The 144179-nt window shown below is 45.2% G+C and overlaps 2 protein-coding genes and 1 non-coding gene across 3 annotated transcripts in view; 1 reads left to right on the top strand and 2 right to left on the bottom strand.

The window, feature by feature from the left end:
- Positions 1-38728: 38728 nt before the first annotated feature.
- Positions 38729-90163, bottom strand: LOC146195179 (monocarboxylate transporter 14-like). Its single transcript, XM_084597716.1, has 5 exons — positions 89825-90163; positions 76261-76407; positions 67402-67545; positions 64408-65484; positions 38729-39547 (listed from the first exon to the last, which is right to left on the bottom strand). Exons 1-5 carry the CDS (start codon positions 89916-89918, stop codon positions 39201-39203), a joined length of 1809 nt encoding a protein of 602 aa, XP_084453842.1. The 5' UTR covers positions 89919-90163; the 3' UTR covers positions 38729-39200.
- Positions 68364-68437, top strand: TRNAS-GGA (transfer RNA serine (anticodon GGA)). Its single transcript has one exon. It is a non-coding gene; the product is annotated as a tRNA-Ser (tRNA).
- Positions 90164-138223: 48060 nt separating the features above from the next.
- LOC146195178 (monocarboxylate transporter 9-like) overlaps positions 138224-144179 on the bottom strand; it is a 17455-nt gene continuing 11499 nt past the window's right edge. Inside the window, exons 4-5 of the mRNA XM_084596741.1 lie at positions 142976-143848; positions 138224-138706 (exon numbers count right to left, since the gene is read on the bottom strand). Of these exons, the coding sequence (XP_084452867.1) occupies positions 138513-138706; positions 142976-143848 (1067 nt within the window). The 3' untranslated portion in view covers positions 138224-138512. The remainder of the gene's footprint in view (positions 138707-142975; positions 143849-144179) is intronic.

Genomic DNA, 144179 nt, shown 5'->3' with positions numbered 1-144179 from the left:
TTATTGAAATCTATCTTTATTTTGCTATTCTATGAAGGTAATACGTCACCATGATAACCCAGCTTTATGCTTTATGATTTGTCATACAGATCATCAGGACCCCTAAAATGCTACTTGGATAAAGTTATAGTGCAAGCACTTTATTGAGGTGTTCTTTCTGAGTCTTGGGCTAAAGTTTTAAAGTTTTGTGTGGAGCAAATAATTTACAAATAATTTTTAAAAAGTGCTCTTGGCAACAAATTTAGGCGAGCGGAACGAGGCTTGGTGGGGCGCCGTCGCGACTTGTTTTCCTTTTATCTTGCGCACCGGCGTGGGTTGAGTTCAGAGAAGAGAAGAGAGGTACAGTTTTGATCGCCTATATGTTCGATACTATTGAAGCTCGCTTAATAATTTTTGCGTTGCGGAGAAGTTTGATGGTGTACCTATTGTTTGATGATGTACCTATTGTACCCCATCATGCGTCAGCTGCAGGATTTGTTTTCCTTCAAACCTGTAGCTGTCTTTTTGCATCTTTTATGCGTCATAAAAATTCACATGCAGTTTTGAAACAAGCCAAACCCCGCAATTCGGACATGTAAGCGCAGGGTACATTTGGCCACCCTCAAAATCACTTGAGGGTCACGGCGCTTGACTTGTGAGAATCTATAGTGGCGGCGATAATTGTAGTGCTGTTCTCGCTTTTTTTTATGGCTTATAAGAGCTCCGTGTTCAATAACAGTGGTGTGTTTATTATTGCGAACAGGTATTCTGCCGATAAAGCTAATTTAAGTTTTTTTCAATGCCCTTCTAAGGCATAGTATAGGCGAACGGCAATAATTAGGGGCCGAGCGCAGCACGTACCACGCGCTCCTCAGTCCGAAATTTAAAGCTGCTCGAAGCAATTGTTTTTGTTTGCGTCATACGAGGCGACCCATTTAATTGCCACGTTCCTAAGAACCACATATTTACCTACCTCATCGAGCTCTGATAAGCTACGAATCTGCATCATCCTACAGCGATATATTTCTACCCGAAGAGCCCTTACAATAAACGCGCCTTTCGTCGTCCTTGAACTGCGGACGTGCAACGCTCACCAAAATGCAGCCCGCGAAAGGGCACTGATTACAACTTGTTCAAGGAAGTCGCTCTGGAAAATAATAGCGACCAGTGCCAAGACATAGGTGGTTTCGTAGCAAGGGATAAATCTGAAGCACTTAAAGGCGCATTGCCCATGGAGATAATGAGCGACTTGCCACCCTGGAATTGCGCCAGAAGTGCGAAGGCGCTGCTTGCTGTAACCAGGAGTGTGAAATAAGAGTGAACATGCTAATCGTAACGTGCCCAAGAAAACAGCATTAGTACAATAGTCTTCCATGAACTGAATAGAAACGAAGCATTTGCCACGTGAAAACATCGTTGACTACGGCTACGGGTCAGGAGCTACGCACACCAAGTAATGAACTGTTGTTCTGTGCTTGGCTTATACTGAATAGTCAATCCATCTCACGCTGTTAACCAGAATTGCAGGCTCAATAAATATTGGTGACTGATTTTACTCATAAATATAGGTACTCCCTTTTACCCATATTTAAAGCTAAAATGATGTTTGTGCTTTGTTCCGAAGAGGTGTCCGCTACAGAGAAATAAAAACGTATTAGTTACATTCGTCTCTTTACATGCTTTTGTTACACTGTAAATCTCTTTTAACATTTTATTCCTAGTGTCTCTAATGGGAAGAGTCTATTATTTTCGCTTAGTCCTTTATTATCCAATGTATGAACCACAAGACAGAATATATAAAATTTTCTTGTTCGCAGACCTGAGAAAAATATAGATGTCATGTGTCACTAAATTATCTCGATTTCATAATGTCTTGAGCAAAATCACGGAATAAGCTCTTCAAGACAGCAAAGTGCCTGGCTATTTAGTGATTCGTAATTCCAATGAGTCATCGCAAAAATATCGATGAAAGTCAAAAAGAACGACACATAGAACATTTCTCGCTTTCTTTGGGTTTGCTACCACCTCACTTCGGCGCGAAATTTTCTAACTTCGAGGAATTCAAGTTTCTCCTTTTCTGCCTTGTGAAGCCGTAAATACGGCGCCACGTAGACTATCCTACTGATTATAAAAGACTGGACTAGCCTAAGGAGGTTAGCTTCTTTCATGCCCGCATGTTTGTTTGCGATCCGCTTCAGGAGTCTACATTTTTGACTGGTGCTAGCGTCTAGCCTCTGTATCGTTTCCGAGTTCCTGCCGTTGGTCTGAATTCGTAATCCCAGAACTCTAATGCTTGCCACCGTTGGTATAACGTTACCGTTGAGCCTGAGTGTTATTTCCGGGTTATCCTGCTTTATACGCCGACGATGGGGCGATCGCATTGACGTGAGAACGAACGCTTCCGATTTCTCGGCCGAACATCTGAGCCGTATCGGTTCTAAGTATCTTTCTATAACTTCGATTGCCCGCTGGAGTGCCTGTTCAATTTCACCGTCACTGCCCCTGCACATCCACAGAGTCAGGTCATCTGCATATAATGTATGGTGTAGCCCTTGGATTCCCTCTAGTTTTGCGGGGAGACCAATCATGGCGATATTAAACAGCGTCGGGGACAACACCGATCCCTGTGGTGTGGCTTCGTTTCCCAGTCGAATACCTTCTACTGTGTGTCCCCCCCATACTGATAGTTGCCGTTCTATAGCTGAGGAAGTCGCGTATGTAGTTGTACGTGCGAACTCCAACATCTAATGCACTGAGATTCTGCAGAATAGCCGAGTGCTTCACGTTGTCAAAAGCTTTTGACACGTCTAGACCAACGATCACCCTGGTGTCTACTGTTGAATTGTATATGATCTGTTCTTTTAGCTGCAACATGACATCGCATGCGGCCAAATGCGTTCTAAATCCTATCATGGTGTTCGGATAGATATCGTTGTCCTCCAAAAACCGGTTCAGCCGGGCCTGAACAACATGCTCCATTAGTTTCCCCACGCATGACGTGAGCGAGATCGGACGCAAGTGTTCAAAACCCGGCCGCTTCCCCAGCTTCGGGAGGAATACGAGGTTTGCAGCCTTCCATGTCGCCGGCAGCCGACCGGCCTCCCAATACTTCTGCATGAATGCTGCGAGGTGTCGGATCGACGCGTCGTCCAAGTTTCTTAGCATTCGATTGTTGACTCTGTCCGGACCTGCAGCAGTCTTTGTTCTCGGCAGAAAAGGAGAAACTTGACGTTCTCATTCGCAAAGGGATAAAAACGGCACTAGGTTTACCACCCAATACATCGGCAGACAAGATTATGAGACTAGGGGTTTCCGATACCCTCGAAGAGCTCATTGAAGCTGTAAGGACTTCACAATCCCAGAGACTGTTGCGCAGTCTTACTGGTCGGAGCATTTTGGAAAAACTGGGGTATGAGCCGCAAGCATGCTCCAGACGTACAGAAAAAGTACCTAGACAGGTTAGGGACAAATTAAAAATACCTCCGCTCGCCAAAAACATGCACCCCGTTTATTATGAGAGCCGGAGGAGTGATAGAGCAACAGCTCTGCAAGCCCGTTTTGAGGGACGACAGGACGTCTTATATACAGATGCCGCACAATGCGTGAACGGTAGGGGACGTGTTTCAGTAGCAACTAGAGAAGACGGGGGCTCGGTAGTTTGCTGCAGCACCCGAAATTCGACCACAACGGAGGCGGAAGAGGTGGCCATCGCGCTAGCTCTAACACAGCAACAGGTCAGAATTATAGTTACAGACTCGAAATTAGCGATTAGAAACATTTGACGCGGGCCGCATTTCAGCCATAGCAGCAAGAGTTTTGGCCAGTGGTCCACCACCGGCAGAGCAGGTCGCGCTCATTTGGACACCGGCGCACCAGGGGTTGAGGGGGAACGGGAAAGCGCACGTACTGGCCCGAGGATTAGCTACATTCCGGGATCCCAGTGACGACTTATGCGCAACCCCGTACCTTTTGCGCGATGAGGAGCCCCTACAGTTCGACGATGACCTTAACACCTACCAAGATATCCTAAATCATTACAAATTAGGCAGATCAGTACTACCAAAAGCGCGTAAGCAACTCACCAAAAGCGAGGAGGTTATGTGGCGTAAGCTACAGGCTGGAGTATTCCCGAACCCTCAGCTTTACAGCAAGTGGCACCGGGAAGTTTTTAGCCCCAGGTGGGAACGTTGCGATGGCATAGCGGACATGATCCACATGATATGGACGTGTCCTAGATTCGGAGAACCTGACAGAACAGATGAGTCCTGGAAGGCACTACTTCTCAAGCAGGACGAAAAAGGGCAACGAGAAGTCATCCGTCTTGCTCTGGCTGCTGCTCAGATCCAAGGGATCCAGGTCGACGGCTGAGGGGGAGGACATGGTTGGGACAGAGCTTCGCCTCGGATCCTCATCAACCTTTTTACGGGTGCAATAAATGTTATTTCTCTTTCTCTCTCTCGAGGAATTCAATACGGCGATGCTCACAATTAATCGATATAGCAACCCAATTGGGCATTGATTGGTGATGCCGTTAGTATATCCAGTTGCTGATGGATTGGGGATGTCATTATATATCTAAGATGGACGCCAATCGATGATGTCACCGATAAATCCGAGATGACGGCCCCATAGTCAATCAATAACAATTCAATTATTGATTGATTATTGACGTTACTGATATATACCCGCTTATCTATTGATTGGTAACAACTTTTACAAATCTAAGGCGCCTGCCAATAACGGCAATAATTGATGAAGTCATTGATTAATCCAAACTGGCGTCCTACTTAGGCCGCCAAGTTAATATGACGTCATAATTCAAGATGGTGGACGATTCGGGGGCTAGTGATGACGACATAATCCAATATGGCGGATAGTGTAAAAGCACGTGATTATAACGTCCTAATAAAAGATTGTCGGATTATCAAATCGCAAATGGTGGGCAAATTGCAGTGCCAATGATTACGTAATGGTCCAATATGACGGACAGAAGTGTAACCGCGTGATTATGACATCAGGAATCAAGGAGACAAAATGGCACCATAGCTTCGGCTTCCCAAATCCAGACGGCTGCTCTCAGTCTGATGTTATAGCCAACGTAGTGGCCAATAGACCTATGTGTTTTAGTGATAACCCTCCCCCCCAATAAACAAAAGAGTTAGCTCCCGTTACTTCAACATCTTCCAGACAGTGGCGGCATCTGTTTTGTCTTCGTCAGTTGCGCTGATTCCTTCGCATCGTGCATGCAGTCACAGGTGTATAGCACGGATCAAAGACGAAGCAAAGAAGCTGCTGACGAAGTGCATCCACACGAAAAAGAAATTGCGACTTCTAACTCGTCATTTGGAGTAATTCAGTTATTTAATGTGGACCTTGGCTCACCGCTCCCCTTTTTATTCCTTTATACCTCGTACCTTTTAGACTCGTTTGTCACCTGAGCCTGTGAAACCCGCTCGGAGTGATAATTCTTTTGGCTGCATATATCTTCACATCGTGGTGGCCAAGCCGGGGGCACTTATTAGGGGATACGCGTAGCAGCACTGAACTAAACTCTTTATTGAGGTAAACTTGAGCCCGCAAAAGAAGTAAGCAACACAGCGGCGGTGATAGCAGCAATCGTGCTCGTCGGTCGTCGAACTAAGAATAGTCTGCGTTAATAATAAAACTGAAGAATGGTTTCAGCCCCGCCGGGGTGGTGCAGTGGTAAGACGCCCGACTACTGTGCAGGAGTTCCCGGGTTCGAACCCGACCGCGGCGGCTGCGTTTCGATGGAGGCGTCCGGAGGCGTAGTGGCGTCCGTGTGCTGTGCGATGTGAGCGCACGTTAAAGATCCCCGGGTGGTCGAAATTACTCCGTACCCCTCCACTATGGCTCCTCTTTCTCTCTTTCCACTTTCATTCCCACCTCCATCCCTTCCCTTACGGCGCGGGTCGGGTGTCCACAGAGCAAGTGCGACAGTTACTGCGCCTTTCCCTTCCTGTGAACCAATTTAACTTTAACTTTATTGTTTCACAGGAAAGGAAAGGCGCAGTATCTGTAACACTTCTTTCTGTGGACATTTGAACTGCGTCGTAAGGGAAGAGAGCAAGGTGGGAGTGAAAGGGGATAAAGAGAAAGCGGAGCCGTTGTGGAGGGCTGCGGAGCAATTTCGACTACCTGGGGATATTTAACCTGCGCTTACATCACACAGCACACAGATGCCTCTTCGTTTCGCCTCCATCGAAACGCAGCCGCCGAGGTCGGGTTCGAACCCGGGTACTCCAGCCCAGTAGTCGGGCGTCTGACCACTGCTACACCCCTGCGGGGCTCTGCGTTCGGCTGTTCTCAATTTAAATTCGTCACAGAAACATCGAGATGTCTGGAATAATGCGGAAGCAGTTGTGCTTGCCTGAAGTACTTCGAGACCTGAGCGCATTTTGCCCTACAATATAAAAGTGGTAAAGGCGTGTATCGCGTTACCGAGCATGAGCAAAAAACGAGATCGGTTCGTGCTCTACGATCACATTTATAAGGCCGCTCGCTGGCAGCGGTCGAAAGCAACATACCGATTACAAAGTTTCGAAGCGCAGTGAATTTTGTCACGTACACGGTGACTAAGGATACCAATGATAGCAGGGGGTAGCCCAGACACAAGAACACAGCAGCACAGACGCAAACGTGCAAGCGACACTTTGTCGTCCTCTTCAACTTCGTCCTCCTTTCACACCTCAGTCATGCGCCACCTGGCAACGCTAGGTGGCATTACCCCCTCCCTCCGAAAAAAAATGAGAAGGGCCGGTAAAAATGGTGTGAAAAGCAAGAGAGTGGTCACAGCGGGTGGCCATACGCTATCGGTGGTAGTACGGCTTCAGTCGCACAATGTGCACAATGTCCGAGCTGTGCTTTCGACGTTTTGGTTGTGTCGCACCGTCTGGGATAACTTCATAACTGAGGTCACTCACACGGCGCAACACTTTGTACGGCCCGAAGTAGCGGGAAAGGAGTTTCTCTGACAAGCCTGGACGGCGAACTGGTGTCCATACCCAGACTTGGTCTCCAGGCTTGTAGTCAACCTGGCGGTGCCGGAGGTTGTAACGGTGCGCGTCAGTGGTCTGCTGCTGCCCAATGTGCACACGGGCGAGCTGGCGGGCTTCCTCAGCGCGGATGGCATATTGCTGGGCATCTGAGGATAGCTGGTCATCATCTGGGCACGGGAGCATGGAATCGAGCATGCTCTGAACTTCGCGTCCGTAAACAAGCCGAAATGGTGTGAAGCGCGTTGTCTCTTGTAAGGCTGTATTATACGCAAATGTAACGTACGGCAGCACCTGGTCCCAGGTCTTGTGCTGCACATCGACGTACATTGCCAACATGTCCGCAATCGTCTTATTCAATCTTTCTGTAAGGCCATTGCTTTGTGGATGGTACGCTGTGATTTTGCGATGGGTCGTGCAACTCAGCTCAAATATGCGGTCGATCAGCTGTGAAGTGAAAGCTGTCCCTCTGTCGGTAATGACGTAGGAAGGGGCGCCATGCCGCAAGACTATGTTGTGCATGAAAAACTCTGCTACTTCGGAAGCTGTGGCATGAGGGATTGCCTTTGTCTCAGCGTATCGAGTCAGGTAGTCAGTAGCGACTACTATCCATTTGTTTCCGGCCTGCGACAAAGGGAAAGGGCCAAGGAGATCCATTCCAATTTGGTCGAACGGAATGCGGGGTACTTTAACGGGCTTGAGAAATCCGGCAGGCTTCTGGGGCGGTGTTTTACGGCGCTGGCATTCGCGACAGCTTCGTACATAGCGTTTCACTGCTGCGGAAAGTCCTGGCCAGTAATACATGTTGCGCACTCGAGCAAGAGTCCGTGAGCAACCCAAATGACCAGACGTTGGTTCATCATGGCAAGCAAGGAGAATATCCTCACGGAGCTCGCATGGCACTACCAGGAGGTAAGCTCTGTCTTGGCTCTGGGAGTTTCTTTTATACAAGACGCCTTGCCGTATGCAGAAGGAACCAAGGTGCCGAGATAGGTGTCGAGGCAGAATCGTATCACGCCCTTCCAGATAATCGATGAGTGGAAGGATGTCTGGATCAGCTCTTTGTCAATCCCTGAGCTCAGATGCGCTGAGGGCTCCTAGAAAACCGCTATCGTCATCGGCTGTAGTATCGCCAGTGTCAACGGGTGCTCGTGACAGCGTGTCGGCGTCTTCGTGTTTGCGGCCGGACTTGTAAACAATGGTTATGTCAAACTCCTGAAGCCGTAAACTCCAGCGTGCAAGTCGTCCAGATGGGTCTCGCAGATTTGCCAGCCAGCACAAACTATGATGGTCGGTGACGACTTTAAATGGCCGGCCGTAAAGATAGGGACGAAGCTTCATAGTAGCCCATACGACCGCCAGGCATTCCTTTTCTGAGGTGGAATATTTCATTTCGGCACGAGAGAGAGTGCGGCTAGCATAGGCTATTACTCGCTCAAACCCGTCTTGATGCTGAACAAGGACCGCGCCAAGACCGATACTACTGGCGTCAGTGTGTACCTCAGTGTCAGCCGCTTCATCGAAGTGCGCCAGAACAGGGGATGTTTGAAGGCGCTCACGAAGCAAAAAGAAGGCCATCTGCTGCTCAGAGTTCCACACAAAGGAGGTGTCCTTCCTTGTAAGGCGCGTCAGAGGTTCTGCGATCTGAGAAAAGTCCGCAATGAAACGCCGATAATATGCGCACAGGCCGAGGAAGCGCTGAACAGCCTTCTTATTAGCTGGAACGGGAAATCGTGCGACGGCAGCAGTCTTATCGGGATCCGGGCGCACCCCATCAGCGCTTACAACATGGCCGAGGAACTTGAGTTCTGTATACCCGAAGTGGCATTTCTCGGGCTTCAGCGTGAGATCAGCAGAATGGAGGGCTTCCAGGACAGCTCGAAGGCGTTCGAGGTGTTGATCAAATGTTTCGGAAAAAACAACTACATCGTCCAAGTACACAAGACAGATCTGCCACTTGAGGCCAGTGAGGACGGTGTCCATCATCCTTTGGAATGTAGCTGGGGCAGAGCACAATCCAAATGGGAGTACTTTGAATTCATATAGGCCATCTGGAGTGACAAATGCGGTTTTTTCTCGGTCTCTTTCGTCTACTTCGATTTGCCAATAGCCGCTTTTTAAATCAATAGATGAAAAATACTTCGCACATCGCAATCTGTCCAGTGAGTCATCGATGCGCGGCAACGGGTATACATCTTTCTTTGTCACATTATTCAATTTCCGATAGTCGACGCAAAATCGAAGAGTGCCGTCTTTCTTTTTGACAAGGACTACTGGTGAAGACCACGGACTTTGTGAAGGCTGCACAACACCATCATCCAGCATCTCCTGAACTTGCGTCTGGATCACTTCTCGTTCTTTGGCAGACACACGATAAGGCTGCTGTCGTATTGGGCGAGCGTCGTCATAAGTAATGATGCGATGTTGTGTGATTGGCGTTTGACGAACCTTCGAGGAAGAAGCAAAGCAGTGCTTGAAGTCTAGCAGCAGTTGCTCTAAAGCCCGCCGTTTCTCCTTTGACAAGTGACAGTTAATGTCGATGTTGTCAAGAGATGGCTCGTTAGTTTCTACTGCCGTGGATGCAAAACAGAGCGGATCGTGCGCAACATGGTCAGCAAAAGCGATAGTAGTCCCCGGGAACAAGTGTCGGTACTCATTAGAAAAATTTGTGACAAGGAGTGCAGCCCGGCCATTGTGAAACGACAATAAACTTCGGGGAGCGCAAATGCCATGAGCAAGCAGGAGTGTATGGTTCGCCTCCGCTACAGCATCACCGGTACGGAAATCGTCACAGGTAACTTCCACAAGAGCACTGCTTCGCGGCGGCAGCGAGACGCTCTCAGCGGAAACACGAAGTGCGGTATTGCAAGGACTGCTACTATCTTGTTCGGTTGATTGTCCCATCGAAAACGTGACGAGTCTATTTCGCAGGTCGATAACTGCTCCGTACTCCCGCAGAAAGTCAATGCCGAGGATAAGGTCACGGGAGCAGTCACTTAAAACAATGCAACTAACGACGAACGTACGTCCGTTAATCTGAATTCGAGCCGTGCACATCCCCTTTGGAGTAACTATATGACCACCGGCGGTTCGAAGGTACACACCTGGCCAAGCAGTGAGCACCTTCCTCAAAACAGTCGCCATGCGACCACTCAAAATTGAATAATCGGCACCGGTGTCCACTAATGCATTGACCGTAGTGCGACCGTCTAAAATAACCGGAATGTCCAGAGAAACGCTTTTTGCTTCCCTAGGTGACGGTACCAGCAGCTCGCGGTCGGATCGAAGCGGCGACGACGGGAGGTCTTCAACGCAGCGACTACCAGCGGCCTCGCCCCCGAAGGTCGCTGTTTTCAGTTTTCCCGACCAGGGCTAGACGAGCGGCCTTGGTCCTCTCGCGAGGAACCGTGAGTGAACGAGGAGGAGCGCCTTGGCGAAGGGGAGCGGGGCTGACGCTGCGAACGAGATGAAGAACGCTGCTTCGCCAGGTACTCCTCAATAACTCGGGGTCGTTGACCAAACCGAGGAGGAGGCGAGTCGATGCGGAAGCCGTGGAGACCGAGGCGTCGATACGGACAATCCCGGTAGAGATGTCCTGGTTCACCGCAGTGGAAGCAAAGCGGACGGCGGTCAGGCGTGCGCCAAATGTCGGCTTTGCGTCGGGGCAGCGGACGATTGTCGAAGTTCTGCACTGGCTGCACCGAGGACAGCGGAACTGTAGGTGACGCGAGAATGGGCGGTGGTGAAGGGGGAGCCTGACTCTGCAGAACTTCCGCATATGTGGGACGATTGTCGGTCCCCGACAGCAATGGCGGGCTCGGAAGTACAGGCGAAAGAGGGCTCTTGAGTGCCTGCCGCACCTCCTCCCGCACTATAGCAGAAACGGAAGATGGCGATTGCTGCAGAAGGCTCCAGAACTTGCTTAGTTCTTCGCGCACGACGCTGCGAATCAGTTCGCGCAATGCATCGGGATGCCGCTCTGAATATGCAAATGATTCCGCGATTGTGCTTGTATGAAAAGGTCGGTCATAAGCCACGGCACGTTGGTGTAGCACCTTTTCCATTGTGGTGGCCTCCGCAAGGAATCCGTTTACAGTCGACGGTGGGTTTCGCACAAGGCCTGCGAACAACTGCTCTTTCAAACCCTGCATCAAGTGCCTGACCTTTTTGTCCTCAGACATGGCGGGATCGGCTCGCCTGAAGAGGCGCGTCATGTCCTCGACGTATGCTTGGACACTCTCATTCGGCCTTTGGATGCGAGAGTGAATGGCATGTTCTGCATGCTCGCGACGATCTGCGCTAGTGTAAGCCTCGAGCAGGTGACGACGGAATTCCCGCCACGAAGTTAATGTTTGCTCTCGGTTCTCGAACCAGATACGGGCGCCGTCCTAAAGGCTGAAGTAGACGTTCCTTAGTTTGGCAGCATCGTCCCACTGGTTGAATGCAGCGACACGTTCAAACTGAAGGAACCAGTCCTCCACATCCTCAAAGAGGTCCCCATGGAAAGTCTTCGGTACCCGAGGGGCCTGCAAGGTGTAGTTACAGGCCGGTGCGACGCCCGTCACCTGCTGCGCAGGAGCACTAGATGTCATGGCGGCGGGTGATGGCTGAAACTCCGGAGACAGTCCCTGGAGCCGTCGACTGGAGCGATGCACGGGGGTGTCCAATGGTACAGGGCAGGCGCGACGTCTTGTAGATGGAGATTCTTGCATAGGCGATCGTTTTACCCAGCACCTCCACCAGAATGTCACGTACACGGTGACTAAGGATACCAATGATAGCAGGGGGTAGCCCACACACAAGAACACAGCAGCACAGACGCAAACGTGCAAGCGACACTTTGTCGTCCTCTTCAACTTCGTCCTCCTTTCCCACCTCAGTCATGCGCCACCTGGCAACGCTAGGTGGCAATATTTTGAACGATGAAATAACCTCCAAGATACATTGAACGAGAATGTTATGTGGAAGAAAGTACCTACCATTGTCAAAACTTGTGCTAACATCCAATTATGACTAATGACAAGAGCCAAATGCGTGCTGCATCTGTACCCACCGGCAGAATCTGAAAAGTCTGGCTAGAGAGGGGTTTTCATACAAAGACGAACAAAAAATTGCGTTTCGCTTTTTCTGGGGTCTCCGAAATGTTTCTTTATTACGTTATTCTTTTTTAATTATTGCTCTTGTAACACTACTATTTTTTAGTGTTTTTTTTTTACAGCTTAAATAGCTACCTAAACCTCTACTTGTCGTTTGTACAGTCTTCTTGCAATGTACTCATAAGAAATTGCAACTATTTTTAAAGAAATATCTAAAGTTTTCTATATAAAACACCTCTATATTATAAAATTTATCTCCACCTACATATTCCTGCGAACATATAGAGTACGACTGGCAGAGCTATCACGTACAGTGTTTACATGTTCGGCTAGTATATGTGCGCCTTCTATATCGACCACAGCTCGCGTAAAGCCCACAATCTGTACACCTGCCAGTCTAACTAGTGCTGGCATCTACTTATGCCCAAATTTTATTCTGTATGTAAATACTGATCTTTGATGTATTTGTTCGCTAGGATGTATTTTATGTGCACTTTCCTTTGTTGTTAATCATGTGGAATTCCTGTTTTGGTCATTTGTCGCCGCTCATATGAATGTCTAATGTGAATGTCCTATGTCTAATATTGGTTTGGTTTGGTTTGTGGGGTTTAACGTCCCAAAGCAACTCAGGCTATGAGAGACGCCGTAGTGGAGGACTCCGGAAATTTCGACCACCTGGGGTTCTTTAACGTGCACTGACAACGCACAGCACACGGGCGCCTTGCTTTTCACCTCCATCGAAAAGCTGCCGCCGAGGCCGGGATTCGATCCCGCGTCCTTGGGAACAGTAGTCGAGCGCCGTAACCACTGCGCCACCCCGGCGGGGTGCCTATGTCTAATAAAACTTTGTCTAAACTTGTGAGTTGAGGCTCCTGAAAAATTCTATTTTATGTTCGCCTAGGGGCTTATTGTGTTCTTTCATTGGGTGATGGAGGCTCATGTTGTATACCACGTTTTATACCTGCGTCTTAAGAGCCGTATTGATAGGGGCGAACACTGCTTTATATAATTACTTACAATAGTACTGACACCAACAGAATGCTGTTGCGGTTCGGAAAGATGAAATAACACTGAGATTAGTGAATACAAGAGGACAATACAGAGGAAAGACAATTCAGACAGGCATGAGTGGAAAAATTCATACCATAGATGTAATTGTAGGATGGATGGATGGCCTACAGGAGCATCCCCTTTGAAACGGGGTGGTAGCAGTCGCTATCATGCTCGTTTTCCCCCTATATCTTAAATATTCGTTTAGAAAAATACAAAGCCAAACAGTCAGAAATGTATTACACAGGTGGCCCAAAATACGTCAAATTATAGAAAAAGGCTGAAAAATTGAGTATAGGTTCATGAGGGCCATTGGGCAGCGATCTGAGAATAAGTGATACAAATCTGTCGATATCAATTTATTACTGAGTTTGTTACAATCTATTACTGTACGAGACAAGAAAAACTATTTCAAAAAATTGTTTTTGACACAAAAAAAAAGAGTAAGAGCATGACGACTTTGAATGGAATGACCCGACAAAGAGATATATATCGCGAAATGTCAAAATTTAAATCAGCCTTGATTATTTGAAACATGATGTGGAAAAGAGTACTTCTATTACCTCACTTTTGAAATGAACATGGTAACAGATTCCCTTCCCTATTTATTAGGTATCAACCGAACTGCCTTACTCTCCACCCCTTCTATTTTATGAAGGTTTATATCTCTTTTAGTCCGAAATGATGTTCGAATGTTCAAGGACTGGCTGAAGGAGATAGTGGCTAGCTAATAGGTTTGTGCTTTTCGAAGAATCCCGAAGTGCCCTTTTGTGATAATGAAGTTTGCCATCGAACTGTTGGCAACAGCTGAAATATGATGGTCCCAAAGATGGTCATCGCATATATGCAGTCCAAGATGGTTTTATTCGGAAACACACGCAAATAAAGTTTCCTTCACGGTGTAGTCGAATACGTTGCGTTATTTCTTGTTTGTCACATACTTCACAACACTTTTCCGGTAGCGGTCATCTGCTATCAGTTGCAACGCAGTATCAAGATATCCAGCACTGTACCAGCTTTTATTTGACCCGATATGGGCTTCGCTATGGAAAGCATAATTTTCACGTTATGCTTGGCTCCAATATCATTTATATCCCTTGACTTTGTTGGCGCTAGACTATATTTATATACTGATTATTATTGCCGCTGATGATGATAGGCCTGTCGCTAGCACTCATTGTCACTCTCATGCATGGCGGCTAATTGCATGATCTGAACGTGAGCTCATCCTTGATTCTTGCCAAAATGGTGATGCTAAAACGCCTCGCATTGCTGCAATCTTCGCTAACTGTTTGGCATGGGGCAAAAGTTCCATCAGGCCTTCGTTGACGCCGCGTCTTTTCCCGCCCTAGCGCATCTTACCGTCTGCACGCTATACTTCAGGCAGAATGTTTGTGTTTAAACCCATTGCGTCCAAACAGGAAGAATTATCAAGGTCTCGCAAAGCATCCTCTACCTTTCTTTTCATTTTAAGCCAATTTCCAGAGGCTTGTTTCACACTACGCAGGGCATATGAAAGGTTTAGCAGATTGCCTGTGTGCCGGACCAAGGCTCCGTCTACTTCTGATTGTGCCGTTTCCCAATTATGTACGCAATGATAACCGAACACAAGTAGGGTTGTCACCAGCTGCACTTTCGGCTGTCGCATGGTGTAGTAGTTCTCTTTCGACCTCTGCGACCGGCCTTTTAAGGAATCTGCGTTTCTAACGACGCCATTCGCCAATTCGCGTTCTAATGTCTTCAAGTGAGATTAGTATACAATTAATAAACTTAACTCGGCGCCAGTGCCGACAAGCGACCCGTAGGCCTCTCAAGCTTTCCACAGTGAACTATACGTGCATGCACGACGACCAAGAATTAACTGGCCACGCTTCTTCAACCAAACATTTATTAAAAACCCTAAACGCGCGTTAGTATTTTTCTTTTCTTCCTATCCCATATTTCCACGGCTACGTTGCCGCTACCAAGCTATTCGCGCCACTGAGAGAAGATGAAGATGCCCAGAAAAACGAGCCTCCAATACCTAACACGGGTGTGTGCAATCATCTAAGGGCAACTTCCACGACAAAAACAACAACCTAACGTGGTGTCTAGGCCTCAGGCGACCTATAAAGCGATGTCACTAGCCTCACTTGCCGCCCTCAGCGCGCGTCTGCAACAGCGGCCCACGGTGACCTCCAGAGGAAACTGGCTGATATTGGTCGCCGTGCTGACGTCTGCAAACCGAGCTCTAAAACCTCAAAACTCACCGCAGACGTTCAGCTATTAATGCATTTCTTCTGCGGAAACAAATTAAACCTGTACAATGGCGTGATAAATGTGTCGAGGAAGCCTGGAATCCGTACCGGCGTCTAGCAGCGGTAAGTGGAACCCAAAATTACAACCGATCCGGCACCACTTGTGGGCTTGGTCATGCAACAGCTAAGGTCCCCGACTGTGGACACTCTTGCAGAATAACCACGGCGGCTACGGCATGGCACCTGGCTAACTCGTCTATGTTTCTGCATCAGTGGAATTACCTGTTTCTTGCTAACAATATATGTGAGCTCCGTGAACGCATTCGCTTCGCTCACTTCTAGCCTGGGCTTTACTGATACGATTAAAAAATCAATTCCCCAATTCCGGATTTACTAGTAACGCAGCACCATCAACCAGACATGGCGGCTATTTATGCCAGTACTTCGTTCGCTCAGACCGCTCTCCTATTGGAACATGATACGACGCATATGGAGGGGCAGCGGCTGTACAGGTTCGACTTGCAAAGTGCTCATTTGTGCTCGTGTTTATGTGCTCGTCTACTCGGACAGTGCACCCCGTCTTTCTGGCTTCTTATGGCATAGTGGTCGACACAGCAATATGCCTCGTTTGACAACACCCGCCCTTTCTGTCATTTTCCGGTCTTTCTGGCCGACACCGCATTGCGCTCTGGACGTACCTCTCTTTTTATGCTCTCAGCCAGAACTCCTTCCACACATACGCAGACCTAAGTGCGCCCCCCGAGATTTTGTCTACTACATTCTATGAGTGCGTTTAGTGGCCAGCACTGGTTTATATAGATGCCAGTAGCTCTTATTGTTCTTCGCTGACCTGTTTCTACGATATATATTGCCGCCTTAGTTTAATCCAGCGTCTTAACTAATCGCTGTTTTCTCTTTCAATGTTAGCTGCATGCTGACACGCAAGCAACAACCTTAGGTATCGGATTACCACTGCTGAAAATCACAAAGAAATTCCAAGGTTCGCGTTACATCCCCTCATACTTGACTTCCTGTCCAATTCCTCTCGCCCCATGCAGCTCATCATATTTACATCTCGATTAGCTCATGCAGTAGAGCAACCGCCTCAAACAAGCTATGGTAGCAGGTTAATAATTGAATGCAGCAAAAATAATTATGCAAGAAACATACTACTGCTAAAGCAGGTCGCTTTTCTTTTCAGACATATGACTGCTTTCGGACCGGCAATAATGAGTAATTATTCATTTATTACTTTTCTAATGATGAAAAGGCATTTCGGGGATCCAGGAAAAATACGATATCTTGTTTGTCTCTTTTTTCTGTTCAAATTTGTATAACGCTCACTGACCTTTCACATTTTGAATTTTACATGTTGAGATCAAAGCTTAGATATCTCCTCAGTGGCGTGGGTATCAATTCGAAATTCATGCCCGGGGAGAACCTATATTATTTCGCCGAAGAATTGAGTTTTGTTTTACGATATTTTAGTTCAGTGCTTATTCTAGATATCGACCCTCCGACAACTTTCAATAATTATTTCGGTACGGAGACCATGAAACACGGAGAAAAATTCTTACGTTACTAAATTGTCCTTTTTGTGGAAAAATGCAGCAGGGTGCCCGCAAATACATGAAACCGCTAGCCATATGTTTAATAAGGCATTGTAATGCTCACTTGTGAAGCCGTTCCGTTTTCACGCCAGAACTGAGCACTTCAATGGAAAACTGCTTAGTAGAAAATAATAAAACAATACCAGCTGCCACTAAACGCGATTAAATGGGCTTAGAGCATTTCTTAGCGTATGAATACTTCATAGCGTATAATATGTGAAAAATATTGAGAAAATAGCGTGTTCAGTTTGATGTATTCTATATTTTATTGCAGTGCATCTGCTGAACATGAAAAGCTCTCGTAATATTTTTTTCTGAGCGCTGAGTGTCTATTGTTCCTTTTTTCGAAAGGTAATTGTTTTCACTGTCTGAGCCTAGGAACGATGGAAGTACTTAGTAATTAAAACAAAAAACTCCAAAGTGGACGGTCTCATTTTCTTCCAGAGTGCAATTGCATTCCTGTAAGTGACAGAGTCAGCAAGAGAAAACGGTGCACAGACCTTTTTTGCCGGCCAGTAAGCCTGCATTGCCTTCCACCGGTTCGCTGAGCGGACGCTCTGGCCTACTTCCATGGAGATGAGATGTTCCGTCGTACACAAAAAGAAGCGCGCATGCTTGACGCGTTAAAGGAGCGCCTTGTTTTGTGCACGAACGGCTTTTCTTTTTCTCCTTTGGGGAGGAATGACACGCTGGGAGAACAACATCAAAAGCATCATCCTTCACAGCGGCACCTGCGTTGCGTCCGAGCAGAACTGCATTCGCCACAAATACACCGGCCGGCGGCGCTCGGCAAATACGCCGTTCAAACGCGCGACCGACCGGAATGCCGCCGGAAACAGGCCCTGTGCACGTCGCTTCCGACTAAGTATTGTAAAGCCTGGTCGTAGTTATTTTAAAACCTTCTGGGTAGTTAGCGGTGAAACCCCAAAGCAGGATTCACATTTTGAAAAGTATTTCCAATGTTTACCGCACGCTGCTTTTGGAAGTTTGGAAGCTAGAGGGGGAAAAAAACGGATGTAAAGCTGAACTGTCAGCTTCACGTAGAAAACAGGTTCATTGGTAAATGCTAGCTTCTATTTGTATGTTGCTGACGTAGCTTGGTCTCACTCAAAATGGAAGGCCTTCTCTTAACATAACACATAACCCCTTACAGTGAAATCATGGTGGCAGATGGATTAAGCAGAATGGTTATCTAAGGAATCTCTTCTAATTAATGCGACATTTTCAGGATAACCTATATATATATATATATATATATATATATATATATATATATATATATATATATATATATATATATGTGTGTGTGTGTGTGTGTGTGTGTGTGTGTGTGTGTGTGTGTGTGTGTGAAGGAAAGAAGCCAACAGTCGGCGAGGCCAAGGAAAGCGTTGGGGATGGTACTTTGTCTTTTTTTTTTTAATGTTTACTTGGATAATCACAGAAATTAGTAATGTAATATGTTTATGGGAAAGATAATTAGACAGAAAGTAGAAGAAAAAACAACGTGCCGATGGTGGGATCCGAACCCACGACCTCCGAATAACGCGTCCGGTGCTCTTCCAACTGAGCTACATCGGCCGCTGTCCACCCTGCTACTTTCTTGGGTATTTATGTTGTCTGTATACGAACCTTGAGAGTGTTCACCAGCGCCACCCTCAGCCATAGCGGCGGACGTGGGACGTCCTTTTCTTACCGCCAGCGTCACGACGTGATCAAGAGCGAGGGCGAAAGCTGTGCTAGAACCCTCTTACGCTACCTATGGCTTCAAGACTGCCAGAACCGAGACCCCCGTAAGCTACAAGCAGATCAATCAAGGGGAAAATGAGGGTGCTCGTTAAATTACATGAAGGAAAGAAGCCAACAGGCGGCGAGGCCAAGGAAAGTGTTGGGGATGGTACTTTGTCTTTTTTTTTAATGTTTACTTGGATAATCACAGAAATTAGTAATGTAATATGTTTATGGGAAAGATAATTAGACAGAAAGTAGAAGAAAAAACAACGTGCCGATGGTGGGATCCGAACCCACGACCTCCGAATAACGCGTCCGGTGCTCTTCCAACTGAGCTACATCGGCCGCTGTCCCCCCTGCTACTTTCTTGGGTATTTATGTTGTCTGTATACGAACCTTGAGAGTGTTCACCAGCGCCACCCTCAGCCATAGCGGCGGACGTGGGACGTCCTTTTTTTACCGCCAGCGTCACGTAGAACGTGATCAAGAGCGAGGGCGAAAGCTGTGCTAGAACCCTCTTACGCTACCTATGGCTTCAAGACTGCCAGAACCGAGACCCCCGTAAGCTACAAGCAGATCAATCAAGGGGAAAATGAGGGTGCTCGTTAAATTACATGAAGGAAAGAAGCCAACAGTCGGCGAGGCCAAGGAAAGCGTTGGGGATGGTACTTTGTCTTTTTTTTTTTAATGTTTACTTGGATAATCACAGAAATTAGTAATGTAATATGTTTATGGGAAAGATAATTAGACAGAAAGTAGAAGAAAAAACAACGTGCCGATGGTGGGATCCGAACCCACGACCTCCGAATAACGCGTCCGGTGCTCTTCCAACTGAGCTACATCGGCCGCTGTCCCCCCTGCTACTTTCTTGGGTATTTATGTTGTCTGTATACGAACCTTGAGAGTGTTCACCAGCGCCACCCTCAGCCATTGCGGCGGACGTGGGACGACCTTTTTTTACCGCCAGCGTCACGTAGAACGTGATCAAGAGCGAGGGCGAAAGCTGTGCTAGAACCCTCTTACGCTACCTATGGCTTCAAGACTGCCAGAACCGAGACCCCCGTAAGCTACAAGCAGATCAATCAAGCTGAAAATGAGGGTGCTCGTTAAATTACATGAAGGAAAGAAGCCAACAGTCGGCGAGGCCAAGGAAAGCGTTGGGGATGGTACTTTGTCTTTTTTTTTTAATGTTTACTTGGATAATCACAGAAATTAGTAATGTAATATGTTTATGGGAAAGATAATTAGACAGAAAGTAGAAGAAAAAACAACGTGCCGATGGTGGGATCCGAACCCACGACCTCCGAATAACGCGTCCGGTGCTCTTCCAACTGAGCTACATCGGCCGCTGTCCCCCCCTGCTACTTTCTTGGGTATTTATGTTGTCTGTATACGAACCTTGAGAGTGTTCACCAGCGCCACCCTCAGCCATAGCGGCGGACGTGGGACGTCCTTTTCTTACCGCCAGCGTCACGTAGAACGTGATCAAGAGCGAGGGCGAAAGCTGTGCTAGAACCATCTTACGCTACCTATGGCTTCAAGACTGCCAGAACCGAGACCCCCGTAAGCTACAAGCAGATCAATCAAGGGGAAAATGAGGGTGCTCGTTAAATTACATGAAGGAAAGAAGCCAACAGTCGGCGAGGCCAAGGAAAGCGTTGGGGATGGTACTTTGTCTTTTTTTTTAATGTTTACTTGGATAATCACAGAAATTAGTAATGTAATATGTTTATGGGAAAGATAATTAGACAGAAAGTAGAAGAAAAAACAACGTGCCGATGGTGGGATCCGAACCCACGACCTCCGAATAACGCGTCGGGTGCTCTTCCAGCTGAGCTACATCGGCCGCTGTCCCCCCTGCTACTTTCTTGGGTATTTATGTTGTCTGTATACGAACCTTGAGAGTGTTCACCAGCGCCACCCTCAGCCATAGCGGCGGACGTGGGACGTCCTTTTCTTACCGCCAGCGTCACGTAGAACGTGATCAAGAGCGAGGGCGAAAGCTGTGCTAGAACCCTCTTACGCTACCTATGGCTTCAAGACTGCCAGAACCGAGACCCCCGTAAGCTACAAGCAGATCAATCAAGCTGAAAATGAGGGTGCTCGTTAAATTACATGAAGGAAAGAAGCCAACAGTCGGCGAGGCCAAGGAAAGCGTTGGGGATGGTACTTTGTCTTTTTTTTTTAATGTTTACTTGGATAATCACAGAAATTAGTAATGTAATATGTTTATGGGAAAGATAATTAGACAGAAAGTCGAAGAAAAAACAACGTGCCGATGGTGGGATCCGAACCCACGACCTCCGAATAACGCGTCCGGTGCTCTTCCAACTGAGCTACATCGGCCGCTGTCCCCCCCTGCTACTTTCTTGGGTATTTATGTTGTCTGTATACGAACCTTGAGAGTGTTCACCAGCGCCACCCTCAGCCATAGCGGCGGACGTGGGACGTCCTTTTCTTACCGCCAGCGTCACGTAGAACGTGATCAAGAGCGAGGGCGAAAGCTGTGCTAGAACCGTCTTACGCTACCTATGGCTTCAAGACTGCCAGAACCGAGACCCCCGTAAGCTACAAGCAGATCAATCAAGGGGAAAATGAGGGTGCTCGTTAAATTACATGAAGGAAAGAAGCCAACAGTCGGCGAGGCCAAGGAAAGCGTTGGGGATGGTACTTTGTCTTTTTTTTTTAATGTTTACTTGGATAATCACAGAAATTAGTAATGTAATATGTTTATGGGAAAGATAATTAGACAGAAAGTAGAAGAAAAAACAACGTGCCGATGGTGGGATCCGAACCCACGACCTCCGAATAACGCGTCGGGTGCTCTTCCAGCTGAGCTACATCGGCCGCTGTCCCCCCTGCTACTTTCTTGGGTATTTATGTTGTCTGTATACGAACCTTGAGAGTGTTCACCAGCGCCACCCTCAGCCATAGCGGCGGACGTGGGACGTCCTTTTCTTACCGCCAGCGTCACGTAGAACGTGATCAAGAGCGAGGGCGAAAGCTGTGCTAGAACCCTCTTACGCTACCTGTGGCTTCAAAACTGCCAGAACCGAGACCCCCGTAAGCTACAAGCAGATCAATCAAGGGGAAAATGAGGGTGCTCGTTAAATTACATGAAAGAAAGAAGCCAACAGTCGGCGAGGCCAAGGAAAGCGTTGGGGATGGTACTTTGTCTTTTTTTTTAATGTTTACTTGGATAATCACAGAAATTAGTAATGTAATATGTTTATGGGAAAGATAATTAGACAGAAAGTAGAAGAAAAAACAACGTGCCGATGGTGGGATCCTCGTATACAGACAACATAAATACCCAAGAAAGTAGCAGGGGGGACAGCGGCCGATGTAGCTCAGTTGGAAGAGCACCGGACGCGTTATTCGGAGGTCGTGGGTTCGGATCCCACCATCGGCACGTTGTTTTTTCTTCTACTTTCTGTCTAATTATCTTTCCCATAAACATATTACATTACTAATTTCTGTGATTATCCAAGTAAACATTAAAAAAAAAGACAAAGTACCATCCCCAACGCTTTCCTTGGCCTCGCCGACTGTTGGCTTCTTTCCTTCATGTAATTTAACGAGCACCCTCATTTTCCCCTTGATTAATATATATATATATATATATATATATATATATATATATATATATATATATATATATACTTTCAGAAAGAAGAGTAGCGTATATTACTTACCCCATTTTGTAGAATTGTATGTTTACAATCAGTTGCACATTTGTTTAGGAAGTTAAAAAACTGAATAACAGTTGACACACAAGAATTACTTGCCCCTCACATACACAATAGAAGACACAATAAATAGCAAAAAATCACTGGTTAAAGTTGTCACATTTTTATGCTTTCAACGAAAATCTGTCCAGCACTATTCCTTAAAGGCAACCTTTTCAGGAGGTATAACATGAAGGGTGGGAATATACATGAAATGCGAACAAACACTGATGATTGCTTATTATTGAAAATAATCTGTTCCACGCGCTTGAAAAGCAGATGGAGAAGCAACGGTGACGATGTCAAAGGGAAGACCGTTTCAGTATCGGTGCCGTACCATATCAGGAATACGAGGAATGATCGACCAGTATGCAGACGGCCCAATTTTGAACAAATTCCAGTGTAGTGATTATAGATGCTCTTGTTGTGCAATTATCATATAGGTTAGCTTTAAGACCTTTGAATGTCGTCATATCTCGCCAGTTGCCCAGTGCATACGGTTGCCTGATTAACTGTGAAGGGTATTTATGCTAGCAGGGTTTAAGACTGCCCAGACAAAAAATGTGCAGGAACTTCAGCCGGCAAGGCAGGGACACTGGAGAGACACGCCATTTTCGATACCTTCTTTTCTCTGTGAATGACGGCACGTGTGGCCGGAAAGTGCTTTTTGTTTTTCAAAAGGGTAGATACTTGGGCTTGATGGTACATGATCGAAGGGAACAAAATATAGCACACCAAGACAAGGACGAAGAAAGAAAATACACACAGCTTTACCTTCCAACTAGAATTTTTTCAGGTAAGGAAGAATGATTTTTATACCACCACATATCTCATGCGCTAGCAAGACGTATCAGCCAGATACGCAATTCAACTTGGCCAACACCGCGACAGAAGGGTTGCTTATTTCATCTACATTCATCTTTCAAAAGAGCAACGCATTCAGCTTTTACTATTTCGACTTTAACCGGTTTTTGCCCTTTTAGAACCAAACATTTTGACAAGGGGAATGAAATTACAAACACGTCAATGAGCCAACAAACCTTTACCACACGTTACTAACATACCGGCCATGTTCATTAGAACAATAGATTGCTTACCACAGGGTAGAGGTGTCTGACAGACTACATTTCGGAAGCAATTAACACATTTTTCTTTGTGGTTTTTGTGCTGCCTTACACCTTCTTGGCTTTAGAAGAAGTTTTAGAGCATAGACTAATTAACCTATTCGCAGCCGAAAAAGATACCCTCGCTCCCGATCACTGCGCTATTTTTTTTTTTTAGATTATGGGACTGCCTATGAATGTAAGGGATGACGGCAACTTATTCTTTCTTACACGGGGCCTCTTCACTGGTACCCGCTTTTTTCTGGCATAATTTCTTCAGAACACCTTCGGCCACCGACACATGAAGATGGGAAGGGTACCCGGCGCATTCCAGCTGCTTACACTGTTGTTAAAAAGTGTCATGCATGAGGTGTGGGCAAGTCGTCTTGAGAGAAATAACGAATGAAAGGTGAGCAATGGAACGTTTCACGTGCGAGTAATTGAAAGGAAAACAATGGTTTTTCGCCTCGATGTTTGAACATCCAGCACCTCCGGTCATGATGGAGTATGAAGGTAATATCTAGGAATCGAATAACATCTGTTTCAGGTAATTCAAACTTTAGTTCTAGAGGTTTGAAGTGGTCACGAAACAGCGCAAAGACATTAAAATCGTCATCCATGAAGGAACTGTAATTTCTGTTAAGTACAATAGGATAGTAGTCAACATACCCAAAAATCCTAATAACATTGGTATTAGTTACTGCATCAGCAAAAGACCTGTCCAGCTGGGTTAAAAATAAATCGCTTAGGATGGAGACTATGCACGACCCAATGCAAATACCTTGTTTCTGAAGGTATGGTTTTTTATCTAATACCATGAAATTTCTATACTTCTAAAACTCCATTCACTGAAATACCACAAGCATTTTGAAAGGCAATCGGCCCGTACTGATGATACTATCTTCAACACAGGATAGCAGAGCGCCATGAGGAATGGAATATTATAAGTTTTTTTATATCAACAGAGAAAGCAAAAACGCTTTGATCTCCACGTGAATTGACAAAATAAAACACCTGCTCAGAGTTACGGATAAGGAAGGGATCTTGAACAGAAAGAAGTTTTTCTTGTAACCACAGGGCCACAGATTCTGTCCAAGATCCCTTTATTCAATATCGAATTTTGACAATATGTAAAAAGAATAGTGCTCGGCAGTTTTTTGAAACACAGATATTTCAGAACCCCGACAACATTTAACAGCCGTTTTCAAGCAGAACAACAATTGAAAGGGTGCCCTTTGGGCATCGTTTCAGTTATTTTCCTGCAGAAAGAAAAAGGGAAAATAAATTGTTTCTGTTCCACTGTCATTTGACACCGAAATGTGTTTTTAGAACATCATGTTGTCACTCGGGATGCACTTTCCTATCATAAGTACCAACATACCCAGGGGAAGAGAATGGTAGGTGCCTGTACATGGCATCATGTAGGCTTTTAACGCGGGTGAAAAATAAAACGCAGAGATTGCATAGTTAAAATTCATGGCAGCATTACAAGCGGAGGTCAACTCGGCCTGCTTCTCATCCTCCTGCACCACTGCTCGCCCAAGGTGCTGATCCTGTGCGGCCGTCGATATTTCACATAGATCTGTGGCCATACTTTGATCTTGGCTGCATTCCGGTTTTGCACGTTCTTTTGTCCGACGCGTTTTCACGCAAACAAGAGCAGCTGAGAACTGACACAGAGAACGACACCTTGCTCAGTCATGTCGTGTGAGCGATGTACAAATCTACTGTCATATGCCTGCGCACAATCAAAAGGAGGAATTCACGCTGTGAAATGATGTCATACACACCGTCAAACATTCAGGAAATTTCATAACAGATGCCAAACGCCACATATTTGCTGTTTTTATCGCCGATGAAAGTTTTGAGGCCACCGCGTTATTTTTGCCATTTGTTAAAACATCATTGCATCTTTGAGTATGGATCCGAACAACTATTCGTCTTTTAAAACTGCTACACTGCGCCTTGTAAATATGGAATGTTGAGTGCACAGCATGGGGCATATCGTATCGTCTGTGCTTACCCTGTATGTCTGCTCGCTCACATGCCACGCACACTCATGCTAGAAGTAAATATCGAGAATACGTGAATTATTTTGTATTGCCTGAGAAAACTTGGTCTTCAGATCAGATTGATGCAAGGCCACTTTTTTTTATTTACACCAAACTTTTAGGACGTTAAACTCCACAAAAATCTTTCTCTCAAAGTTCTGTATTTGGTTTTTATTAGCCCTGTATACATGGACTCGACAAAGTCGGGTCGAGTAGGCCTGTCGAGTAAAAAACCAGTTGTCGGGTTCATGTATACCCAGTCGGGTCGAGTAAAATAGCCGCGGAGTGGGTCGCGTTAACTCGCTTGCAGGGGGTAGGTTAACTCGCTTGACCCGCTTGTCTAAAAGCATGTAGACGCTGTCGAGTCAGCGAGTCGAGTTATGGCGAACTCAGGGATAAAAAAGCAACCGGAGCGGCGATGAGCGTCAACGAAGTTGAATGCTTTTTAGCCCTCATCAATGATAAAAAAGAATAATCGAAGCTCTCAATAGTAAAAGACAACGGAATCAAATACGAGTAAAAAACTTGCACAATAACAACAAATCTCGACGCTACGCGCCGCTGCGATACTTACTCGCTAGAAAGCGAGTTCGTGTAGACGCCAATCGGGTCGAATAATGGTGACCTCACTTACTCGACGCTTACTCGACCCGGTGCTGTCGAGTCCATGTATACAAGGCTATTATTTCGCATCACCGTTTGTCTTGAAAAAAAAATAAATTCTTGCTACTGCTGCAGCTTTTTTTTTCTTTATTTCCTGTTAATAATAATACTTACAGTGGGGCAAAGTCATAGTATAATGCCACAAAGCGCTCTAGCAAAAGTAAGGGTTCACAAAGTTTCAAAAACGCTTTAGGTTAGCCAGTTCACTAAAAACTGGCATCCATTCAGGTTTCTCACTTTGGGTTTTATTGATGGTGGTCAGGTTGTTGATACACTCAATAAAATATTACTTCGCTGCAGCGACAGGAGTTCCACAAACGTATTCGAGCCTGCAGAAACGTGTGGTTTCAAAATGGTAACTATCTAATAACGATCACCGATGCTTTTTGACAAGGACGCCGTATAGTTAGATGCTATATGACCGAGAAAGTGCCATGCGTCCTGAAGGCTTTGCGGCGGAGGAGCGGAAATATGCACTCTCGCAAAATTTATTTCGTCATGACGAATTTCAGTGGCCTCCTTCCTCGCTTGATTTTCTCGGGATGGTTAATTATTGATGGAGATCCAGACAGAGCGGCGCCATTTGCAGAAGATCAGCACGCAGGCAGCGATACCGCCACGGGTGTGACTAGATACACTTGCAGTGTCGTAGGAAGGCCAGTCACCTAAGAATGAAAACTCACTCGCTTAGCCGCGCGCATGGCGCGCTCCCCATAAGCAGTAAAGGCACCTTCATGGGGGTTTGCAGGATATAATGCACTATATTGTTGCCCACGACACACGTTCGTTGCCTAGTTGCCAATGTTTTGAAGAGCAGAACGGATATCCTGGTTTTATCACAGCAGGTACCGATGACATTTTTAAAAGACACGTGCAAAATTCTATCTTATAACTTGCCACATATCACTCATTATACTGTATATCGCGCGAGCAGCTTAAGCCATGCTCAGAGCCTTTCTCCGATGGCTGCACTTGATAAAATGTCTTTCAAAGGCCCTAAAAGCACCCAATGAAACGATTAACGAGGCGAAGCGTTTGCTGACAATTAATTTTATGCTAGGGAAGAACCGCGTTTTCTTAGAGAAGTAAATATGACTGAGGTTAGTGTACGGAATTAAATAGAAATCAAATTAATGCTGCCCGTTACTGCGTGACGTGACCTTACACTAAAATAGCTCGAAAACTAAGGAGAACATTACAAGAAGAAGAATATGTTTTGTTCGGTGGTTGGCACGATAATCCCAGCGGCTGATTTTCACTGCCACAAACATGGAATGATCAAGCGCTCACACAACCGTTCTTCGCGACAGGCCTGCGCTTTCATGCGCCGAGCAGTTTCTTTTATAATCTTTTCGTATTAAGGCGTTGCATCATAGTAGGAGTTATATTTTCTTCGACTCTTTAGTTATAAGATTGATTCATAGAGTGGGTCGCCTGGTTATGCGATGTATATGTTAAGGATTATGAAAACATTTATTGAGAGTGGCTTAGATTAAGGGAAGGCTGGTTGGGTCCCTAGTCCGGGACACCGTTGGTAAAAGCCGCTGTCCGTGCTCTTTTGACGAGAGCTCGTTTGTTGCTCGAGATCCTAGCTCGACAGGGCCGCCTCCCACTCTTCCCACGTTGGCTGATTTATTATATGAATACTGGTATTTTGTTGAGAAGCCCTTACCATATGGTATAAGTCTGCCTTCTGGCCACAAAAATTTATAATGCGTCGAAAAAGATTCGGGCTCAATGGCGTGAAGTGTTGCTGGATTAATAAATGACAGTTCGCAGCTTTCGAAGGTGACACTCTTCTGATTTCCTAAGACCCTTAGCGGGCTTCGGGAATGTCTGCCTTTCAAGGTGGAAATGCTGTAATATCTCTGAATATGTTGTTAACGGAGAGGGGGAGCCGAACTCAGCAAGGGAGGACGTAGAAGGATTCCGGGGAAGATAAGCTTGGGCCGAAGCGTGTGCGCGCTCGTTTTCTTCAACTCCATGGTGACCTGGTACCCATATAAGCTGCTTTTGTGCAGCTGAAGTCCTGCATTGACTCAGAATTTTGCAGGCTAGCGGCGTGATTCTGCCAAGCATATAGTTTCTATAAGCTGCCTGGGAATGTGTAACTATGTATTACGATGCGGAATGCGTTGCGGCTAGGGCTATCGCCACTTCCTCCATAGCCTGCGTATCCCCGTTACGGATCGAAAGCACTTCCACGACCTGCATTTGGTGCACAACTGATATTGTAGATATCCCCGCTACAGGACCCGCAGCGTCCACGAAGAAGGCTCCTTCTTCTCTTGAATAAGATTCGTTCATCTTCTTGCTTCTCGCCGCTCGTCTAGCATGATGGTGCTCCGGGTGCATGTTTTTGGGGAGCGGAAGCGTAAGGAATTTGCTCTTCGACTCTTGAGGTATATCTTGTCTTCCAGTTACGTGTCGTGGAAAGCAAATGTTCAAATTTTCTAAGACCCTGCGACCAGTCTTGGTTGTGGCCAGTCGCATTAGCTGGCTTGTACGATGGGCGCTAATCCGTTCATCAGCCGTATTGTGCACCCACAGTTGTAGCAGAAGCTGCGTAGATTCTTTCATGGGTAACCCGAGAAAAAATTTCGGCGAACACCCGCTAGCTTCTGATGAGCAGAAGAAACATTCTGGCGGTCTTCCTTACTCACAATGCTTTCCGCAGATACAAGGTATCAAAAAGTGTCATGCTCATATATGAGGGATTAAAGGCGAAATGAGGCTCGTCATAGCCTCCTTTGACTATGAAAAGGGGGAAATCAGCTGGAGAGGACCAGATAACTACAGATTTGCTCAAGGACGGGGGGGATATCGTGCTAGAAAAACTGGCCACCCTGTATACGCAGTGCCTGGTGTCATCGACGGTACCGGAACCATGGAAGAATGCAAACATTCTCCTCATTCACAAGAAAGGGGACTCTAAGGACCTTAAAAATTACAGACCAATCAGCTTACTGTCTTTTACGTATAAGGTATTTACTAAGGTAATCGCTAATAGAATCAGGACAACCTTAGACTGCAATCAAGCAAAGGATCAAGCAGGGTTTCGGAAACGGTACTCTACTATCGATCATATCCATACCATCAATCAGGTGATAAAAAAATGCTCGGAATATAACCAACCCTTATACATAGCATTCATTGATTACGAAAAAGCATTTGACTCAGTTAAAACCTCGGCGGTGATGCAGGCATTGCGAAATCAGGGGGTAGACGAGCCGTACGTGAAAGTGCTGGAAGATATATATAGTGGCTGCACAGCAACCATAGTTCTGCATAAAGAAAGTAACAAAATTCCCATAAAGAAAGGCGTTAGGCAAGGAGACACAATCTTCCCAGTACTATTCACAGCTTGTTTAGAGGAAGTATTCAGAGACTTGGTATGGAAGCAGTTAGGGATAAGGGTAGATGGAGAATACCTCAGTAATCTGCGATTTGCTGTTGACATTGCCTTGCTAAGCAACTCGGGGGATGAACTGCAAATAATGATTGATGACCTAGACAGGAAAAGTAGAAAGGTAGGCTTGAAAATCAATATGCAGAAGACTAAGGTAATGTTCAACAGACTCGGGAAGGAATAGCAGTTTACATTAGGTAGCGAAATACTGAAAGTAGTAGGCGAATATGTCTACTTAGGACAGGTAGTAACCGCAGATCCGGACCACGAAAAAGAAATAACAAGAAGAATAAGATTGGAATGGAGCGCGTTTGGCAAGCACTCGCAGATTATGACTAGTAGCAGCTTACCGGTATCGCTCAAGAGGAAAGTATACAACAGTTGCATCTTGCCTGTACTCACCTATGGGGCTGAAACGTGGAGGCTAACCAAGAGAGTTCTACTTAAGTTGAGGACAACCCAGAGGGCTATTGAACGAAAAATGGTAGGGGTAACATTAAGAGATAGAAAGCGTGCAGAGTGGGTCAGAGAAATAACTCAAGTTAGCGATATTCTAATAGAAATTAAGAAGAAGAAATGGCCATGGGCAGGACATGTAGTGCGAAGAGAGGATAACCGATGGTCGCTGAGGGTAACAAACTGGATTCCAAGGGAAGGAAAGCGCAGCAGGGGGCGGCAGAAAGTTAGGTGGGCGGATAAGATTAAGAAGTTCGCAGGGGTCAAGTGGATGCAGCTAGCACAGAACCGGGTTAAGTGGAGAAATATAGGAGTGGCCTTCGCTCTGCAGTGGGTATAATCAGGCTGATGATGATGATGATGATGATGATAGCCTCTTTTATAAGGAGGCTATGAGCTCGTCGACTGCGATGACGAATTAGTGTAAGCACAAGTTGTTCTGGTGGAAGAGCGATTCGTAAGTTCGAAGACACGGAATGACACGTTTACTCGATATATTTATACAAGCTATAGTCGACGACGAAGCGGAGACAATCAGTGGCTAGTTGGTTTAGACGACGAAGGGGTTGCTGGTTGGCGTAGACGACGAAGTTCGTTGCCTCAAACCGCGCTCAGACCGCTGCTCGGACCACTCTCGGACTTCAGCAGTCTTCTAGGCTCAGGGCGTTGCCTGGACGTTTGGCGCAATACCCGTTACAGTCTGGTGGACGTGCGGGGTACGCTTTCCCACGTTTACACGCTTTACGACGGATCTGACTCCGGTCCACCAGCGACTCAGTCGCCGCCTCCGCGGACAGTCGCTTCAGGTTGGTCCCCTTTCCACCCCTACGAGGATCACGCAGCCGCAACTCTCGAGCCACCTCGACATGGGCACTGATCCCGGGCTCTCAGATCCGATCCTTTGCCGCCCGCCGCGAACACCGCCATCTTTTCACGGCGACGTCTTCGAAGACGCTGAGGATTAGCTGGCGACCTTTGAGAGAGTGGCTCGGTACAACGGCTGGAGTGAGGAGCGAAAGCTCAATGATGTTTACTTCGCCCTAGAAGAGTCTGCGCGTACGTGGTTCGAAAACCACGATGGCGCCCTTACCACCTGGCAAGCATTTTGCCGTGAACTTCTGACTACCTTCCCCAACGCCGACTGCCGCGAGAAAGCTGAAGCTGCACTTCAGTCCAGAAACCAGCGGCCAAATGAAAGTGTGTGCATGTTCTGTGAAGACATGACCCGTCTTTTCCAGCGCGCAGACCTCAATATGAAAGAGGAGAAGAAGCTTCGCCACCTCATGCGTGGAGTTAAGCAGGAGCTGTTTGCGGGCCTCGTTCGCAGTCCATCGCGTAGCGTTGCTGAATTCCTCGCGGAGGCAACGGCCATGGAAACGACTCTCCAACAACGGGCCCGGCAGTACAACCGAGATGTCAGCTGCCTGGTCCCAGATTTTTTTCGTCGTGCCATGGAGGCGTTGTTGACGCGTACGTGACCTCATTCGGTCGGTTGTTTGCAAGGAACTCCAACGTTTCTGTCTGCCTCAGAGTGCGCCAGTGTCATCACTGAGCGAAGTTGTCAGAGATGAAGTACGCCAGGCTGCTCGTGAATTCCCGGTCACCAACGTACTGCAGCGCGTCGACGCAATGCCCACGCACACATCCGTTGTTCGTCAAGTAGCTGCCTACGATCCTGTCGCTGCATGCCTCCACGGGTCGACGAGAAACGAACGTACGCGTTCGTTGCACGCCAAGCAGCTGCCTGTGGTCCTATTGACCCGACACCGGTGATTAGCCACATCAGTCCGTATGACGCATCGGCTCAAGCTGAGGTGCCTGTTCCACGCCCTCGCAAGTCGGACGTGTGGCGTACGCGGGACAACAGGCAAATCTTCAACCACGGCGGGGAGGCCGGTCACGCTTACCGTGCATGCCCGTATCGACGAGTGGGACTTCGCGGCTTCGGACCCGATGCGCCCTGTTCGCGGAACGGTGAACGGCCGCTCGAAATTGAAGCTCATCTGTCGGCCCGTCAGATGCCTAGGAGATACAGGCGCTATGACTCAGGATCGTCATCTCCGCTGCGGTACCGTTCCCCAAGCCCTCGCAGAGATGCCAGCAATACTGAGCGGCGTTCTCAAAGTCCACACCGGGAAAACTAATTCCAGCGGTCTCCGGAGGCAGGGCAGCTGCTGTCGGAAAAATTGAGGATCCTCCGCCGCCGATACACCGATACGCTGATTTCTCAAAGGGGCAGGGTAGCGACAGCATCCGACGCGCTACTTCTGATTTGTGCGTGACACTTGACGGAACTGACACGATCGCTCTACTTGACACCAGTGCAGACTATTCAGTGATGAGCCACGCTCTCGCCCAGGAATTGAGCAAAGTTGTGACGCCATGGTTGGGCCCTAGCATTCGCACGGCTGAAGGTCACCTCATTAGCCCGGCCGGAATGTGTACAGCCCAAATTGGCATCCGCGGTTTCGTCTACGTCGGGGAATTTGTTATCTTGCGCGAATGATCGAGAGATTTGATTCTGGGGCTCGATTTTCTGCAGGCAAACGGTGCTGTGATCGACCTACACGAGGCACGAGTCACATTCTGGACTAAACGGGCAGTGGCATGCTTCGACACCCACGATCCCTGTAGCCATGTTCTGCTTATTGTGGAGGATGATGTCACGGTGCCATCACGGTGCAGTGTCGTAATGCGCGTGCAGAATGACCTATTTCATGACTTTGAGAGCATGTGTGAGGGTCATATCCCGCTGCTGCTTGAGAAGGGTCTCATTGCTGCCCGAGGTCTCGTCCACCTACGGGATGGCTGCACTACCGTTCTGCTCACCAACTTTTCGAACGAATTTGAGCACCTCGTCAAAGGCACGGTGATCTCCTTCCTCCAAGACGTCGCGGAGTGTCCACATTTGTGCACCGTGGAAGAAGCCCTTCAAGACGACACAGGACCTTGTCATGTTCTGCCACCTGTCAAAATAAACACCGAGTTATCACCGGTTCAGAAGGATCTGCTTTCGGCTGTCTTGGCATATTTTGCAGACTGCTTCGCAACGTCTTCCAATGCGGGCCGAACTCCGGTCGCCAAGCACCGTATAATAACAGACGAGACCACGCGCCCCGTATGCCAACGCCCATACCGCGTTTCTCCAATGGAATGAGCAGCGATTCAGAGACAGGTCACCGAAATGCTTTCCGACGATGTCATTCAGCCGTCTACAAGCCCTTGGGCTTCAACGGTTGTTATCGTCAGAAAGAAGGACAACACTCTGCGGTTCTGTGTCGATTACACAAAACATAATCTCGTTACTAAAAAGGACGTTTACCCACTTCCCCGCATAGACGACGCACTCGATCGACTGCGAGATGCCCGATACTTCTCGTCGCTAGACCTAAAACGTGGGTACTGTCAAATAGAAGTGGATGAGAGAGACCGGGAGAAGACGGCTTTCGTGACACCCGATGGCTTGTATGAGTTTAAGGTGCTACCGTTCGGCCTATGTTCGGCACCGGCCACGTTCCAACGCATGATGGACACCATTCTGTCCGGTTTGAAGTGGCAGAGGTGTTTGATTTACCAGGACGATGTCGTAATATTTTCGACCACCTTCGACCAACCTCTAGATAGGTTACGCCTTATGTAAAAAGCTCACCGAGACGCCAACCTGACAATCAAACCAGAGAAATGTCACTTTGGCTTTGAGGAACTTCGCTTCCTTGGTCATGTGGTCAGCGCAAAAGGTGTTCGCCCGGACCCTGAAAAGACAGCTGCCGTTTATGATTTTCCGCACCCTACTGACAAGAAAGCTGTTCGACGGTTCTTAGGTTTATGCGCCTATTACAGACGCTTTGTACGAGACTTTTCGCACATCGCGGAATCGCTAACCACACTGACTCGAGATGACACGCCGTTCCTGTGGGGATGTGAACAAGAGGCCGCTTTCCTTGAGCTTCGCAGCCGCCTACAGAATCCCCCGATACTAGGCCATTTTGACGAAAACGCAGCAACTGATGTTCATACTGATGCCAGCAACGTTAGGGCTGGTGCAGTACTAATTCAGTGGCAAGACGGTGCAGAACGGGTCATCGCTTAAGCGAGCCGAACGCTTACCCGCTCCGAAACCAACTATTCAACAACTGAGAAAGTATGTCTGGCGCTAATATCAGCCTTCACCAAGTTCCGACCATACCTCTACGGCCGACCTTTCCGCGTTATAAGCTACCACCATTCATTATGCTGGCTCGCAAGCCTAAGAGACACCTCAGGACGATTGGCTAGATGGAGCCTTAGATTACAAGAGTCTGACGTAACAGTCGAATACAAATCAGGATGGAAGCATCAGGATGCTGACTGTCTGTCGCGCTCGCCCATTGCCATATGTCCAGAAGAAACGGCCGATGATTTTCCCTTTCTGGGGGCTATTAGTACAACCCAAATGGCGCAGCTGCAGAGAATGGACCCAGAGTTAGCGTCACTCGTCGACTATCTGCAGGGCGTCGATGCCCATATTCCCCGTGTTTTTCATCGTGGGCTTCAAACGTTCACTCTGCGTGGTAACGTGCTCTACAAGCGAAAGTTTGCTAACAGTGAAGAGACGTTTCTCCTTGTTGTGCCCTCCGAGTTGCGCCGAGAGGGGTGAGCCGTACACTTGCACGAATTCGTCAAAAGTATAATTGGCCCAGGTTACTCCCATCGGTGCGGGCCTATGTACGCTCACGTCGTAACTGCCAATGTCGGAAGTCTCCATCATTGAAACCCGCTGGATTTCTTCAGCCTATTGCTCCGCCAAAGACCCCTTTCCATCAAGTGGGCATGGATCTCCTCGGTCCTTTTCTGAAGTCCTAGTCTGGCAACCATTGGGTAGTCGTCGCGACAGACTACCTAACCCGGTAAGCAGAGACCGCGTCCCTTGTTAAAGGTACTGCATCCGAAGTTGCTCAGTATTTCGTTCATAACGGTGTCGTACGTCATGGCGCCCCCGCCGGGGTAATCACTGACCGTGGTACAGCTTTTACGGCTCGCCTAATCCTGTTGGTCATGAACCTGACTCACAGTAGCCATCGACGAGCGACGGCGTATCACCCTCAGACCAACGGGCTGGTGGAGCGCCTCAATCGCACCCTCACCGACACGATTTCTATGTATGTGGACGCAGAACATCGCACCTGGGATGCGATTTTGCCCTATAAAACTTTCGCGTACAATACCGCCACTCAAGAGACGACGCGACTGACCCCGTTCCAACTTGTCTTCGGTCGCCAAGTGAGCACGCCATTGAATGCCATGATGCCAGTTGGTCCTTTTTGCGGCTCTGACGCCGAACGTGACGCCGACATCTTTGATCAGCGTGCTGAGGAAGCGCGGCAACTAGCACGCCTCCGAATCCACCGATAAGAGGCGAATGACGCTGCTCGGTATAACCTCGGCCGAAGAATCGTCACTTACGAGCAGGGCGACTTCGTCTTGGTGTGGACACCTGTTCGTCATCGCGACCTATCTGAAAAGTTACTACACCGATACTCCGGCCCTTACGAGATTGTTCGCCGTATCAGTGACGTCACCTACGCCGTTGTTCCCGCAGCTTCAGCTCCATCCCGAAGGCCACAGCGTCCTGAAGTCGTGCACGTGGTTCGGCCGAAGCCCTATCATGATCATGCATGACAGCTTTTCGTCAACGCCGCTGGGTCCTTGTGACACTTTTGTGCACCCTTTCGCTAACTTCTTCCTAGTAGCACCGCGTCGCATCGAGTCGTTGCTGCAGAGGAGGGGGGCAGTGATACAAGCTATAGTTGACGACGAATCAGAGACAATCAGTGGCTAGTTGGTGTAGACGACTAAGTGGTTGCTGGTTGGCGTAGACGACGAAGTTGGTTGCCTGGAACCGCGCTCAGTCCGCTGCTCGGACCACTCTCGGACTTCGGCAGTCTTCTAGGCTCAGGGCGTTGCATGGACGTTTGGCGCAATACCCGTTACAATACGGAGCACGACATTTTTAAATGATTCATTGATTCCTCACATCTGTATTCTTTATTGTTGCAACTGCGAAAATACATGCATTGCTTTGCACACACGGCCATAGTAGCTGATGCGAAGCGTGACCATTACACGGAGCGAGCTTCTAGAAACCTAACAGATCATATATGCCCGGAAGGAAAGTTAAGATAGCACTGTATAGGCTGATTTTTGTAGATTGGTTTCGATTTTTTTGTGATATGTCTACTCACAGCAGGAATGCCCCTCTTTTTCTTCTGTTTGCCTGCTTTCTTTAAATTATGCTAACGACATAACTCGCAATGAAGCCTAATCTTCCACATAAAGGAGCTATTTTGCATGCATAAAATTTCGAATAATCTGTATAATTGCTTCTTTGCTTCTTGTGCGCATTTTGCCGTGTAAGAACTTTCTCGTTATAGGAGGCTACTTATTGGTGTGTGCCGCAATAGTTTCTTGCATTTTATGGTGCATTATTCTTGATTTGCCACCACAGCAGCTCGTCCTCTTCTTTGGATTAAGTTCAGGTGTATGAAACTTTATTCGATAAATTCCAGTTTTCTGCTGTGTACAAGTGGGAACTGTGCCCTGCGTGTGAAATCATGATTCTTATTCCACGTTATTTAGCATCTGTTCCGATTACCTCTGCAGAGATGAAGAGTAAAATCGTCCACTGATATGCATATCTTAACCGTCAAAAAGCCTACAACGCGGCCAATGTTTCAGAACCAATCTAATTGTATGACGTTTTTTGTAAACGCGGGCTAGACAAGGAAGGACACATCGCAACTTAGTGACTGAAAAAATGATCCGTGGCAAGAAAACATCCTTTCTTCTTATGATATTTCGGTTTTTTATTGTGGTTTTTATTATAAGGCGAGCTTCATACGTAATTGAAAACATCGTTATACGCACTTCACTTACAGCAAAATTATTCATATCTCAACCGCTTCTGCAGTTCTCGTTGAAGATGTGGAAAATGGATGAATGCAGCTCTCAATGGCTGAGCTATCACACGTCGAGGATTAGCACCTGAACAACCTACCTATTACTGGTGTTATTTCGCATCTATGGAGCACAACTTATGGCCTTTACCCTGCGACAAACACATCTTATTCCCATGTATTGTCTTTTTGCTGATGAAAATGGTATTCATAGCGTTATTGTTCATTTAATGTGCTATCATAACCAAAAAGAATCAAACGCAGAAAAAAGACTGCCAAAGCGGGTACTGCTTCGGACTGGAGCACTTAATGAAAGAACGAATACATTTATTGCGTGCCAATAAATATTTGATCACAGAAAGGAAAAAGCAAAAGCCGCATCACAATGGGGAATAAAACACGCTATCCAGTTGTCTTTCAATATCTGCCTCTTTCTATACAAATATCTCATTTCCTCTTTCCGATTATCATTTGGGCATCGGTGTTGCATGCTACCTTATTGTGTGCAATACTTCAAGAACTTGTCCTAACTCCTGATTATTGCGTGAGTCAACACCTGTTTTCTTTAAGCAGCGTGAAACGATTTCAACAATTCGCACTACGCGATTAAACGTGCTGCCAAACAAAACCTGATATGCCGCTTCGGTGACTATTAAGGCACGGGTTAACTTAGCAAACCGTCACCAAATGGAGCTGTTATACGACAGGGTCTGACACGAGAGACACCACATACCATGTTTTATTCTAGAATTACTGTGTTTTAAGCCTTTTTTGCGCACTTCGATAAAGTTGTGTAGAAATTTGAATTATTTGCTTGCGTGAGAAAACAAAGTTCAAACCGAAGACTATAGCTGGTTTCTAAAATTTCGTGGCACTCAAGGCGAACTTTTCATCACTTGGTCTATTTGTCATAAGTTTCGCATTACAATATGAGGAAAATCAGTCCCTGTTGCGTTACTAATAGTAACAAAATATCTCGTTAAGTAAGCACATAAGGGTTAGAGGAGATAGATATCGATTTTCGAAGTTGGTCTTCCGTAGTCTAGGATTCCTTCGATCTGCCCTGATGCTGTGGCATCGCCACCAACTTGAGTATTCCTTCATTTTGGCCCTGAATACTACACTGAATTTCTTCTGGATAAAATGTTTCTTTGTTCTTTTGGAGCCGTGACAACATTCTGCCAATTTTTCCAGCTTTCAAATGATTGGAAGAAAAATTAGTAATTTTTATGGCTTAGAGTGATTAAAGCGATCATATAAAAGGTGATCTGTATTATAATAAATTCGCATGCAAATTACATACACAAACTGTTTCTAAACATTTATAACGTCTAAAACTATTGCTGACCTTGCTTTTCTGAACAAAGGACGGATAATCATTTACATGGCCGAATATATTTACGATTATTCCGTGTGGATCAAAAACTTCTATCAACATGGATTATACACACTATACTAAGTACAGGTGCTTCCTTGGAACAGATGTACACTCCGGAGAATTCTATAAAGCTTCATAACTGTAATGCACACACGCAGGCAGTGCGTCCATGGACAGCACTTTCATGATTTATTGACGCGGTATCCACAATGTTCAAATCATGATATACAGCCGGCGATGCTTTCATCTTATCTAGTTGTAAGACAGAATTAGAATACAAAGTCTCAAGTTGTTATTGACTACAAATGGCATTTATGCATCAGCAGTGGTAAGAAACTTTATTGCTTGAATGTGGCAACCATTTGAGTGGCTGGATGGCGCCTGTGGTCTGAGACCCGGACGCGATGTCCGTCTCCTTCTCGTAGACATCGTGATTTGAAGGTGATATCCCTGCTCCTTGGTCAGCTATTTATCTCCAGAGTCTAGAAGAGGTTGGCGGTAGAAACTCGATAGCGAACGAGTCGCCAGAAATTGTTTGTAGTCTCTCTGAACCGCACGTCACATGTTGAAATTTTCCAGAAGTCTCATTGAGGCCCAACTGGAGCACAAATTACGTTTCCGAGCCTTGCTAGTTGCAACCATGCAGCTGATATCATTACCACATAACTAATGTAATTGACTAGCTTGTCGTTCCTACTTCCTGGTGTGCGACGAAAGCTGCACGAATAAAAGCTGATATTTTGTAATCTAACTTTGCTGTGTAGCACTCATACATGCCGAACCCCCTGAATCTCGCCGTAGGAAAGCCCTACTGCGCCAGAATTGTCGTCATCGACTCCTGGTAGAGTGCTGGGCCTGCGGTGCATCTGCTCGCCTACTCTCGAGTCGCGGTGCCGACTAAAGTCAATTGCTGCAAATGCTGCCCCGGGTAGGTAGGCGAACTTGCAGGCTTCCAGGTCCCGGTGGTCAAGTTCGTCTCGCGGTGACCAATTGCGTCTCTTGCAGTGCCTCCCAGCCACTGTGACGCCGAGCCAGATGAAGAAACAGCATCCTTGAAGCAGGCCGCAGAGGCGGAAGACAGCGTCGTACGAGCCCCACTGGTCCCGGAAGTAGCCTGGACAAATTCATTCATTAGGCGCTGTCAAATTATACCGGTGTTGGCAGCAAAGTAAATGCTTTCTTGGAATATAAATGCAGTGTGAAAACTTGGTAAAGCTACGGCAAGCCACAGACCGGATGTGGCGGTTCCCACATTTAAATCGAATATATCAATCACAAGTTACATAATGAGCAATTAATTCACTGCGGGATAAAAGATTTACCATATATCTTCCTAAGCAATCAAGGTCCGTTTCAGTGACAGTGTTCAAGAGGTAACTACAGTATGTTCCACTCCTATTAAATGAAAGCAGCTTGCTTATTTCGCTTCTCATGGGTAGTTTTGGTGCCATAAAGCTTGTCAGAATAATAAATTTTCTTAAAACGTGTAGATAAATTTTTGCTTTAAACTCATAAACTTTTCCAGCATTAGGGAGGGCATAAATGTTCCCCTGTGTAATCGAAAAAGAGACCCTGCTGTCTGCATACCTTTGGCAAGGACGGTGCATGCTTTAAGTTAGAATTTATAAATACCGCGAAAAGGTTCTGATATCTGATACCGTCGAAAAAAACCTGTTGGTGAACACTAGCGTGGCGACGACGTTTTCATTTGGAGATTTAGAACCCATTGCCACCTACAACCCTCCTATTCTATACGTTCGTGACCGCGACCTCACACGGGCCATGCTGCAAACCTTATGACTGCTCACAACAATGCATTGATAAGTTTAGGCCTAATATGCCTAAAGCAGAGCAAACGCGGTCCGCAGCGCAGTCTCATTTCTTTTCAGTCGTAGTCAGTTGCCCCTCATTAACCTTGTGCGACTGTCAAAGCCACTGAACTTCAGTTTGTTGTGAGCCGTAGTTGTCAAACTGAACACTTGTTGTCGAACTTCCTGCTGGGCTGCCGAGGCCATCGTACTCAGTTTACTGGAGTTGCTGGGCGTGCTAGGACGTCCAGGTCAGGTGCTTTATTTTAAATAGCCGGAGAAAAAAGTTAAGCGTCAGCGAGCAAACGGCCTCAGAACGTACATAAGCCAGGCATGTTTTATCTGTTTTGAACGTTGTAATCAGAATATATGACAGAATATTGTCATTAGTATTCTGCACTGAGACAAGACTTTTAAGCAAAACAGGCGGATTATGCAACATTGTCTGTGGTAGAAACAGCAGGACCACCTTTAACGCCTCGCTTCCGATCATAGCCGAAGAAGACAACGTGGGTATTGACCACTACCTGAAGCGTTCATAGTACAGTCAGAACCATCCCATGGAACGTACGAAAGATCGTTATACGATCGATGGAAGCTGCCATTTTCTAAGACGGCGCGTCAAAGATCCCAAGCATAACCATGTACAATAGTAGGCGTGTGCTGGACTGCAGGGATGGCTGTTAAAGCGTTTGCACCCATTCGTAAAGTATAGTACTTTAACGCAGGACCGAGCCTGATTACAAAATTTTTGTCGATGAACTGTCATTTTGATACCTACGACGCCTAGGTGGGAAATAATGTGCGCCGTTATAGTGCACATTTATTAGAACCAGCCCCATCTTCCCGCCGAACAAAATCATTAATACATCTCTGTCAAGATTTTGTTTACTTAATTTAAATTATTCTGTTTAACGCTGGAAAACGCGTAAATAAATTCACTTGAGAGCTTGGGCTTCTTTTGCGCGAGCATTCATGTGCAATATTGCTAATGCCTGTGGAGTCATATACTGCTCAGAATATATTTTAAAAATATATCAAAACAATACTTAGTGTTCCTTTAATTAATCACCCAGATATCTTATGGCTAAAAATTTCTAAAAACTTGTGCCCTACATCTTGATAGCTGCAAGAGACGTATAGTTTTTTTTTAAAATATTCAGTGTATAAGCGGCTTACAATTAATTCTAAAGTAAGCTCCATATTAGCATACTTTTTCCAGGCACTAAAACTATCTAAAAGATTTTTCTGAGCAAACGTGGCGAAATTAAAAAAAAATAAATTTCATAACTGTAGAAACATACCTGAGCGCCGTCTTGAGTAATTACAGGATGTAGAAGTAAATTTTGAGGCATAGCTTCGTAGTACAGCTTAAGTATCGTAACCAATAAGGACAAAATAGCAATGCATCTAATATGCAGAGGTTACATTATCGTCACCAGTAACACAGTTTTCGTGCACTTCGAAATCTATTTCGTCAACAAAACGTCTGCACGTCTTTCTTGAACAGACACAATCGCCCTAAATCTGCGGGGATAAATCATGTATCTACGTCCACCTTAGAGTCTCTCCCAGTTGAGTAGGGATAAGTATTGTGCGCGCAAGACTGCGAATTGCTGGTTTGAGAATCGGGCGTCATTTTAGTGATGTATTCCGGTAATTTTTTAGATAGCACCTAAAACAAATTCTTGAAAAAAAAAGGGGCTGTCATATGTCATGTGATTGGTGATATGACATTGAGAGCAGTATGATTTGGGGTCTTCAACGTCAGTGCAGAATCTATTTATGACGTTGACCACAAACAATTTCGGGAGACACATAAGGTTGGTTTGTGGGGTTTAACGTCCCAAAGCGACTCCGTAGACGCCGTAGTGGACGACTCCGGAAATTTCGACCACCTGGGGTTCTTTAACGTGCACTGACATCACACAGCACACGGGCGCATTGCTTTTCGCCTCCATCGAAAAGCGGCCGCCGAGGTCGGGATTCGATCCCGCGTTTTTTCTGTGTCTGCCCGACGTTCATTAAGCCTTATGTTCATTGATAACCCTGTCTCTCCGATATACTGTTTATAACAGAAGGAGCATTCTAGAAGGTAGATAACGTTTGTAGATGTGCAAATAAAGACTTATATTATATGAAAGGTGGAAGTGCTTTCAGCACATTTAACCATGGTGCCTTTTTGTATATGACTGCACGTCTTACATCTAGGTCGAGAGCAAGGGTGTGGTTGTGTTGGATGCTTGTTGTCAACTTTAGGATATGCTATATATCTGATGTTTGTATTAAGTTTGCATGTTACGCTTGGTGCCGCCGTGATAATTTTTTCGGGCGTTCATTACGCGTTAACATGGGAGTGGTAATTCCGCAGAATATTTTTCAAGTTTTCAAGGGCATTGGAGTATTTAGTTACAAAAGAAGGCTGGCGTTAAGTGTCGGCCTTATGGCGTTCGTGAGCACATTGTCGTAGTTTAATGTGCTTGGTATTTAGAGGGCCATATTAGGAGAGTTACCAGGATAGTACCTCTGAATTAGTGTTGTTTTTAATAAATGAATTTCGCTTAGGTAGCCATTATCATCGCTACATGCTTTTCTAAGCCGTGTTGCCTACCCTACAAATATTTCTTGCTTACAATGCCTCGGATGATGACGTAAAATCTAGGTATTGTAGCTTATTCGTTAGCTTTCTGCGTGGAGAAAGTTGACTTTGAATCTCGACGTCTGACAAAAACTTGCGACGACTGACTTGTCAGTGGTCGCAATTAAAAGTCGACTTTCTAGGCGTATCCTGTCTCACTCGGGACCCTGGCTCGATTCCGACTTCTTCATCTCAAATGTGAAGTTAGAGTTAGCAACGCCAGGGCAACGCTGTCAGGTCGTGGGACATTGTGACTTCGCACACTCGACGGCCACTCAGTGCACACCAATGTCACCTGCCAGTTGGCCCCCAGCAAAGACACGTCGGGCATATTTCATGGTAGCACACTTTTTATGCTGCTCGACTGCTGGTCCCTAGGACACGGGTCTGATGAGGTCACCGTGTTTTGATAAGAGTGAAACGAAAGCTGCCCGTGCAGGGTTCAATGTCAATTAACGTTGAAGGACATCTGTTGGGCGACGTTTCCGGAGCCCTTCCGAACAGCCAATGTCACGTTGGGAGGCTAAACCCTATAAACAAGTAGCGAACATTACAAAAATGCGTCTTTCATAACCTTAGTCGCTCTGGGACGTTGTGTTTTATAAACTAATGAAATAATTAACAAGTTATGCAAATTCTGCGCATATTTAACGTTTCCTACCACTGCAATACCTTGCTAAGTGCTTCTCGGTTGGAGGCTGGTAAAGAAATAGACTACAGAGATTAAAATAGCGTCAGCAGGAAACAGTCGCGAGTCACCTTGTAGCATTGTCTACATAAATCCGGAAAATTCAGACCTCATCAATCCAGTTGGTCACATCTCATTTATACTGCCACATTTATTGCTTTTCACATCCATCATCTTCATACGATCAACCAGGTGATCAAAAAATTTTGGCAATGTAACCAGCCTCTACATAGCATTCAATGATTATAAGAAAGCGTTCGACTCCGTCTAAACCTGATCAGGCATGCAGGAATAAGGGTGTAGATGAGCCATATGCAAAAGTGATGGAATATATATGTGGTGGCTGCACAGCAGCCATACTGCTGCGCGAAGAAAGTAGAAAACAAAACAAAGAAAGGCATTAGGCAGGGAAACAAGATCTTCCTAGTATTATTCACAGCATACTTAGAGAAAGTACGCAAAGAATCAGAAGTTGCTTAAATTAGAGGTTGCTTAAACTGCAGCTAATATTTATTCCTTTCTCCCTTCTACCAATAATCATGGCGCCCACATTTTGATGGGGGCGAAACTCAAATGTGCTCATGTACTGATCGGTATCAGCGCAATTTAAAAACAGTCCAGTTTGACGAAATTTCTGCAGCCGTCCGCTACGGCGTTCCTCATAGTCTGAGTCACTTTGGGAGGTTAAATCTTATAAAGCGCCAGGCCAAGCCTTCCACTAAAAGAAGTGCAATCAATGCACTGGAAAGCGACGCCCTTACAGCTTTCTCATGCGTGATTTCATAAGCCACTATCATATTCTTGTCTTTTGTGCCACCCACAAAGACCTTCATGTTACTTCCATTTGGCAGATAAGCGTTAGCGGCTGCAGCCACTGACACGTTGCTTGGAACATGCAAGAACGCGGAGCTTCATTGTGAGTAGTGCCTAAGGCGCGAACCTTGCGGCGCTTTTCGAAGTTGCGAATGAAAGCGCTGTAATCGTGACACAATGGGCTGTATGGAGCGTGGTGTCACTGGAGCCTTTTTAAATTTAGAGGACGTTTATTTTACAGGACAAAAGCGGCTACGGTTTGGCTACGTCGTCAAACAATTTTCATGGTACTCATCAAGTTGTCTGTTTCAAGCCGAGCATTTAAAAAAGTGCTTCAAAAATAATTAAATATTGCGTGCAAACTATTCAAGCAAGCTGCACGAAAAAACTTTGGCGTGCAGTTCGTATATCTTTTAACAATTTTCTCTGAATTTTCAGTTCAGAAAAAGCCTGTTTTTTTTATTCAGTCATTAACAAGTTACATACACTGAATTGGCCAGGGAGAAACTTATGTGAACAAGCAGATAATGGAGCTTGAATTTACAGAAATAAGTTATAACCCTTCACAAACGACCGCTTACCACTTACAGTAAGGTGAAAATGCGGAGTTTCGGAATTTCAGCAGAAGAAAGAGCATGTTCAAACGTGTGCCAGTTGATATCAACGCACATATTTCGTACCGACACATATACAGGGTGCAACGCGACATGGTGCTGCTATATGGAATATTGTCGAGTGTGCAGCGTTTATAAGTTATCCTCCTGGGACTGTTTTTTCGAGCTAGTCAGGTATACAGTATTCCAGATGCATCTAAGAATTTCCTCTGCCTGTGCTAATCTCTTCTGATTTCCGTGTACTTCAATGTGTTCTGTTCTTTTTTAGTACGTTTCGAGCAATTATTATTCCTGTAGTTGGTAAAAACCAATGTTACTGAACAAACGTAGTTTCACAGCTCCCCATACAACACAGCGGAAGGGTGTGTCCTAGGTAGCCGTGGCGAGAACTGTCGGAGCTGCAGTCGACTCTTCCTCAGGAACTGCTGCGAAAGCTTCCTCACATGGCAAAAAAAATGGCTGACATTGTCCTCGGAAGCAACGAGAACGGATATTCCAGTGCGGGCCGCGCGGCTGGGACCAGCACTGGTATGGGCGGTAAAAGCGAAGTAGGTCATGCGGAGCCGAACCAACAGAGTTATTTAGAAGCAGCTACTAAGAAGTCGGCAAAAAAGGAAGAAGTAAGGAAGAAGGAAAAATCCCCGAGAGAAGAACACAGATAGCGCAAAGCAGGACCCAACAGTTGGGAGGGAGAAAGAGAACGCCCTTGTACTTAAAGCCGCTAAGTCCAATATGAGCAAGTGCAGGTGAGATTCCCTTCATGGATCACTGCCTTGTCGTGGCGGAGGGGCTTGCGAAACTCGATGAAGTCGTGAGCTCTGCTGTGTAGGGCCACCCAAGATAGACAGGTCACGGCATAGAGTTCTGACAAAATGTGATTCACTGGAGAAGGTAATGGCAACCCACTCCAGTATTTCCTGCCAAGAAAACCCTATGGCCAGTCACATTACCATTAATGATATGGCGCCGGAAGATGAGCCCCCCAGGTTGGAAGGCGTCCCACATGTTACTGGGGATGAACAAGGGGCGATTCCTAGTAGCTCCAGGACGAATGAACGGCTGGGCTAAAGCCAAAAGGACGCTAAGTTGTGGATGTGTCGGGAAGCGACCGGAAAGTCCGATGTTGCAAGGAGATATATCACATAGCAACATGGAATGTAAGATCTATGACGCAAGGTAAACTGGATGTCGTCAAGCGAGAAATGGACAGATTGAACATTGATATCTTAGGTATCAGCGAGCTCAAGTGGACCGGAATGGGAGAATTTAACTCTGGCGACCATTATGTCTTTTATTGTGGGCACGAATCCAAGAGAAGGAATGGGGTCGCTCTCATAGTAAACAGAAGAATGGGCAAAGCAGTGCTAGGGTACAACCCCAAAAACGACCGAATGATTTCACTTCGGATCCAAGGTCACCCTTTCAACATAACAGTTATCCAAGTCTATGCACCGACCACTACTGCTGAAGAAGCTGACGTTGAGGATTTTATGCGGACCTACAATGCCTTTTAGACCGCACCCCATCATCAGACGTCGTTTTTCTCATAGGAGACTGGAATGCTAAGGTCGGGAGTGAAGAAATATCCGGAATTATAGGCAAGTTCGGTCTTGGCGAGCCAAATGAAGCTGGGCAGAGGCTAGTAGAGTTTTGTCAAGAAAACAACCTGACCATAGCGAATACTCATTTTCAACAGCACAAGAGGCGCCTGTACACATGGACTTCACCGGACGGTCTGTACAGGAATCAGATCGATTATATTCTTTGCCGGCAGAGATGGAGAAGCGCTATACAAGCAGTAAAAACAAGGCCTGGGGCCGATTGTGGCACCGATCATCAGCTTCTTGTTGCCAAAATTAAGCTTCGATTGAGGAAAACTCAGAAAACTAGAAGGCCTTTCAGGTATGATCTGGATCAAATTCCATTAGAATATGCTGTGGAAGTGAGGAATCGATTTCAAGAATTAGATCGGGAAGACAGAGAGCCCGAAGAGATGTGGACTGATGTTCGTGATATAATACAAGAAGTTGCTACTAAGGTAGTTCCAAAGCAAAAGAAATGCAAGAAAGCAAACTGGTTATCTGAAGAAGCTTTGCAAATAGCTGAGGAAAGGAGGATGGCAAAAGTTATGGGGGAAAGAGAAAGATACAAGGTTCTCAATGCGGATTTTCAGAAGATAGCAAGGAGAGATAAGAATGCCTTCCTGAACATACAGTGCCAAGCAGTTGAAGACAACAGCCAATTAAGGAACACAAGAGCTCTGTATAAGACAATCAAAGATATCAAAGGAAGCTTCTGTGCTAAGCTGGGCGTGATAAAGGACAAACGAGGCAAGGACCTCACTGAAGCCTCAGAGATAAAGAAGAGGTGGCAGGAATACACAGAAGAACTGTAAAAGAAGGACCCGAATGTGCAAACCCAACATAAGACGGTTGTGATTACTGATCTCTAGCCGGGCATCCTGAAGAGTGAAGTTGAATGGGCCTTAGCCAGCCTTGCTAAGAATAAAGCTAGTGGAATTGATGGCATTCCAGCTGAGTTGCTTCAAAACCTCTACCATGACGCTGTTAACATTCTGCATACATTATGTCAGAAGATTTGGACAACCCTGCGGTGGCCACAGGATTGGAGGAGGTCAGTTCACATCCCCATTCCAAAGAAAGGCAGAGCCAAAGATTGTTCCAACTACCGCACGATCGCGCTTATTTCGCATGCTAGCAAGGTGATGTTGAAAATCCTCCAAGGTAGGCTGCAGCAGTATGTGGATCGGGAGCTTCCGGACGTGCAAGCTGGGTTTCGCAACGGCAGAGGAACTAGAGACCAAATTGCCAACCTTCGCTGGATCATGGAAAAAGCAAGAGAGTTCCAGTAACCCATCTACTTCTGCTTTATTGATTATTCGAAAGCGTTTGACTGCGTAGATCACAGCAGATTGTGGCAAGCTCTCCAAGAGATGGGAGTTCCAATTCACCTCATCTGCCTCATCAGGAACCTGTATGAAGGGCAAGAGGCCACAGTCAGAAATGGGCATGGTCTTACTAATTGGTTTCCGATTGAGAAAAGAGTGAGGCAAGGCTGCATAGTGTGCCCTGCCTATTTAACCTATATGCAGAGTGCATCATGAGGAAGGCCGGTCTGGACGAGTCTTCAGCTGGAGGGAAGATTGCTGGAAAACGTATCAACAACCTTAGATATGCGGATGATACCACTTTATTGGCAGAAAGTGAAGTGGAACTCAAGAGACTTCTGATGCGCGTACAAGAAGAGAGTGAGAAGTTTGGGCTTAAACTGAACATTAAAAAAAAACAAAGATCATGGCGTCTTGCCCTATCAAGTCCTGGAGCATCAATGGACAAGAAGTGGAAGCTGTGACAAATCTCTCTTCTTGGGCTCCAAGATTACCTCGGAACGAGGCTGCAGCCATGAAATTAGGAGACGCCTGCTTCTGGGAAAGAGAGCAAGGGTTAGCCTTGACCGCCTAGTAAAGAGCAGAGACATTAGTCTGCCAACCAAGATCCGTATAACTCGTGCTATGGTCTTTCCAGTTGTGATGTATGGATGCGAGAGTTGTACTGTAAAAAAGGCTGACCGCCGAAGAATTGACGCGTTTGAAGTGTGGTGCTGGCGAAGACTCTTGAGAGTTCTTTGGACTGCCAGAAGATCAAATCAGTCGATATTGTCGACCATAAATCCCGACTGCTCATTGGAGGGTCAAATTCTAAAGTTAAAGCTCAGCTACTTTGGTCATCTGATGAGAAGAGAGGAGTCGCTGGACAAAGATTTGATGTTGGGAAATGTTGAGGGTCGCCGGAGGAGGGGTAGGCAGCGAACGCGATGGTTAGATGGCATCCTCGAGGCACTGCAGATGAAGTTATGTGAGGTTAGGAAGATAGTGAGAGACCGGAAAGCGTGGCGTGACATGGTCCATAGGGTCACGAAGAGTCGGACACGACTGAACGACTGAACTGAACTGCAGGTGAGATATCGTTGAACGTGGAAGGGGTGATAAGCGAGTATTTGAACCTTCCTAGGGATGATAATGAGCGCAGTTCTGAAAGAGACCAAAAATATGCTGTCAAAAAATTCTGTACAGCGCAATATGGTGGTAGTAGCCGCGGGGCTGAACGATGTCCTAAATGGTGACGCTGCAGGAGAGCGGAAGGTTTAGCTCAGGGGGTTGACGATATCAGGGCAACAGAACAGCAAATGCACATCGTTGTACGCAAAGTGCCGGAGCTGCTAGGAACGAACAGAAAACTTGAAAAGGATGTGGTGACAGTCATGACATAAGATTGTTAAACCTGGAGAAGCGTTTTGAAGTGGTTGAGGTAAACAGAGAAGCACGTAGAGCAGGTTTTGGCAGGGGTTTTCAGCGAGATGGCATCCATTTTAACAGAAGGGTGGGAGTAGAGATGGGCTGGCGCCTGGCAGGCAGGGTTTAGCTTTTTTAGGGAGTCCGCGAGGGCTCCTACGAGCAGGGGCAGATGGAAGCGAAGTAGAAAAAAGCGTAATAACGAAGGCTGAGCCCAACAAAGTGGCAAAAAGGAGGTGGAGAAAGAAAACTACAAGAAAAGAGATTTAACACTAGGATCTGCTACATAAACTTGCAAGAGGGTAGAAAGAGAGCGAAATGGCTAGAGATAGAACAGCAGTTGAAGAAAATGTGTGTAGAAATGTGTATGTGTGAAAGAAGTAGGAGAAAATGTGTGTTCGCTCTATGTGAGACTCATTTCTGGTATCTAGAAGATCGGCCGTTTATTGAAGGCTACGCTTAGGAAAGGTGCAACAGAACGAGAGCGGAAAAAGTAGGGGAGAGGGGTAATGTTGATATACCAAGAAACAAATTGTCAAAAAATAAAATCGTCTTGCAAAGAACACATCTGGGTATCAGGAATAATTGCCGGCATAAGGACATGCCTAGGAATATTTTATTTAGCAATAGGGCAGCAATGTAGGCTAGAAAACAAGGATCTCGTTGGATGTCTCAGTAACGATATAAGCCAGTTTGGAAACGGGGCCAATATTATTCTACTGGGCGACATGAACGGCCACATCGACGATCTGGATGGATACACGGATTGTAACGGGAAGCTAATGCTAGATTTCTGTGAGAGACACAACGTAGTTATTGTAAATTTGGTTTGGTTAGTGCGGTTTAACGTCCCAAAGCATCCCAGGCTATGAGATACGCCGTAGTGAGGACTCCGGAAATTTCGACCACCTAGGGTGCTTTAAAGTGCACCGACATTGCACAGCATACGGGCGCCTTGCTTTTCGCCCCCATCGAAAAGCGGCGCCGAGAGAAACAAAATGAGGGACGAATCACGTGGGAATTCTGGAACAGGCAGACGACCATTGACTATTGTGTAATGTCGCAAGGAATTTACAGCAAGCTCCCAAAAACGGAAATAGGCGAAGAAGGGGAGTGTAGTCTGGGAAGTGATCATAAAAGTATAAGTCTACAGATGGGGCCCTTGATGAAAACAGAACTGGAACATCGACAAAAAGTACACGCGAAATTAAACAATGATCAAATAGCGCACAAAGCAGCAGACATAGAGGAAGCAGTAGAGAAAAGACCCATGAAGTCTGGGATGATGAACAGGCATAACTACTCACAGGGAGAAAAATTAAGGAGGTAAGAAGCAAACCGCTGGATCGGGAAGAGGAAGCCACGGAGCTGGTGGAATAAGGAAATCAGGGAAGACATTGAACAACGACGGGCAGCTTCAAGGGAACACCAAGAGGCAAAGAAAGCACCGGTATCTCGGGAGGAAATAGACCAAAAATGGGAATCGTTTTGACAAAAGAAACCTGATGTACAGGCCCCCTTCCAAAGTAAAAGAAAGCAGTCCACCGATCGCTGGATGGCTGAAATACTCGATGCCACTAGAGGCGGACCAAAAAAATTCGGGAACCATATAAACTGGCTACGTAAAAAGGATCAAAGAAAGCAGGACCGGATTCACGATAACGAGGGAAATCTGTTAAAGGGAGACAATGCAGTGAACTACATTACATCAGCTATAGCCGAGTCATTTAAGAGTGACGATAGGGTAATCTCCGCAAATCAAGAAGAAAGACAAGAATCCGAATACAAAGCAGCTCAGAACTGACCAATCTAAACTGAAAAAGGCAGAAAACTATATTCCTAAAAGCCCATCTACAATAATACATCAAATTCCAACGAAAAAACGCTGTTAAAATATTTGGAAACAGTCATAACGAATAAACAAATTCCGGACGGCTGGCGGCAGAGTAAGCATGAATTTGACTTATAAAGGAAAAGGAGATAGAACGCACTTAAAATCCTACAGGACGATTACCATACTATATGTTAAATACAGTTTGGCCTTACAGGCAGTGAAACTAAATATGCAATCATGAGTAAAAAGTACGCAGATACTCGGAGAACTTCAGAACGGCTTTAGATATGTCAGGCGCCTAGACGATAACCTGTTAGTGCTTACCCAATGCATCAAAATATCTAGAGTGGAAAACACACCTTTGTATTTGGCCTTCCTGGACATAAACGGGGCGTACTACAACGTAAACAGGGAACTTATGTGGAACATATTAAAAAGAAAAAGTATCGGTGATGAGATAACAGATTTTCTAGACGAAATATACCGGGATAACAAAGTATAAATTACATGGGAAGGGATAAGAAGTACGGAAGATGTCAAGGTATGCAAAGGATTAAGATATGGTTGTCTATCACGTTGCTGTTCATGCTTTATATGATAAATATGAAACGGAGGATACAAGAAAGTAACCTAGGTTTCAACCTGTCATATAGATTAGGCGGAAATGGGATAGAGCAGCTCCTCCCCGGTTTAATGTATGCAGATGATATTGGGCTATTACCAGATAGCCAGGAAGACTTGCAAGCTCTAGTTAAGTATTGCGGAGGCGAAGGGGACTCTCTAGGCTTCAGTGTTAGCGAAGTTATGTCGCGTCTGACTTTCAACGGCTCAACTGATCAGGGTCTTAAAATACAAGGCCATGAGATACCCTGGGTGGCAGAATATTGTTACAATGCGGCAAGCCGATGAGAAAGACGACAGAACGTGACCGATGGCGATGGTAGATGACGTTCAATGAATATGTTAGCGGGCCTAGCGCGAGCGCTCCTGCCCGCTCCACTGCCCGCTTCTTCGTTGCTCGCCTGTAACATGACTCGGGGCCACCGAGCGATCGTCCCGATCGTGGACGACAATGTTTACCGATACTGATAATTCCATGACATGATGATGGGCATGTCTGAATGCTTCAAGAAGAATAAAAAGAAGAATAGACTCGCTTCCTGGCACGACAATTCCCGATAAACGTTGACCCAGAACACTTTCGGGCCACACGTTGCCACGACTCGATGTCGGAAGCCGAGGCACGCACCGCTAGGCATAGGCAGGGGAGGATGTCTTGAGGTATAGCGGTGTCTTGGCTCGTGGGTCCTTGGTTGGCACATCTGCCAGTGGCGTCACGTATGGTCGTTCGGGTCTCTACTTGTGTCTTGTGGTCATGTGTAGCGTCTCGGGTCACTCTCTTCTTCATCGTGTTTTGTGGTCGGGGCGTGGGGACGGGGCGGAGGAACGGCATGGTCTTGCTGGGTCCGGCAGGTTGGGGAACAGCCATGCGATACCTCCTGACCTTCAGCCGACGGCGCAAGACGTCGCAGGGCACAGAAGCTCCTGACCAGAATGAGGGAGTGATGGTGAAGTACCCCACACCTCCACCGAAATGTTACAGTGCGGCAAGCCGATGAAGAAAGACGACTTAACATGACCGATGGCGATGGTCGATGACGTTTTAATGAACATGTTAGCGTGCCTAGCGCTAGCGATCCTGAAAATCATGAGCAATCACGTAGGGCAAAATAGCGAAGAAATGCGGGATAAAGAAGTATAGGGCATTGTGGGGTACAGTAGGTATCAGGTTGTGATGTTATGGGCCCAGGTCCGTCCAGGAGCTCTGGGCAGCTAACAAATTAGGTTCACGGACACACGCACGCTTTTCTTTTCTTGACCATTAGCGTATCACGGGCAACACACATGCATAATGCCTGGCTTAATACCTAACGGGACATGTCCAAAAAAAGTCCTACTTCTGTTTACTCCGCTCGTGGACTCGACACCGGTGCAGGCGAGTCCGATGATAATCGGTGTCCGGTTGAGATACCCAGCTGCGCGCCCAGCGCGGCTAGACGTTTAAGGTCCATCTTTGCTGAAGCGTAGTGATGCGCAGGAACCCGTCCTCGATACTCTGCCCGTTCTGTGACGTTTTAATTCCTCGAATCCCATAAACTCAAGGACTCCTGGCAGGCTCGCCAAATTGTGATGTTATGTTATGGGCCCAGGTCCGTTCAGGAGCTCTGGGCAGGTACCATATCAGATTCATGGACACGCGCATACAGCCTCGCTTAATGTCTAATTGGACATGTCCAAAAAACGTCCTACTTCTGTTTAGTCCGCTCGTGGACTCGACGCCGGTGCAGGCGAGTCCAATGATGCTCGGAATCCGGTTGAGACGAGTCCTACGATGCTCGAAGTCCGGTTGAGGAGAGACCGGCGGCCGGGGTGTGACGCGGGCCCTGTTCACGCCTAGGCGTCCGAGTACCCGGTCACGCAAAAGGCCACACCCGACGTCCCAGTGCTCTGTATCAGGTACTGTGCTGGGCCACGCCGGGTACCGCAACGATACCATTGCGGCGGCACATGAGCGGCGGGCGGGCACGATGGAGCAGTCGAGCTGGCTCCGGGAGTTGTTCACAGGATGGCGATGTGCTGTGAGGAACCAAACCCTGGACCAGGTGCCCGGCAGGAGCTGGCGAGCCGCCTTTTACACCAGGCCCAGTACGATGAACTCAACCGCCAGCGATGCTCAGGAACGTTCGTCCCGTTCTCTTACCCCGAACAAACTCACGCGCACTGGCACGCCCCGCACGCGGCCGCACTTCACTTCTCGAGCAGCAACCCGCACACTCGCCACGATCACCATCATCACACAGGTGTAGAGGGGTATTTGAAAAGAAATTATGGTGCCCGGGCTTGCTTTCTGAAATGCGGTTTTTTGTGCCTAAAAGCAGAGATACAGTCGACACTAGAAATATATCAGAGAGCCGTCGGACGATTAGTACTGGGTGCCGACAGCAAAACACAAATGAGGCGGTACAAGGAGATATATAGGCTGGGTGTCTTTCGAAGTACGGAAACCTCAGAGTAAAATAATATATGAGGAACGCCTGAGGAAATTGGGCAGTAACAAGTGGTCAGCTAAAGTATTTAAATACCTATACCTAAAAAGCGTTGACTCAATGAAGGAAAAAATAGGGAGCTAACCAGTAAGTATGCTGGTCACAAGGACGAAGAAATAAAGACCGTTAAGCAGCAGAATGAATACATTAAGAATTAAACAAACATAGTGTGTCGAACTATACCGAAAATAGAAAAGGAACGTCAGGAAGGAAGCTTTCTTTGATAACTCAAGAAGCAGTGCCTTATTTTTTGAAGCTAGATTGGGGTGTCTAGAACACGCTGCTACAAAAAGAAATATAACCATGAAGGGGCCACATGTGCTGTATGTGATATATTCACAGACACAATTAACCATCTTAAACTCGAATGTGATGGCATCCATTCGGAAGTCGATGCAGGCGCAGTCACTCTTCATGAGGCCCTGGTGTTTAGGTACAAGTGGCCGGGTGAATTAACCTGCGGTGGTAGCTAGCAAAAAATAGTTGGAAGGTTGGTGGCTTAAAAGCAGAAAAGTAACAAAAATAACATAATGTTAGTAATGTTAGTAATGTAGAAACAAAAATGCAATAAATAGAATGATGGTATAGCTAACTGACCTAATGAAATAATTAGGATATAGGGGGGAAAACGAGCATGGTAAAAAACTGCTACCACCCCGTTTTGAAAGGGGACGCTCCTGTATTCCATCCATCCATTCATCCTCCTTGCCGGGCGTGTCGTCTGCTACACGAGGAGCGGAAGCGTGGAGCGGCCAGCACACAGGTAGCTTTTGCTTGCTGCCGTTGCACTTTACATGGCTGCAGTATAATTACAACTACATTAGGAAGTTTTGGCTTCGAAGCCGCGCATTACCTTGGGGAACGCGTTTGTGTTATGCGAAATTCACTTTTTAATGCTGTGAAACAAGTGTGAGTGCCGTCGGCTTGCTCACAGACACTGTTTCTTGCTTTACGCACTGGCCTGTGTTTCGTAGTTCGTTCTTTCAGAGCATAGATCTTGTCATGTACTCAAATATGTCAAATTTGCAGTGCATAGGAGCACTATAACCCTAGAATTCAACTCAATGGGTGTCAGGTTTACTCCTGTGCTGCGCAGATTGCCTCAATTATACGCAGAAATCTGCTAGCCTTGGCAGCCTGTTAAAGAAAAAATATTTCTCCGGAGTCTGCAACAACGTCAGATGTGAAGAATTATTTATTGAGTTTACTAAAAGAGGACTCAGTGAGAATGGGCGTGTGCACTGCGGAAGGATATGAACGAACAAGCTCATGAGTCTATTCAAGAAATTTATATTGCGAGTAACCAAGTGGCACCCTTGAGAGATTCCCCTTTCCTTTACACATACACACAGAGAAAAAAAAACGACTTAATTTTACTGCTTGTAGGGCAAGTTAATATAATTTCAAACTAGCACTGAACTACAGTTTTAAAACAGAATATTCAAGGTATCTAAGCATCCGAAAGGGCGTTAGAAAACTGCATTAACCTAAGGTAGTTATGGTAAAAAGCAAAAAGGAGCAAAAATAAATATTGTCAACAACACTAATGTTGAATACTAATGAAATATAGCAAACAACCAGAAAACCTTGCGTGCCCGAGTTCCAAAAAAGCAGAATCGTTGCTCGACACAATGATCAGTGTGGCAGGGAGACAATTGAGGCGGTGAACATTGCTCGTACAGAGGAAAGGTGTGTAAGCATGCCATCAGTCGCACTAAACAAGAAAGAGCTGAAATTTCTGCATCGATGGTGATTAGGGCCTTGTCCTATCGCCTATGCCTTTCATGCTGATTGATTTTCTTGCTCTTTCCTGCTGAAGCTTCAAAAGTGTATAAATGTGTAGCATATCAGAATAATAAACAGTTGGAAGTCAGCGCTCTTTTCACTCTGTCTGTCGTCGTCCCTTCTTGTGGTTCGCGCTGTAATATAAGTTAGATATGAACCAACTAGCCCGCCAAGCAACCGTTCTGAACCAGAAATCGACTTCATCAACATAACAAACATTGCAAGGTTACAATGAAGCATGCCGAAGAGAACATTATACTTCTTTTAGGAAATATTTGAGTGGGCAGCATAATTCTTTTTTGTGTTAGTGGGAAGTGAGGGTTAACGTTCCTAACTTCCCCTGACCATCTTTTTTTAATGTTAATTTTTAATTTTCAACAGAAAAAAAAAACATATTTGTATCGAATGCACTTCAATATGTCAATTACGGAACTCGTATGCTTGGTTTATTGCATATCTTGAACTCATTCAGAAACTTATACGCTTTTGTGTTTCCCTCCTCACAAAATACAGTTACGAAGCCTTTCGACATCACAAATCAGTCAAGGCAAGAGCTTAACATACCAGCTGTTGCAAGTCTGGAAGGCCAAGTTTGAAGATGCTGATCTAAATCCTTTTCTGAGCTCTTTAGGTGCTTATCTTTTATCAACGATACACAGGTTGAAGAAATGTCAACAAGCGAGAAGCGACACTCCCATCCCTCCTAACTCCCTAATTACCCAAACTGCGGCCGAGAGGCGTCCCTTCCTTCAAATAAAAGCTTCCTTCCTTCCTTCCTTCCTTCCTTCCTTCCTTCCTTCCTTCCTTCCTTCCTTCCTTCCTTCCTTCCTTCCTTCCTTCCTTCCTTCCTTCCTTCCTTCCTTCCTTCCTTCCTTCCTTCCTTCCTTCCTTCCTTCCTTCCTTCCTTCCTTCCTTCCTTCGTTTCTTCATTCATTCATTCTCTTTTTTTTTCTTTTCAGCTGAGGCAGCTCGCTGCGTTTTCTACGCCTCATGCTCAGTTATTTTGAAGATATTTTATTTTTTGTGATCATCTTGCTTGTCGTATTTCTCTATAGTTCTTGTGATGTCTCCTCTCTTCGCATTAGATCTGGGTTGGAAGCCCCGTGCACAATTTCGCTTCATTGACACGCTTCAGAAGAGCTGCTATGTAATCAACGCTCAGTTCACATGATGATAACTTTATGTGCAACAGCATTGTCGTGACAATAGAGGCTTTAAAAAAGTTAGCGCCATCTAGTGAAAGAAACAGAAACTTTGCGCAGCGGCCATGTGTTGTTCAGTCCGCCCGCGCCTCCCATCGAGTACGCTGTCAACGTGCGCCTTCGTAGAATCCGTGCATGCATCGAAAGGTGCATTGGAATGCTCACAAGCGATTGTTTAATCTTTTATCATCACAGCAGTCACTGTTAGCTCCAAGCTCTATTCGGAATGATGCCAGCATGTTGTTGCGTGCCCTTCTGCAGTCAGCGTACTGTCGTAGACGCGCACAGAATCAAGGTATACTCGTGTATACGACCGTTCGTTTGCAGTCCTAATCAGCTTTACAAGGGTCACTTGCAACACGTAAAGCACTACTACACGTCCCTCTGACTGGGAGCTAGCTCACAGAATGTGCTATCATTTAAAACAGCAAGGTTGTTTTGCGCGCTATAGATCCTTGTGAACTTGAAGGATAAACTTATGCTGCGATGGAGGACACGGGAGAAGGAGCAATGCATGTATAACGAACGCTATTGTGCAAATATGTTCTTTGACACATTTTGTACGTAGGTTCCAATTACCATTGTGTATTTGATTTAAGATACGGGCATGATTACCGACACTACTTTTTACAGTCGTACGATATGGTAGTGCTTGGTGCAGAGAGCAATACGGTTGTCTAGCGCGCCCGAGGTGCGTGTTTCACGCTGCAAAAGCAAGCGGCTGCCAAACCCGCGGCGTCTAGAAAAGCAGGAAAAGATGACATCCCACTAGTGTGTTGTAACATGCTCGCGTGCAGCCCGTTTCGACCGGTCCACATCCAGAGCGCGCAGCTCAGGTTTTATACCTGCCAGCGCGGCCGATAAAATAACGAAGCGTGCGCTTCACTTTCGTGTGCTCTTTCGAGTCCGCCGATGATTCGCTAATTCACAGCGACCTGAAATTCACTGGGAGTTTCAAATATGTCAATTTCTTATTTATTGCCTTTGTGAGAAAATAAACATTTGAAGCCGTAATCTGACAGCGCTGACATGAAAGCGTTGACATTTGAAGCTTTGAGGAACTCGGGGGAGGAGGAACTCGGCTGAAATGAAAAGAAATTTGAAAAGTCAACTCACACCACTGCGAAGTGTTTGTGCTTTGTGCAACTGGCTGTGTTCTTAAAAACAGATTTACATTATATCATATCGTTATAGAAAAATTAGGGGGTCACTTAAGCTCCGGCGTTAAAGGTATAACGCTATGATAGTGTCTCTCTCATACACACACATGCACGATGTTTTCTTTCTTCACGTGTTATATTTTAGCTCTTTTATTTATTTTATTTACCAAATACTGCAGGCCCTAACTGGGCCCTAGCAGGAGGGGCGAAAAGAATACAATGCAGTGAAATATGAATTCATCAAAAGTAACATATGTTATGTTATATTTCTATCATTTCTTTACTTATTTATTTGACGTTTTATATTTTTATCCACCAATACGCATGCGTCAGCAACAATCGGCTTTTGAACACATTCTTCAATTATTTGAATTAATCAATTACACATTCTAAATTTTCTTCCTTAGCATCACCAAGCACTGGTTTTTCATCCTGAGACCTTTAAACCCTTACTTTCCAATTTTTCCTTTTTTTTTGTTTCTTTATTTCATCAATTGATCAATTATTTACAAAGATTTTATTAACGATCGTCATCGCCTATCGCACACCAATCAATATTCATTCACTGGAAGCACAAATTACCTTGGCACTTTTGTTTTTACGCAGCCCCCGATTATTTCCGAGACTATTGCCAACTACTGCGCCGACAGCATGGGAAAGAACGTGCTAAGCACCAGTCTAACATACGTCAAATTACGCACGATCCTTTTATCATAAAATAAAATGCATCCTCGCTCATTTCATCAACCAAGTATCTTCCAGTGGGATGAGCGACGGTGATTGCGCAAAACAAGCAAACAAACTCGCGATGATCTCTCACAGGCGTTTAAGTAAACAGCAAAGGCGCACAGACAAAAAACAATCCACATTACAGAACTCTGGATACTGTACCTGGATAGGGATGACGCTGCGGATTGCCGAGGGGCCCATGCACGACTCGTAGAACAATTTGTAACTGCGCTCGGCAGCGCGGCCGGTGGGCCCCGCCAAGTCTCGGCTGTCAAACTACGCTTCTAGGCGTCGCTAACAGAAACAGCCAGGGACAGAAGAGAGGTCCAAACACAGCACACTAGGTTAAAACGTGAAAAGCGCGAACAGAACGGTGAGCGCTGACGGACGGACTCGAAGCGAACGGATGGAGCGAACAAAATGTGGCGGCCAGCGCGGGATCAGCGTGCCGTTCACGGTTGCCAGACATACTTTTGTAAACCCTCTGACAAAAGTCTTCTCAACAAGCAAAGCAACTTTCCTCCCCCTAATGGCTTGTCTATTTTCTCGTCGCGGAAATACTCCAATTTCCTTCGTATTGCTGGTAATGTGACAAACAAAATGATCCAAATCAAAATCCGTTTGTACAGCTCAGCTGTCCAATTTGCGCTATGTACACTGATAGCCTCTTGGAATCTTACAAGTTTTCTTCCGGCATAGCTGTCGAAACACACGGACCAGCGCGATTATGAGGTTGCTTTCTCTTCAGTATATTATGCCTTTTGCGTTCGAAATATGTACCGGGTAGAAACTAAAGAGCCTTGCTACACGAACTATCCCGAGAGTACTTGAATATAGTTCGTTTTCTAAATGCAGATCACAAATTTTTCACTTCAACGTAACTTATCTCTATTCGCAGAGCTTGTCCCCACCTTTTAATCTCGAGAACGTCTATCAGTGACATGAAAAAAATGATGCACTTCTTAGTAATCATTTCAATAGGCTTCGTTGCCCCCGGTGGAAATCATGCAGGCCAGCGTGAAGAGGCCTGATAATAAAATAAAAAAATACAAGGCAGAACGCTTAAGCCTTGTCTTACGATAGTACGCGATAGCGCCTTTAACGCCGTATCTTCATTCCGTCCATTTCAGGCATCTAGAGGCTGGCATGTTGTTGGCAAAGCGTACGTCTATTTGGTTGATTTTAAAAGGAAGACGCAGCATCTTCTCGGCGCAAACCCTGCGTTTACAGTGAACGGAATAAAAATGGAGGCACACATGTCGGTGGCTTGAATCCCTGTCACAAATTGAATTGAAACTAGAAAAGAAGGTGGATGCTAAATAAGAAGCGAAGAATTGAATGGCGCCTCGCTGAACGCTGCGAAATGAATGGCTACGTCATAAGTTAATGCAAATTACTGGCGGGTTAGAAAATCGTGTAATAAAAAGAAATTAAAACGAAGAGCAGACAACGTTACTAGAATGTTAGTTTTAGCGAGCTAGCCGAATGCGCTCACACTTGTTTTAAGAAATGAATTTCTCATAACACAAACGCGTTCTCCAATGCAGTGCATCGTTTCGGAGTCGTAATGTAGGTATAATTATACCGCAGCCACCTACAGCGCAACGGCAGCACGCAAAAGCTATATGTGTGCTGACCGCTCCATAATTCCGCAACGCGCGTAGCAGACTCCGCCAAGCAGCAAGAGTCGACTGCAGCGCCGTTAGTTCACGCGACGGCCACCGGAGATACATCTCTGGGCGGAGCTGTGAAACTAAGTTTGTTCTTATAGTGTTGGTAAGGAGAGTATTAGTAAGAGATGAATGAGATATTTCTTAGGTCATTAAAGATTATAGGGTACGATGATCAATAGTCTGCGTAATTCACTCCAGGAATTGCGTGATACACGATGGGCGGCGGGATCCGTTTTCTACACTCTTCAATGGTTTTTAGTGAGGGAAGCGTAAACTATCCTGCTTACTTTTTAATCACGTGGTTTATTGACTCAATGTATAAAAGTAATTAGGAAAGAAAAATAAACAGGCCCGATGAGACAATGTGCAGTAATGGTAATGGGGAAAACTTGTCGGACGCGATGTTCTGAGCGACATCTCTCCCCTGCTTGTTTGTGTCTTATTGGGGCTGAGGTGTGAAAAGCTTCCTCCCATCAGATCTCGTGAATAGACTTTGCTATCGGCAGCTTGCAAGTCTGTGCAATATTTTTATAAAATTTTGTTTTCAAAATTTTCAGAAGAATGCGCTCCAGTTATACATTTAGATCGTACTGTCCATACTTAATCAAGAGGGTATTAGTCATACCCTACTACTAATAGAGCCCATGTTTGTGGGCATTTTTTTACATGCTCGTAAGAATTGTTCACATCTCACCTTCTTTTGGCTATAAGGTGGGCATCCCTACTGCAACTAACCTATAAAATTCTTCATTCTTAGTAAAATAAATAAAGTAAGATTGCAATGATCTGTGTAAATATTACGGCCACATTCCGGCGGCCGTGAACAGGTGCCATGTGATCCTTCGGACGTAAAGTGCAATGCGAAATTGCTGCTTTCCACGATGTCTGCTATACCTAGCATTGACTTCGTCAGAGGCGAATATATCTAGCAACCAGAGTTCCATCTTATGCGGCTAAATCATGCCGCAAATAATATTACATCAAAAGCACGTGCTTCGCATGCCATCCTCGCAAAATTTCAAACTGGCAGATTTTTTTTCCACAAGAAGAGATGGTATTTTTTCCTCAGTTTATGTTCATAGGTATCATCATAGTTAATTTATTTTCATTGTAAATGCTTTTAATATATCACTGCTCATGCTGCAGTTCATAAAATAATTCAAAATGTGCGTATGGTTCATAAAATATGCTTGCCCATTCAAAGAATCACAACAAACATGGCATTATACTCAAAGCGTATTCTGTACTTTACTATGTGCCGGTTGTATTCTCAAATAATTCTCTTTCCTCGCTACTTCATTTTATGTTGGTTCTTATTCTTATTATTGCGAAAGCATTATTTTGCTATGTTTACAGATTTCTGTCCGCACACCGAGAATGCAGACTGCGTCCGCAGAACGTGTCCGCAAAATTGTGTCCGTACCAGTTGTTAGTAATTGAGAAGTGGTAGCGGTTAATCAGTGGTGTCAATCGATAGAGGGTGACGTAATATTGTGCGCGAAAAAAAATAATTCGGCCAATAAGTTAATTAAGTTAATAATTAGAGGCAAAAAATGTAAAACTAAAGGAGAAAATGGTGTCATTAACCACTTACCGCGGCGCGCAATGTGATTGTATCAAAACTAAAATAGTTAATTAAGTCAGTCCATTAGGGTGGCTTGATGAATGTGACGTCGCGCAACCGGAAGTAGAGACAAAAAGGGCATAGGAAATGATGGTGCGCAATATGAAAGTACCGAAGACTAAAATGGGTAAAGAAGGTTGTGACGTCACAAAACCTAGAGTGACAAAACCGAAGGTGGATAAAATGCAATATACCGAAGTGAGAAAGAAAAGTCAAAATCAAAATTACAAAACAAGAAAAATATAGACAATAAATAACAAAATGTAATTACAACGAAAAACTTACAAAAAAACAAAACAAAGGAACCGAAATTCAATAAGAGCAAAAAGGAAAAACCATACAAAAAAACATTCCACTGTGCAGGAAGTACGCGAATGGCGTACTCTTCATGTAAGAATAGAAGTAAACAGAAGCAACTAGGAGCAACTAGAAGCAACCAGAAGCAACCAACAGCAGCATCCGTCCTTTAGCATTACTCCAATGCAGATTCTGCAATGCTCCTTATTGTTTGAAAGAGCTCACTTTCGAGAAAAATTGAAATCAGGCCCTTTACTTCTTTTTCGTTATTGACTCCGTCCATTCAGCATAGGGGCCAACAGTGGGAGGTGACGGACAGGAACGTTAACATAGCCATCCAACGGCAGCCATTACTGCTATCACTTCAAACTCTTGAAGGCAAAGCTGAAATGTCCATCCAATTTTGTCATGCTATTCTGCAGTTTTTCTGGTTTAGTTTCTTTTGTCTGTATTTTCTCACTGCTTTTCTGTTGCAATCACATAGGAGTCTAATATTGCTACTGAAACTTACTAAAAGCGGCTCGCTACCAAATTCTCACGAGCGTCTTTTGTGGCAGCACAAAAATGTATTTTTTTGCAGCTACTGAAAAGCCACACTTGGCTAAAATTATGCTACACAAATCCGAATCGAATGTTGTTATAAATTCTTACATAATGTTCGTATATAATGCATAAAGCATGAAAAATACATAATAGTGTAATTAACTCAACTACGTGTTTTGTGGAAAACAATTAGGTACCGATACCACAGTCCCAGCTGTTTCGGGAGAAAACCTACCCTGTCATGTAGAGGGGTAGTCAAACGTTCCCAGGCCACACGGTCTTCTTCTGAGCAGTATACTTAGGCGGCTACTACAGCCACATGTTTCAAAATATCTGTGCAGGGCACACGAATCGTTATTCTAACATCCGAGATAATTAATTCCTTTAATGGAATCTTCAGTGCCAGAATATGCCGACCACCAGCAGAACCTGTGCCCTGGGAACTTTTGACTACCCCTGCACATGATGGCCTTCTCGAAGGGCGAAAAAACGCTTACGTCGGCACCCCTGCCTTGCATTTGTAATTAATGTCCTTCGTACTTACACTGCTAAAACTTCACGCAAATATGACAAGGGGTACAAGTGACACCTTCCACCTGTACCCGAGTGCGGCTATGTTTTGTCACAAGAATCCATTTTCACATTTCGCAACCTTCTAATAGAGCATTGATTTAGCTTTCAAAAAGTATGGTACACTTGCGTGTTCAGTTTATTAAGAACCCCTTTTGGCCCTTTTTTTTTTGGCTGACTTTCAGATGGAAGTAAAGCATGAAAAAGTTAAAACTACTGTTTTTTTATTTTATGAAAATATCAGCTTTCACAATTACGATCCTGTTATACATCACTAAATAATCTTTTAGAACATTTATTACTCTTGAGCACTATCCACTAATTAGATAGCCTATTCTCCGAATACGCACAATAATAAGCCTTTATTTTAATGGCACAGAAGCTGTTTCTGCCTGCGCCATGAAAACCTGACCATGACGAAAATTGCATTTAATATACGCTGTGCTCTGCTAAATGCAGTAAACGCGCCTTAGGAGTCCCATATGATATGATGCCTGTTTCCTCTGCGTGATCGTCCGCGTCTTTGTTATCCATTTTGCACAGCTTAATAAGGTGAGACAGATTAGAGGCCACCTACCAATTATAAGGGGCTTGACGAATGCTGTGAGTCCCGTTATTCCTGTGACCAGTCCATAAGTGAGTGCCACGCGGTCGACGCCCAGGAATTCCGCTATCAGCACCGAGCACATCACAACGACGCAGCCAATGTACAAAGCGGCGCAGCTGGCGAGGGTGAATATGGCGCCATAACTACTCACATGGGGTAACAAAAACATCACTACTGTTGCACCACCCTTCACTAAAGTGAGCAGGCATTCCCTGGACACCAGCCCCCTGTCGGCTACTGTAGGTAGCACGAGACGGCCGGCAAGGTCAGCAACCGCAGTCAGTGACGTCATGGCGACGGCGCTCTGCACCGGTATACCCTTGCTGACAGCGAAGTCAACCATCAGTGAGCTGTAGATGTCGAACATGAATGCATAACAAAGAAAGGTGTACAGTACCAAGTAAAAGAATGGTTCTTTCAAGACAGTAAGGCTGTGGCGAAAGGAGCCCGGTTCGTGGGCGGTTTTCTCTTTTTTCTTAGTTCTCCCAGCCAGAGCTGCTGTCGCGCTCACAATGGACCCGAATACTGTCTTCATCGACACTCTCCTCCACACAAACTTGGTTGCCAAAGGTTCGCCGGCGTCAGTCGAGAAATCAAAGGCCCCGCCAGCGTTCGTCAGTCCATCTTTACTCCGCTGAGGTGCACATTGGCACTCCACAAAGTCTTGTTCTTCATGGCTACTGTATGGTCCTTCGTGAATTTGGTTGGTCAGTCCTGTAACTATGTTTTTTGAATCCTTGTTATTGGCTATTGGGGCTCCTTGTTGGCAGTTCGGAGGGCCTCCCTGTGCACGGCCCGGTCGTGCGAGCCAGTGCGGCTGACGAATGAACAGTGTGAAGGCTAAGGCATTCAGCGAGATTGCTGCATACAGGAGGATCGCCATTCGGAACCCGTACAGCCGCGTCAGGTATTCTAGGAAGACAGGGAAGGCGAAGAAGGCGAGTGCTGCTCCGGCAAAGTTCAATCCTGTGGCGAGGCCCTTGTACGCAACGAAGTGCTGCGCCAGACATATCGGTTGAGTCATTACGACCATGCCCGCGCCGAAGCCTGAAACAAGGTAAAATAATAAGAAAATATCTGAACGATCTTTGCTACATGTAATGCGTTTCAGCGAGCTTCGGAGGGGACTGCATTTGTTACCTAAACGTTACTATGCCAGCCATTCGGCTGCTATTTTGTATCAGGTTAAAATCAATAGGAAGGTTACAATAATGCGTCTTCAATGCAATAGGTTTTCTTTCTAGTGAACCGTGAATTGCTGAGACGTTAGCTTTACCTCTTGAGCCAGTTTGCAGGTTTATTCTAAAGTTGTGATGGCACACGCACATTGTAGTAAATCTGTAATTATGGCTGTAAATGTTACATCATTTTATACAAAATCAGTGTTGGGATTGTTTCATCCAATACAGATGTTCCGGTCCTCAGCAATGGCCTTCAAAGTTCACAATATAATTCTGCTTTAGAGTGTCCAAGGTTTCCTTTAAAACAACTGAACTAAATTATTCGGCCTAGGAAGAATATTCTATTCTGTTGTACACACCTATATTACGAGAAAAAATGACTGTCCATTTAGCGTGGTTAGGTGTGCGCTAGCATTTAGATTTTTTTTGCTTGCATCTGCGCAAATGCAGGCAAATGTGGTCTACCACATTACATGAGAGACAACCCGAAATACATAGAAAACTCTGTTTTAACCAAGCCACGCAGTACATGCTCGTACAGCCAAAGAGTCGCGTGTTTCACTCATATCTTTGGATTCCGGTGGGTGCTATTCCCTTCTAAAAACGTCCTGGTGCCCAAATCGGCAGCTTCCAACGGCTTCAGGTCAAGAGAAACACACAGCGCCGAAATAGTTCAAGAAGGGGCTCTAGTTCTAGGTTAATAAAATCACATTCGATACTATGGACCGTCACTGTTACATTGGACTTGGAAGTTTTCATTCGACTTGTTTGCAATTCTCAGTTAAGTTATTCGAACCTTTTTCTTTTCTTTCTCGAAAGCACATGCGAAAATTTGGCTTCACAAAAAGTCCTTCCGATTATTATATTAGCTTCATTTCTTCCTGGTAATGCATTCTTAAAGCTGTCATACAAGCGGCCGTTTCTGCGGATCACCAACTGAAGGCAGAAAACGCAGAAGTGGGCCTAGCTACCACATCCAGAAAGATGGGATTTCACCCCTATATCAGCCACTCAGGCGGCTTGTCGCTATCTTACACAAAGGCCCGAGTGTAGGCGAGAGTATCGTCTCTTCTCCACTCCGCCGGGTGCACATAGAAGACAACGACATCATAGAGACCTCTTGACACGAAGGGCTCAAAGGTAATAATATGGCGCATAATAGCCCGGCCAGAGCATTAGGCGAGTAGACCACCAAGCCCCTCCTATATCCGCTTCCTTTATTCAGTGTATATGACTATCGCTTGGAACTTCTAAGGCAGAGGAGGGACGTAAATATTTCCCGCTACGCAAGAAATGAACAAAAGCTGAGTCATTGACTGGTGCGCCATCCATACTGACATGTCCTAACTTACGCCAGGAATAAATTATACCCCACCCGCTGCGGCTCTCTGCCCCTGGTGTGGTTCCTGACCCACTCTATGCCACATATCCTGGGGGTTGTACAGCCCAACCACTGAACTTACCTCATCCAGACATACCAGCAGTGGGTGGTGACGCTGTACAGCAAAGCATTCGACATCTAGCTAATGGTCACCCACCTGGTCCATGCAGCATCATAAACCAACGGAGCCACGAACATTCTACCAACCTGCTGGTGGCTCAGCATATTCCATCCCACATTTTTCTTCATTTGTTTTTTCCTCATCTCGCCTCGCCTCCAACTATAAAATTCTTTACACATAAACGTGCGTACAATTAGTGTCTTAACGCAACCTTGCCTGCACTTCGTGGCAGTGCATGCGATTCTGATCATTGTTCGAAAAAACAGGGCGCTCTTGCTTACCGTGAATACCACCAAGCGTGATTGTCAATATTGTGGTGCTTGGAGCGAAGGATGACAGGATAAGGCCCAAAGAAGACATTACGCTGCCTGCGATCACCACTGGTCTCACGGTGAAGCGCTGCGCCAGTGGCCCCGAGAGCATTCCTGCATGCCGGAAAATGTACAAGTGCTGCTCACTTCCTAAAGCCTGTTGTTGCGAAGCTTAGGCGTCCTCTTAAATTGTTTCCTTCGTATTTCGCTGAGCTGAAGTTAACTTACCTATTTTGCATATTTACACCTTGCACATTTTATTAGGTACTTCCTACCTTTCCAGTCACAGCCGGCTGCGCCAGCGACAGAAAACGGTTCGCCAATGAGGGGGGCGTAAGCGAGCAGAATATGAGGTTCCCCTTTTCCTATGGGTTTATATAGGTCCTATAATCGGTTCCTCTTAGGCCTCTTAGCTCCCACTCCATCCCATATTAGTCCCCGCTACGGTACATGCACCTATACGACCATGTTCTCAGCGATAACACGGTACTTTTAATAAAGTGCCTAACTCGAGATATCGCACTGATTTTGCTTTGTTTCGCAGCAAGCTGGAGCATGTTTCGTGCTCGGTCAAATATTTAGGGGAATCCCCCAAGGTGGAGTAGATTTGTAATAAGGGAGTAATTACTCATTGCATCCACCCAAGCGCAGCCATACGGCTACAAAGGAAAGCTATACAGCTCTCTCAGAAACTTCGTAGTTAAATAAAAATTCGTAAATATAATTCGTCTTTAACTACAAAGTTTCTGAGAAAGCTGTATAGCTTTCCTTTGTAGCCGTATGGCTGCGCTTGGGTGGATGCAATCAGTAATTACTCCCTTATTACAAAGCTACTCCACCTTGGGGGATTCCCCTAAATATTTGACCAATACCATTCCCACTTCGAGCTATAGATATATTCGCTCTCGCCCTACCATCTGATCAGCTGACCATCCTGGTTAGCTCAGTCGGTAGAGCGACTGCCCCGGAAAGGCGGTGGTTCCGGGTTCGATTCCCGGATCAGGACGAATTCTTCTTTAACTACGAAGTTTCTGAGAAAGCTGTATAATTTTCCTTTGTAGCTGTATGGCTGCGCTTGGGTGGATGCAATGAGTAATTACTCCCTTATTATATTTCGTGCTTGTCGGCATGTATGTGCCGAATTCAGGCGCAGCAACACAGATTTTGTGTCTGTTTTAGGCCCACCTATCTGGCTATCGTCACTTTTAATCAACATTGCCAGCATCTACAGGAACAACTTCGGTTACTTAGTCCATTTTATGTTAATAATTCTCCAACAATAGCCAGCTGTTTCCTTTAATGTCGCTTGTCTTCATTCCACATCAGTGAAACGTCTGCAAAAATAAAAATGCGTCCTGAGGACGGTACGTTTGCGTCAACAATGCTGCGTCGTTTACCGAACATGACCCCGTCAATGGTATGTGTACAAAGTATGCAAAGTATATGCAGCTCATTGGCACTCTCCTGAGTGAGCCGGTTCATCTGCTTTATAAAAGCTGTGGATGAGCAGGTTTCTCATCCAACGCTTGTATTGTTTGCTTGCCTTGCACAAATTTGATGTGCTGTTTATTCCAGAAGGGTGACGACCTATTCGCGTCCACGAATAAGTCGTCTTGTTCTTTATTACGGCATGATCCGAATAACCTTGGACACTAGTTGCCGAAGCCTGGCCTTGGCGCTCATCCCCTCAAGTTTCTACGTCACTATTATGGACTATTATGGAAGCATCAAATCGTTAAGACAATGCTGGGCCTGTTTGCAGCTCCCACCTGTAACCAACCTCCTTTTCTGTCTGTTCCGCCCGCAGGATCGTCCTTGCATCCCAGTTCAACAATGACGCCAGAGGTTGTCTGCTGCCTTGCTGCGGCATGGTCAAGCAGCCTAGGTCGATGACAATGGGGTAGGCAAGAAAACGCGTAGAGCCGAGATATTCCTTGGAGCGAATGCACAGACACGCCATGTGTCCTCGCTCTTTTTGTCTTGTTTTTAGAGCCACAATTGATGACATATTACAGCCAACTATTTTCTGGAGTTATTGCTGCATGTGCTCCTTGTCAGAACTCGGTTGCAAGTATACGTGCTCTGTATGCTTGCTTTACTTCTGCGCCTCCAGTCATTAACACTAAGATGTGCACGGCTTCAGCGCTTTTCAACTGTTTCGCATGTGGACAAAAAAACTCGGAGAAATTCGAGGAGCCAGCCGAAAATCAACACCACTGAGTTTAGCACAGTGTCTTTGTTAATGATAGCCCACTCTCCGTTCCATGGAAAGTTTTCATGTCATCCTCACAGTCTGGTCACGGTGAAAACCAAGTCTCGGGTTAGAGGTAACCTGTCGGTTCTGTTCCCCCGAATGAAATGGTCGAAAATGGGCGGCATTTCTAAAATATATGACGAAAATAGTACGAAACTTGTGCTGCGTGCAAACAGTTTTATTTGAGGAGCGGAAGCGACTTTTTTACTGCAAAAATATTTCTACTCTTATGAAGGGCGTCATCACAACATGTCATCAGAGCACGTGACCAAAGCGCGAAACCAGAGTGGTTCCTCATGAATTCGCACTTAAGGAAAAAAATCATGTCCACGCAGGAATCGAACCACCATCTGTGTGCCAGCCGAGTGCGCTAATGACTACTCTGCGTCGATGTTTTTTTTTTTTATTTTATGAAAAAAAAAGCTTCGGGAAAAAAAAGAAAAACTTTATTTACTCAAACTTTATTCATGTCTCAAGTTGCCATTCTGCCTAATACGAGCGCAACATATCTCTAATCCGATATTTCACCAACATCAAAACATAAAAATTCAGGGAGGCACACACATACATCTAGGTACGGCAGCCAGTTTGGAGATTCTTCGCGTGCAGCATATACAGTCCTCACTAAAGCACACTGCTCATGAAACACGCATTTGGACGAACTTGGTGGCGCGGCATATCTGTCCGTTATACGGCTTTTCCAAAAACTGAATATTCCCATCAACAGAAATAGATCATAAGGCACAACAGAAGTTTTGTCAACTGGCAAAAATCTAATAGTATATCGTGTAATTTCAATGTTCTTGTTAAGAGCTCGTTGTATACTATTTCCCAAATAAGCACAGCATCACTTCTCAGAATAAGTTCAGTTCAGTCGTTCAGTCGTGTCCGACTCTTCGTGACCCTATTGACCATGTCACGCCACGCTTTCCGGTCTCTCACTATCTTCTTAACGTCACATAACTTCATCTGCAGTGCCTCGAGGACGCCATCTAACCATCGCGTTCGCTGCCTACCCCTTCTCGGGCTACCCTCAACCTTTCCCAACATCAAATCTTTCTCCAGCGACTCCTCTCTTCTCATCAGATGACCAAAGTAGCTGAGCTTTAACTTTAGAATTTGACCCTCCAATGAGCAGTCAGGGTTTCTGGTCGACAATATTGACTTATTTGATCTTCTAGCAGTCCAAGGAACTCTCAAGAGTCTTCGCCAGCACCACAATTCAAACGCGTCAATTCTTCGGCGGTCAGCCTTTTTCACAGTCCAACTCTCGCATCCATACATCACAACTGGAAAGACTATAGCACGAGTTATACGGATCTTGGTTGGCAGACTAATGTCTCTGCTCTTTACTAGGCGGTCAAGGCTAACCATTGCTCTCTTTCCCAGAAGCAGGCGTCTCCTAATTTCATGGCTGCAGTCTCCTTCCGAGGTAATCTTGGAGCCCAAGAAGAGAGATTTGTCACAGCTTCCACTTCTTGTCCATTGATGCTCCAGGACTTGATAGGGCAAGACGCCATGATCTTTGTTTTTTTTTAATGTTCAGTTTGAGCCCAAACTGCTCACTCTCTTCTTGTACGCGCATCAGAAGTCTCTTGAGTTCCGCTTCACTTTCTGCCATTAAAGTGGTATCATCCGCATATCTAAGGTTGTTGATACGTTTTCCAGCAATCTTCACTCCATCTGAAGACTCGTCCAGACCGGCCTTCCTCATGATGCACTCTGCATATAGGTTAAATAGGCAGGGCGACAGTATGCAGCCTTGCCTCACTCCTTTCTCAATCGGAAACCAATCAGTAAGACCATGCCCAGTTCTGACTGTGGCCTCTTGCCCTTCATACAGGTTCCTGAGGAGACAGATAAGGTGAATTGGAACTCCCATCTCTTGAAGAGCTTGCCACAATCTGCTGTGATCTACGCAGTCAAACGCTTTCGCATAATCAATAAAGCAGTAGTAGATGGGTTTCTGGAACTCTCTTGCTTTTTCCATGATCCAGCGAAGGTTGGCAACTTGGTCTCTAGTTCCTCTGCCCTTGCGAAACCCAGCTTGCACGTCCGGAAGCTCCCGATCCACCTACTGCTGCAGCCTACCTTGGAGGATTTTCAACATCACCTTGCTAGCATGCGAAATAAGCGCGATCGTGCGGTAGTTGGAACAATCTTTGGCACTGCCTTTGTTTGGAATGAGGATGTAAACTGACCTCCTCCAATCCTGTGGCCACTGCAGGGTTGTCCAAATCTTGTGACATAATGTATGCAGAATGTTAACAGCGTCATGGTTGAGGTTTTGAAGCAACTCAGCTGGAATGCCATCAATTCCGCAAGCTTTGTTCTTAGCAAGGCTGGCTAAGGCCCATTCAACTCAGAATAAAGCAATGATTAATTGTCTCAGCCACGTTACGCAGACGCCAATTCAACGTCCAGGGCACGAACATCTTCTTATCACGAAGAAATGTCTTGGCAGGCACCGTCGCTGTGTGTAGTTTGAAAAAGAACGTTTTTGTGGCTGCCTGAATGCCCATTCGCCTAACACGCTTTAGGACAGTGGTGTCCAAAAGCCCAGGATAAGGCTGCCGATACAATGGTGTAGGGAACAAAGACTCAGTGAGAACCTGGGTCAGCTGCTTTCTCGAGAAGCTATACAGGTATTCTACAGAGAAACACACGGTGAGAAAATTGAAAGTGTCAGCAACCTCCTTAAGGAATCCCCATAAAGGCCTCTCACCAGCCTGCACAGTCGGTGCGAATAAGTAAAGCAATTGAGAACTAAGACGCCTAATGAGCGCAGCTGCAATAAACGGGTTGTTTGCCTATTTGAAAAAAAAAAAATGAAACGAAAAAAGGTTGATGCATGAATAGGTGAGCAAGGCCCATTCCACCCTGAGTTGTCACGCCGCATGGACTCCCATTGAGAGCGCCACACGAAGGTTGCAAATATTCTGTGTATTATACCTTCCTCCTTGCACAATGAAGGATTTGAAGGACATACGCAAGCTTTGCTAACAAAAGTATGTTACATATTTGTGCCCTAGCAAACACTGATAATTCCTTACCCATCCAAGCCAGTGTTTGTCGCCGCATAGATACGATTTGTGAATGCTAGTACGCTGTACTGTTGCGAAGGTGGCGCAGCCGGACCCCTAGATACTGAAAAGGACTTTACAGCATATATATGCCACCAAACTGGCTTGGACTAGTATACCAATGACCAAGAATAAAGCCCTTGGATTTATCTAAATTAAGAGCCGCGCCTGATACATCGCATAACTGTTTAGTGAAGTGTAAAGCCTCAAGTACACTCTTTTTGTCAGGGCAAATGAGGGCGACATTATGAGCGACGGCGTAAATCTTGATTTCACATTGAGCCAGAGAGAAACCTCGGATGGCTGTACTGAGACAGAGGGGTCACAGATAAAAGGCAAACAACCGTGGAGACAGTCGAACAGATGATTCCAAGGGTATTGATTTCGTTAGCTCCTAATTAACAATTAGCCTGATATAGAGTGTTTTATAGCACATCCTTATGCCTTTGAGCAAAAAGCTCCCAATATCTGCATACTTCAAGACCGCGAACAAGAAATCGTTCTGAACTTTATTAAACGGCTTCGCCAGGTCAAATTGAATCAGAGATACTTGGCCCGTCTAATCTGATACTGTCTCCAATAATGTACGTGCAATATGGATATGTATTTCAACACTGCGGCTTCGGAAACCACATATCTGTTGCGTACCAATCAAGTCCATAATGACCAGCTGCAGACGACAACAAAGAACCTTGGCAAAAATTTTGTAATCAGCATTACAGAGAAAATTGGACAATATCCTTTAGCAGTTTTCAACCTATTAGTATCTTTGCTTTTGTGAATAAATATTGTGTGCCAGGAATTGTAAATGGTAGGCACAAAACCCACATCATAAGATGCTTGAAAAAGTTCCATCAAAACGGGCGGTAGACCAGGCGAAAACGTTTTATAGAGTTTGCTAGTAACACCATCTGGCCCAGAAAATCTCTAGCTCTGAAGGCCAGAAATGGCTGAATTAATTTCGTCCAAACTGATGGGTCCCTCCACTACAGCACACTTCTCATCGTATAGTCGAGGAAAGTTTTCAAGTAAGGAAATGTAATCGGAACCCCGATTTGGATCTTCAGAACTGCCAAACGCAAAGCTCAGCGCTGACTTTTTTTTAAACATGCTGTTAGTCTACGCAGACTTTATACGAACGTATCCATAATTCTCCTTGTCAAGCGTTATGGTGCTGCTGTGCGTTACGGAAATAAACAAATAAAGGCATTAAAAAGAAAAATAATAGAAATGAAATAAAAAATAGGAATTACAAAAATATAAAAATAAAGATGATGGAGTGTCTAGTGTTGCAACAAAAGCAGCAGCAGCGCTGACTCTTTCTAATTTTCCTAGTAGGTTCTGCAGCGTTTTAAACCTTCTCTCTGATCACTGCTGAACGGACGTCCATAGCAATTCTTCATTTCGATATGCTAAATAACACAACGTGCCGTCGTATTTAGATGATGCGAAACGGGCCGTGGGTTGGGGCTGACATGCCACTCAAACCATGACACTTAGAACCAAAACGTCACAATAGCTATAAAAGTGATCGAAGAAAAATGAAGATTTTTTATAAGTAACCAAAGATATACTTTCATGTTAGCATTGAGCCAACAACCAAAATAGCGGGACAAACAGTACAGTAATTGCCAGAGGAGGCAGTAAAAGAAATGATGAAAAGAGAAGAGGAACAAAAAAAGTAAATATAGAAAAGGAATGAGCAAAGAAGCAAAGAGAATAAGAAACAAATGGATGAAAGAACGAAGAAAAGAAATAAGGACGAAATGAATCGATATAAATGTTTTTTTCCCTTCTAAGAATACGATAACGCTTTTCACATGCGTCGTCTGTGTTCTTTGTGCATCAGTTTTCTCTTCATAGATTGGCAGACCATCTCATTACGACCACTGCTTTTTTGGAGAACTCTTCTCGTAGAAGGTGGCATTTGTACCCTGGTTTGACCTATTCTTCCTATAATGTTGTGGAAGCTTTACTGGACATGAAATATCACGTCTTTTGAGTTTCTAATGTTTGGAAATTTGGGCCGATCGGGCGAAGCCATGCGGCGTGTTTTGTACCTATTGAGCTAGTGTGAAAGCGCAATCAAGGCAACATACGTACGTACGTACGTACGTACGTACATACATACATACATACATACATACATACATACATACATACATACATACATACATACATACATACATACATACATACATACATACATACATACATACATACATACATACATGCATGCATACATGCATACATACATACATACATGCATACATACATACATACATACATACATACATGCATACATACATACATACATACATACATACATGCATACATACATACATACATACATACATACATACATACATACATACATACATACATACATACATACATACATACATACATACATACATACATACATGCATACATACATACATACATGCATGCATACATGCATACATACATACATACATGCATACATACATACATACATACATACATACATACATACATACATACATACATACATACATACATACATACATACATGCATACATACATACATGCATACATGCATACATGCATACATACATACATACATACATACATACATACATACATGCATACATACATACATACATGCATACATACATACATACATACATACATACATACATACATACATACATACATGCATACATACATACATACATACATACATACATACATACATACATACATACATACATACATACATACATACATACATACATACATGCATACATACATACATACATACATACATACATACATACATACATACATACATGCATACATACATACATGCATACATGCATACATACATACATACATACATACATACATACATACATACATACATGCATACATACATGCATACATGCATACATACATGCATACATACATACATACATACATACATACATACATACATACATACATGCATACATACATACATACATACATACATACATACATACATACATACATACATACATACATACATACATACATACATACATACATACATACATACATACATACATACATACATACATACATACATACATACATACATGCATACATGCATACATACATGCATACATGCATACATACATGCATGCATACATGCATACATACATACATACATACATACATGCATACATGCATACATACATGCATGCATACATGCATACATGCATACATACATACATACATGCATACATACATACATACATACATACATACATACATACATACAGAGATGCAAGAATGTGCATGCTGCGTGGGCCCTACTTCAATGGCCAAACCACGAAGTGTCCATCGGAACAGAAAATTAGTCGTGATTTCGAAAGCCTAAAATTGAAACCTGCCAGAGCTATAAACTATCTTTAAACATATTATTTTTCTTACTCTCTCCCATACTGACCATAACTCTTGATCTCTTACCCGACGCCTGGATACCAGCGGCCATCATAAGCACGGGCCAAGCGGCGTCCCGATGGTTGGCGTGCCAGTTCGCCTGGATGGCCACGAACACATAGCCCCCTGAGCGGGCCACGCACGACGAAAAAAAGCAGGAGAGCGCACAGGCACCTGCAAAGGGGCAGTTTAACTAATTAGTAGCCTGATGAATGGAACAAAATGAGACTTTTGTAAGATCGGCTACAAATTCTCGCAAGTAACAATTATCGAAAAAAAAAAAACGAATACAGCAACCAGTGTGGTTTTTCCCATAATAGACCTTAAGCAAACGTGCTGCCATCTACCGGAGGAGAACCAAAACGAATAAGCGGTGCCATTTTGAGGACTGCCGTCTTGGGATTGCCTGGAGCGGAAGTATGAGCGGCTTTCTCGGTTTGGTGATCCGTTTATTTCAATGTGTAAGAGAAAAATAATTATCGAGAAGCAATCCGTGGACCTTTCTGCGTTTTGCACGGTTCCGAGCGGCTTTTCTGGTACATATTATGCGTCGGAAACACAATCGAAGAGGCACCACGGCAGTGAAGAAATGCACAACAGTGTCGTAAACGTTCAAGACGAACAAGTGTACGGCTAAAGAACATCTTTTCTTTTCAAAATGTCAGACTCACACTATTCTTCAATCGTTGGCCTCTATTCGTTGCGTCGACGATCAGATCGTTGAGGTTCAGGTATGCTTCGCGCCCGCATTGCGCTGACAACGCCATATCACGATCACAGACTCGATTACGAGTACACCTTGTTGAAACTTGCTGATCGCTAGAGTGTGTAGAGCTGACCTAAGACCTTGTGGTCCCTAGCCACAGGATGCATGCTCGAACCTATAGCCACAGCAGATATTCTTTTCATAGAAGTAAAAAACCGAAACGCCGATGTGTCGAGATTTCGCTGCACGTTAAAGATCCCGAGGTGCTGAAAAGAATGTATATGACACGACTTATGCAAAAGCAAACTGAGCCTTAAGAATACCAAAACGGGCCTGTGAAAACGAAGCGTCAGGCGCAAAACTAGTAGCGCGTGAGTCACTAATAGCCGACTAACGCAGTGCGCCGTGACTGCTGGCATACCGCGGTGTGTGGCAAATAACCAAATAAGCAAACAGCTCACTTTTGGCTTTTTCCTACGATCTAACTTCTGCGATTCAGTTATTGGCCTCGAAAAGAACTCAAGGTTTAGTAGCGACTTCCCGTTGGCCTCGTATCACGTTCCCAGCCAGAAAAAACTACCGGTTCAATTAAGTTCCCTTACGCGCTGGTAATGCTTAACATTAAATTTTAATGATTCGTTTCCGTTGCGCGTCTTTTTTAACAGAGTTAACGAGGCAAGACGTGTCCTGTCTTGCCACGCGCTGTTTTATTCCCGTCTTCAGCGACAATGTCAGAGTTATTATTATTGGGTGCACGAAAGAAGTAGGCGGTAGGACAAAGCGACAGGACACCGATTAACTTCCTAAACAGACAAAAGATCTGATTAAAAAACGGCATATCCAGAAAGCCACGTAATCGACTGACACGATAGAACTGTCAGAGTTATTGAACCTAATCAAAAAAGCGTATCTGACATAAGAATTATAAAATGAAGATAATTCTGCACGCTCTAAAGAACAGCATTAGCCTGAAGACGGTCACGAGGATGCTAAGGACAGGTAAAAATCGAATTTTGCGCTGAAGCACAAGACTGCAATATTATTACCATAATGGACAGGACAGTCAAAGCAGCCAAGGAGTACTATGATGATCTCTGAGGAAGCCCAAGTAACCAGGACGATGATGAGGATAGCAGTAGCGCAGAGCAATATGACGTTCCATCGCTAGCGTAGAGCGAAGTAGAGAAATCACAGAAGCAGACAAAAGAAGAAACCCACCTCAGGAGGATAGGATAACTGCAAATTTGTTAAACGACAGTGAAAAGATGGGCTAGAGAAACTGCCCTCCTTGTATACGCCATACCTTATGACCGCGAGAGCACTGACATCATAGAAAAACGCTAACTTTACATTAATCGATTGGAAAGGGGACGTCAGTTAATGAAAAATTACAGACCGATTAGCTTACTATTCTTTTATTCTTTGGGAATAAGATAGTTATTAAGGTAATGACTAATCGAAACAGGTCGCCCTTAGACTTCAATCCACCAAAGGAGTATAGAGAATTTCGTGCAGGCTACTCTACAATGGCCAAACTTAGTATAGCATTCATATATTACGAAAAGGTAATTGACTCGGCCGATACCTCAACAGTCATGCGTGCATGGCGAAATCAAGGCGTAGATGAGCCATATGTGAAAGCATTGGAAGATAATTATAGTGGCTCCCACGAACACATTGCCCTTCCTAAATAGAGGAGCAGAAGATTCAGACGGAAGAGTGTTAGCCAGAGAAACACCATCCATCTAGTACTGTTCGCCACTGGTTCATCTTGGACCAGGAATGGGGACTAGCTAGTAATCATGGGGAATAGAGGGCACTTCAGTAATCTGCATCTAGCTGACGAGAATAAATTACTAAGTAATTAAAAAAACAAATTTAAAAGAATCGTTAAGCACGTAGGAAAAACAGAACGTTAGACCTTGAAATTGCTATGCAAAAGACTAAGGCAGTGTTTGACAGTCTCGCAAATGAATGTCAGTTTACAATTGCTAAGGAGGAACAGTAAATGCTGAAGGACTAATTCTGCCAAGGACAGGTAGGAGCCGCCGCTACGGATCGCGAAAGAAACATAACTATGACAATAAGATTTGGATGGAGCCCAAATGGCAAGCAGTCGCAGATCACGAGCAAAATCTTAACGGCATCCCCCGGGAGGAAAGTGTATAAAAGCTATGACTTACCGGCGCTCACATATATGGGGCACTAGCATGGCGTGTAATAGTTGATGATTTTATAATAAACTGAACTTTCTTACTACAACTTCGAACTTTAGGGGATTCGAATAAAAGTGAAGAAATCACACGCGGACAAAAACTCTTTAACGGTAACAAAAACACTGGATATATTCATCAAAGTTTACACGCGTCTTTCTCCGACGAAGGGTGCGTTCCACACTGTCTCGTCCCCTCTTCTCTCCGCCAGTCGTTGCCAGCAGCACTCCCACCCCGCACGTGCGCACAGCCTCCTCGTCGCCGGCCCAGCCCAGGCCCCTCCTTCTCTTCAGCGGGGTGCCACGCCGACCCTTGTTCCCAATCGCGCGTTCCCCGGTCGTTCCGGGAAAGTGGACCATGCCTATACCTAGGAACGAGCTGACTTTTGCTGGCTGCTCTTTCGGGAGCAAGAGCTCGGTATTTCTTCTCGTTCTTTATAAATTCTTTACATCCTCCCCCCCAAAATGAGTGCTACTCATTTTATGCGCGTCTCTAAGGGATAGAGGAGCTGAACCGGTCGCCTTATGATGGCCCCGGATGGCATCTTAACTGTGCACGAACGCACATGTCCATCTCGTCCCTTAAAGACCTCTACCAGGCGAGCAGTCTGCCACATATGCTTCGGCGCCTTTTCTTGATGCACGATAACCAAGTTGTCTACTGTGATCGCACTCGCAGGGCTGGAAGCGGACAAGTGGACCGAGCGTAACTGAAGCAGGTACTCCTTCAGCCATCGCTTCCAAAACGAGTCCATGACCGTTTGTCGGTATTTACACCTTCGGCCTAAGTCGGTTGCACTGGCCGAAGGAACGGACGCTGCTTTCGCTTCGGGCAAGGCGATCAACCGTTTCCCAGTGAGCAGATGGGAAGACGTGAGAACCGATGTTTCTTCTGGTGCTGAGGAGACGTAGGCTAGTGGCCGAGAATTACTCGTAGCCTCGACGTCTGCAAGCACTACGCGCTTCGACGCAGCTCCGCTAGTTAATGAGCTGATCACACTGGCCAGGGATATTGCCATCTTGTCAGCTGCGTTCCATTTCATTCCCAGGATCTTCTGTTCACCGTTCGAAGATGTAGTTTCGTCGTCCCCAAACGCCGCGCGGACTGCATCGGAATTCGAGGACCATTTCCTTAAGCGTATGCCGGCGTCGCTCATTATGTCGATGGCTTCAGTGGCCATTTTCAACGCCTCTTTTACTGTAGCCGCCCCCGTCACCAGATCGTCCACGTAAAAGGAGTCCTTCATGAGGCTCGCCGTTTTCGAAACTTCCTTTGTCGTGCATTCAAGGTGGTGGAGGAGGGTAGCGGTCAGCAAATACGGGCTGGCTGTTGTACCGAACGGTACCCGAGTCATTCTCCATTATTCGATATCCGGCAATGCTGACGGTTTAAGCGGCGGGCTACTGTACCAGAAGAACCGCAGGGCGTCTCTATACTCAGGCCGCACGCTTCTCTGCAGAAATGCTTTCTCGATGTCTGCTACGAGAGCGACCTTGTGTAGGCGGAACCGCAAGAGAATCTGCACCAAATCACTGACAAGGTTAGGTCCTTTTTCCAAGTGGTCGTTGAGTGACCGTTTCTTCGGAGCGTGTGATGATGCGTCGAACACGACACGCAGCTTCGTTGTAGTTGCCTCACTACGTACGACTGGCTGATGTGGCATGAAATAAACTTTCCCAGACGCTACTTCTTCGGTCACCCGCTCCGCATGCCCTGCCTCGAAATAACTCCTGATGGCGTCGTCGTATTGCTGAGCGAGATCTGGATTGCGGCATAGTCGCTTTGTCAGGTTGTCGAGTCGCCGAATTGCCATATTTTTGTTGTCGTTGAGTTCTTTGGATGCGTCTTTCCATGGCAAGGCAACTTCATAGCGCAGACATTTCTTTTCCAAATTTACCTCGCTCAGTGCTCTTTCGTCGTGTGTCTCTGGGGAATATTTTATGCCGATGGCGTCTAGTTCCCGGAAATTCTGCAGCGTAGTGTGGACCTTGTCTGCAGTTTCCAAGCCTATTCTTAGTATGCAAACATTGTTTGCGATTGCGAGGCTTGAAGTCACACTGAACGGTCCCTGAATCGTCCAACCAAGCTTTGTAATCACCGCTGCTAATCCTTCATTTTCGTTACATCTTTGCACCTTTCCCGTTTGAAATTTCCAAAGGTGGTCGGCTCCAATTAGTAATCCAATACCTGGCACTGAAGACATGCCCGGATGGATCGGTCTGTCTGCGAGCAGTGCTCCTCGAACTTCCATCTTTTGCACAAAACTGTGATCTGTGGGCACCTGCTTGACGTCATTGCATATGAAGGGCACCTCAATAGCCTCTATTGCTATTTCGTGATGTCCGTATTGGCTTCGGAGGCGAACTTCTACCAGCCGGCAGCTTTGGACTTGCGCGGCCGCAGCACCAAAGGTGTTTAGGCGGAAGTCGGCCTTTCCTAAAACCTTCAAATCAAGTGTTTTTGAGATATCTGCTCGAATGAACGTTTTTTGACTTCCACCGTCCATTACGCACCGGATATAGCCGTATTTGGTGCTCCCCAACGCAAAGGCACGGAAAGTGTGCAGTGCCGTTTCTTGCGTTTCTTCTGTTTTGGCGTCTGCATGTACATTAGTGGCGGTGATCTCTGTTGGTACGTCAGTTTTGCTTACTGCCCAATTGGGGTTGCACATTGAGGTAGCGTGCCTTTTCTCGCACTTCCCGCATTTTATCTTTCACCTGCAGTGTTTTGCTCGGTGTCCCCACCTTGTGCATCGAAAGCACCTTTTCGCCCTGGCAAGTTTTTCGGTTTTTTCTTCGTTCGTCAGTGCAGCCGGGCAGATCTCTGTGCCGTGCCTGTTCGAATCGCAGAATGCGCATTTTTCTGTCTTTTCTGTTTGCGCATAAAGAACAGCGGCCCTCGGGCTTCCTGGCGCGTTTGCCGAAGTTTTCTTTGTAAGAAGGCTTCTCAAAGGCGGGACCTTGCCTACATCGCTCTCGACACTCTGTTTCTACTAGCAGAAAATGTAGTACCTCCTCTAGCCTTCTCTCTGATCTGTCTGCTGCCTGCGTTGAGGCAGAGGACTGCTGCGCTGGTGACGCGGGACTACTGTAGGGCGGCGACAATACATCTGTCTTGGTCGCTCAGCTTGCCAGGCGGTGAAACTCCACCACCATGTCTCGCGGCAGCGCCGTTAGAATGATGTCGCAAAGCATGGCGCAATATGCATTTTTGGTCACTCCGAGAGCCGTTAGCCCGCAAATGTGGGCTTGAACATGATCGTAGAGCCGGCGGAGTCCTCTGACATCTCCTGATGACGACACTGGCGGTAGCGTCCTTAATTCGGCAAGGTGTTCTTGTTCGATTAGCCCCTTGTCTCCAAAACGGCGCAGCAGTATCTGTATAGCGTCTTCATAGCAGGCCTCAATCGCTTGTAACCCTTTAACTGCCGACGCGGCAGGCCCGGTGAGGAGGCTCTTTAAGTAATGAAATTTCTCCGCTTTGGACAGGGCCTGATTATCATGCACCGCTTCGCGGAAACATTCCCAAAACGACTGCCAGTTGGCAAGCTCACCATTGAAAGACTGGAGCTGCAGCTTCGGAAGCCTGATTGCAGTGACGCATGGGTGTTGGCATGGACGTTTGCGTCGATTCGGCGTTCTGTTCAGACGCAGTCTGTTGTGAAGCGTCAATTCGAGCCCTCAGTTGGCCGATGAGGTTTATGGCCCGGTCGTCGTATTCGACGCTTTCTGTAAACTCGGTCTCGAACGCTTCCTCCGGTAGATCAACTCGTCGTTGATCTTCCGCAGCTCATCATTGCTGACTTCCAGTCTATGAAGCAGAGCTGTCAACTGTTGGACGTTGGCTGTCGGCAGTGCTGTTGTGGCCTCGTTGATGATAATCGTGTTCTGCCCTCGTCGACTTCGCCTCTTCGCTTTGAGCTTTTCCATTTTGGTCCGTTGCGGTCTTTTCGGATTTCGCCACTGTCTTCAACAAGAGTTGTTGTCGGGCTAGTTGGCTTGAATCATGTAATGCCATTAAGGCTATGCGCAAAAAAGACAACACAAACAACAGAGGCAACGACAGGACGAGCGCAATCCTGTCGTTGCCTCTGTTTTTTGTGTTGTCTTTTTTGCGCATAGCCTTAATTGCATTACACGCCACTATCTTCTCATCCCGGGTTTCGGCACCATGTAATAGTTGATGATTTTATATTAAACTGAACTTTGTTAGTACAACTTTGAACTTTAGGGGATTCGAATAAAAGTGAAGAAATCACACGCGAACAAAAACTCTTTAACGGTAACAAAAACACTGGATATATTCATCAAAGTTTACACGCGTCTTTTTCCGACGAAGGGTGCGTTCCACACTGTCTCGTCCCCTCTTCTCTCCGCCAGTCGTTCCCAGCAGCACTCGCGCCCCACACGTGCGCACAGCCTCCTCGTCGCCGGCCCAGGCCCCTCCTTCTCCTCAGCGGGGTGCCACGCCGACCCTTGTTCCCAATCGCGCGTTCCCCGGTCGTTCCGGGAAAGTGGACCATGCCTATACCTAGGAATGCACTGACTTTTGCTGGCTGCTCTTTCGGGAGCAAGAGCTCGGTATTTCTTCTCTTTCTTTATAAATTCTTTACATGGCGGCTAATGAAACGGATCCTACCTCAATTTAGCACAACGCTGAGAGCCATTGATTGGAAACTGGTAGGCGTTCTTACCGTTACACCTAAAACTTTCATGGGTTGGCATAGCCGCGACGCAGCGGCACCGGCGGAGATTTACCCGCCAGAGCTCCACGGTGCAAAGTAACGTTCCCAAGCTCTGCTCCGCTCGACCTAAATGACACCAGACACTGCTCCGCCAGTTAAAGAGTTGAAATCTTACGATGCTTTTTCGAGGATGCGGAGCGAAAACTGTCCGCGCGTTAGTTTTTTGTTATTCTCCACAAGACGTTTAAAGCCTGTCTTTAAAGCGAGCGTGCCTCGATTGTCTTCTTTTTTACTTTATTTCTTGTTCACAATTATTAGCGTGGTAAAAATAAGGCTTCGCTGTGTTTCAGGAGCGTTTTATGTTAGACAGGTGAATCAAAGGTAGCATCCATTCAGGTTTTCCACTTTAGGAATTATAGGTTGCTTTGAGGCGAGTCGCACTTGCATTGAAATACTCTCTCGCTGAACGAGGATCCATGTCAGCGTGTCTCACAGCCGTTCTCGTTTTCCAATAAATGTGGGAGCAAATTAACATGGTTAAGTCATATGACACGCCCTCTTAATTATGGGCAAGTAAGAGGTGTATAGGGTCAGGGCGCCCATTGTATGGCGCCCCCATCGCCTCGGTGGAACAGCGCCGCCCGCGGTGGAGTGCCGAAACAGCGGAATGCCGCGACAGCTGAGCGGCTCAGTCGTTTCTGTTCTGCGAGGTGTTTTTGAGCCTGTCCCTACCCGTCGTTTCGCGGTGTGGCTTTGAGAGCTTTGAGCTGCTTTGAGTAATCGCAAGGAGTATTTTTTGACTGGGAAATCTTGAAAAAGAAAAAGGCCGTCCTCGGCAGGGCGTGCGTGCTTTTTTTTTTTTGTTGAAACCGCCCAGCGCATGGTATTTCTGTTATATACTCGAAAATGCCACGCGCGTGATTTCACCATGCGCTAGGAACACCTTCGTTAGGCACGGGAAGACGGGAATTGCGCCTGCACTGCGCGTCCATCTTATATTAGGTCTAGTCGAAACCTGCCTGAAGATCAAATACCACCGAGCCGTGTAGCCGTGGCGCCGTAGTAGTGGTACTTGTAATGGTCCGCGTTCATGTAAAATGAAAAAGATGCTGCACCTGTCTTTTTTGGTAATAGCTAGGCTCAAACGATTCAGAGTAGAATAATAGCAAATGACATTCAAGTTTCAACCTTGCAACGAGAGCTGTAAAAGGAAAAAAATAAACAAGCAAAACAAAAGTAGTATCTTATTTATGGTTAGAATAGCAAACACACATATACTTCCAGGACTTCCTGCACAATTACGCTACAATAGCTCACTGAAATCGACCTTGAGACTATCAAACTTAATCATAATGTAAGCCAAATGAGTGATACCACCTCTGCGTCATTTTTACATATACGACAATGCTCTTGTTGAACACGTCGGAGCTGCTACATATAACTGACTTAGAAAATATTTTACTATACAAGCCTTCCTCCCGACATGCTGCGGAGGTTGTGAAAAGAAAAAAATAAATAAATTTCCTGCTAGCGTTCCCTCAGCGCAGGAAGTTCAATGCGATCGACCGCACCTGCCTTGAACATCTGAAGGCAATAGTCCAGTACTGTCAAACTGTTAAATACAATCGAAAAAAAAACACACACACAGTGTGATGTGTTGTAAGATAAGCCACGGACAACTATAGAGAGCGTTCTATTGGTAAATGAATCCCCTCTAATGGCTCGTTCGCTAAGGTGGTCTACTTTCTCAGCGTACCACGAACTTGCGGGGCAGATACCTAGCTGACCTCGATACCTGATGAGTGTGAGGGGACATGACCATGTATGTAGTTTTCTATTTGCACGCAAAGGAATCCGGATAATTGAAAGCCATTCCTTTTACAACCTTGTCACTGCAGCTTGCTGGACTGCCGCTAAATCTGTTTACATCGGCCATAGAAGCAATTTTTGAGAGAGGTAAAACGGTCTAGTCTTGCTACGCCACAATCAGGAAATCTCACGTTCACCAAAACGTCAATAAAAACCACATGTATGTAGGCGGGCCAGGAAATCAGCGCTGCTGAGAAAATGCGTAAAGCCGTGTCAGGTGCAAAAGGAATGCGAAAGAAAAACCTGCTGCACGGCCTTTGAAATAAAAATATGCTATGTTTATGCTCGTTTCTACAAATTAAATTGTATTTTTTTTGCTTGTTCGACTTTTATATGAACCCGATAGCATATTTTGTGAACATGCGGTATTGATTGAGCTCTGAAATGAGTGATTTTATTAGGCGAAATGGACATCCCACAAACAAATGTTAACAAATTCTAAGAGTATCAACGCAGAGCTGTCAGAGCATTTTCATTGGTTGACAAACGAAAAGAGGAAAAATGACAAGATTATGGTAATAGGAATTGCTCATGTCTCCTATCTGCTCTTTCTGTTAAGAGAAAAAAGTAAATTATCTTTAACTATGTCAGCGAAATATCTGCACAAACATTGTCTCTGCCCATCACTGAAGATCGTAACGCAGCCCGAACGACGATGGTGGAGCTGCCTTTTCATTTTCCGTGTTGGGGTTTTCTTGTACACAGGCGGGGAAATGTTAGAGTTGTAACTTACGCTGTTGGGTTACTTCGATTTCCAATTGTCAATAAAGTGACTACAGATGCAGGAGTGCGGTTTCGGCTCCGAGACTCTCGTGCCGTCACTCCTGGGGAACAGAAGGCACAGAGCATCCGGTAGCAAGCGGAATTTTAAAAATTCGGCACTTTCCATGACCACACAGTAACCAGATACGTAGATTCGTGCCTTTACCTTTCAAAGAACCATGCTTAGGTCACCCGCCACTCAGGCTTCTGTGGAAACACGTAGAAATGAATCGACTTAAAAACGTCCGACGAGTTTGCGTAGCTGCCAGTGGAGCCAACAACGCAGCACGTTTCGCCAGCCTTGTTTGGCCAGACTTCATTTCACTGGACATATTCACGCAACTAGCCCAACTTTCTGTTCTCTTGAGGATATATTCACGCACAACGTCATCTAAACCTTAGGATTTCCACACAAACCACCCACAAACAGTACGCTGCAATGCGCTGGCAATGCGCCGGCCGGGGCCGGCGCATTCCGGCGATTGAGCGATGCGCCGAGAGGTGGCGCCACCCATTCAGCTGTCCGGTCTCTATGCCATATGGTGTGATGGCAAGGTCCTATCTTAAAGTTATTCCCAAGAACTTCCAAAGAAGTACGGCATCTCGGCAGTCAGAGAGATTATGCTCTATTTTTCCGGTATACGGCAGATCAAGAAGTCTGACGACAACAGGACAGAACCGTTTTTTTGCTTCAAAAATAGTTCAACTGGTAATTTACGACTATTTAAAAGAAATAAAAAGTGATTTAGTAACGATCGTGCTGGAACCTTTATAATTTGTTATAGACATGCTTACCTTCCCCTCCACAGTGTAAACGTTACACAGGCATTAGCAATGTTAAGGCTTTGTCTCATTCTTTACACTGTGGAGATAAAGGTAAACATATTTCTTTAAAAGGTATAAAAAGATGCCAGTATGATCGTCAGCAAAGCATTTCTTTTTTCAACGCTTTTTCGTGTTATTGTACGTGAACCCCAGTGAGAATCCCACTTTAAAATGGTTAAAGAAGCCATAAACTCTCGCAAGAAAAAAAAACAGCCTTCTGCGTTTGACGTTATTACATGATATCAAAATTTTGGTAAATCATGACACAGACGAACTTGGAAACTCATACACAGTAAAGGACTTTTTGATTGCGTAAGAGTATAAAGCTGAACAGTGTTCTAAAAGTAAATAGGACGAACCGGGCCCTCCACTTTTCACTAAGCGAAACGAATTTTGTATCACTTGTTGCTTCCCAAACCAAATCCCGGACTAAAACCACAAGCAATCTGTGAATTGACATGAGTAGCGCTTGTAATAGGTATACCAGACTTAAAAAAGAAAAGGCCTGGATGGGCTAGGGGTAGAGCGTTGGACTCGCCATCCGAGGCTCCCAGCTTCTAATCTCATCCCCCCAATTTTCCATTTCTGTACTTGCTTTGTGTCTTTTTTTTTGCAAGTACTTAGATGACTGTCTTAGTGACATAGGTGTCTTATCTAAGTGTTTAACAATCAAGCAATTTTTTATTTGCATCGGTTATCGCCAGAATGCCGGACAGGGAAAACGCTTAATGAAAGGGTCAAATTTATTCATCCAGGGTTTAAAATCCACTGACTGGCTATATTGTGCAAGAAAAGAAACTACACAGAGAAAGAGTGCAAACGGGAGCTATAGTGAATGGACAAACATTTAAAGTTATGGTGCCATGGAATGAAGAAAGAGATGTTTCGAAGCGGTGTGGTAGGAGAAGATAATGGTGATGTGCAACCTCTTCTGATTGGGCTGACAGTATCGTGTGCGTATAGATATTGCACAAGGTAAGGAACCCGGGTGTTGCTATTTGCAAAGTTTAATACAGTCTAAATAACAAATAAAAAAGTTTATTGCCCCATCTCTATTGTCAATGTCGGTGTCACTGGACTGAATACAGGGAAACCATTTGTCGACAAGCTCTAAAGCTTGCTGTTTTGTTCATGAGCATACCTATTAGCCAGTTCGGATGCCTCAGCTTTTGTGAGGACAGGCTTCTTGCAATTATGATGCTGAAGACCCCTTTGAATCCCAACCTGCTATTTTTCGCCAACCAGAATTCCACACTGAGCTGACTTCCAATGGAGTGTTATAACTTAGCATGTGACAACGTCCAGATGGCGTATGAACAGCATGCGTGCATGCATGCTGCTAGGCGTGCATGCTTCGCAAACTACTTCCGTTAAAGCAAAGAGATAAGCTTGATCGAGTGCAAAAGACTCTGCGCTGCGTCCTCAGATCTTCTGATCTTCAGATAGAGAAGTGTGGCATAATCTTGCATCAAGTACCGTATGGTTCAAAAGCTACAAGGGCACACGTGCGACCCCTTTGCGGATAAGCGACTGCGTGTAAATCTACAAATGACTTGCACGTGGGCCTCACATTACAGACCAATGACACTGTACTTATGACAAAGCCCCAATTTTCACTGAGCGGCTGTTGTCAAGCTTAGTTTTGCTTGCATGTGATTTCTTCTGCACTTTGCGAAAATTAACTGTAGTACTACCTGTATTCAGTGGTCACAGTGCATATCGGCCAAAGGATTTGCTGCGCTGCGTGCTTCGTATTTAATAATTGATTTAATTCATGCTTTCTTTTTCGTTCGAAAAGCATAAAGCTATGTGTCGAACGCAGGCAATCTGCATTTTTAACAACTATTGCATCGCGTAAACGAGGGGATTAGTTAACATTGAAAATGAAAGAACTGTTTCTGGCGTTGGTGGCGTCACCCCATGGCGCATTTGTCCATGCATGCTGTATCGGCGTAATGCCGGGTAGAGTCCCACCAGGAATCCGAACTTGGGCTACTCTGTCACAGAACTAATCTCCTACGCTTTGCGAAGCAGTGAGGTTGGACGAAGCGTTCACAGATCTATGAAAGGCGCGATAGCAGGCTTGAAGCCTATTTCCTGGTCAGGTGTCTACTACACTCGCCTAAATGACTGAAGAGAAGATATGTTAAAGCAGACTTTTAAGCCTACAAGTTTCAGGACATGCAATACTGTCTTGCGCGGAGCCACAGGTAAGACCATAGGGAACGCCTAGAGACATCACCTCAAAACCTAAAGAGCTCAGTAAGCACAGAGCTCACTTTAAAAGTGGATACCGCATAGCCTGCGATTCACCTCACTGATAGGTTTGCTGAAGAATTGCTCCTAACCATAGCATTTTTAATAAAGCATGTTGGCCGGCTATTTCGTTGAAAATCTTATAAAATTGTAAAAAGACTGGCGCTAAAAGTAACACACAAATGAAGGTCTTTCTTTTGTGTGTGTGTTAGCGCCAGGGTTTTTCCCAATTTTTTTAATACTTTTTTCATTCCCAATACAAAAACGAGTACTTACCCGCCGTCATCCAGCTGTGCACACTATCTGGCCCGTAACGTTGCCGCCCTGTAGCCTTTTTCGTTTGCTTCTGATCGTTGATGGCAGCAGCCATAACTGCAAAGTGGGGCCAAACTACGAGAAATTAAGGCCACACCATAGCAATATTGTGCTCTCTACACTTTTTACGTCGGAGCAGCTGTTCTAAACTGAGGGCCTCAGTACATCCACAGGTACCCGGGTCGCGGTGTTGTATTTTTCCTAAGAGATATTTCTTCATTGCTGCAGCTCTTTGTCGGTTCTACTTCCATCCTTAAGGTATGCGCAGATGCTTCGCGACAGTTGCTTACCGCAGGTTCTTAAACTCTGCTTTCCGCGCCCCCGAACGGAGTATTTTACAGCGGCGCCGTATATTTTAGTCGATGTCTTCTAAATTATTTCTGTTTTGTTTGCGGCTACTGGTGGCAGCTGGAATCCGCGGCTTCGTAGAGATTAATAGCTTTCTTTGGCGCCGAGCTATTGTGAGCGGCGTTTTGCTTTGTAACAGCTGTGTATCTTTTTCACACCGTCATACATTTTTGCGGTTATGCTACTCACAACGTCATAGATTTTTGTGTTTATGCTATTTGGATCAAAACAGGACAGAAGGTTTCTCGAAGCTGATGTTGTAGTAGCAAATGAATACTGAAAGAGCGTATTAGAAGGGAGCGACAAACATATTGTATACAAAATGAGTGTTGGGTAAAAGTATAGCCAGATAAAGCAAACAGGGTGCAAAATTCGCAAATGAGACTGTAAAGAATGTAGAGTAATTCTACTTTTAGCGATATTACTCTCGTATATTTAACTATAATTATGAGAAGAGACTAAGGCTTGGACCACAAACGTAAGGGGCTAACACATTGCAGCTGCATCGCATTGTGTGGTACCCCAGGAGAGCCTTGGGAGGGAGACCGAAGTGAGTTTTCCTTAACGTGTGGGTTTCTTTGTAATAAAAGGTCTCTGTATTGCTGCTTTCGTTTGCAGAAAACGGAGGTATTTCAGGCTTCGAAGGAAAGCAATCATCTTAGTGTTTGTTCCCTTAGGCAGTTTGCTTCTTCGATATGGGGCATCATTTTGTTTCATTAGCTTTTTAAAGTAAGACTGCGATAATCCGAGACAAATATATTTAAGTGGTTGTCTTGTTGTGCTGGCCAATTGTAAAAATTGGTTTGGTTTGTGGGGTTTAACGCCCCAAAGCAACTCAGGCTAGGAGAGACGCCGTAGTGGAGGACTCCTGATATTTCGACCACCTGGGGTTCTTTAACGTGCACTGACATCTCACATCACACGGGTGCCTTGCTTTTTGCCTCCAACGAAAAGCGGCCCCCGAGGTCGGGATAATTGTAAAAATTGTATGCCATCATAAAATAAACTCACATGAAAAAGGGACATGTTTATTTTGTACTCTACATTTGATAGTAGCATACAGCTTCTTGTATATGGCCATGAATACATTCATCTGGGCTCGGAAATCATTTTCTTATAGACCGTTCAGACGTTACGCTCTAGATGGGGTGACTATAATGTAGATAATGTGTGCCTAAAATGTTTTTTGAAGGGGGGGGGGGTAATTTTTTGTAGTAGATTTTACGCCTTAGATACCTAGTAGTTGCTTCTAAAGTGTGATACACGCATAATCACAGGGACGTTGCACCCCTTTCAGTTCCTGCTAATAAATTAACATCGTTTCGAAAAGAAAAACAAAGATATGATTGATGCCTGCCACAGTATTTCATCTATCCGCAGCACTGTATCAATACATTCACTGCCCCGAATGCAAACTATGCAGTGAGCTAGGTGTCCACACCGATCGAATAGTTTCCTTCTCTCTTACAGAACACAGCAATAATCACCGACGATTTGACTCTAGTCAAGGTTTCCTGATATATGGCTAGCACAGGGTTACATTTAAACGCGGCGATTTTAATAAGATGCTGAGAAAATGTAAGCCAATAGAGTCACATTGGACCAGCTCCTAGATTAGATGCTGCACACAGTTTGAAATATTCCAAAAGAATGCTTCATTGCTTGTTTCATGGAAGAATAGCCTTTACATAGTGATTGTAACACGCGAACGCGAAGTGTTGTTCAGTGCCCTTACTTCGTCATCACAACATTGACCGCGCTATGAACCGAGCTCATTATTTACCCTCTAGATTGCGTACAGAGAAAGCGCAGATCCTTCTTTATAGCAGATATCTTTATAAGAGACATCAATTTTCTAGGGGGGGGGGGGTACATTGCTCGCGCCACCTGTCGCTGCTGGAGTAAAAGCATGCTGTTACTGCACGACCCGCGCGTAGTAGCCTACTACCTCCACCTGTTGCCAAGAATTGAAACGCGAGCGCACTTCACCTGCCGCTGTAGCTTCGCGTCTCTCCCGTAGTGCTCTGCATCTGCATCTTTCATCTAGTGAGGGGACAGCTGGTGGTGAGTTACGTTTTAGTGGCGGCATTTTTAAATTATTGTTACCGTTATACGCCGCAAACAGGAGACATAATTGCAAATCTTTATTAACCACCAAGTACTACAAACTAAAACAGGCCGGTCTAAGCCTGAGATGGGCTTGTGCGACTATGGCTACGAGCATGTAACAAGAGGTGAAACCAATAAATAAAACAAGGACAAAAGGAAATGGCAAATATGAATACGATCACATTCAATTATATACTCAATAAAAAAAACGGGTAAGGCACTGAATAAGATGAATTGCAAAGGGATTTTAGCGGTTAGTCTCACCAAAGTTCCTTCAATAATTCTTTTATTATTTCAGTGTGATTTGAGAAGTCGCGGTAAATATCTCCTCCGGCAACTTGTCAAAAATGTGCGGCCCATAATAACAGCATCTGGCAGCGCCATATATTTTGTGGTTGATCGAGCAACCACATAACGATGGTGCTAAGTTCTTTAGCGGCAGTAAATTGATGTTTGAAAACGGAATTCCAGAAATGTTCGACAGCAACAGTTTCGGTTAACGAGGATTAAAAACTCAGTAAAACAAGTCTGCAGAAGATATTTTCCGCAGTTACTGTAAGGGTATTGTATGCGACAGTTCGTAAAATATTTTTATAGTACTCTCAACCATGCAAATACAACTATCTGAACAAAAGCCGAAGACAGTAATCATATCCCGTTCCATGCACAGTCATTTTCTTTACCGCCAGAGGCATAAAATTCTTAATTTTAAACAACAATTAGAGCAATGACCTCAGTTTTGAACAAATATAAGATAAGGGTGATGCCAGGACAGGTTACTATCATATTATACTCAAAGACATTTAACACAATAAATGTATGGTATAGGCGTACATTGGCATGAAACACAGTCTGGTTTATGTAAGTATAGGGCATGGCAATAACAGTAGTTGTGAGGGGAGAGTGCAAACAAACAAACCTTCTTTTGGTGTTTGTGTCGACAACAAGTCTATTGATAGTAAACCAACACATTGAATTATCCAGTCACTGTGAAATTTCAATGACAATTTCGTAAGAAAAATGTGTCGCCAATAACACAGTGTCATCAGCATATTGAAACATGAAACATTTATAAATTCTCAAATGGCAATCATTGACGAAAATATTGGAAATGATAGGCGATAAAATTGACCACTGAGGAACACATAAATTCAGCGACCACTTAAAACTGAAAACGCCCTTAACATCGGTAACGATCACTTGAAAACGATTGTTGAAGTAATTTTCTAGAATGTTGTAACAGCCCCCGGAATCCTTAAATATGCAGTTTGCTTAACAAGGTTTATTCTTCATGGTGTCAAACGCTTTTGATATATTGTTATGTGGTGTCCCAAGCTGGAATTCAGAAAGTGAAAAAAGAAGTGTCTGGGCGTGTGGACGAAGACGACGCTCAGTGTTGAGTTGTGCGGCTAAGTGGTGCCCATTGATTTCAGAGTTCCGTTACCCTTCGGTGCGTGATTTCCACTCGTAACATCTTTGGTGGAGGTGAAATCATCGATCCTCGTTCCTCAGGCTGGATCTTCGCAGTGGACGCCACGTCGGTACCGTCACCATATCTACAGACCCCACCCCCTCTGCGGCCGCCGCCCCAACTGTCGTGATGGCACAACCGCGGGACCCGGGCACCTTCTGCGGGACCGACGACGTTGATGTGGACGTCTGGTTGGCCCTCTACGAACGAGTAAGCAAACACAACCGCTGGGATGCAACGCTCATGCTGGCAAATGGCATATATTATTTGACCTGCACCGCGCGCGTTTGTTTTGAAAAGCACGAAAACTGACATCTTGGGACGTATGGAAAAAGAAGCTTCACGACCTCTTCGGCAAACCCATTGGACGCCGCCTTGCTGCCAAGAAAGACCTAGCATCTCGCACCCAAACATCGTCCGAGTCATATATTTCCTACATACAAGACGTCCTATGCCTTTGCTGAAAAGTCAACTCGGCCATGAGTGAGGAAAATAAAGTGGGTCACATACTAAAGGGTATAGCAGACGACGCTTTTTACCTCTTTTTAGGCAAGGACTGTTCAACTGTGGACGCTGCTCTTCAAGTGTGCCGGCGCTTTGAGCTGGCGAAACAAAAACGCATATGTCACAGTTTTGACCGCCTGCCGAGCACAGCTGCTACCTCGTCCTGTACTGACCTGCTTACTCTCCGCCAGCCTTCCAACCCGACTAACTTGACACGAATCGTCCGCCGCGAACTCGAGGCCATGGCCCCCGCTGTTTCCTCACCTCAGCTGATAGACAACGCCCTGCCTACGGTATCCTTCATCCAGGCTGTTGTTCGCCAGGAGGTTGCTAACATGGGCATCTCTACTGGCTACGTCCCGAGCACCATCGACTCCAACTCAGCCCCTCCTGTAATCGCTGCTGCCTCTAACCCCAGCTTTATACCTCGATACCACTACCGCAATCCTAATGACTGGCGTACCGCTGACGATCGCCCTGTTTTCTACAACTGTTCCCGTGTTGGTCATATCTCCCGTCACTGCCGCAACCACTGGTACATGCCGTCACGCCCATTCTACAACGTCAACCGCAGTGGAGTCTCTGCACCGCGCCCTTCCTCGCCCCAACCTGACCCATCCCGTGCAGATCCTGTTCCACCTGTTCGTGTTTCCATCCGGTCGCCTTCCCCTCAAACCCGACGTTCCCGCTCTCCCCTTTTCCTCGTCGTAATTCTTTACCGTCTTATGACGGCCGCTTCTCGGAAAACTAGACGATGCAGCTCCCGGAGGGGATGCTGTATTCGCGACCCGGACTGAAAAACCTCTGTTGACATTTCCTCCACAATCTAAGCTCATCGAAGTCCTTGTGGATGGTGTTTCTGTCTCTGCCCTTATTGACACTGGTGCCCAACTCTCTGTCCTCAGTTCCTCACTTCGTCGTCGCCTGAAGAAAGCCCTGACGCCAGCAGTTTCGTTCACCGTTCGTGTCGCCAATGGCAGCCCTGCTGTCGTGCTTGGTATGTGACCGCCCATGTAACCATTGCTGGTCGTCACACACCAGTCTTATTCACCGTGCTCCAGGAATGCCCCCATTACCTTGTCCTTGGCCTTGACTTCTTGACTGCTCACTCAGCCCTTACTGACTGCTCTACCGGCATTCTAAACCTGGACCTTCCCCTCTGCTCTGAAGACCTCTCAACGCCACCTCGCCTCCGCTCAGCGAAATATTCCCGCCTTCCTCCGGAAGCTGTTGTTTATATTCCTATGTGCCCTTTCCCGCCCATGCCCGATGGAGACTACCTTGCGTGCCCAATTACAGACGTCATCCTGCAGCGTCACATCACTCTCCCACACCTCATCGTACACGTATCTCAGAATCACACCACTCTCCCAGTCCTAAACTTCAGTTTGTCGACCCAAGTCCTCCCCAACAGAATTTCTTTGGCTGAACTGTTCCCGCGGACCGACTGTGAAGTTTCAGTCCTAAGTACCGACCCTCTATCGGCACCTTGAACAGCCTCCACCGCTCCTATGTCGTCTACTTTACACCGTGATCCTGTTTCCAGCATGACTGCGGCCGAACTGCAACCCGATTCTGTCGACACGCTCTACAAGCTGTTGCTTTCAAATAGCAACATTTTTTATTTTGGGGCCCAACCTCTTGGCCAAACATCTGTTGTAGCCCACCGCATCAACACTGGCGATGCTGCTCCTGTTCACAAGCGACCGTACCGTGTCTCAACGTGATTCAAACAAAAATGCACGCGTGAAAAGATTCTCATCGAAAGCTGAGAGAAGTAATTCCTCAAGGAGTGCAACAATACCACGCCCAGAAACGAAACCAAATTGGCGATCAGTCAGAATCGAAAGTTTGTTCAGAAGAGAAGGCATACAGTGAAAAAGAACATTTTCTAAGACCTGAGCAAGTACTGGCGAGTTAGAAACTGGTTAAAAGTCTCCAGTTAGACATTGAAGTTTCCAATCTTATCCTTCTTGCCTTATTTGTGTAGTGGCTAACCAACTGCCGTTTTAGGCAGTCTGGCATTTCGTCCCCTTCTAGAAAACAGTTAAGTATCTGACGGATCATGTTTGACAGAACATTAACATTTCTGCGAATTATGTGTAATGATAACCCCTCATATATCCAGTGTGCTTGTTTGCATGAAAGCTGGAAATAATTTCTTGCAGCTCACACCTTTAAATTCTTATCAAAATAGCTAATCACGATACGAATTCTGTCAAGGTTATGGAAGGCGGGACATCACCTTGGGACGCTCTTACAAAGTGCCTGTTGGAGGCATCTGCCATGGTTGGGGAAGCTTGTGGAAAAGAGTCAAACACCGCAGTTTACTGTAGCACACGCCACTGAGATGATTACCCAACGACCATATTTTGGTTGCATTATTAGATTTTTGGAATTTATAAGACACGTAGCAGCGTTTAGCGCCACCCAGATGGGCAACAAATTTGTTTCTTGCCGACTTGTACTCTAATCACCGTACTTGAATACTCGGATATCTTTTCCAGCTTTTTCACAAGTTGCCTCTGTCTTAAATTGCGGTAAGAATTTCCGTGCTCATCTAGCAGTGATTCCTAGCAACCTGTTTAGTTACCAACCAAGTGTAAAGTGCGTCAATGTTTTTTTTTTTTCAGTTGTTTAAAAAAAATTTCATACATTTTTCCCGATTAAACTTCCCTAGTTAAGGACGCCCACTTAAAGGTAACGATAAGATTAACGACCTTGGATTGATTTATTATAAGGTTAAGGTATTTGCTCTGTCCTGATGCAAGCCCAAATAATGTATTTCCAAGTGCACCCGGTAATTAAAATCAGCCACCGATACACCGATACAAGAATCTTTTGCAGGGGCAGGGTAGTGACATAATTCGATGAGCTACTTCAGATTTCTGTGTGACGATTGTTGGAGAAGACATTATACTGGTTGAGACTGTTTTGTAATGAGCCACGCCCTCGGCCAGGATCTGAGCAAAAATTTGACACCATGGTTCAGCCCTAGCATTTGCACGGCTGGAGGTCACCTCATTACCCCGGCAGTTTTGTCCACAAAGTCTCGCATATTATGCGAGACTTTGTGCACATACGGAATGTAAGCTATACTCTTATTAACGTTGTTGCGAGCAACCGTCTGAGTTCCGATTTCGCCTAGCATTAACTAATTAACTCCTGATGAGATCTTTATCGGGTAGCCAGAAGTGGTTGGCCTCGTCATTGGCGCGCGTCGAAGCTGGCTTCTGTTTTATTCATGCATATTCAGTACAGAGCTGCTTTCATGCAAGGTTTTGCTGTACCGCTCACATTTATCTCTTAGTGGGCCGAGAGCGAAGGGTATACGAGGCCCTTCTAAGAGCGCAGAGCGTATGTATCATACACAACTCATCAGACAGCCCTGCGTTATCTGGCTTCGTCTCTTGTCAGCGGCATATTTTAGTTTTTCTACAGCTTGATGTAATTCGAAAAAACTTTCCAATACGTCCTCTTCGGATGATGCGCACACAAAATACGTTAAAATGAAAAAATTTGATCAGGGAGTAAAGCGTGAGCGGTAAATACACCAAGTGGGATTGAATAACCAGCCATGTATTGCCCAAATATCAGAACGACATAATTTTCGCCGTGCCGTGCCGGAGAGAATACACATAGTGGTTACGTTCAGGTGAACACATCTCTTCTGGTTGGTTGGTTCGTGGAGTTTAAAGGGGCCCACAAACACCTCCCGAGCACTCCTCACAAACTATCTCAGTCGCTAGATTATGCTGCGATACATATTTGAACGCAATAATACATGTCTACGCGCAGTGCAGGTCCCACAATCCCATTCGAAAGTTGGCGCGTTCTTTCCTTCGACTTTTGCCAGTCCTCCTCCTCCTCTGTGCAACGCTGCTACGTGCATGCGTTTTCGAATGACTATTGGTCTGCTTCTTTGCGACGTCACACAGCCATTAAACTATCGCTTATGCCAGAAAAATCGAAATACGCTTAACTTTTAATTATCATGAAAGAAAATTAGGATGTTTTGTAGACAGAAACATTTTTTCAAAGCTTTTTTTTCCTGCACTTCCGGTCTCGCGCGCGCACGCGCGCATCTTTGCCCTTCGCGTAGGCACCACGGCAATCGCGGCGTGGTCGCGAGCGGCGGTCTCGTTTCAGTTCCTTGCAGTGTACTTGCGGGGCACTTTCCGCCTGTGAATGTTCTCGTTTCTTGTGTCGCCCATGCGAAATGAAAGTCGGCTTACAGGTTTACAACATTAAGTCGGTGCTTTAAATGCCGGGCCCCAATCCACTGCGCCTTACGTAGTGCAGCAAAATTTCGGAGGCAACCGCTGCTCCGTTCCTGTGTCCACCAAACCAAAATACGCACCTCGGATCAAGTCAAGGCGACAACATACGCTGGTAAGTAATGTGTTTACTAGCTTGAACATAGCGCACAGATAAGCGACGGTTTGACAGGTGCAATGAGTTAGTCATTGTTGTGATGCATCATTACTGTGGCGGCTATTAAAATCCTACCGTCTTAACCGTTGACTTGATTGCGTGAAACTACTCACGGAGGTTGCATTTTGTCTCGTAGTAAGTTTGTAGGTTATAAACTTTTGCCTTATAGTAAATTAGCTAAGACAACTGTACCTACCTGGCTTGGCCGTGCGCGATGCGCGAACCCGTGGTATCATGTGCCGGCGTTGGCAGCTTTCGGCCCCCGATACTTGCGCTGTACGCAGCAGCAGCGAATTAAGCGCCCTTACCTAACTTACTGCGAGCAAATAAAAGTTACCGCAATATCAAAGCTCCGTGTGCAGTTTCACCACAAACTACTGAGCGGTTAGGCCGGTGAGATACAAGACACCGCGCTAAACACGTATTAGCATTCGCATGCTGTATCTGCCCCTTGCAAGGTTTCACATGACGTGCAGTGATGAGGAGGCACCGAAGAAGCAAAGAAAACAACTTTATTTCGAGAGAAGGCCTACAGAATTTCTCTAGATAAGTTCTAGAGCATATTCCATTATGTCCTGAGGGTAAACAATTGACGTTATTAAAAAAAAAAAAAAACTCTCCGCAGCGAAGCGTTGTGCTTTCTTAGTCGCTCAGCAGTATAAATTATCGCTAAGAACACAGTATCATATCGCCTACATAATAATAATAATTAGTGCAATTACACTGTTGTCTTGTAAACTGTGGAGTTTAACGGATGCGGAACAGTGAGCCTGTGAAAAGAGAGACGTGACACGGTCACTTGTGAAGTCGGCTCACTTTAATTACTTCCATTTACTTCCAGCTTGACCTCAAGAAGCTGAACAACTCTGATCGGCATAATTATTCGCTACCTAGCTTTACACACACCCTGAACCCACAGTTGTTCTGTCTTTCCTACTTTTTGTTTCAAGTGGCAGCTTTGATGCAATACTTGAAGGGCTTGCGAGCTGTCGCACACCATGTGGAGTTGCCGCGATAAGCAAACAGCAGCATGCTTTGTGTGCACGTTTGCTTGGCCGCAGCCAGAAGCGAAACACATAGACATGGGTACAAGACTGCATTCACTACGTCAAAAAAAGTCATATGAAACTGGGCTCCAGTTATTGTTAGTCGCAGCCAACATATTGAAACAATTGTTTTGGCTCCAGCGGCCAATGCTGTGCCTCGCTGATGCCAGTCTGTTGAGCATTTGGGTTAAGTATACTGACAGTTGTGCTGTGCAATTGAATAGTCATAATGAAGCACAAATCTGTGCCTGTGTGCAGCAATTACTTCTTTTGACGGTCTAGGCATCAGTCATAAGGTGGCGCTCTGAAGCTATGCTTGCAGCTGTGTCTCTGTGTGAAGAGCCCTGAGACCGTTTCTCCGCATCCTGGAGGATCCTCTGGACGTACGCTGCGCGAAATAGCCATCGTGATTACAACAGTTCACTTAGTTTTTTTGTGTAATAATATAAGTAAAACGAAGTTTTAACTTACAAAAAGTATGCTCCATTTTCACTGAAGCGGCACTGAAATGTCCTTTTCTTGATTTTGCCATTTTCACTTTCCAGCCGTCCTCTCCTTTCTTTTTCTGTTCCTGGAGCTTAGAAGAATTTTCATTAAAGTGAATAACAGCCAGATGTGACCTAAAAAGAAGGTAAATATGAATGAATTTCTCATACTTTGGAAAAAATGTCTTTCTTGTTGCCTACTAGCAAAATTATACCAAGTAGAGGCTACTACAAGAAACCATTATGCATTATATTCACATCACTGCAGCAGAGATTGCTTCTGTTTTAGCTTCTATATCCAGCGCCTTTATATCAAATTAAAAATGTGATGCAATGATCTTCAAGCAGCAAAGTGAATGTATGACATGGGCTATACAACTTCATATCGTGGATCACCCGTGTTCTCCCTGCTGTGGTATTCCAGCAATCATCATTAGTCCAAGTGATCAAGTGAACCTTGAGCATTCCTTCAGTTTCAATACATTAGCTTCGGGACATTCGAGATGGTTCTAGAGGGGTCGGAAACTTGCGCTGATAACTTCCAGTTCTTTAAAAACTACCTTTGTCTTGGGACTGCACTAAGATGAGGAGCACAAAAGAGAGACAAGGTGTTTTTCCAGCCAGCCCTCCATGCTCGCCCTCAACTTTGTGTCATTGCAGTGTCTCAGCTCATGTCATTTCTGTCTGTACGTATTCCTGGTGCACTGTTCTTTATCTCATCCCATCTGCCTATTCTAATATAACAGCAATGACTTTCAATGAGGACCCTTGGTGGCCTGTGCAGTACGTCTATAGCCTCCTGTCTCACTTTTTCCACGGAAGGGGATTACAGAATGGCTAGTGCTACCATTCTACCAAATATGTTTTTACCATATTATATGAAGCATCCTTGAATGTCAGAAGTGTGCACTGCAGTCTCCTCCAAATGTATGATAACTGCCTTTGACATGGAAGTGTTCCAAGTTTCGAAACGAAAGACACAAGATAAGTTCAGCTAATTTTACAGCAGTGTATTTAGTATTAGGATGGAAGGATTGTGGCAGCTGGCTCATAGGTGCATTGAGTGCCTACTTTATGCAGAAGTTGGGATTGAGTTACGTGGCGGACACTTTTTTTGGCAGATGTCATGGTCGACTCCTGTGAATCGCAATTGTAGGGTCTCATTTTACCTGGCCTGATAACATGAGAGCTCCAGATCAAGCACTGCACTAAGGAGACTGAAGTCAAGTCCAACTTCCATAAAAAGAAGGCACCAAATGCGTCCAGTAACACAGCAGCTTCTCCCTCCTCACATTAAAAAAAAAACCAAAGAAAAAAAACCTTTGAACTTTTTTTCTCTAAACCTCAGCACTAGACCATGAGAATGACTGTTTTGAGGTGCTTGAAATTGGTCACAAAGCAATTTTTCAGCCCTCCATGGCTATTCCATAGCACGAACTAAAAGCAATCTGCTTAGTTGCAAGTTCCAATGGGCTGCTTAGCAAGTTGAAGAATCAAAAGGAGCAAAAGGAAATGGAGCAAATGATATGAACTTCTGGTTTTCTTTTTCGCACTGTGTTCTATTTCCTATGGTTTCTGTTCCTTTTATAATGACAATATTATGTACATACATTAAAAGCTTCATGCAAGGACTTATTGTTTGCACATGCCATGCTGAAAAGTTGGACCACATAGTCACACTGGAGGGAAAAATAATGTCTTAGTCTTCTCTTTCATTCAACAAACCTTACTTGCATCCCACCATCCGAGTATGCAATTGATTTAGGAACAAACTTGATGACAAAGTTGTGAAAAGATTCAAGGGAAGATGTTTGGGCTTTGGGAGACAGTTGTCGAGTGTCAATCAAAAACTGGGAGTTCTTCCGAATGGAGTTCAGCTTCTTGAAAGCACATGAATCTGTTAAAAATATATACATAAAAAATATATATATAAATATTTGGCTGATGAGTTTCAGTGTTGGTGTGTGTTCTAGTCAATCGTAGATGCTGAACCTGCTTACAGCTGCTGCATTGCAGCTGAAAACAGTTTTAGCATCATATTCTCAAAAACACCCCAGGTCTTGTACTACTATATTACGGTGAAAAGAAATCTAAGAGATGTTGTCGAGCAAACATGCTACACTTTGTCTTCTTTAAAATTGTCAGTATAGGACAGTATGGAAAATCCCATTGTATTTGTGTTCCATACTAGCATGTATAACCAAGCTGCCTCAGTATTAAAATATCTTGCAGTCTCAGCACTCACATTTACATTATTTTGTTTCTTCACTTCATTAGGGGTTTCTTTCTCAGCTAGGTCACATGTGAACTTCCTGTTATGTGCGAATGTATACAAAGTTTTTTCTGTGAAGTTCTATTTGCATTACCTATCTCTTAAATTTATCATTGGTTGACAAATGCCACAAGTGTGAGCCGTGCACCTTCCAAACAACATCAAAGTGAAAACTTTACAAAAAAAACTATACAAAACAGATTACCTCTGCTAATCCATTGCCTGTTTGCAAGGAGCTAATGCAGGCATTTGATGTATGGTCTATCATGGCCATCACGCTTATCGCATATGTGGTTCAACAGGCTGCTACAGGCTGATGATCAGGTCACCATTACCCTGGCCCAGGGCAGCAACATAGACTTGTGATTGTCTAGATCGATGGTTCTATTGCTTCACAGCCCTTTGACCTGCTCACAGCTTCCAACTTCTTAAATGCAGTATAGAATATTGTTATTACCATGTATTCGCCCTAATTATTAAAGCAAGCAACTGCATGCATCTTTAGTAATGCACCAAGCATCAAAGTAGTGCTGTATGGGCGATTTGCTGCTCTTGCAATATGTCCAGATAGCTGGGTGGTGGTCTGTAGATAGATGAAATTAAAAACTCAGTACATAATAATATATGTCAGCAAATGTACATCTTCACCAATGGTTTGCAACGATAAAACATTTTGTAATTCAATTGTTTGTATTATATAATGATTAATTTGATTCTTTTTATGTATAGACATGCAAGCAGCGCTTGCCAAGGGCACTCTTGGTGAGGCTGAAAATAATTTCTCCTAATAATATGCAGAAATTGTCGCCTTTTGTTAAAGACTGCACTGAGACTCGTTAAGTTGAGGCCAGGCCCCATGCTCGCACTATTGGGCACTGCAGCTGACTTCACATAGTTAATATGAATTGCAGCCTGCCAATTTTCATATTGCAGCATTGCCTTACCTCTCCTATTCTTACCTTTTCCCATTGTAGAATATGGTCAGTCTGAGGGATAACAACGTTGCACGTGCAGTACTTGGCACTGTAGCCCGGGGAGTCGCTACGCCCATCTCCTGCGGGGTCCACTTCCATTCCATCCAGCTGGCTGATGATCTGCACCCGCTGTTCCTGGAAAAGCTGGGACAAAAATAAATGTGCATTTGTGAGCCACTTGTAACATTGTGCCGAACTGTGTCACTCGATCGTCGCACTACTGCATGCGTGCGCTGTTTTTTTTCTTTTTTTATTACGCAAGCTTGCCATAAGGCATATTATAAGAACCCGTGCAAATTATTTTCCGTTAGGAACCGGAGAAGGCTCTTGCTCTTATTGCTGTCGGTGAGCCATTTGGAGAAGTCCTCTTCCCTTGTTGCGGTTAATCCCCCCCCCCCCCTTTCCGCAGGAAAAATCTAGTTGTGTGTAACTCCTGTCTATGCTCCTGTCAAAACCAACTCTTACACTTCCGATCGGCAGCTGATCGCTTAGGGATAAAGAGGCACAACTTTGAGCGACTAAGCCAGTTCACGCGAGTGATAACGTTTCATTCGCGACCCCCCCCCCCCCTCCTGCTGAAGGGTAAAGCCTCTTGGCACTTTTTTTTTCTGTTTCCATCTTTTCATTCCTGACTTTCTTCTCTTTCTTCTTATCAACGCCCATCTCGGTTTTCACGTGTTTCTAATTCCTGGCAGCCTCGGTTGGTAAACTTGGACGCGGCTCCATCCGCGCGACACTTCAGGGTGCGCTCTGTACAAACACCACACGGCGTTAAAAAAAAAAGAAAGCTACAGGGCGAGAGTCATGCTGCGATAATAATCGGGCACCGAACAGAGTTTGTTTACTTCCTGTCGGCGCGCGTGTTCGCCGTTGCAATCAGCTGACGCCGAACCGCGGCTGACAAACACCACAGCGCACAACTACGCAGTCCCCTTCTCCTCATCCCCTTCCTTTTTTTTTTCTTTACAATCGATCGTTATCTTTCACGAAGGGGCATCATATAGTCAAAAGCAAGAGGAACCTAAACACGGAGGTTTCAAGGTTCGGGCAAGGTGCACGAGAGAGTTTCCCTCCGCAACGCCCGGAAGACCGCTCTCTGCGATCCTGATTCTGAATTTCTAGTCTTTCGCTAACATCTCATGCCCTTGCTGCGGTGCGGATATTATGGACCCCGAGCTCGAAACGAGACTTCGGCGAATGAGTACCGAGATGGGACTCGACCCCCACAAGTACACGCCGTTGAAGAATCCGCTGCTGAACCCCGACGATGATAGTATACGGCTTATATGGGTGTATTGGTGCGTGGGGTCGACTAGCATAACATTAAAAAAAAAAATAAAATCCCATCGTAAGCTCGCCACTGGTTTATTTTGAGCAGTGTAGTTCACAGTGATCATGACAAATCTTGCTATATGCATGCCACAACGCCGAGCAAGATCGCCTGAGTTAAAAAGACAATCCACTCTGTACTGTGATAACGCGTCTGAAGCTAATATTATCACAATCTTTCATTTTACACTTACCGGCAGGGTTGGAAGAAACAGCATTGGTACCGCTCCTTCACGCAGACTCAATCTTGTTGGGATCCCCAAATCGTGAACCACATATCCGGGTAAAGCAAACGTAGATAAACGCTGTCTTCACCGATGCTGGCTATCCGATGATCTGTAGCCACTGTTTCCGGAGGTTGGCGTTTTGAAGCAGTTGATGCAGAATGTTTTTCCTGCCGTCGCTAGCGATACCTTCGCAGCCAGGGACTGCACACTGTAACAACCTCCCGCTCATGTCCCATCAACAACAACAATTCAGCGCTTCGATAACTGCCTTCGCGAACTCAAGAGAGTGACCAGTCTAGCCCAGAACTGTTCTGCACCCGTCGCGCACACGACGTAACACAAAATCGAAGGTGAGGTCAACGCCAGGGATGTATAGCGTGGCAACAAAACTTGCGAGTTCTTGCCGAAGGGCGATGACGATGAAGCAGACGACAAGAGGCCCCCGGCGGCGCGTCGGCAAGCAAGCGCGACAAAACGGAAGTTGCGGCGTGCGGCGCTAAGCAAAAAAAGTAAAAGCGCAGATGCGTCAGTTGTGACGTGTCAGTGGGCGAGGCCATGGAGGAGGGCCAGCCTTTGCGCGCGCTAAAAAGTTGAAAAGAGGAGGAAAGCCGCGAAGGCGCAGATATTCAAAATTTGACTGCAAATAACTCTGCTTCCAAATGCCGCATTTAAAAAATTTTTGCGTGTAGGTTATCTTACATCGACATTCTTTCACATACTAGGCATAGGGAAACTGTATCGCTAAGGCTGTTTTGGGCCCCTTTAACGTCTCAAAGCGACTCAGGCTATGAGAGACGCCATAGTGAAGGACTCCGGAAATTTTGACCACCTGGGGTTCTTTAACGTGCACTGACATCGCAGCAGCACACGGGCGCCTTGCTTTTCGCCTCCACCGAAAAGCGGACGGCGCGGCGACAATTCGATCCCGCGTCCTTGGGAACAGCAGTCGAGCGCCGTAACCACTGCGCCACCCCGGTTTTTTTTTTCTTTATTGCACGATTTGGTACAAATACATCAGTAAAAGATCGTGGTTGCCATGCCCCTTGGCTGAAAACCGTGTCTAATGGACTTTCATTACCACAAGTTCGCCCATCAGACTAGTGCGTGCGCACTGCGCCACCCAGGTGGGGTACACCTTACTGCAATGTACATAACGTTGAGGGAGGTGAACACCAAACGAAAGCCTCCATGTGCTTTAAATTATTAATGCGGAAGCATTACTTCATTATGTTCACAAATTTCTGTCCGCAGACCGTGTCTGCAGGCTCTGTCCGCAGAACGTGTCCGCAGAAAGTGTCCACAAAATCGTGTCCGCAGCAGTTGTGAGTAATTGAGAAGTGGTAAAAGAAATGAGTGGTGTCAATCAATAGAGGGTGACGTAATGTTGCTGCAGAAACATTATTTGGACCAATAAGTTATTTAGGTAACAATTTAAAATAACCGGTTCACAGGAAAGAAAAGGCGCAGTATCTGCCACACTTGTTCTGTGGACACCTGAACCGCATCGTTGTTGTGGCTGTAGGAAGAAGGAAAAGAAAATGCACGGGCCTGCTAGTGGTTCTGTAGCTGAGCCACCTCCGCTGCCTCGTGCAGACAGAAGAGAAAATAGAGAAGAAAGAAAAGGAAGAGGGAAAGAAAGACGCGCACCGCAGCAACAGCCGTCGTCCACAACCGACGCGGTGGCGGATGCAATGACGGCCTACAACAGATAAAAATTCAATGGCAGGCTAGCCCCCGCCGCAAGCGGCGGTGACCTACCTGCCCCAGCGCCATCAGCCCGCATCGTAAGGATTGGTTGATTGGTTCATAGGAAGGGAAAGGCGCAGTATCTGCCACACTTGCTCTGTGGACACCTGAACCGCGCCGTAAGGGAAGGGAGGAAGGTGGGAGTGAAAGTGGAAAGAGAGAGAAAGGGGAGCCGAAGTGAAGGGCTGCGGAGTAATTTCGATCACCTGGGGATCGAAAGGTGGGTGTTAAAGCGGAAAGAAAGGGGTTGTTGTTGTTGAAAACTTTTTATTTCCACCGAGAAGAAGCTCCGTTTCGGACTCCCCGGCACGCAGGCCTGATGGAGCCTTACTCAGGAGCCTCGCGAACTAAGGTCTGGTGAAGATACATTGTTGCTTCACGGCCTCAGCCGCCAGGCGGATGGCTTGCTGCAGCTGAGCGGGGTCCTCGCTTCGCAGCAGGGTCTCCCAGGCGTCTCTATCTATATTTTCTTTAGCTCCTGGGCTGTTGTTGCATTCCCAAATAAAATGATCTAGAGTGCCCCATCTCCCACATGTTATGCAATGTAGATCCTTTTCATCTTTTGAAATTGCTGCATATACCCGAAAGGGACTAATATGATTGCCCCCTTGTAGCCTCCTCCATGCAATTGCCTCCCCGTTTCCGAGGGAACGGTCTGGCGGCGGATAGACCCTTCTGCTTAGTTTATAGTGCTCTGTAACCTCTTTATACGAGATTAGGCTATCTTTTATATACATGCAAGAGGGCTGCTCGGCAGCCGCCCGGTGATAGAGAGCTCGGGCAAACTCGTGAGCAGCCTCATTCCCTGCGATGGATTCATGTGCTGGTATCCATATAATTTCCACGTTGCGCTCAAGCGGCCTCGATTCGAGGACTCGTTTAGCTTCTTCTGATATTCTTCCCTTCCGAAAATTTCTGACCGCATTTTTGCTATCGCATAGTATGAATTTAGCCTTGGTACCGACACAAGCGAGCGCTACTGCCAATTCCTCCGCCGCGTTGGCGTCTCTCGTGCGGCTTGAAGCCGATACTACAGGTGCTCCTGTTCCGTCGACTACTGCGGATACGGCTGCTCCTTGCCGTCCACATGCAGCATCTACGTAGGCCACTTGTTCTGCTGGTTGTTCTCCCATTCTTTTCTCGTAGGCTCTGGCTCTATGCCTGCGCCTCTCTTTGTTATATTCGGGGTGCATATTTTTTGGCATAGGCGGGACGCGTATCCTGGCTCTTATCTCTTCCGGGATATCCACTGTCTTATGAGCAGTGTATCCCGGTTTGATGTCTATCCATTCTAGGCGGGACGCGTATCCTGGCTCTTATCTCTTCCGGGATATCCACTGTCTTATGAGCAGTGTATCCCGGTTTGATGTCTATCCATTCTAGTATTTTTCTTCCTGTTTCAGATTGGCTAAGTCGCTCCAGCTGAACTATTCTCACTCCCTCAGCTAGCTCGGCCCATCTGTTGTGGATACCCATTTTCTCAAGACGTTCCGTTGATGTGGATATGGGAAGTCCCAGAGCCCTCTTGGCACATTTCCTCAGTATCCTGTCTAGTTTATCTATGTTCTCTTTGTTCATATTTAAGTACGGCGTTGCATAGCAGATTCTGCCTGTTATGTACGCCTGTGATATTCTTAGGAGGCTTCTCTCTTTTAGGCCTCTCCCTTTTACTGCTATCCTTCTGAATATGCCTTGCACTTGATATGCATATGTTGCTAATTTCTTAATGGTATTGGTATTGTTGCCTTTATGATTGATAACCATACCCAGGACCCTCATCTCTTCGACCTGCGGCACCTCTAGGCCCTCTACTACCACTTTGATGTTTATTGGCTTTTTGTCTCTGCTGTTGGTGTTGTACCTAAAGAGCTCCGACTTCTGCGGTGAGCATGTTAGTCCTCTGTCGGCAGCATACTTCACCACGGCGTCTGCAGCTCTCTGCAGGCTCCACTCAATTTCTGCATCACTTCCATTGTTCATCCAGATGTTAATATCGTCAGCATACATGCTGAACTTTATTCCAGAGATCTCATTCAGCTTAGCTGGGAGGCCTCTCATTGCTATGTTGAATAAAAATGGAGATAACACGGCACCTTGAGGGGTTCCTTTGCTTCCTAGCCTTATGCTGGGAGACTCTGCGTCCTGAAATTTAATCACCGCCCTTCTGCCCTGAAGAAAGTTCTTAATGTAATTGTATGTTCTTTTGCCTACGTTTACCTCCTCAAGACCTTTTAGTACCGCGTCATGTCTGATATTATCGAAGGCCTTCGTGAGGTCTAGGCCTAGGATCACCTTAGTGTCTAGCCCTTTCTTGTCTATGATATCATGTCTTAGTCTGAGCATTATGTCCTGCGCGCTGAGCTTAGGTCTGAACCCTACCATCTCATGCGGCCATAGGTTTTCATCCTCCATGTATTTTGTTAATCTCGCTTGCACTACGTGTTCCATGAGCTTCCCCACACACGATGTCAGAGAGATTGGTCTTAGGTTTTCTAACTTTGGTTCTTTCCCCGGCTTAGGAATGAGAATCACTTCTGCCTTTTTCCATTCGTCCGGTAATTTACTTTCTTTCCATACTTTGTTTATGTATCGTGTTTTTGCTTCCACCGATCCTTCATCTAGATTTCTAAGCATGACATTTGATATCTTATCTGGTCCAGAGGACGAGCGAGTTCTTAACCCCGCAATAGCTGCTCTGACTTCTGCTACCGTGATATCTGCATCTAGTTTGCCATTCTCTGGACCCCCATATTCCGCTTGTTTAATTTGTGTTGTTTCTCCTATGTATATTTCTTTGAGTCTCTCCATTAGTTGCTTATCCGTCCCATGGAAAGCGTGTCTCGCCTTCACTTGGTTGATGCTAGCTGTCTGTTTTGATTTGTTCGGGTCTAGGAGGTGCCTCAGTAGGTTCCACGTTTTGGCTAAGCTCATATTCCTATCCATTTCGTCACACGTGCTGCACCAGTTTTGCTCGTTAAGTTTTATCGCGTAAGTTTCCATGTCTTTCATATGCCTGGCTAGCGTTCTTCTTAGGTTTCTGTTCCATTTTTGGGATTTCAGTTATTTTCCAAGTCTCTCCTTCTCCTTCCACATACTCATTAGTTTGCTGCCCATTATTTCGGGTGTGTCTTCCCCTTCGGCAGCCATTTCCGCGCTCTTAGCATCCTCTCTAAGCTGTTTAGCCCAGGTATTTATATCCTCAATTTCTTCAATTCCGTGGTCTCCCCGAATTGCTCGGAATTTATCCCACTCCGTTATTTTGGTCTTTTTGATCTTCCTCAGTTTCACCCCTTCTCCCACTTTGGTGGCTATTATGTAGTGATCACTGCCCAGGTTCTCCATGGTGTTGATCCACTCGACTTTACTAGCATTTTTACTGAAAGTGAGGTCTGGTGCCGTGTCTCTGGTTACACTGCCGCCGACTCTAGTGGGCGCACACGGGTCTGTGTGCAAGGTTAAGCCAAGAGTTTGGGACTCTTCCAGGATAAGTCTACCTTTTAGGTCCTGCCTTACATACCCCCACTCCTGATGCGCCGCATTAAAGTCTCCCACTATCACCAGCGGGTTCAACCCGGCCAATTTGATGGCTTTCTTGAATATCGTTCCGAATTTGGTTTTCTTTTGTCTTGGACTGCTATAAATGTTAAGCAAAAAGATACCTTTTGCTTTCTTCCGCCCTGTTATCATTTCTACCAAGACTGCTTCTATGCTTCCAGTGCTAACATCGTGCTCTAAGGTTGCTATGTTTCTCTTGACCAGCGTGGCCACCCTGCATTTTTCTCCCAGATTGCTGCAAAAACTTTGGTATCCGGTCAATTTGACTTGATAACTTCCGGTCTCCTGCAGGGCTATAGCAATCGGTTTGTCGTCTAGATTTTCTAGGTGCTGCTGCAGTAGTGCCCTTTTGCGTTGGTACCGCCGGCAATTCCATTGCCATATGGTAGCGTTCTCTTTCTTATTTCGGTTCGTGTCCATTGTTGGAGTATACTATTTGTTCTAGTTTCGTCATCCTATCAGCGATGCCGCTTAGCGCCACAAGGATTTGGTCTATCGACCCCTTCATGTCGCCCAAGGCGTTAAACCTGTTATTATTTCTTGCATTTGTGCATCTATTCGTCCCTCTAGCTGTGTAAACCGCGTGCTTAGTTCTTCTACTCGCGTTTCTAGCTTTTCAATTTTGCTGCCGAATCTGCTTGTTAGTTTCCTTTCGAGTACCAAGAGAGGGTCTGACTCGCCCGCCTTCCGTTTTACTGGTGGGGGTTTAGTTACCTCCGCGTCCATTTTTTCTTCCCCATTTCCTGTTACCTGTTTCGCCTCTGCTGGTTTTTGTATTACCGCAACGTGAACAGGAGGCGTTTCTGGTCTAGATTTGTTATTGGTAAGTTCTGCCATCATTTTTCTTAGCTCTGCAATTTCTGATCCTTGCCTTTTTATATCGGCTTCCTGATTTTCTATTTTTGTTTTTAGCTCTGCGTTTTCTTTTTTTAGCGCTATAGTTTCTGGGCTAGCCTGGGAGGCCTTGCTCGCGTAGCTTACCGCTGCCGTTTGGTGCCCCGTCTTGGGTAGCCGCAAGTCCTCCCTGGAGGGTAGGCACGGGAACTCCTTGTCGTCCGCAAGTACCACACTAGGCCGGGGGTTGGGTTTCCCGGAGTTGGGTCTCCTTCCAGATGCAGGCCCTCCTTTGGGCCCACTCTTGGGTAGCGTAGCCTCGCCTTTTTCATCTTTCAGTCTGTTCGTCGGCACGAATGGCTTCCTGTATATTTTTGTGCACTTGCTGTCGCCCAGCATGTGGTCTCCCCCGCATAGTTGGCATACGGGGGTACACGTGTGTCCTTGCTCCGGGTGTTCTTTCCCACAGCCGCGACACTTTATTTTCGTCGGGTCCGGGCATACGTCGGCTCGGTGTCCGAGTCGGCCACACGTCACACACACCTCCAGCTTCTTCTTGTATCTTCAGCATCTTTTAAATGATCCCAAGCACTTTACCATGTCAGGCACCTCGCTCCCCTCCAATAGAATCAGCAGCGAGCCGGAGTCCCCGAGTCTCCTTGCGCCTAATATCGGTGGGTTAGCGTCGCAATCCAGCGTCTCTCTGATCAGTTCCATGCTCATGGTCATGGGAATTCCGTGGATGACTCCTTTTCCGAGGCCTTCCGGCATCGGTGCATGGTTGTTCACCTCCACGGTCTTCCCTCTGATCACCAGTTTCTTGGCTCCTTGGTACTTCACTGCCCTTTCCTCGTTTGCTGACGCTACGAGGATGGTTTGTTGTGTCATATTAATTGAGACCACGTCCTCTCTCATGAGTACCTTGAGGTCGACTCCAGCTTCTTGCGCTAGCGCGCCAGCAACTTCTGCTTCTTCTATGTTTCCCCAATTCGCCGTAACGCCGCCCCTCGGTCTGAGGAGCAGCTTTATAGCGCCGCTTGGTAGATTAATCATTTTCCTCTCCACCGCTCTCTTCGCCAGCCTTTTTCCCAGTTTGGGCTTGAACTTGCCTTGACTAGTTAGCCCTTGCGTTCCATCTTCCTCCGACACGTATCTTTTGCCTTCACGTCGAAACCAGCCGGTTTGAAAGACCGGCTTATCAGCCTCATCTTCTGGCGCCGTCATATCGACGCATTCCAGTTCTTGTTCCTTTTCTTCTGTGACCATCTTGGCCGGTCTCGGCGTCTAACGCTCGTCGGGTAGCCCCGACCACGTTGCGACGTTAGGCCTAGCGCTAGGCTTAGCGCTCGGCTCCCACGAGGCGACTCAAGGGTGGCGATAAAATCCAAAAATTGGGCCTACCGTTGAAAAACCGATATTTCACAGAAGCTCCGTAGCCCAGGCAATCGCCTTGCAAAGTCTGAGTGCCGCACGGCAGCTGCGTCCCTGTCTGTTGACTGCGTCGTGGTCAGACCCATGCAGAGCACGTCCGCCGGCGTCCGATCGCCGAAAGAAAGGGGTGCCTTTGTGAATATGACGTCAAGGATGTGACGTCACGCCACCGTATGTAGAGCTGAAAAAAGGACATAGGAAGGGATTGGCGGGCAATTTGCAAGTACCATAAAATGGGGAGACGATGTGAATTAAGCAATTAGAAGCAATCAGAAGCAACCAACAGCAGCATCCGTGCTTTCGCATTACTCCAATGCTGATTCTGCTATGCACTCTCATTTTTTAACCACAGTACACTTTCTCGCAAGGAGTTCCACTTTCGATGTGTGCAAGGTTATCCAGCGGAAATAGTCGAAGTTAGACGCATATTATATTCGATCGCAAACACAAAATGGTGCGGATTGCTGCATCATTCGCTGTAAATGCAAGAACCTTCTGTAGCGTCTTGTGCTTTCTTCGCCGTATCAAATTACGAGTGTCTGGTCCATCGATTGACGCACATGTCTGAGAGATATATTAGGTCTAAAATGAGAATACAAACATTAATCAAGAAAGTCGGCTCGAAATACTTTGGAGAAATAAGGACAGTAGCAAACAAGAAAAACGTATTCCCCTTCAAAATTGATCATTGTTCTATACCTATACCCACTATTTCAGGAAAGCACAAAGTGCGGCAGGAAGCGCCCTAGTCATGAGGGGGAGGTGTCGGGTTTCTACCGTGATGGAATCAACTGCCCTTTCGAAAGCTTGTCTGCGGGTCTGTCACAAGAGTCTCGGCGTGAAGCACATGACAACGCCAGATAGTTTGGAAGTTTCAAGCTCGCTTGACACTACTGTCTTACACAGCACCCAAAATCGGGGTTTAGCCTTAAATATTGGTGGATACCACATCACCTCACTTCTCATCCTATGTAAGTTTTGCTGAAGACGTCGCGAAATATGCTTTTGATATCCGCACAAACAATTGGCATCAGTACCTACCTGCCGTCATCTAGCTCTACGCACTATTTGGCCAGTAACGATGCGTCCCCGCCGTCTTCTTAGTTGCTCCTGATCCTTCAATGCAGTGGTCGTGATTGAAATGATCACTAGAAACGAAGTCCACACAACACTAACGAGATTTTTATCTTCAAGTCAAGCGCACGAGCACTAAACGAAGGCCCTTAGTGCATTCACAATGTATCCTTGTCACGATGATGAATATTTCCGATTTTATGTTTCCTCCCCGCTTCAAGTAATTTTTGCTTTACTTCCACCCTGATTTCACGCGCAGGTGGCAATAATTGCTTGCCACAGAACTTTTAATTCTGCTTTCGTCTTCCGTGAACAGAGTATTTTAGAGCGCACTTCGACTTTTCCCTTGTGTCTTCTTACCTTATTACTTTTTTATTGAGACTATTGATCGCCGCGTGAATCTGTTGCTTCATTGAAATCAATAAAATTTTGGGCGCCAAATTGTCGTCAGCAGTGCTCTGTGCTTCGCAAAAACAGCTGCTTAGATTTCCACATCATCATTGTTTCCCTTTTCATGCTGCTTCGATCGAAACCAATCATTCACAATTGAGGAAAGAAAGGTTATAGAACGCAAAGTGTACGCAGTGATTTCAGTTTTGTAGATACAAACAAATACTGAAAGAGTATCAGAATGCGCTAGAATGTCTTTATTATAGGCACTAACGAGCGTAACGTATACGGCTTTCAGTGTTCCGTAAAACTGCACTTACGAAAAGAAAACTCGGCTTTACAATCGCAAACCAAAAACAGTAAGCGCTGCAGCGTAATGATGCCTTTTTAATAAAAGTCTTCAATAGTTTTGTCAGAAAAGATCTCTATCAAATGTGGCTCATAGAGGCGCTAGCGTAGCAAACGGTAACAGGGTAGGAGAAGGATACAAAACATGTTTCTCCTAAACGTTGGTCCGCATTTTCTGCGCTAACAAACACCATAATGAATCAGATCTATAGCTTTCCCGACTTCCAGAAAGAACACCTAAAACGAAGCAGCATACTGCTCGCAAATGAAGAATAAAAAATAAATACTTCATTTTTGCGCGTCAATTAGTTTCATGGCTGCGTACGCTCCTAGGTATTGGTGAGCGCATCACAAATGACACTGAAACATATCTGAGTCTGATTGCGTAGTGTAAACGTCAGTAAATTCAGAAAATCCAATGCCATAGTTAAAATAAACAAGCGGTCGATGAACGTTAATCAAGAGACGCTGATATTTTTTTTTTCGAATGCGTGAATCGTTTCTTTTCTGCGGACGAAAACGTTATAATGTAGTGCTTCGTTACTGAAAGACGCCATCCCGGTTCTCTTCGCAAATCTCGCTCATCGTTTCATGTAATACGATGCAGGTGCAAACTGTTAGCTTCCCACATTCCAGTAGTAAGATATAGCTTACTACTCCTATATAGGGACCGAGATAACACTTCCGAGCTCCCGCGTCGTTAACGTTTTCGGCGTTAAAAGAAGGAAACGATTCACGCACCAAAAGGGAAAACCAGCATTTCCTGATTCGTGCTCGTCGACGACTTGTTTCTTAAACTGTGGCGTCAATGTAATCTCACATTTTCCGAAATTTATACCTCTCTCGCACTAACACTCTCCATCCTCATTTAACTCGGCCTGCATTCAACACAATGCCGATCGAGGTTATCACACGGCAACGTTCAAGTGCAATCTAGAACTAACATGCTTGACTCGAAGCCAGTTCCTCGAGTGGTCTTGTGTTTTCAAGTACATGCGAGAGCGGCTGTCGCCACCATCGATGTCACCGAATGCACACAAAGGAAGCTTTCCAATGGTCGTTCAAGACGCCCGTGTTTCAGCGACTGCTTCAATCCTGCTTAAAAATCTCAATGCAGATCGAATTCAATGAAAATCACAAATGTTAATACATCGCCGGTATTATGCTATGCATTCAGATCCAGAGATGTTTCAGTGGTATTTCCTACACGCTCATTAAGAACTAGAAGTGTACGCCGTCATGACACCATTTGACGTCCCAGAAAGGGAAATGTAATTTTTGTTCGTTATTTGTGAGAAGCATGCAGCAGCGTCATTCAAGCTGACTACAGTATTCTCGCATTGCGGCAAGAAGACATTTTCTCAGACGGCTCAGACTTCACACTTCATGCAGATAAAGTGCTGTACAAAAGCTTCAGGAGTTAAACACGGATTTGAAATATATTGTCGTTTTGTAAGCAGCTCAGAATTGGCTCTCAAATATTAGGTCAAACTCTTCGTTGGGCTGACTTGCATCCTCAAATAATTAGGCAGCTTAGCGGCGACAATATCAGCCAAAGGTTCATGCTGGTCGTCGAATGCCTTTGCACTCGTCAGCGCTACATTTAAAGGGAGCGAAGAAGCACCTAGATCCAGCCGAAAAATGCGACTAAAACAACCTGGAAATGAATGAGAGTGGCTGGAATCACTCTACGTATATTTCGGCGCCTCTTGGGCGGCAAAGAATATTATAAAGTCTTGCCCCGCGAAAGTGAGCGCAAACAAGCATTCAACGCAAGATCTTTCTGCGCAGCAGAAGTACAGTGATAAGGGCGCGATGCGGTGGCTACCAGCAGCAACAAATAAGGATTACAAGTTGCCGCGAAAATATTATTCGCAAAACAACTTGGATGCTTCATCCCTTTAAATTTCTATTTAATTATTTATTTTTTTATTAAGGAGCCCACAGTGCCAAGGCATTGCAGTGTGTGTGTGTGTGTGTGTGTGTGTGTGTGTGTGTGTGTGTGTGTGTGTGTGTGTGTGTGTGTGTGTGTGTGTGTGTGTGTGTGTGTGTGTGTGTGTGTGTGTGTGTGTGTGTGTGTGTGTGTGTGTGTGTGTGTGTGTGTGTGTGTGTGTGTGTGTGTGTGTGTGTGTGTGTGTGTGTGTGTGTGTGTGTGTGTGTGTGTGTGTGTGTGTGTGTGTGTGTGTGTGTGTGTGTGTGTGTGTGTGTGTGTGTGTGTGTGTGTGTGTGTGTGTGTGTGTGTGTGTGTGTGTGTGTGTGTGTGTGTGTGTGTGTGTGTGTGTGTGTGTGTTTGGGTGGGGGGAGGGAGCATTACAACAGCAAAATAAAAACGAGTAACCGGAGAAAGGAAAACGCAAGACAGACGCTGATTCGAAAATGGGGATTGTATTGGTTAAAACCTTCCTATATAAAGAAACACTTAAAGGCATGATGAACAGAAAACCCACGTAAACACATCCTAAATGTCATACAGGCAAGCCCCGAACACTGGAGCATACTCAAGAAAAGCAGTCTCCCTATCGCACAGGAATACTGCTAGTTTTCTGATAAAATTATTTTTGTCCTTGGCGGTATGAAGAACCTCAACCCCTTCCTGTGCTATTTGAATATAATATTTATTTATTTATTTATTTATATACAGATACTGCCAACCCCAATCGGAATTATAGCAGGGGAACATAAGCTTGACAGGTACATACATAAGATACACTAAAAGAGGACAGTTTCCACTTATTAGTACTGTTAGCCAGTTGTTTCGGAGTGGGTGCCGAAATACGTATTTATTTTCGGTATATATTATTAAATACTAGTTCGCAATTAAATTCTTGCAAGAAAGAAAAGAAATAGCGTTGACACTTCCAAAATTATATTTGCTCTAATTGGTTTATAAACAGGAATGCAAAGGTATCAATTGTATGGCTGTTAAAAATTGCAGGGTCCAAGCTAGGCTACTCACGAGAAAAATCTGAACTTGCAGCACTCATTATGAAAGTGCGGTTCGGTTAGCATAAGGGAGTGCTTGTACTATCGGAACCTTGATGTGTATAGCTGATGCACCGCGATTGAGTTAAGCACGCTTTCTACTGAAAGCCCTTACTGTGCACTTTTGCTCTAGGCATCTGTGTTGTGGGCATATGGCCCCACCAGTCTCGGCGGCCAAGCCGGGTGCTGGGCCATTGGTTGCCGAATGCTATGCAGTGTATATTTTTATCTGCTTGCAAATATCTGGCACATGAACTTTGCCCTCTTGTATGCTTAGGCGGTCTGGCAGCTAGTGATCATTTTCTACACTCAACTCTATGAATAAAATTTATATGTTTGACAGCACTGCTAGACATTACAAAGATTGGCCGTCTGATACATTTTCACAGCGGCACTTTCACTTGGTGCGGTACGTCCGTGTCTAGGTTGTAGTATATTTCTGGTACTTAGTTGTAGGTAAGCAGTTTCTATGGGTCTGCCATTTCTTCCCGATCGGACTAAATAACCACATTTTCGCCCTGCGCACCTCTATGGGTAGAGATGCCCGGATCGCAGAATGAGCCGCACCATATACCTCTAGAAATAGACAGCCTCTCCTGAAAGGCCAACATGTTGAGAACCCAGTGCATTATGCGTTACCCGGTCTTCCTTAACGTATGAAACACTTTTTGCTGCATTTATTCAATACTGCCGGGCAAGTCGCTTGCAACCGTTTACCGAATTGACTCGTGCATTCACTTTCTTTTTGTCTCAACGCCTTGAGTGTTGAAAGGCCATTTTCTCTACAGCCGGCTATGGCTAACCTCGTTTGAGTAACGTGAAATCATGGATGAGGTACGACGGATTCACTGCGCTCGAAGTAAATCTGCATTTTGGTGCACTCGCTAGGAGATCTAGAATTCGAAACGACGTCGTGACTCCTACTGGGGGTGCATGGTCACGTTTTCATTGAACATGGCAACTTGTGCAGCAAAAACCTCCATAATGGTTTTTTTTTTCAGTAATGCCAGTGCGATGTCTAGTGCAACACAATATGGTAAACGACTCATTATCGAGGGAGACTTCCAAATTGACATCAGCGTTTGTGCTGATTTACAAGCGCTAAACATGAAGTGAGTAGCCTCGCTACTTTCATTTAAATGGTCCAAAAGTAAACGTAGGAGGAATAGAGGGAGGGGGGGTGAGGGGGGGGGGGTGAATAGCGTGAACACAAGCAAAAGATAAATTTTGTTAACAACACCCATTCAAGCACTCTATATGTATACCACTCTAATCAGCTATTTTCCCTTCACTACGTCGGAAGCCTGCTGCTTGCAACCGTCGTTTCGGCATAAGCGAATACTGAGCAGGAGACTCGCACCCTCTGGAGCCCACGGGAATGCTACCGCATGACTTAGTCCTCAAAGTCCTCCTTCAACTACAATAGCGGAAAGGCCGCTGGAGGAGCTACCGTGAACTCTAAGACAAATTCAGTTGTCAATGACGGTACCCCTGTAAGACAAAACCCTGTGATCACAACACTGTCATGGGACATTAAATTAGCCATTGCAACGTAATTTAAAGATTGTCCAGAAAGAAGAGGTACATCCGAAAAAAGCGGCAACGAATTAAAGTGGTCACGATCACTTTTTTCGTGTGCTGTTTTTTTTTTCTTTATTCATAACTAGCTACAACGTGGCGCGTCGTCTCTTTGCCTGAGGAAACAACAAAACACAATGTGCAGACCTTTTAAAGAGTCGGCGCGTAAAATAAAACACAAGTAAAACTACAACTTCTTCCCTTCTTACCTTCACGTAGTGGAATTGCGAAGAGCCGAAATCGGAGATGTCCCTAGCAGAGCCCAAGTAACAGATACCTATCAGGCCTGCGCTGACCCTGTTCACGGCCGCTCTCGTGTGGAACGCGCGCTCATTCATACGACCTAGGCAATCCCCGCTGTAGCAACGGGATCTTTTCGCCTTGACGTAAGCCCTCCGGAACAGCTTTGGGGCACGACCCTCCTGCGGAGGTGAGTAGTGCTCGCCTACCTTCACCCGCGGGTTTACTGATGATTGCAGCTGCAACACAGAAAGGAAACAAAAAAGCAGATAGCGGCCTCAGCTGCATGCCGCCAGAGTTCTTCACGCAATAACGAAGTCTTTCAAACACAATTGGCCGTTGGAGCCACAAAAAGGGCCAATCACCATTTTTTTGTCAAAATATGACGAGCTGATAACGAATACTACGATCTTAAATGCAGAAAGTGGTGTATTGGGACATTGCTTGAAAGTGTCATCATCATAATCATCAGCAGAAATATACCCACTGCATGGCGAGCGCCTCTCCCATTTACCACCAATTAATACGGCCCTCGGCTAACTGCATCTACTGTACCCCTGCAACCCTCCTAACTTCCATAGACCTAATTTTTTTCAGCCCCCTGCAACGCTTTTCTTGCCATGGAATTAATTTCGTTACTCTTAGCGGCCATCAGCTATCCCCTGTTCGCACTACATGTCCTGCCCGTTGTCCTGCTTGCATGTGTCATTGTTCATGCATTACTAAGTACTGGAGAAACGACTGGTCAAAGCGAGGCTGATATTTTATGGCGGGTTAGTTATGTCAACGTCCAAAGGGGATTAGGCTATAATAGACTCGCTAGAGGAGGCTTCCAGATTTTCGAATATCTGGGCCACAGTCTAGGAATATTTCTGGAGTATTAACGGCATCTCCGCGACTATGGAATTGTCGAACATGCTTGGAAGCTTCACCACAAGGTGACAATATTCTACATGAGGCTAGCCAGTATCTGCCGCGATGCGTGCAATCAGCAGTTCTGGGGTTGTCGCTGTTGCTTCGCACGGGCGGAACATTATTAAAAGCCTTACTTGGCTATGTTTACGAAAACATGTCCGCGGAACGTGGAAGCAAAAAGTGGAAACAAAACATTGGAGCCAAATGTAACATGTGATACAACGTCACATTAAGATTAAGTTTAAGACTGGCAGTCATGGATGTATGCGTAACGACAGGTAGTATATCAATGAATTTCAGGTCTAGTCATGTCATATCAGGCATTATAGTTAAGTCATTAGTCATAGTCACTTGTCATAGTCAGATCGGAAATTCAATGTGCATGACTACAGAGTCCATATCTTGTGCAAATAAATCAGTCATCACCATGACTAGAGGCTAGTCAGGACTCTCAAAAGTGCTGATTAATGATACTTTAGGAGCTACTAAAGAGCAGCCAACGCACATGCTTTCTCATTTTTCCAAAGCAGATCTCTACATTGCTCTTGGTTTCTTTCTTTTTGCCATTGCATCTGTTACCGCAATGAGACTATATGCTCCCCGCGCTATTTTCCGCTAGTAACGGAGCTTCTTCCGAGGTACTCTTGTCGTAAATAAAGTGTCACCGAGCTTCATTTTGTAGCGTGAACTACACTACGCCGACCGCTCCGCTTCTTCTGCCGTGATGGCACTTTCGTCGTGGTCGTACCTTGGCTGCGGCCGCACTGACCTTGAGCCGTCGCTTAGCAACAGCTAGAAGAAGAAGAAGAGTTCGTGGGAGAGCACTAACAAGACATTGGGCTTCTTGATATTACATTTCGGCAGACGCTGCCCAACTCGAGCCTTTCATACAGGCGGGTGATATCACAATCAGCCTGCCAAAACCTTTGCATTCAAGTTATCCCTAAGCCACTCAGACACGTTCGTACTGCTCGGTTAAAGCGGGGCTTTATATGTTGGCTGGTGCTTACGCTATCGCGTCATCACGAAGGTGCGAGTGAAAACATATAGAAAAAGGTGCCGTTGTTGAGGGCTTTGGACCATTTCGCGACAGACGCTTTAGGCTCATCGCACTTTAGTGGCCAAAGTGCCCCCTATGGCATAAATAAAGCTGAAACCATAGAGTAAACTACTGTGTGCAAAAGTCATGTCTGTACTTTAAAGACGAGCATAAGGGTAGCCATGCAGATAGCTCTCTCGTAGCTCCAGGTTCAACCACAAGCTAAACTACAGGTATATTTTTTTTTCTTTGCGTCGACGTAATATCTTTCTATCCCTACTCTAGCTTTCCATGTCGTTTATTGTCTCCTGTTGGGCATCGCTGCTTCGTTTTATACCTAATGGGGGTCCCAATTTGACCTAATGGAAAGAAACAAAATTTGTGAGAGGCCACCAGATCTATGCATTGTAGAAGTGAGGTTCTGCGTGCAGTATTAACGTCTAGAAAGAGATTGACAAGATATTGCCGCGTATTAGTATCATTATTCTTGACAAACAACAGGTTATTTCCGCACATGTAGGTATATGTCTGACGTAGATCAACAAGAAAGAATTCACCGCCGGTAGGATGGAAGTATGGAGGGTAAAACGAAAAAAGAGAAGGATTTGCTGGTGAGCTATTTTGCACTAAGAAAACATGAGGAGAGTGCTCAGAAGGAATGAAAGGAAGGGTTCAGAGCACAATCAAAATTTGTTGCAAGTTAGACTCTCTGGTAAGAAATTTTGTGTAGGCCTTTGGGGCAGTCTAGAAAATCGATGGCCAGAATGCGCTCGGGCAGGGCAGGAGAAAATGAAATACAGATTTTCATCTCATTTGGCAGGCTTGGTGTGTTCGTTCACCTGAAATGCTTCTAACACAGTGACTTATGGTTCTTTACCGTGCATTAAGAATGCACAGTACAGGAGTGTCTCGCGTCCATGCAATCAGAACGCGTTCGCCGCTTCCGGGATTGAACGCCGAAGAAATAAAAGCCCAAACTTGTCGACTTCAGGTTGATGCTAAGGTATTTTATATTTTATAATATTGCTGCGAAGAAAACCATCGGCAGTGGCACGAGCATTCAGAATGCTCGTGACCATGGTATCTGGTGGCGGATGGTTGAACAGCTCCAGGGGAGGCGGATCACCCAAGCATCATCGTGTCCATCGTCATCGTGGTGGCAAGCGTCATTCTCTTCTATCTTTTCTTGAACATCTGCACCATCATGTCACCATTCTCTGGGAGTGCAGCCACTCCCCGGGCTACAATTTATTCAAGGACGCAGAAGCATGGGAGACCGCGCTTCATAGCGAAGACCCGGCGACACAGGCCAACATTGTCCGACTGGCAACCGAAGCGGCGAACCGCTTTGTCTACTAGCCCCTGCCTCTTGGGGTGACATCGGGCTCCCTGGACGCCTGCGAGCGGTGCCGGAGCTCCGGTGTCGCCTCTTCCGGACAATAAAAGTTTTCACCACCACCACCACCACCGATTTCATTGAAACGATCGGGACGATCGCTCGGTGTTCCCGGGAAGTGTTTAAAAGAAGAAGATCAGCAGCGGCACGAGAGGAGCCCTCGCGCTAGGCCAGACATTAAATCATCGTTCATCCTGTCGCCATGTTGCGCCGTCTTCTTTGCTTGTGACCACGTAACAATATGAATGATGGCAGTTGCTATAGGCAACCTGCAATGAAGTTTGCTGTGTCGATCGCCGGGCCGTAGCACATATCCTAGCGAGAAGATCAAACACTTCTGAGGAGGCTTTTTAGGGCGTTTTTACGCCATCTGGACGAGCTTACAGAAATCAGATTGTACGCTCTGTCGAAGCTTTGCATGGCGTGTGACTGGGCTACATCGAGAGCGCCTGGGCAAGAACGTTATCTGTCACTCGCGTGTCTATAATGCTGCTGAATATGCTTGGTCGTTTACCGCGAACCAAACAGCTAACAGCAGCATTTTTGAGTCACGCTGCGGGACAATTGCAGCACCACCTATGCAGTGCAGGTTCCCTGCAGAAATCGACCCAATTTTCAGAGACACCAAATTTTTGCTTATTTTGCCGGTTAAAAGGCTCATGCGAACTGTTACACCGAATTATTCGGCAAAATAACGATTGCAGCTTTATGATCAAAATTTATCTGAGGTCGGCACGCTATTCCTTGTTAGAACTAAAAATGAAAATGCAATGACCTCTTTCATGGTGGATGTGCTAATTTGTGTTTTAAAGTTCTATTCAAACAATTGAGGAAGCACTTAAGCCTAAAAGCAATAAGGTCAAATCGTCTGGGGTAGTTTTCCTGCAGCGTTTATTTGACAGAAGTGTAGTTAGACACATTTTGAGGCAATTCATTTACTTTTCTTGCCGCTGTCAGTTGGGAAGACGAATTCGCCCTCGAAAGTTCAGCCTTCCAACATCAAACATAACCCATCAACCTATAATGCACCCCACGCCTCTGGCAAGGCCCCCTTCCAGATGGGGAATTTTTTTTTTCTTGAGGGGCAAGGTAATAACCGAACAAGCGTCGCGACGAGCCATTAAAGGGGCTCTAAACAGCTAGCGATACAGTTTCCCTATGCCTAGTATGTTAAAGAATCTCGATGTAAGATAACCTTCCAGCAAGAATTTTTGAAATGCGGGATTTGTAAGTAGAGTTATTTGCAAATAAAATTTGAATATCTGCGCCTCCGCAGCTTTTCTCTTCCTTTCAACTTTTTAGCATGCGCGAAGGCTGGCCCTCCTCCACGGGCCTCGCCCACTGACTCGTCACAACGACGCATTTGCGCTTTTACGTTTTTGCTTAGTGCGCATGCAGCAACTTCCGCTTTGGCGCTTCCGTTCTCTTTGGCTGCGATGGTAATGCCTTGTCTACTCTGAGATAAAGAAAGAAACAAAGAATGCTAGTGACGGCAGGAAAAGCACTCTGCATAAAGTGCCTCAAGGCGCCAACCTCCGGAAAGAGTGCCTACAGCTCATCAGATAGTGAGGATCGGTGAAGTGGTTCGCGATTTGGGGATCCCAATAAAATAGCATCTGCGTGAAGAAGCCGTATCAACGCTGTTTCTTCCAACCCTGCCGGTACGTGTAAAATGAAAATATTGTAATAATACTAGATTTAGATGCGTTATCGCTGTACAGTGTGGAATTTTTTTTTTTTTTTTTACCTCAGGCAATCTTGCTCGGCGTTGTGGCGTGTATAAGCGGGATTTGTCATCATCACTGTCAATTACACTGCTCAAAATAAGCCGGTGGCGATTTTACGATGAGATTTTGATAATTTGTTACTGTTACGCTAGTCCACCATACGCACCAATGGACCCGTATAAGCCGTGTACTATCGTCGTCGGGGTTTAGCACCGGATTTTTGAACAGCTTGTACTTATGAGGGTCACGCCCCATCTCAGCCCTCATTCGCCGAAGTCGCTGCTCGAGCTCGGGGTTCATAATATCCGAGCCGCAGCGATGGTAAGAGATGTCAGCGAAATAAAAGAAATTCAGAATCGAGATCGTAGAGAGCGCTCTTCCGGGCGTTGCGTAGGGCAACTGCAGTGCACCTCACTCGAACCTTGAAACCTTCGTGTTTAGGCTCCTCTTCAGTTTGATTCTATAGGATGCCCCTACGTTAAAGATAACGATCGATACTAAAGAAAATAAAAAGGACGAGGAGAAGGGGACTGCGTAGTTGTGCGCAATGGTGTAGTTTGTCAGGCGCGGTTCGGCGTCATGTGATAGCAGGAAAAGGAAGAACGCGCGCGCCGACAGGAAGTAAAAAAACTCTGTTCGGTGCTCGATTATGATCACCGCATGACTCCCGCCCTGTAGCTTTTTTTTTCGCCCTGCAGTGTTTGTACAGAGCGCACCCTGAAATGTCCCGTGGAGGGAGCCGCGTCAAGTTCACCAACCAAGGCGGCCATGAAAGAAACACGTGAAAACAGAGATATGCGGTTGATAAAAGAACGAAGGAGAAGAAAGGAGGGACACTGTCAAGAATGAAGAGATGGAACCAGACAAAAAAAAAGTGCCAAGGGGCTTTACCCTTCAGCAAGAAGGAGGGGGGGGGGGGGGTAGCGATGAAACGTTATCACTCGCGTGAGCTCACTCAGTCGCCCATAGTTGTGCCTCTTAATCCCTTACCGATCAGCTACCAATCGGAAGTGTAGTGTTGGTTGACAGGCGTTATACACAGCTGGAATTTTTCTGTGGAATAGGTGGGGGGGGGGGGGAGGGGGGGGAGATGAGGCGTTAAACTGAAAAACCAGCGCGCGCGAATGCAGCAGTGCAACAAGTGACACAGTTTGGCACAATGTTACAAGTGGTTCACAAATGCACATTTATTTTTGTCCCAGCTTTTCCAGGAACAGCAGCTGCAGATTATCAGCCAGCTGGATGGAATAGAAGTGGACCTCGCAGGAGATGGGCGTTGCGACTCCCCCGACTACAGTGCCAAGTACTACACGTACAGAGTTGTCATTCAGACTGACCATATCCTACAATGCGAACAGGTAAGAATAGGAGAGGTAGGGCAATTCTGAGATATGAAAATTGGCGGGCTGCAATTCATATTGTGTGCAGCCAGCGGCATTGCACAATAGCGCGAGCATGGGGAAGGAAGGCCTGGCCTCAACTTAACGAGTATCAGTGCAGTCTTCAAAAACAGGTGACAATTTGTGAATATAATTAGGAAGTATTACTTCCAACCTCACCAAGAGCGCCCTTGGCAAGTGCTGCTCGCATGGGTATACATAAAAAGAATCAAGTTCGTCACCAATAACAAGAACAATTGAATTACAAAATGTTTCATCTTTGCAAACCATTTTGTAAGAGGTACATTTGCTAAGATATATTATTATGTAATGAGTTTTTAATTTATGCCATCCAGCTATCCTGACATATATTGCAAGAACAGCCAACCGCACATATAGCACTACTTTAATGACTGGCCCATTACTAAAAACGCGTGCTGTTGCTTGCTTTAATGATTAGTGCAAACACATAGTCATAATACTATTTATTTACTGGATTTAAGAAGTTCAGAGCTGAGAGCAGGTCGAAGGGCTGTGAACAAACTGAACCATGAATCGAGGCAATCACAAGTCATGTTTACTACGTTGCTGGCCTGGGACAGGGTGATGTTAGCTGGATCGAAGGGAACAAAATGTAGCGCACCAAGACAAGGACAGAAAAAGAAGACACACACAGCGCTATGTGTGTCTTCTTTCTCTGTCCTTGTCTTGGTGCGCTACATTTTGTTCCCTTCGATCATGTACCAACAAGCCCAAGTATCTACCTTTCTGATTTACTCGATCATCAGCATGTGGTGCAGTCTGTGGAACCACGTATGCGATAAGCATGATGACAATGATGGATCGTACAGCAAATCCCTGCATGAGCTCTTTGCAAACTGGCAATGGATGAGCAGAGATAAATTGTTTTGCATAGTTTTTTTCGTAAAGTTTTCACTTTGATGTTATTTGGCAGATGCGCGGCCAACATCTGTGGCATTTGCCAGCCGATGATAAATTTAAGGAATAGGTAATGCGAATACAACTTCACTGAAAAACGTTTCTACACATCCGCACATAACAAGTTCACATGACAAAGCCGAAAAAGAAACCCATAATGAAGTGAAGAAACAACATAATGTAAATGTGAGTGCTGAGACTGCAAGATAATTTAATACTGAGGCAGCTTGGTTGTACATCCCACTGAGGCAAACAAATACAATGAAATTTGCCATACTGTCCTATACTGAAAATTTTTAAGACGACGAAGTGCAGCATGTTTGCTCGACAACAGTTCTTCGATTTCTTTCCACATTAAAATTGTAGTAGGAGACCTGGGGTCTTTTTATGAATATGAGCTAAAACTGTTTTCACCTGCATTGCAGCAGCCATAAGCAGGTTCAGCACCTATATATATATATATATATATATATATATATATATATATATATATATATATATATATATATATATATATATATATATATATATATATATATATATATATATATTTATATATGTATATATATGACAGTCTTGAGAAAGATCGGACCCCGTTCGAAACGTCGAAGAAGAATAAATAAAGTGTTAAGCATCCCGGCTATTTATTTCCTCTGGTGCCAAGAATGTCGTTTCGCTGTATTCCATTCTGAAGAACTCCCGGTTTTTGAGAGACATTCGACAACTGTCTCCCAAAGCCCAAACATCTTCCCTTGAATCTTTTCACAACTTGGTCATCAGGTTAGCTCCCAAATACATTGCATAATCGGATGACGGGATGCAAGTAAGGTAAGTTGAATGAAATAGAAGACTAAGGCATTATTTTCACTCCAGTGTGAGTATACAGTCCAACGTTTCTGCATGGCATATGCAAACAATAAATCCTTGCATGAAGCTTCTAATGTATGTACATATTATTTCATTATAAAAGGAACAAAGGAAATTGAATACAGTGCAAAAAACAACAATAGAAGTTCATATCTGAAAGCTTGTGCTTCTTTTGCTTCATTTACTTTTGCTTCTTTTGATTCTCCAACTTACTAAGCAGTCCATTAGAACTTGCAACTAAGCAGATCTTTTTGAGTTAATGATATGGAATAGCCCTGGAAGGCTGAGAAATTGCACTGTGACCAATTTCAAGCATCTCAAAAAAGTCTTTCTCATGGTGTGGCGCTGAGGTCTGGAGAAAAAAGAGCAAACAAATTCAAGTGCTTTTTTTTTAATGTAAGGAGGGAGCAGCTGCTGTGTTAATGGGAGCATTGGATGCCTCCTTTTTAAGGAAGTTAGGCTTGACGTCAGTCTCCTTAGTGCAGTGCTTGATCTGGAGCTCCCATGTTATCGGGCCAGCTAATACGAGACCCTACAATTGCGATTCACAGGAATCGACACTGACATTTGCCAAAAAAAGTGCCCACCACGTAACTCAATCCCAACTTCTGCATAAAGTAGGTACCCAATGCACCTTTTAAGCCAGCTGCCACAATCCTTCCATCCTGATAGTAAATACACTGCTGTAAAATTAGCTGAGCTTATCTTGTGTCTTTCTTTTCGAAACTTGGAACACTGCCATGTCAAAGGTAGTTATCATACATTTGGAGGAGACTGCAGTGCACACTTCTGACATTCAAGGACGCTTCATATAATATGGTAAAAACATATTTGGTAGGATGGTAGCACTAGCCATTCTGTAATCCCCTTCCATGAAAAAAGTGAGACGGGAGGCTATGGACTGCACAGACCACCCAAGGGTCCTCATTGGAAATCATTGCTGCTATGTTAGAATAGGCAGATGGGATGAGATAAAGAACAGCGCATCAGGAATACATACAGACAGAAAGGACAAAAGCTGAGGCATTGCAATGAGAAAACATTGAGGGAAAGCATGGAGGGCAGGTTGAAGAAACAACTTGTCGGTCTTTTGTTCTCCTCATCTTAGTTCAGTCCCAAGAAAAAGGTAGTTTCTAAAGAACTGGAAGTGATCAGGGCGTACGTTTCAGACCCCTCTAGAACCGTCTCGAATGTTTCCAAGCTACGGTACTAAACTCTGCAAGAATGTTCAGCAACTGATCGCTTAGACGGATGATGATCGCTGTTATAGATCAGCAGGCAGAACACGGGTGGTTCACGATATGATGTTGTATAGCCCATGTCATACGTTCAGTTTGCTACATGAGGATCATTGCATTATATTCTTAATTTGATGTAAAAGCGCTGGATATAGAAGCTAAAGCAGAAGCAAACCCTGCTGCAGTGATTTCAATATGACGAATAACGGTTCCTTATAGTAGCCTCTACTCGGCATAAGATTGTTAATAAGGAACAAGAAACACATTTTTTTTCCAGAGTATGAGAAATTAATTCATATTTACCTTCTTTTTGTGTCACATCTGGCTGTTATTAACTTCAACAAAAATTCTTCATGGCTCCAGGCATAGGCGAAAGCAGGACAGGACATTTGGAAGGTAAAATTGGAGAAATCAAGAAAAGGGCATTTCAGTGTCGCTTCAATAAAAATGAAGTGTACTTTTTGTAAGTTAAAACTTTGTTTTACTTATAACATTACACGAAACACTAAGTTAACTGTTGTAATATTGATGCCTATTTCACGCACTAGTTATTCACTTTTTACTATTAAAACGTGAGGGGTTAGTGCGTCCAGAGGGATTGATTATGAACCATGTTGCCCAACTTTCAGAACAACGTAAGTTTCTTCGTACTGTGCCGGATAGTATAGACATAGTGGTTATGTCTGGCCGGACGCCTCCCTGTTTCTTACTTCAATGATGAAGACCCCTCATAAGAACCCTGATCAAAACTCTTCATTTTAATGCATGCTATGGGCGTGATCCAAAGAGAGATTATTGGAGGCCTTTTTACGAATTACAGTAGGCTGTAGGAAAAGGTAAAATATGCAGCTGACAAGTAATGAACGCAGAGAACAGAGTGCTGTCTGGTGAGTTGTGCATTATGTACGGTACATACTACCCGCGCTGCCAGAAGGGCACCCTACCCTTCTAACTGTGCCCTGTAAAAGGTAGTTCAAATCCGTATAGCAAACACTACCATGAAAGCCGCTCTGTACTGGATATACATGCATAAAATCCAAGACGACATCGACGTACCAATGGCGAGGCCAACCACTGCAGGCTAGCCGATCAAAATATTATCAAGAGTTAGTTACTACTAGGCGAAAGCAGAGATCAGAAGGTTGCGCGTAGCAACGCCAATAAGAACATAGCTTATATTCCGTATGTACACAAAGTTCTGCTTTATCTGAAAATGATTGCGATCAAAGCCGGCGTGAAGCTGCTTTTTTTCGTCAATTTCAGCAACGCGTAGCAGGACGATGGCAGAGGATGGAGGAACACAGAACAAACAAGCGCAGGCGGTCGTGAAGAATTAAAAATGGGATTGGGAATTATTTTTCCATCCGCGCAGAATTTGCCACCGATTTGCTTTTTCTGGGCTTACATTATGTTACTTTCACCTCTTGTTGCGTTTTTATTAATCATGTGCTCTCCTTATCAATAATGGCCTCACTGTTGTTATCGGTTGTGCCACTCAACAGTTTGCTTTTGTCCGCGCTCGCCCTTTTCGGGACGTATTTAGGTTTTCTTTACCCCTAGTCAGCGTTTTTCTTCTTTTTGTATATTGCATTTACTTTGCGAATTTCTGAAATAAACTTGAATTTCAGCTCTTGGTTGTCCTGCGTGTTCCTCTGTGCTCTGTTCTTGGCCTGCTATCTGCTGCGTATAGCCAAATAACGTGGCATCTTATCCTGTCAAGCGAAAGCTTTTACTACTTTGCTCCGCAGCTTCTTAGCCGTATGTGCATGTCTGTGCTTGAACGTAGGGGGAAACCACGCAGCAGCTTTGACGTCACTCAGATACTTCCAAAGTTGCCCGCCCAACCAACCAACCAACCAAGCCACCGAAACCGAGGTCACAGCGCGTTCTTCTCTGCTTAGTCACGTGACATCCATGACGTCACTCCACCGCACGTACGTTGTAGCAGTGGCGCTCGCGCTGTCTGATAGCCTCCGCTGCCTCTCAGCCAGTGCCAGCGGATCGCAACAGCTCTCAACAATTTGGCGGCAGCAGTCGTCATTAATGATTCCAGGCGAGACGCCTCGTGAGCTGCTTGTGTCTCAGAGGATGCGAAGACGAGAAGCCGAATCCGATCACCCAGTGGGAGTAGCTCACCGAGATACTGCCGCACAGAAAATAACAGACGCGGATCGAACCAAACGTGCCACCGATTTCAACTTTGGTTACTTATGTGTAGCAGGGTTAAATGTTCGCCTATTTTTTTTAATCTTCTGCAGCATAAAGAACCAAGAAATGTGAAAGAAAACCTCTCGCAAGAAACACGAAACGAAATTTGAACATGTTGTTGAGTCGTTGTGTTTGTCAAGCTGCGAATTCTACATCTGTGAAACGAGATAAGACATTCGAGCAGTAAATTCTATATCTGAGAAACGAGACAAGATAATAATGAATGACTACGCTAGCAAGCGAAAGATATACAAAACCAGTCATGGCGGAATCCATAGTCATGCATTGCGCTGACTGCGAAAACTTTCAGGCGTTTCAGAACAAGACTACTGTCTTCGTTAAATATAAATATCTTATCTTACGGCTGATTTTCAGTCGTTTCATATCTATGAATGCCTTTACTCGTGCGTCAGCTAGCAATCTATGGCTTTCTTCCGCCGTAGCTTACCTTTATAAACAGGGACGGTATTAAATATTATCCGAAAATTTACCTTAGCTGATTCCTATGTTCTCCGCCAAGCTTCTTATATTGTTGCTTTTTTGCAATAAGCTATATGACTGTTAGTACGCTCCTGTGTCTGTCTCTTCTATACCGTCCTGCCTCTCAGCGCTACTTCGTCGTTTCGTCCAACATCAACTAACAAGCTCCATTCAGCCCACTTGGCGACGCTTCTACCGTACACTTACACTCATTACGCTGAATACGCAGAAACAGTGTCCTGCTCCTGATTCTGCGGGACAATTACTAAGCTTGTTTTAAGATAAACAGGGCAAAAGATTTAGCTTGTTTGATTACCCGCGCTTTCCTTATATTCTATTTTTTTCCGTGAAAAAGCGTCCAGTTGTGAGTTCAGCACTCGCACTGTGTTTTCCAAGACTCCGGCATCACATAGCAACTCACAGGTGCAATACTAACATGTGCGGAAAATGGCATAATTGAAAACAAAAATCACGTGTGTCTGCAGCATGCAGTCTAGGAACGCTGTCAGTGAACACAGCTGTTTCCGACAGCGAGCCTTAGACAACAGGTCTGCAGTAGCCATCAAGCACCTGATTGTGACGCACATTAACAACGTGGATGACTTGGTCGACGGTTGATATTCTGCAGTGGCAGGAGGATAAATTAGCTCAAAATCTGAGAGCGGGTCCAAGGACTCCAGGCCGCCGCCTTGTCGGCCTGGAGTCATTGTGTCGTTGGGTAGAAGGATCGTGTATCTGCTGGATATTAAACCTTTACCACTACCACAACCACCAACCATGCATTAATAGTATATTTTATGGCCGTGGTTGATACTCTTCTCTGCAAAATGCTATGAAACACTGCCATTGCCTCGGTCAGGGTGAAATCGTGGGCGAAACAAACAGCGGCCAAGGCTGCTTCCTGCAAGAAGCCATAGGAAGCCGAGCAAGAGTTGACAAGGAGTCTGGGTCCCCTAGGCAACGTAACTGAAAAAATACGCAGTGTAGGCAATGGTTCTATCAATCAGTAAAAGGAAAAAAAATAAACAGGCTGGAGAAACATCTATCTGACATAATGCCAGAAATTAAAAAATTACTTCAATATAGCATATAAAAATGGCCGCTGAAAGGTTAAAAATAAATTAAGTGAAATTTATAATGAAAATTAGGAAACCACTAGAAACTACACGTCAAAAGGGGGAAAATATTGTACAGGCCGAATACGTAACCTGAAACCTAAAACTTTACATGTGTAAGTTAAAGCGCTGGAGGCCTATCATCTAGGAAAAATGTTTCCCCACTGCTTTTGTTAACTTGTTTGCAAATTGTGGACTTGTCTCTCCTATGCAGCCGAAAGAGTATTACAGAGAAAAATTAAACTGTCTTTTTGCAGAACTAAACTGAGCATATAATATGCATAAAGATATGTTATGCATCGTGAACACTTTACAGCAAAAACGTCATGAAATTACATCCCCACCGATGTGAATGACTGAAGCGTTTATTATGGAAAACCTCGGCGACATGCATGAAACTTTCGTCAGCAACGCAGCCACCTTTGCTCGGTGTAAGCATACGGTTGTGTTCATAGAAAAGTTTATGAACTGCAAATTCTAGTTTAACGTTTTTGCAAGGATGTTATATACATTAGCATGCATGGAATATTTCTGTGTGCATACGACCATTAAATATTCTGTATTTAAATTCTTGTTTCACCACATCCGGTATATATCACCACTATGACAAACGTGAGTAGAGGCAACGTAAGTCACGAAGAAATTTGCATAATTTCTGCTGCTTAACTTGATGATTATCGGAATATGTTCTACTTTATGAGGTTTGTAATGTCACAAAGCCAATAAGGTTATCAAGGACGCTGTAGTGGAAGACGCTGGACAACGTCGGACTCCTGGAATGCTTTGCCATGCTCTGAAGCCATACAGACTCGGGCGCTTTACTTTTCAATTCCATCAAGCAGCAGCCATTGTCGCGAAGGTTGAACCGTCATCCTACGTTGCGTACTCCGCAGTTCTAACGCCAATAGCTTTATGGAATTAATTAAAATGGCTCATCAGTGGTTATATTGCATTTTTCTGAGGCTATAATTTCTACTAAATTTGACTTTCACAGCTGTCTACTCTACGAGAAGACAGGTGAAAGAGAACATATTCATAATAATATAACAGCGTGAGTTTTTGCTTATACGAATGAACATTGTCACAAGCAAAGAAGTCGACAAAGCATCTTATATTTGTAGAAGGTATTCAGCGTTTGTAATTACCATCCGAATGATTAACAGCACAACTTGCGTGCAGCATGCCTATAACAGTTCAGTAAAAGCGAAATATATAAAGTTTCACAGGCAATGTGTGTTGAATTACTGTAATTATAATCGAAGGAAACGTAGCAAATAGATGGCACAAAAGAAGGCGTGGACAGGATGGCTGCTACGCTTTCAAATAGACGAAATCGAACAAAAAAGGTAATGTGTCATCAACACGCAACAACACGCATCCTCAACTATAAATTAATGAAAAAACTAACACTGATAATTGAGTCAGTTAAAAAAAAGTTAAGTAAAAAAGGGGCAAAAGGTTATAGTGACAGCTATGCAAACTTAACAATTTTTAAAGACCTTTGTTTTTGTGAACGTGCTAAGCAGATGGTGTGGAAATGCATGTATCATACCTGAATTTCGCAATTTTATGAATTTCCAAGATTTCTCTCGTCAATTTATCGAAAGAACATTTGCATTTCTTGCAGTCTTTAGCAAGCGTTCACCAGTTTGTTGACGTAATGGAGAGGTAGGCTTGGTGAAAGTAGGCTACGTGAACATGGGTTCACTGCCAGGTTCCCCAGTATAATCGTTCCCAGTGGCGTATCATACAAGCGGCTTCCGTTGTTTTGTACCGCATACTGTGTTTTCATCCTACAGGCTGGAAACATCTATCTGACATAATGCCAGAAATTAAAAAATTACTTCAATATAGCATATAAAAATGGCCGCTGAAAGGTTAAAAATAAATTAAGTGAAATTTATAATGAAAATTAGGAAACCACTAGAAACTACACGTCAAAAGGGGGAAAATATTGTACAGGCCGAATGCGTAACCTGAAACCTAAAACTTTACATGGGTAAGTTAAAGCGCTGGAGGCCTATCATCTAGGAAAAATGTTTCCCCACTGCTTTTGTTAACTTGTTTGCAAATTGTGGACTTGTCTCTCCTATGCAGCCGAAAGAGTATTACAGAAAAAATTAAACTGTCTTTTTGCAGAACTAAACTGAGCATATAATATGCATAAAGATATGTTATGCATCGTGAACACTTTACAGCAAAAACGTCATGAAATTACATCCCCACCGATGTGAATGACTGAAGCGTTTATTATGGAAAACCTCGGCGACATGCATGAAACTTTCGTCAGCAACGCAGCCACCTTTGCTCGGTGTAAGCATACGGTTGTGTTCATAGAAAAGCGAATAGCTTTGCGGATAGCGGAAAAGAGGATAGCTTTGCAAGTCTGGGGCCCTCTCAAAACGTAATATCAACCCGAATTTTGCTGCCAGTTTCTCCAAGCTGCGTGAGTGCTAGAGCACAAATTTCTTCAAACTTCCTCTTTCTTTGATCTAAAGCCGCATTTTGTGGCGGCAACTGGATAGCTTCTTTTTCTTTCCCTTTATGTGCCTTTTTCGTGAGAGCCTCTACGACTACCGCTGGAGCATCTGCAAGCAAGCCAGATTTCTTAAATCTTTCAAACTGATTGTCACATTTACCCCAATCTGTGAGGACATGAGTAAAAGAGTGCACACCTAAGACATTTGGATGTTATGCCTCGCTTAAGAAATGAGCTTCGGACAATCTTCTCAAGAACATGATTACCCCAGGGCTCTATGGGGAAACTGTGAGCGCTGTCAAGGGATGGATTCATGCCGATCTGCAGAAAGGCTTACGGTATTTGTCATTCGCCAGTAACATGTGGGCGTCGAGGTAAAATTAAAGCTACATTAACTTCAGGTGCCATTACGTGACCTAAAATTTTTAAATGAGGGCGTTTGCTCTGGGCAGCCAAAATGTGGTCTACAGGCACACTGCCTGCAACACCCTAGCACACCAGTGCTGCAGCTCGCCCAGAATGTAGACACCAGGTGGAGTAGCATGGCATGCTGTCAGGCCTTCAGCCACTTAAGGAGGCAGTATGCCTTGAGCTTGCTGCCTTTGACACAGAGGGGCCAACAGGACACCATAGGAGTGGAAAACCAAGGCTGTACTAGTTAAAGCCCTTGAACCAATTGCATCAACAACCAAAGATCGGAGTGGACACAAGTATGCATTTTTGTTTTCGACGGTACCATTTCCCTATAGAATGCATATGATAGACTTGTAACTAAAGTTTGCGCAGACTTTTTCTCTCTCGCGGGGAAAGGGAAACTGTCGGCTTTGGCCCCCTTTTCAGCTCTCGTGAGAGGTGGCTGAAATATACCTTGGTGCTCGCACACATTCTTGCTATATATAGGACATGCTACAGCTTTCAAACTAGTCCTATGCTTTTTGAGGGCAATAAATGAAACCATAGCTAACTCGTATTGGCTAGTCATATTATATAATAAAATTCAGAAGTGCTGCATAATAGGCTACGCCATCTTTGGCAGCCTTTATTTGATTTTAATGAGAGAGGACACTTCGTCCTTTTGAAGCAGTTTTTGCACCTGTATTTGACACCTAGAATAACTAAAAGCTTTCACTGCGATAAATATTTTAGCTTCACTCCGAGCCTTTCCCTCGAGGAGAGGCTTCATGACTGTTGGGTTTTCTGGTGGTATTATGTATATACTGGCTTTTCGTCAGTTAAAGTTATTTCAGTGAAGACGTAACAATTTTAAGAATTTAGATAAATGTGTGGTAGCCAGCAGGCATTCTTGTGCCGCTGTATTGAAGACCTCTATCATAATACCTCCAGCACTATGCAATATTTATTTATGGCGCGCACAAATGATGGAGATAACTTCGGTAGTTAGGGCGTGCGGAAGAATGCACGTAAGTATGAAAAGGAATGACATATCCGTGCTTGCTGGCTCTGTGGTTACAGTGTTCGACTAATGAGTCCGAGCATAGTTCCTTCGTGGCCGCGCTGGCAGTGTTTCGAAGTAGCACGAATCTCAGTGTACCCGTTCAATGTGCGATGCGTGTGCAGTTTAGGGTGCTAGTTTAGAGCCCCCCCCCCCCCCCCATATTGTCTAAATCAATTAGTACCTTCCACTACGTTGTCCGTGATAGCATATGCTAAATGAGACACGCAACGCCCTGCATCGAAATCTTTCAAGCCTTTCAAACCACAAGGGGTCATTTCCTGTTATATAATGAGTCAATTATGCGAAATGTTCTAGCTGCAGCTGCCTGTCAATTCGATACAATTACTGCCATAAGCGCAGCTTTGAAATTAGAGTGTATGTTTTTCGGCGTTTTGGATGCACTGGGAAGCATTCTGACAAAGCTAATTGACGCAGTCTTCATTAAGCTTAAAAACACAGCACGACCATTATACTACATAGCGTCCCGTTGCTTCGTATTTCTGAAATACCGGAAACACGTTTAGTGCAGCCGAATTTGAGCAGTAAACATTACGTTGCGCAGCTGGTACAGCATCCCAATTTTTATTAAAATCAAGGGGTGGATTGCTAAATGTAATTTGTAAAATGCTTCACACGGCTGCAGCACTTGCTGATTCCTGCTGCAATTTAATGCATGAAGTTGCATTGAATTGTCTCTTTTTTAATTACATGCTACTTGCATGGTTCAGAGAGAAGTAATTCAGAATCCGCATCGTCTCCAAACAAAGAGCGTACATCGGAGTGGTTTCTGCAGCCCATGTGCCCTAAAATAAGTTACCCAAAAATAAATTTGGTGCCACTACCTGTTTACAGCGATCATTTATTCTAAGGAAGAGACATGGACGAGAACAATAGCTGCGTATGTTGCTTGACTTTGCTCTTTTCTGCAGCAAAGCATGGCAACCTTCAATTAAGTGAACCTTCCATCCTCGCCTCATTACCAAGTGAACCTTCCATCCTCAAAGCGACCTGATTAGTACTGCATGCGACGACTTGTTACGCGAATAAGCAACCTAGAAATCTGAGAAAACCATTTTACGTTTTTCAGTTAGCGATGCAAAGCTTTATATTGGTAATATATTGGTAAGGTGTTCATATGCACACGCGAATAAAAATAAAACTTTTCGCTGCAAGTAACATTGAATAATTTCGGTCACGTTCGCTGTTCGATCACACCGTGAAGTGAAAAAGTGATTGACCCTCTCTTGGAAGTTCTTTTGCATTCGAGCTACACCTTCGCAGCTCGGTCGTATTCAATTCATGCGGACAGGCGCCCTTTTTTATAGCGAGGCCTATCAGCAATCCCATTTTGCTTCAACGGCGCACCCTGCCCGTCGTTCAAGGACTCCTATTAATGGGCTTTTACAAGTGCTAGCGGAACAAGTACAGGATACAGAAACGACCTTTTCTGGCGCTCTCGTCAATTCTCTACCGCTGCATAATGGCACTCGAGAATGTTCGGTCCTTATTTTGAGAGCGACAGGGCAAGGTCACGCTAAGTGGTTTGGTTCCGTGTGGTAAGTTTGTAAGCGCTGTGAACGAGAGGGCATTTCATGATGCTCATAGAACACACAAATACTAACTAAATGAAGAGGCAAAACAGCACTCGCCTCGCCTCTACTTGTGGCCTTGTACTCTCCGCAGCAGTACTAAGGTGCTCCACTTTCATCAAGCATCACAGATTTGCTAAAATATGAGACGTTTATTTCCCACGAGAGGCACAAGCTATCGTCACTGCATTCAAAATGCAGGCGGACGGAAATGTTTCAGAAACCCGCATAGGCAAAGTAGGCACTTGGGTTTCATAAAAGTGTTCCACCGAAAACGACGCGCTGCTTGGCGGTCCAGCACGAGCACAATGAGGAGGTAAATGCAGCTGTCTTTGGCAGACCCCGGGTGATCAACGGAGCAATGAGCTGTGTTGAGGCACGTACGCCACCGTGCCTGCGGCGACGCGCTGCTTGTCGCACACTCGCAAGTCCGAAGAGAGTCACTTCAGGCTTCTATGTGCTTCTTCACAACGCCTTGACTGGAGTCAGTCGTTGTGCCGTCCGGCAGTGTCCACGTATGCTTGGACGTGGTGAAGATTCTGACGTGTACGCAGATCCACATTATCGCTGCTAGAGTGACACAGGATCCGCACAGGCGGAAGAGGTTGTCATAGGAGCCAACTTTGTCGCGGAAGTAGCCTGAAAGTAAACAAGTGAGCAAGTATAAGCACACGTCCCAGACATGGTGGCGTTTTGCGAGTGTTTTTTTCTATTTGTAATCTATGCGTCTAGACATGACGGTACACAAACCGCCCTGTCATGTCTGTCCGTGCGCTTGTCTGAATAAATAGTAGCGCTCATTTAATTTTGGAAAACAAAGCGCAATTTCATTATAAACAGTAATTGTCTTTCTGTTAACCTTCCTTTTCGAAGTCTTCCCTGCCTTCTTCAAAGTGTATCCCTTGTATGTAGCACAATGATGCAGTTGTTAGAACTCTCTCTGAAGTAAAAATATTAAGACCTCATTTTCCCCTTTCCCTCGATTTAAAGATAACTCCGGCGTTTGCTGCACCCCGATACTACAATTATGTCTTTCATGCTCTGTTTGTTGCAAGCATGCGCCAGTAATTTAGGATATAACTTACATAGAATAGCTACTTACCTGCGGTATTTTAAGCTTATATTATGTTGTGATATATTATACTCGTTTTTATTAGGGCACTGCAGTCTATATATGTACTTTGGCTTGAAATACTTACCTGCCATTTTGATGCAAGGGCAGTACCTGCAATCTTTATTTACGACCTTATAACAAAGACCTTTAGCCAGCCATCATTCTTTCCACTTGTTTTTCTACCGCGATGTTCAAAATTTCTATTTACTGTTTTCCGCGCCTTAATTTCGCCTCAACTATACATATTACTGTTGTCTATTTCACTTAGAATAATTAGCAAATTCTTTATTGTTATCTTCTTCCTGTGCAGTCACGTTTTATGACATGCACAATTTGGAACGAATACATATGTGTAAACCATACTTGCGCTTTTGTGCTGCTACAACTATAAGCCTGCGATAACTGTTTTTCCTTGAAATATAAACTATAAGAAATAATGAAATGCGAATACGCGTTATCGCTTTCGTTCAATTGTCTATTCACGTGCAACCACGTGAGCTTGGACAGCAATAAAAAGGCAGAGTCATACATGTAAAAAGCAAATGCTATCGCGGCCTTTCGAGACGAATTCGCCGCATAGATACATGAATACACTTTTTGAACAAACACGTCATTTAAGCTCCAGATCGGGTGCAACCTGGACGACAAACTAGCGCATACTCTAGCATGACAATCTAAAAAACTGAGACTCACAGCTGAGATTTCTGCGAGAAACTGGCAACATACGGAAGGTCGAGTTCTGTTGCTCCTTTTATTTAGGTCGTCTTCTAATGGGGGATGAATTTGCTTAAATCATACAATTCCTTGTCGACCGGCTGCTTTAAACTGTGACACTGAATTCAGCGAATTAGTCGGTGCCCTTCCCGTTCTAGCAATATTCTCACAAAATAATTCAGCTGAAAAGTTAAAACGCTTAGCATATTTGGTAACCGTACGGTGTATTTAACATGTACGGTTGATGCCCGTGGTACGAAACGACATTTGAAGAAGGCTTTCACGCAAAGCTTTTATAATGCTTTTTTGTTTTCATGGGTGAAAGGGTCATTTTAAGTACTAGAAAACAGTCTGGCTGACATGTCACGTAACCTCTGAATTTGCAAATGAGTAAGAAAACAGCTCTGAAAAGAGAGATGCAGTGTCCGCCTAACGGTGTTGAAACCTCTCCAGTGATGTTGTTTCAGCTGAAAGAATCGTTAAAGAAAAACAAGGTTTAACGCGATGTGACGCCTTCTGGCTTCTGATATCATCAGCAGATCTCTTAGAGCGTTGCCAAGTATGTGCGCCCTGCGCCAATGTCCCTCTTGTGTTATCTTATAAAGAAACAAAAAAAAAAACACCACGGTTGAGCCTTTTAGCCTGCATAGTGGATCGAAAGCCAGACCGTTAAACGGCAGCGTTTTTAAATTTGATGCTGGAAGGAGATATTTTCTCGCCCCTCGTAAATGGGTACTATCTAACGTTGTACAGGGTCGCACGTCGGGAGGTACAGTAGGGATAAATAACCCAAGTAACCAAAACTTCAACAGATCTTCCACCCTTTGTAGCTTTGTATAAGCCTTCGAAAGTAAGGTTTCGTTTTAGTGTTTACACTATTTAATTCCTTCCTGTATTCTTCGTCAAAACTCTGATAAAGGCTACCTTCCGTCATTTATTTTTATCCCAGTTCACATAGTTCATACGTCGTTTCCCCCTAGGTGGGTTCTATATTGACTTCAGGGCAGCGCAGGATATTTTCTGGCCTGCTAGTTCCTTCATTTACAGCCATTTTGTCGTATAGCCCAATCGGGTGCCTATATATTTAGGGTGCTCGATTGCTAAATTCAAGCATGCGGGTTCCATCGCGGTCGATGCTGCGGCTTTTCGAGTGAGGCAAAACGCAAAGTGTCCGTGTATTGTGCATTGTCAATACACGTTAAGGAACTCCAGTCGAGTAACATTTCCGCACCCCTCCGCTACCCCGTCCCTCATAGCTAGAGCCGCTTTTGCTTAATCCATAAAGTGGTCAAACCAAACATTACCGCATATATCATGGAAAACGAATATCAGACGTCCCAACAAAAGGGAGCAAGATCTTAAAGAAAGCCTAGCCTTCTAGCCAAATGACACTTACTGGCACCTTTTATGAGTACAATAATTACCGATATAGAAAATTGCTCGTTTAAAGAAATTATCCCTGAACCGGCAAAAAATATCGAAGGTTTGGTCACGCCTTCTTACCAGCCTCTTAATTAGTTGAAATGGGCTAGCACCGTCCGTGGTTTTAATGTCTGGGTTGTCGCAAGCTGCGACATCCTGCATTTTGCCATTTAGGCGCTATTATTAAAGTAACGTTGCGGAAACCTGAATGCGCCAACATAATTTTGCCTATGCGTTATCAACCATGTTAGATAGTTGATTCATGGATGGAGCTTTAACAGAATTGCGGCCTGATGAACAAAGCTGAATCATTTTTGACAGAAAATCAGGACCATTATTTGAAAACAGAAAGCTTGCCAGAGAGCCTGGGCGAATAGCAGAGCCAAGTATTCTCTCTGAAACTTCTTGCATACGTGATGATTTCACTAGTTATTCCTATATGTGAAAAGGACTTTACTTTGACGAAACGCAATACTCGTGATCAGAAACTGCTATTGTTGCAGTGCCGTGCTTTCACTCTCAAGTTTTTTACCGGGACACATGGTATTTGAGTACTGCGAACAACTGGCCAATCACATGCGAGACACGTTTATAACGAACGCTAAGCCAGCAAGAAAAAAAAATTCTTTTTAGCTCACCTCGCCTAATCTACGTTTTTTTTTTTTTTCAAACATTTCATGACTTTCTTGAGTTCTTTCGGTAAGACGTCGAACGTGCAATGTATACGTGGAACGAAATAAAGTACGTCTTTTGCGTCTGGGTGCAAGAACTTTTTGGGCCATCATAGCGGGTTTGTCTGTGTGCGTGAAGAAGGCGGCAAAAAGGGTGGGAGGGTGACATTTCACGAGGCATGCCTACCACTTCTCTATTATATTGAAACAAAACGAAGATACCAACTAACCACTCCAAACAAACTGGATTGAGCGGATCGCCTAGATATTAGTACCCAAGCTTCTACAGAAGGCGGATTGTCCTAGCCCCAAAGAAACCAACTGAGGGCGGCTGATAGTCAACTGCCCACGTCAGTAGTAATTTTTTGTTCGTTAAGTCGTCTAATTCATAAAAACTAATTAGCCCACATTTCAAATTTTTGCTTGATTAATCAAATCTGAACATAAAACGCAGGCTTTGTCAAACAGCTTCTACGAACTTTCGATCAATGTACGATAAAGTATATTTATCTCTCTATTTACGCAAACATAACTAGGTCTTTTCGCCGGTTTTTGGATGGCGTGCACCAATCAGAGGCTGCAGTGCTTGCGGCTATTGGAATTGCCTTTTGCGCCGTCTCTGCGATCTCTATTTGTTTGTTTGTTTTTTTCATCGGTTCTGCAGTACGTAGAGATGTGCGCACAGTCGATCGACACAATAGCGCTCGCGCCAGAGACGCTCCATGGAGATGCGTACTTTTTCCAGCGTTATCAGGGCGTTCATTGGGCTCGTAGGCGTCTTGCTCTCTTGTGCCTCTCTTGCGCCCAATAGAGGGGGATGTTAGGAAAGCGCATCACAGTAAGGCTGTCTACAGCACGGATGTCTATGTCATCCCAGTGTCACCCGTAATCACTAATGAAATGCGTCCCATTTGAGGTGATATTGACGCATATATCAACTGCGCATTATTAAGAGGTTTATGCTGCAAATGAGTCTACGATACCAACCTATTATAAGAGGCTTGGCCAGCGACGTCATACCGGCGGCCGCCGACACCATTCCGTACGCCATTGAGACTCGCTCGATGCCGACATACTCGGCGAGCAGTACAGAGAACAGTACCACGGTGGTGCCGATGCAGAAGGCGATGCCTGTGGCCATGGCGAACACAAGCGCGTAACTGCTCGCCAGTGGTAGGGTGAGGAAAAGGGAGCCCATCCAGGCAAAGCTCACAGTCATCAGGGCTTGTCGTGTGAAGTAGCCCTTGTCCGCGAAGGCGGGAAGAGTCAGCCTACCGACAAGGTCTGCAACAGAGCTCGTAGAGAGCATTGTGACAGCGTGCGAGACACTGATGCCACGGTCAGTGGCGAAGTCCACCAATAGCGAGATATAGCACTCGAATGCGAAGCTGAACGCGATGTAGGAATACATCACCACGTAGAACATGGGATAGGAGAACACCGTAAGTCCGTGGCGAAAGGAACCTTGCACTAACTCTTGCTCCTTCTTCCGGAAAGCTTGGTTGTTAGCGGAACCGTTCGAAACCACGGTTCCGTATTCAGTACCAACTTCCGTACCGGCATTTAGTACGTGGCACTTTTCAGCACGAGCCTGTTTCTCCCTCTTAAGCTTCTGCTTGAGCCAATGTGGTTGCCGCAGAAACAGGCTGAATGCCACGGCGTTGAAGCAGAGTGCCCCGAAAAGTAAAAGGGCGCTCTTGAAGCCGTACTGGTTGGTCGCGAGCTCGAGGAACTTTGGGAAAACGAAGGTGCCCATGGTGGCTCCGGCGAAGTTGATGCCCATCGCGAGGCCCTTGTACCGCACGAAGTGCTCGTTGATGACGGTTGGAATGACGACGAACAGCATGCCGCTCCCGATGGCTGCAGGCAAAGGAGTCCGACCATTATTCTATGTCGACAGTGCTCATACAATTTAGGGGCTTATAAGAAGCTTTTTAACTGCGTGAAATATTTTGTTTACAGTTTCCTTCCAACCGACCCAAGAATTGGTAGCCTGACTCCAACATCACAATTAACACTTGCTCTTTGTACACGCCAGTTAACTTCTAACAAGCACATTCCCCTCTCGGAATGACAGAAAAATAGTGAGACGCGATAAATCTTTCTGCATTCGGGAACATGCAAAGCTAAAATCTGGACTTTTAGGAACTTCAATTAAAAAAATGAAAGCAGTAGTAGGTGTAGAATTTGA

Source organism: Amblyomma maculatum, chromosome 3, assembly GCF_055883805.1.
Source record: "Amblyomma maculatum isolate TAMU_Amacu chromosome 3, ASM5588380v1, whole genome shotgun sequence".
NCBI lineage: Eukaryota > Metazoa > Arthropoda > Arachnida > Ixodida > Ixodidae > Amblyomma > Amblyomma maculatum.
This window is presented reverse-complemented; position numbering and strand designations above follow the sequence as displayed.

Bases quoted from the DNA above. Each gene is read 5' to 3' on its own strand.
- LOC146195179 (XM_084597716.1), bottom strand. From the start codon at position 89,918: ATGGCTGCTGCCATCAACGATCAGAAGCAAACGAAAAAGGCTACAGGG. The intron at 65,485-67,401 runs GTAAGCAAGAGC...ACCTTGTTTCAG, and splicing joins CACGCTTGGTGGTATTCACG to GCTTCGGCGCGGGCATGGTC. The intron at 39,548-64,407 runs GTAGGTGGCCTC...GAATTTGTCCAG, and splicing joins CGTCAAGCCCCTTATAATTG to GCTACTTCCGGGACCAGTGG.